At 37.4% G+C, this 144,179-nt stretch overlaps 1 protein-coding gene across 1 annotated transcript; it reads left to right on the plus strand.

Annotated features, from left to right (window-relative positions):
• The first annotated feature begins 633 nt into the window (after positions 1 to 633).
• LOC150085077 (endoplasmic reticulum membrane-associated RNA degradation protein-like) lies at positions 634 to 111,043 on the plus strand. The gene is made up of 17 exons (XM_090376456.1): positions 634 to 857; positions 4,600 to 4,754; positions 4,860 to 4,958; positions 16,134 to 16,223; positions 22,923 to 23,020; positions 33,666 to 33,796; positions 38,195 to 38,309; positions 47,613 to 47,715; positions 58,670 to 58,699; positions 63,489 to 63,562; positions 70,895 to 70,934; positions 71,620 to 71,790; positions 79,779 to 79,859; positions 84,416 to 84,576; positions 86,137 to 86,376; positions 102,362 to 102,469; positions 110,857 to 111,043. The coding sequence occupies exons 1-17, from the start codon at positions 674 to 676 to the stop codon at positions 111,020 to 111,022; spliced, it is 2,046 nt and encodes a 681-aa protein (XP_090232582.1). The 5' UTR covers positions 634 to 673; the 3' UTR covers positions 111,023 to 111,043.
• Positions 111,044 to 144,179: the final 33,136 nt, after the last annotated feature.

Below are 144,179 nucleotides of genomic sequence, written 5' to 3' on the forward strand. Positions count from 1 at the left end.
ACTTTGGGACCTGATCCTTGTTGATCTTGGAACTTTGATTCTATGTTTGTTTGATTTTAATCCTTGCTGGATGTTGAAATTTTAAGTTGTAGCAAGGATCAAATCTTGGAATTTCAGTCTGGCAATGATTATTTCTTGAATTCACTTAAGATCTCACAAGAGTTAAATGTACACTTCCAAGATCCTTGCTAGATCTTGGAATTGTATATTTGATCCTTTCCAGATCTGAGAATTTTTTATATTAGCTATCACCAGCAGGCATTATTTTTTTACTAAATCATGTATGTCTTCTTTGTTTATTAATATAATTGCCTTTTAGGTTTTTTGGGTGTTATATTTTATTTTATTTTTTAGCTTAGCTTAATTATTATCAATATTAGGTTAATGCCACTTGATATACTAAATGTTTCTGAAATTTATGTATATTTTTAATTGGTCTTTCTTTCAAGTAAGAGCATTTAAATAAAACATCTGTTTCTCTTTTGTAGGAACAATGATTATTCCTTTCAACTTCCTCTTGGATATCCATGCTTTATCAGTGATAAATTTTCTTCATTTTTTCAATATCAGTTATTTTCCTAAAAACAAAGTCCATTGCTGATATTTATAATTTTTTATTGGAGAGAAATGAAACAAAAATAACTTTTCAAGCCCTTAGTGGTTTTAATGAGCAATGAATGAAAAAGTATCAGGAGAAGAAAATATTTTTGCTCTAAGTGAAATTCCATTAGGGAATACATGCCTATCTCCTGGTGTGCTACATCTCTTTCATGTTTTTGATGAAGCAGCTATTGAAATTCATCATTCTGAAAGTTTATTTGACTGGACATTGACTGCACATCTTCTTGAAATAAGAAGTGAGTGGCATTTAGTTAAAAATTAAAAGAAATTAAAAATAAGTTATCATTATTAGATTTGCTTTGCTTAATGGAATTGTTAAATAATTTTTCTTTCAAAAGAATATACTTACAATTTATATATAGTAAAACCTCTTCTTAGAAAAATGCCTATATAATGGAAAACTTACCATTTTAAAGTATTTCATGAGGTATTAATAGTATCATGAGGTATTAATAGTATCATGCTTTTTAATACCAAAATTACTCAACTAATGAAACCCCATATGTGACAAACTTATACATGTTCCTCTCTTTTTTTCTTTAAATTGTAAAGCAAACTAGAATGGTGCTAATACAGTCATGTTAAAGTTATTGTTGGATGGGGTGAGAGGAATTAATTTCTAGAATTAGTAGAATTACTTGTGACAATTTTTGTCTTTATTAATTGGGTCAGATTGTAATTGCAAATATTTCCTATTAATGTTTTTATCTGATTAATGATACTTATATATTCTATAGAACTATTCTTTTTATTTGAGAAAGTTGACAGCCAAAATTCTTTTCTAATCCCAGAAAACTGGGGTTAAAAGATTATAGATGGAAATGGATTTCACTGAGATTAGAATTGAGGCTACTTATTTGTGAAGTGAATTATAGGAAATTTTTGAGATAGAGATTTTAGATTATTTTCAAAGTCGACTTAAATTTCTGAAGGTAAGATTGTTGATTTTTAAAAACTTGAAATACGAAGCATGTTGCGATGAAATTTTTAGGTACAGTACAACTATAAAGTATTTAAGGGCAAAGGCCTCATGCTGCGAGGTAGAATGACTAATATGTAGGTTAGTGCATCATTTTAACATAGCTATCTACCAAAGTAGTTAAATTAATTAATTAAATTAAATTGGCATCGTTTTCATTATCATTATCATTATTAATAGCCATATGGTGCAAGGAAGCCTGAGGCTTATGCTGCACCGGCCAAAAAAAAAAAAAATTTCCCTATTACCCTGAGAGAGAGAGAGAGCGAGAGCGAGAGAGAAGTAGAAAGGAATCACCAAGAAAGAGAAGAATGATGATATCCAGCTCAGGACCCTGGGTGTGCCAAGCCCATACTCACCAGATGTGAGACTGCCTTCACAACGAGTTACTGGTATTGTACTACCTCGAATAAATAACATTTCACCAGTGGAGAAGACTATTGTTATTTATTCTTGTTGCAGTGGTGGTATCCACTGAGAATAAATAACAATAGTCTTCTCCACTGGTGAAATGTTATTTATTCGAGGTAGTACAATACCAGTAACTCGTTGTGAAGGCAGTCACAATATGAGATATAACCAAAACGATGCCAATTTAATTAATTAATTTAACTACTTTGGTAGATAGCTATGTTAAAGTGATGCATTTGCACTAACCTACATATTGGTTAGTGCAAATTAATTAATTAATTAATTTAACTACTTTGGTAGATAGCTATGTTAAAGTGATGCATTTGCACTAACCTACATATTAAATCCACTGACCTCGAACATGATCCTTGCAAGATTTTGGAATTTCCTGTATCATAGAAGAGCTGTGAAAAATATTGCATTTCTATACTGCAACTTATATATAATACTGCACAAGTGTAGTCTTCATTTTTTGAGAGAATGGCAGTATGTCAAAAAAATAAATTATACAATACTGTAAAAATAAAAATTATTTCCCCTTCCAAAATATACCATACTGTGTACAATATATTTTGAAATAGGAAAAACAAAATGTTTCATACAATCACCAAAGTCCTAATGACAGGATCTTGAACAATACAACCTTTTTCTGTAATAGGTAAGGACCAGTTGTATGCATTTTGGAAAGCCACACTCATTTGGACTACTTAATTACTTAAATTTTATATGGCTTATAGAAAATACAAATGGATAAGTTGCTCTTTTGACATTGTTTACATACACCAATCTAAAAGTTCTAAGAACTTCCACTAAACAGTAAGTATTTAGTGAATCATTACCTTGACCTAATGTTTCATATATGAATCTTGACACAGAAACGGAGTAATCCATTACTTATTATCAGTGAATAGCAGTTAGATAATTAATTGACCCAACAGATTTTTTGCAGTAAAAGCTTATGGCTCAGAAGTGGAATCTTGAAATCAGCCCTAGCACTGCTTGTGGCAACTGGCCAGTCTGAAAACTAAATTGCATATTCTTGGGTGGTTTGTCAGATTCACCCATTTTTGTAAACTTAGCTAGTAAATGGATAGTTCCAAATTATGGATTGCCAGATTTGAAAGGTTTGATTCTGTCATACTATAGCAGTGGTATACCTGACTATATAAACTATTATTATTATCAGCCATATGATGCAAGGAAACCTGAGGCTTATGCTGCACTAGCCAAAAAAAATTTCTGAGTTACTCTGAGAGAGAGAGAGAGAGAGAGAGAGAGAGAGAGAGGCAGAAGTAGAAAGCTCAGAACCCTGGGTATGCCAAGCCCATACTCACCAGATGTGAGCCCCTGGTTATATTAAGTATGGAAATAAGTCCTGGAATAATTAATCCTAAGAATATGAAGTGCAATCCCATGGATCTTTGTGACTACAAATGATGGACAGGTCTAGCTAGCTCTGCCCACTGGTTCACTGCAATTGGAAGGTCTGGTCCTGTGAGTAATTCTCTGCTTTTTTCATTGAATATGTGAAAGGCTGTGTACTGAAGGTTATAGATGTGTGGTTTTTTTTTAATAGATTCCATTTTCATTTAGTCAATAACGGCAGGTTTTGTTAGGTTACGCTACTAATTTGGGACAGATTCAAGCAAAAAACTGTGGACATAGACAATAACATACACTAAACCTTATGAACACTGTTCTTCACTTGAATCCATCCTGAATTAGTGGCATAAACTAATTTAACCTTTTTTTGACTAACTGAATATGAAAGCTGTAAGGGAGGGAAAAGTATTTAAATTGTTAGTATTTGTAAAATAATAAGAGAAGTTTACCTCAATATACATTAATATTCAATATGCATTACAGCTCTGGTTCATACTATGAAATTGTTAGTATACTAAAAACATTGGTCAGGTTTACCAGTCTGTGTATGGTATTCCTGCCAGCTGTGGTCGTTTGAGAAATGGCATTCTCTGTAATGCAGAGTCATGGTGATTAGCAGTCTATGTAAGCAACCGGTGTGCTAGACCTGCCTATTACTTGTATTCACAAAGATTCATGGGATTGTACCTCATATATTTAACCCGGGGGGGGGTACACCCAGGGTCCTGAGCTGGATATCATCATTCTTCTCTTTTTTGATGATTCCCTCCTACTCCTCTCTCTCTCTCAGGGTATTAAAATTTTTTTTAGCTGGGCAGATAAGAAGCCTCAGGCTTCCTTGCACCGTATGGCTATTAATAATAATAAAATAATAATATTCTAAAGATTAACCCAAGTCTTTGTTATTCTTGTTAAATGTAAAAGATGATACGGGGAACAAAATAGGGGGCATTGAATAATCACAAGGTAAGTGCATTTTATGCATTAATCTTTTAGTGAATTGAAGTTGATTAGTTTATATACCTTAGATTCTAAGTGGAAAATTGTCTACAATTTTTTTTTTTTTTTTTTTAAATTACTGATTTTAAAAAGTAGTGAATAAATGATGTATTTTTTTTTTTAGATTTTTTTATTCGATATACATTATATGGATATACTATATTTTAGTACATCATCAGCGAATATGAATATAATTTCTTTTATAGATGGGACTTCTGAAAATTTGGAACAGTGGTATAAAGATGCAGTTGTTAAACTTGCACCACATATATCTTCTATAGCTAAAACGTATCAGAATATGACCTTAACAGAATTTTCAGAAAAGTTTATCAGTAAATTAAAGTGGACTCACAATGAAAGGGTAAAACACTTAATTAAATAAATTAATTTAAAATGAATATTATTTTCAATTCAGTCTAATATAAAGAAATAAGAAAGTTATAGAATTTTTTTAAACATATTTTAGGTCTTTCTGTGGGCATTTGAATTGCTACATGATGACCAGATTGGAAAAGTGACTTCTCTTTTGCTCATTACATCTTATCTGGAAAGAGCATTGGGAAATGTATGTGTCTGTATATAATTTGTTTATTTTCATTTTATGAGTAGTAATTGATATTCCTATCAATAACTAAAAGGTAAATTTGGATCATTTGTAACAGGCAAAAATAGATTTTGAAAGAATTCCTTATAACAGAATGCAACATAGCAAAATCAATTTCTGTTAATGTTCAGCACAGTTCTTAAGTGATTTAAGTTTTACATGTGGTGCCAAAATATGAATATTAATTTTACATACAATACATTACTGTATTATAAGGCAGCCAGAAACTGCACTAGAAAACAAATTTCAAGAGCTTTAATCTGAATTACCTGATCAGGATTAAGAAAAGCAAATTAGCTGAATTAAATTTACACCTGGACATTCAGCAGATATTCCTTTTGACTCAGTAACCAAAGCTGTTTTTGTTATATCATAGAATGTTTCTTATGCTGAATAACAGTGTGGTCCAATGAAGTTATCATTAACCATTCCATGAATATGTATATTGATCTACATTTTTCATGTGTGGACTCTAAGGAGTATATACAAGTATGTAAATATAATTTTATCATGGTAATATCAAGTATACTTCAAAAGATGTGTCAGTTTATGTATGAATTGTCTGGAAATTTTTCCAGTATTTGCTACCATCTCTTATCTGTGCTTTTGACTAATAGCAGACAATTTTAATAGATGACATCACAAAAAAAACTTTGAAAATTCGGGGAAGATGTTGTGCCTGTCAGCTGTTGTCATCTGACTTTGGCTTACAAATATCAAAACTGAAGGTATTCTCTGGAATTGAGATTCAGAAGATGATGAATTCAAATAAATGATACAATTTTTTTTTTCAATTTTTTAAAAAATTCTGGCTTGAATTAAATTTACTCTAATGCTGGGCAATCAAGTCAAAATAATAAATTAATATTTTATATTTAAAAGCATTCATTTACAAAGTTTTCATTCTTACAAACTTCAAAATTTCATAACTCACTCCACAGAGCCACCTGTATCAGAAACTGACATGGGAGCCCACATACAATTGGATAACTGATTTTTGAAAGGGTTAGGAAGAATGTTGTAATCAGTAAATATTGTAGTATATCATCGTAAGTTTAGAACTCAGTCAAATGAAATATTAACAACTAATATTAGCATTAGCATTAGTAGAGGCATACTATGCAAGCTTATGCAGCATCAGCCAAAAAAAAAAAAACAAACCACCCCTTCCATTTCACCCCTCCATTTGTTTCAAATGCTTGTCTAGCTCAGCCTTAAATTTATTTAGGCTATCAACTTCCACATTATGGTCTAAGCTGCCAATGCGCCATAAAAAATCAAATCAAATCAAATCAAAATCAACTTCCACAACAAAAGATGAAAGTCTGTTCCACCAATCAACTACCTGCTGGCTAAGGACAAATTTCCACACATCTATTCTAAAACTGCTTTCCTCAATTTGAATCTGTGTCCCCCTCAGGTTCATAATCTGAGCAAGAGGAAGAATCCCATCGACATTGAGCATGCTCAAACCATTCAAGGCTTTATACACCTCAATCAGATCACCTCGCAGGTGCTTAGTCTCCAGACAATGTAATTTGCAAAACTTAAGCCTTTCTTGGTAAGAGCACCCCTTTGTTCCCCCTCACCAATCTTGTTGCCCTTCTTTGTACTCATTCTAGCAACTCTACATCCTTCCTAAGATGAGACCTCCAGACCTGTACACAGTAGTACTCTAGGTGTAGCCTGACCATTGCCTTGTATAACGGGATAATCACCTCCCCATCCCTACTAGCAAAATTCCTATATATCATTGACAAGACTCCATGACCTGCCTGGCAAGCCCATCTACATTGCTCAATGAACTTCATATTCAACTGCACAATTACCCCCAGGTCTTTTTCACTTTCTTCTTCCCTGAGTGTAGTACCACATAGTTGGCACGCTTCTATTCGGCTATTGCTACCCATATGCAGTACACTGTACTTTGAATTTGTCAAGTTAAACTTCAGTTGCCACTTCTCAGCCCATTTGCCCAACTTATCTAGATCCAGTTGGTGTAGTATACTGTCTTTAATGTCATTAACAACCCTGCCAACCTTTGTATCATCTGCAAACTTGGACATTAAACCTGATATACCTTCATCAATATCATTAATAAATATACAAAACAACAATGGGCCCAACACCGAACCCTGGGGAACTCCACTAATAACATTTGTCCACAAAGAGCAGTGTCCATTGATTACCACTCTCTGTCATCTCCCACTCAACTATCCCTTTATCCATTGTAGCAACTTACCCTTAATGTCATACCTCTCCAATTTGTACAGCAGTCTTTCATGTGCAACAGTATCGAAAGCTTTCCTGAAATCCAAGTATATGATATCAAAATTATTTTTGGCATTTAGTTCCTTTGTAACCACTTCATAGTATACAATCAAATTGGTCAGACAAGACCTCCCTTTAACAGACCCATGCTGTGTCTTAACTGTTACTGCTGTCTTGTCTAGATGATCTTGCATTGCTTCTTTAAACAGTGATTCCATTATTTTCCCCAGAACATAAGTTAAACTAACAGGTCTATAGTTACTTGTGTTACCTTTTGAATCCTTTTGTGAATTGGTGACACATTTGCACACCTCCAGTCCACAGGGACCTCCCCTGAGTCCAAGGAAGCTCTCATAATTATGGCTAAGAGTTTGCTTACTTCCTTTGCTGCTTCTAATATAACTGGATAGATCCCATTCCACCCCAGGTACCTTTTTTATGTTTAACTTCAAGAATTTCTCCTCCACTTTGCTCTCAGTTATTACAAAGTCACTTAGCTTCCTGTTAGAGTTTGATAAACTTCTGGCACTCCCTCATTGAATAACTCCTCATGTGTAAATGTAGATGCAAAATACCAATGCTAGGAACAAAGGAGTGGGCAACTTATTTGAATTATTGGTAATGGTACTATGAAGTTACTCTATTCCATGAAAGAACTGTTTCTTCACCTCCCTGAGTTAGTACAGGATTTAATCATTGCGGCCATCTATCAAGCTTATGAAATGGAATCCTTTCACTTATGAAGTGATGTGGTTGCACCTGAATTATGAGCAGAACCATATAGATCAGAGAAGTTTACTGCTAGTTATTTGACAAGAATATTACCATTAACTGCATTTAGAGGTCATGTGTAATTGAACTTTCGCAGCTCAAATGCATATACTGCTATACTTTTACTTGACCACTGGGCTACATCAGACTTGCTTTCTTGCATCATGTGCCACTACTACTACTACTACTACTACCTTTTGTGTTCTTGTGTTGATGACCTGATTGATCATTTTCATATACTTCTTGGCATTCTAAAGATTTAAAGCTAGGATGGAGATGTAGATCTATGTGATATCTAGTTTAATCAGTAGTGATATAATGAGTTGAATATTAATCTTATTATAAAAGTAAAGATCAGGTAATGAGGAAACGTATTTACATGTAGAAAAACCATTTTCAATAGTTAGTGTTTTTTTTTTTTTTTTTTTGTGAAACAATTATTTCACTTTAATGCCAAAAACTTGTTCCCTGAATAATACAACTGGATAATGAATTGTCGAATTCGATTATACTAAAGCGAAGTTAAATAATATTTAATTTAAAGCTTTTGAAAACTCTGTTGATAACTTTGTATATAGGCCTTCTGTGTTTGGCAGCCAGCAGGCTTTCAACTGCCTTAAGTAAACATGATATAGCCTTACTAATTCATAATAGAAAGACTGCTGACTGCCAAGACCATATTTATTAAATTTATTTCTGAAGCCATGCAGCTTGTACTATCAATATATACACTCAGTGATTGCTAAATTATGACAACTCAATCTGTAATGGACTATGCTGCATAGCTTGCAGTATAAAAAGCTGAACAGCTTCCTATGCTAGAGCATTGGTAATTTGTATCTGGTTGTGCAAGTCAGAGTGATAAAGTAGCAATTATGAGACATAGTAAAGATATCATGGAGCTTCAAAAGGCCATGTTGTGGGAGCTCATGCGTCAAGCTTTTCCATATCTGAAATGGCATGTCTCATTGCTATCAGCTTAGTGTGGTTAAGGTGTACAAAGAATGGTGTCAAATGAGTCAAACCACCTTCTGTTCACAGGACTGTAAAGGATTATGCAAGGTGGATGTTTGTGGTAGGTGAACGGTGCAGTGCATTGTACTGGCTCATCAGCAGGTCACTGTGTGGCAATTGACATTGAAATACAGTATGGGGAATGCCAGAACAATATCCTAAATGATGATGTGCTGCACAGTCAGACACATGGGTTCCACAGCAGATGACCCATGGATTCCACAGCAGACAACCCCCTCTCCTCATCACTGATCATCAGCGACAGTGATTGCTGTGGTATCAGTAACATACTGGTTGGACTGGAAACAACATGCAACCATCATCTATTCTGACTCTGTGGAAAGCCTTGCAGGCAGCATGGTTGCAGATCCCTACAGACATCTTTAAACATGTAGTGGAATCAATGCCTAGGTAAATAGTGGCTGTTATTGCCACTATAAACGGTATTAGAACCTGTAGTACTTAGTACCATGTGTGGGTTGAAGATTGAGAAAATGAAAGAAGATAATTGTTGACATTAAACTTGAATTTCTGCAGATTGTAATTTTGAGGAAATACATGTGAAAGGAGGTTGTTCCAGAAATTGGAAGTTGAAGGGTTAAATGAATTTGAAGAAAAGTTGGTTCTTGAAGTTTGATGTTCAACAGTAAATGGATGTTTGCTATTGTGGCAGGCAAGTGTTTAGACTGGTTTGGAATAGACAGGGGGAATAATTATAGCCAATTCAGAAGAAGAGAGTACATGGAAGTATCTATAGAAAAGGCATGCAGCAGAAACAGAACATGTATGAGACAGGAAGTGCTCTTAATTAAGACTAAAAGGTTAATAGTAGCCACAGGCAGAGGTGAAAGTGATTTTTGCACTGCTTCTATTAGAATAGCGGTCTGCAGGGCGGGGTTCTGGGGAGTTCAGGGACTGATGGGAATCATCATGAAACAAATAAATACATGGGTTGTGTTAGGGTAGATAAGAATAAGAACAGGTGCATGTATACTTGCATGTCCACCAATGCTAGAATTATAGTAAATAAATTTGATGAATTTGAAGTGCTTGTCAAGACATCAAAGGCAGATATTGGGATATCAGAGACATGGTGTCACACAGATATAAGCAGTGCAGAATTGGAATTTGTGGAGTACAGTGTGTACAGAAAGGACAGGAAGGGAGGAGGGTTATGCTCTTAATTAAGAAAAACATGAAATCTAAGGAAGTGCATCCAGTTGACATAGATGGACAGTGCAATGTTGAGTCAGTTTGGTGTGACATAAACACTGGGAAAGCAAAAATGAGAGTAGTAGTAGTAGTAGTAGTGGCACATGATGCAAGAAAGCAAGTGTAGGAGTTATGCAGCATCAGCCAAAAAAAAAAAAAAAAAAAAATCACACCATTCCCTCCAAATGCCTGTCCAGTTCCTCCTTAAATTTATTTAACCTATCAACTTCTACAATGACAGATGGAAGTTTGTTCCAGCAATTAACCACCCGCTGGCTAAAGGCAAATTTCCGCACATCTATTCTACATCTGTCCTTTCTTAATTTGAACTTACGTCCCCGTAGGTTGGTAATCTGAACAAGTGGAAGGATCCCATCAGAATTCAGCATGCTCAACCCATTCAAGGCCTTATAGACCTCAATCAGATCACCGCGCAGGTGCCTAGTCTCCAGCCACTGCAATTTGCAGAACTTAAGCCTCTCTTGGTAAGAGAATCCCTTCATTCCCCTCACCAATCGTGTTGCTCTTCTCTGTACACGCTCAAGCAAATCTACATCCTTCCTAAAATGAGGCCTCCAGACCTGTACGCAGTACTCAAGGCGTGGCCTGACCATTGCCTTATACAGAGGGACAATCACCTCCTTTTCCCTGCTAGCAAAATTCCTATATATCATTGACAAAACCCCATGACCCACCCTAGCAGCCTGTCTGCACTGCTCAGAAAACTTCATATCTGACTGCACAATTACTCCCAGGTCTTTTTCATTTTCTACCACCTTAAGTGTAGTACCACACAGTTGGTACGTTTCTCTGGGGTTACTTCTACCCATATGCAGTACTTTGCATTTGTCAAGGTTGAACTTCAGTTGCCACTTCTTAGCCCATCTGCCCAAATTATCTAGATCCTGTTGCATTAGCACACTGCCATTACTGTCATTAACAACCCTGCCAACCTTTGTGTCATCTGCAAACTTCGACATTAAGCCTGATATACCTTCATCAATATCATTGATAAATACACAAAACAACAGTGGACCCAACACCGAACCCTGTGGGACTCCACTAATAACATTAGTCCACGAAGAGCAGCACCCATTGATTACCACCCTCTGTCTTCTCCCACTTAACCATCCTTTTATCCATTGTAGCAACTTACCCTTAATACCATTCTGCTCCAATTTGTACAGTAGTCTTCCATGCACAACAGTGTCAAAAGCTTTCCTGAAATCCAAGTATATGATATCAAAATTATTTTTTGCATCCAGTTCCTTTGTGACCACATCATAATAACCAATCAAATTTGTCAGACAAGACTTTCCCTTAACAAACCCATGCTGTGTTTGAATTATTGCTGCAGTCTTGTCTAGATGATCCTGCAATGCATCTTTAACCAGCGACTCCATTATTTTACCCGGAACAGAAGTTAAACTAACTGGTCTGTAATTACTCGTGTCACCCTTCGATCCACCTTTGTGAATTGCGGACACATTTGCACATCTCCAGTCCGTGGGAACCTCCCCTGAGTCCACGGATGCTCTCATAATTATGGCTAAGGGTTTGCTTAGTTGCTTTGCCGCCTCCTTTAAAATAACTGGATAGATCCCATCCACCCCAGGTGCCTTTCTTATGTTTAACTTCAACAATTTCTCCTCCACTTTGCTCTCAGTTATTACAAAATCATTAAGCACACTGCTACAATTTGATAACCTTCTTCCATTTTTAAATTGTAATAATTCCTCACGTGTGAATGTAGATGCAAAATACTCATTCAGTTTGTTTGCTATCTGAGCAGGATCATCAACAGTCGAACCATCGATGTCAAGTAGACCAATCATATTCCACCCCTTCCTTTTAGAGTTTATATAAGTAAAGAAATCCTTGCTGTTTTTCTTAGCATCTTTTGCCAAAGATTTCTCGTAATCCGCCTTCGCCTGCCGAACCGCCTTTGTGACCTGATTACAGACTAGCTTATATCTGCCACAGGCTTCTGCGTCACCTGATAATTTATATGCATCCCATGCATTTTTCTTCTCTGTCACGAGTCTCATTAGTTCATTTGATAACCATTTAGGCCTAAACCTTGAACGATATTTCTTAATCGGTATATAAAGTCTAGTAGCTTCCACGATTAATTCTTTGAATGCTTCCCACTTAGAATTTACTGTTTGTAACATCGTCAGTTGATCCCACTGTACAGAATTTAAAAACTGTCTGAGACCACTGTACTCCCCTTTATGGAAGCAAAAACCCTTTCCTTTACCCCTGACGGTAGTTACCTCTTTGAGTAAATCCCACTTCAGCACACTGTGATCACTGCCACCTAGTGGTTCCTTTATCTGCAAATTCTTAATACACGAATGATCACTGCTGATAACCAGATCAAGAGTGTTACTTTCTCTGGTTGCCTCTCGAACATGCTGCTGCAGAAAACAATCATCCAATAAATCCACAAAAGTCTGACTAGTGTGTGAGTGACCAACCCACAAGTTCCAGTCAATATCTGGGAAGTTAAAATCCCCCATTATAAGACATTCTGATTTACTGGCCCACTCTATTTCTCTGTTCAATTGTTCATTGTACTCATTCAAGTCATTAGGCCTATAACACACTCCTACTCTTATTTTTCCTTTCGCAGTGCTTATCTCACACCAAACTGACTCAACAGAGCGCTGTTCATCTATATTAACTGGGTGCACTTCCTTTGATTTTATGTTTTTCTTAATTAACAGCATAACACCCCCCTCCCTTTCTGTCCTGTCTATCCTTTCTGTACACATTGTACTCCCCAAATTCCAGTTCTGCATTCCTTATATCTTTGTGACACCATGTCTCTGCTATCCCAACAATATCCGCATTTGATGTCTTGACCAACACTTCAAATTCATCAAATTTATTTACTATACTTCTAGCATTGGTATACATGCAAGCATACATGCTCCTATGCCTATTCCTTGTTACCCTAACACATCCCATATACCCAACTATTCCATGATGACTGCCATCCGTCCCTGAAACCCCCAACACCCCTCGCTCCAGGTCGCTTCTTATTCTAATAGAAGTTGTGCAAGAATCACCTTCACCTCTGCCTGCGGTTACTGTTAAACTATTAGTCTTTGTATCCCCCCAAACTAGCAGTTTTCCGACCCACCTAACACTGCCTCGATAGCATCAGCAAATATTCTTGCACCCTTTCTATTTAAGTGTATCCCATCCCTGTAGAAGCAATCTCTCCTGTTAACAAGTACAGTCCAGGCTGAAAAAAATTCTACCCCTTGAGCCTTGCACAATCTTTCCAGGGCCGAATTGATCGACAAGGCTCTCATCATCAGTAGGAGTGTGTTATAGAATTAATGACTCCAATGAGTACAACCAAGAATGTACAGAGAAATAGAATGGGCTATTAATCAGATTGTGTTATAATTTGGGGATTTTAACTTCCCAGATATTGATGGGAACTTGTGGGTTGGTCACTCGCACACTAGCAAGTGACCAACCCACAATCATCTAATAAATCCACACTTTTGTGGATATATTGGATGATTGTTTTCTGCAGCAGCATGTTCGAGAGGCAACCAGAGAGGGTAATACTCTTGATTTGGTTATCAGCAGTGATTATTCGTGTATAAAGAATTTTCAGATAAAGGAACCGCTAGGTGACAGTGATCACAGTGTTACTGATGTGGGATTTATTTAAAGATTTAATTACCATCAGAGGTAAAGGGAAGGAAAGGTTTTTTGCTTCTGTAAATGTGACGACAGTGGTCTCAGACAGTTTTTAAATTCTGTACAGTGGGACAAACTGATTATGTTACCAACAGCAAATTCTAAGTGGGAAGCATTCAAGGAACTAATCGTGGAAGCTGCTAGGCTTTTCATACAGATTAAGAAATATTGTTCAAAGTTTAGGCCTAAATGGATGTCAGATGAACTAATGAGATTCATGGCAGAGAAGAAAAATGCATGGGATGCATATAAATTATCAGGGACACAGAAGCCTATGGTAGATATAAGCTGGTCTGTAATCAAGTCACAAAGGAGGTTAGCAAGCAATGGCAGATTACAAGAAATCTTTGGCAAAGGATGCTAAGAAAAACAGCAAAGAGTTCTTTATTTATGTAAACTCTAGAAGGAAGGGATTGAATCAGATTGGTCCACTGGATATTGATGGTTCAACTGTTGATGATCCTGCTCAGGTGGCTAACAAACTAAATGAGTATTTTGCATCTACATTCACACATGAGGAGTTATTCAGGGAGGGGAATGCCAGAGGTGAGTTAAACTCTGGCAGTGAGCTAGATGATTTTGTAATAACTGAGAGCAAAGTGGAGGAGAAATTGTTGAAGATAAACATAAGAAAGGCACCTGGGGGGGGATGGAATCTATCCAGTTATATTATAGGAGGCAGCAAAGGAAGTAAGCAAACCCTTAGCAACAATTACGAGAGCTTCCTTGGACTCAGGGGAGGTACCCATGGACTGGAGATGTGCAAATGTGACCCCAGTTCACAAAGGAGGAACAAAGGGCAACACAAGTAATTAGAGACCTCTTAGTTTAACTTATGTTCCAGGGAAATTAATGGAGGCACTGGCTAAAGATGCATTGCAGGATCATCTAGACAAGACTGCAGTAATAATTCAGACTTAGCATGGGCTTGTTAAGGGGAAGTCTTGTCTGACAAATTTGATTGGATACTATGATGTGGTTACAAAGGAACTGGATGCAAAAAATAATTTTGCTATCATGTACTTGGATTTCAGGAAAGCTTTTGACACTGTTGTGCATGGAAGACAACTGTAAAAATTGGCGCAGTATGGTATTAAGGGTAAGTTGCTACAGTGGATAAAAGGGTGGTTGAGTAGCAGAAGACAGAGAGTGGTAATCAATGGACACTGCTCTTCATGGACTAATGTTATTAATGGAGTCCCCCAGGGTTCGGTGTTGGGCCCACTGTTCTTTTGTATGTTTATCAATGATATTGATCAAGGTATATCGGGCTTAATGTCAAAGTTTAGATGTATAGATCTTTCTTCTCTGTGGAATGCACACACTGTGTCTGGACTGATATACCTGGACAAGTTGCAGAATTACCTGATGCAGCTATAGTAACAGATTAACAATACCATGATGCTTTTTCAATGTGCACTGCCATATTTCCATGCAGAAGTCCCATACCTATCTTGACACAGGTGTTTCCTCGTATGGGAATTTGACACGTGAGACCTATTCCATATCTCCTGACTTCCCCAGGCTTAACACCCTTAATTGCAGATGTGCATCACAGAGGCAATAAACAAGGTGGACTGAGATTAAGCTGCCATGCATATTGAGAAAAGTTACAATTGTTCAGACATCTGTAGAGTAAATAAGAGAGTTCATTAAACATTTGTAGATGAAATTTGAAGTGTTTCCTTTTATTTTGTTATTTACTGCTATAAGACTTGCATTTTCACAGGTTATTAACTAAGTATTTTTTTAACCTTTTGTAGTCAATTATGCTTAAAGGTAAGAATATACAATGTTTTTCTAGTGGTAAAAAAGGGTGCCTCCTAATTAATTTTTTAGGGGGGGCTCAGTTTTCCACCATGACCCTATTACCGGGCCACATTAAATGTTGTTATTCCATGCCATGCCACTTATTGGTAGTGTAATATCTAACTTGTCACTTTTAAAACCTAGCATCTTCATCAAAGCTACAAACTACAATATGTAAGTAACTTGACTTGTTGAATTTCTGTGTGTGTGTGTGTGTATACACACACACACACAGAAATTCAACAAGTCAAATTCAATAATATATATATATATTATATTTACATAATATATATATATATATATATATATTATATAATATTACTGTAATATTTTTAGGTGTATTTGTTGAAAGGGAAAAAAGTGCCCTTTCTTCTTCGAGATTTACTTTCAACTCCTGAGCTATCAGAGATTTTTGGAAATTCTATGGTATGTATAATTTACTGTAAACCATTTATATTTGGTGCTTTTAGTTTAGGCAAATTTAAATTTTGAATAGATTAAGCATTGCATAGTTTTGGTAGGAGTTTAATATGGAAAGTAAACCTTTAAAATTTAACTTGCATATAGAAATGTTTCAGATTCGTGGTTCCCAATATTTTTTGGCATATACCCCTTGGTCTTAGTGTGCAATTCCACATACTTTCTTGTGTGCCTCCTTGGTTCTGTGTCCACCACTTAGTACCAGGCACAGAATGAAAGAATTGTATTGGTAAATTTCCAGGCACTCTGGAAGCAATGCAATTGCCAGCTGGCTTCTACCAGACATGCTAGTGAGTCAAAGCACTTGGTGCTTGCATGTGTTAGAGTGGACAAGGGCCAATTCAGTGTTGCACATAGGACAATTTACTTTGTTACAAATTTCATTATTTAAGTTGCTTATGTGTAATTTTGTTTTATATGAAACTTATTTTCAGGGTACGTCTGCCAGGGGCAAAGATTGATGATATTGTGGAGCAGATATCATCTTTTAAGGATATCTGCTCCACAATATATCACGTGATATTGTTGTACACGTTGGCACTAATGATATTAAGAGTAGGAGACCGGCGGAATTGCTTAACAAGTACAGGTCACTGTGCTTGTTAATTGCTAAATTGCTAGCGATTTAGAAATTTGCTAGCTTGGGGGGGTACACATTAATAGATTAACAGTAGCCACTGGCAGAGGTGAAAGTGATTCTTGCACTGCTTCTATTGGAATGAACAGCAGCCTGGAAAACAAGATGCAGGGTATTTCAGAAACTGCTGGGAGTCATTGCAGTACAAGTAAACACATTGGTTGTGTTACGGTAGCTAAGAATAGGAACAGATGCATGTATACTTGCATATACACCAATGCTAGGAGTTTGGTGAATAAATTTGATGAATTTGAGTTGTTGGTCAAAACATCAAAGGCAGATATCATTGGGATATCAGAGATGTGGTGTCACACAGATATATAATGCAGAACTGGAATTTGGGGAGTACAATGTGTACAGGAAAGACAGGCAGGATAAGAAGAGAGGAGGGGTTATGCTATTAGTTAAGAAACACTTAAAATCCAAGGAAGTGCAGCCAGTCGACATCGCTGGACAGTGCAGTGTCAAGTCGGTTTGGTGTGAAATAGGCACTGGGGGGGGATCAAAATTGAGAGTAGGAGTGTGTTATAGGCCTAATGACTCTGAGGAGTATAAAAAAAAACTGTACAGGAAAATAGAATGGGCTAGTAAATCAGTGTCTCTTATAATGAAGGATTTTAATTTCCCAGATATTGACTGGAATTTGTGGGTTGGTCATTCACACGCTTGCAAGGCTTTTGTGGATTTATTGGATGATTGTTTTCTACAGCAGCATGTTCAGGAGGCAACTAGAGTGAGTAATACTCTTGATCTGATTATCACTAGTGATTCTTCATGCATTAAGAATCTGCAGATAAAGGAACCACTAGGTGGCCTTGATCACAGTGTGGTGAAGTGGGATTTACTCAAAGAGGTAACTACCATCAGGGGTAAAGGTAAGGGTTTTTGCTTTCGTAAAGGCAACTACAGAGGTCTGAGACAGTATTTAAATTCTATACAGTGGGACCAGCTGACGATGTTACCAACAGCAAATTCAAAGTGGAAGGCATTCAGTGGTAGAGAATGAAAAGGACCTGGAGTTAATTGTGCAGGCAGATATGAAGTTTTTTGAGCAGTGCAGATGGTCTGCAAGAGTAGCTCATGGTGTCTTGTCAATGATATACAGGAATTTTTCTACCAGGGATAAGTATGTGATTATCCCCTTGTATAAGGCAATGGTCAGGCCACCCCTTGAGTACTGTATACAGGTCTGGAGGCTCAATTTAAGAAAGACGGATGTAGAGCTGTTGGAATGAGTACAGAGAAGGGAAACAAGATTAGTGAATGGAACGAAGGGTTGCTCTTACGAAGAAAGGCTTAAGTTTTGCAGATTACAGTGTCTGGACACTAAGCACCTGTGAGGTGATCTCATTGAGGTGTATAAAGCCTTGAATGGTTTCCCCTTGCTCAGATTAATCACCTGAGTAGGCATAAATCCAAATCAAAGAAGGACAGTTGTAGGATAGATGTGCGGAGGTTTGCCTTTAGCCAGCGGGTATTTGATTGGTGCAGCAGACTTCCATCTTTTATTGTGGAAGTTGATAGCCTAAATAAATTTAAGGCTGAGCTGGACAGGTATTTGGAACAAATGGAGGGGTGAAATGGGAACTGGTTTTTTTTTTTTTTCGGCTGATGCTGAGTAAGCTTGCTTTCTTGCATTGTATGCCTCTACTATTGCTAATGCTAAATGCTAATGCCATTACCATAATACCCGATAATGCCCTTTGAAATTTCTCATGGTAAGGAGATCTTTTATCATGTTTGATCTCTGAATTGTCGGGATGATTTCGTTGTTATAAAATTTTTGAAAAGGAGTGTGTGTTTGCGTATCAGTGAAGCTGTAAACCATGCTATCGGGAGCATATACTCCAATCAGTGTCATCCATGATGGACAAATCTAAGCTAAGGCACCACACTAAATTGATCCAAAATCTGCCAACTTGAATTGGACCAGCATGGCAGATTATGATCCATTCCTTCAACATGGTTTCACAACAAAATAAATGGCCCTCATTCCCTGGAGACCTGTGAGCTACTACCTACAGCAGCAGCAGGATTACAATTAATATTCGGTCTTATATGAATGCTTAACATTCAGTCTATGATTACAGACTCATGCCTAGAAGAACTATTACAGGAGCTGAAAAACATCAATTGGGACATCATTGGTTTATGTGAGATTAGAAGAAAAGGTGAAGATTTGGTCAAACTAGATGAACATTGGCTGTAGTACAAAGGAACAAATAATGGTTGGTGTGGTGGAATTGGGTTCCTGATCAACAAAAGACTAACAGATTCAACCATAAAAGTAGAACGAACTGTTTGCTGTGCTATTAAGCTAAATAGTTGCTATTTTCTAGCCATAGTGATGATGAAGTTGAACAATTTCACAAAGATGTATTGCGCCTTTACAAGCAGGACGACTACCACTATAAAATTGTATTGGAAGGTTTTGGTGCAAGAATTGGTAAGTTCAAATGAGGAAAAATCTGTCGGGCTATATGGAACTAAAAAAAAGAGATAATACAAGAAGCAGTCTATTAATTGAATTTGTAGAGGAACAAAATTTGTAGATCATGAACTCATTCTTTGAGAAAAATGCCCAACAAAAATGGATGTGGAAGATCCCTCTTAGAAATACTAGTGAAACTGACTTCATACTGACAAACAATAAAACAGTATTCACTGACTGCTCAATCTTCCATTTTAACATTGGATGTGACTATCAGTTACTGAGAACAAAAATCAAAATTGATTGCAAGAAAGAATGAAAGAAATTTGTCAAGTTAACTAAAGTGAAGAAGGTTGATACTAACCAACTATTGAAAAATTGTCAAAACTTTGAACTAGAACTGTCCAGCCATTTTTATGTGCTGCAAGACCCTCTTGACACAGATATTTCAAACAATAGTGACAAAGTCATTAAGACTATTGTAAACACTGCCTATGCCATTCCACCTACTGTACAACAAGAAAACAAATTAGATTATCTAAAGAAACAATTGCTGTAATGAAAAATAAATGAGAGAAGAAAAGTGGTAATATAAGAAATAAGGTAGGTAGAATATATAGAAATGTGCAAGATCATAAGAAAGCTCATAAAAGAAGAAATGCACAAGTTCAACGTTAATCTCATCAGAACACTAAAAGAAAATCAAGAGCTAAAGAAAGCAAACTGAAAAATGTTTACACACCCAAGAGCCAAATTGTTGCTTTGAAGCTTGAGGAGAGCACAATAACAAATACTAAAATGAGCAAAACAATTTTATTCAAATCTTTATAAGGACAAAGGACCCAACACCAGATGCAGAAGCTGTACCAGAAATGTTGGTAGAAGAAGTAGAAGATACTGTAGAAGATTTCGTAGAAGTAAAATCAATGAAAAATGGCAAAGCGGCAGGACCAGATAAAGTCACTGTTGATATGTTGAAAGCTGGAGGCCAGCCAGTATGTAAAGCTCTAGCCAAACTGTTTTCAACTACTTTGCATCTACATTCACACATGAGGAATTATTAAGGTTTGAAAATGGCAGAAGGTTATCATGTAGCAGGATACTTAATGATTTTGTAATAACTGAAAGCAAAGTGGAGGAGAAATTGTTGAAGTTAAACATAAGAAAAGCACCTGGAGTGGATGGGATCTATCCAGTTATATTAAAGGAGGCAGCAAAGCAATTAAGCAAACCCTTAGCCATAATTATGAGAGCGTCCTTGGACTCAGGGGAGGTCCCCACGGACTGGAGATCTGCAAATGTATCCCCAATTCACAAAAGGGGATCGAAGGATGACACGAGTAATTACAGACCAGTTAGTTTAACTTCTGTTCCGGGTAAAATAATGGAGTCACTGGTTAAAGATGCATTGCAGGATCATCTAGACAAGACTGCAGCAATAATTCAGACACAGCATGGGTTTGTTAAGGGAAAGTCTTGTCTGACAAATTTGATAGGATATTATGATGTGGTTACAAAGGAACTGGATGCAAAAAATAATTTTGATATCATATATTTGGATTTCAAGAAAGCTTTTGACATTGTGCATGGAAGACTATTGTACAAATTGGAGCAGAATGGTATTAAGGGTAAGTTGCTGCAATGGATAAAAGGATGGTTAAGTGGGAGAAGACAGAGGGTGGTAATCAATGGGTGCTGCTCTTCGTGGACTAATGTTATTAGTGGAATCCCACAGGGTTCGATGTTAGGTCCACTGTTGTTTTGTATATTTATCAATGATATTGATGAAGGTATATCAGGCTTAATGTTGAAGTTTGCAGATGATACAAAGGTTGGCAGGGTTGTTAATGACAGTAATGGCAGTGTGCTACTGCAACAGGATCTAGATAATCCAGATGGGCTAAGAAGTGGCAACTGAGGTTTAACCTTGACAAATGCAAAGTACTGCATATGGGTAGAAGTAACCCCAGAGAAACGTTCCAACTGTGTGGTACTACACTTAAGGTGGTAGAAAATGAAAAAGACCTGGGAGTAATTGTGCAGTCAGATATGAAGTTTTCTGAGCAATGCAGACAGGGTGCCAGGGCAGGTCATGGGGTTTTGTCAATGATATATAGGAATTTTGCTAGCAGGGAGAAGGAGGTGATTGTCCCTCTGTATAAGGCAATGGTCAGGCCACGCCTTGAGTACTGCGTACAGGTCTGGAGGCCTCATTTTAGGAAGGATGTAGATTTACTTGAGCGTGTACAGAGAAGGGCAACAAGATTGGTGAGGGGAATGAAGGGATCCTCTTACCAAGAGAGGCTTAAGTTCTGCAAATTGCAGTGGCTGGAGACTAGGCACCTGCACGGTGATCTGATTGAGGTGTATAAGGCCTTGAATGGGTTGAGCACGCTGAATTCTTATGGTATCCTTCCACTTGTTCAGATTACGAACCTAAGGGGGCATAAATTCAAATTAAGAAAAGACAGACGTAGAATAGATGTGCGGAAATTTGCCTTTAGCCAGCGGGTGGTTAATTGCTGGAACAAACTTCCATCTGTCGTTGTGGAAGTTGACAGGTTAAATAAATTTAAGGAGGAACTGGACAGGCATTTGGTGGGAATGGTGTGATTTTTTGGGAATGGTGTGATTATTTAATTAAATAAAATTAAATAATTTAATTTAATTTAATTTTATTTATTTTTTATTTTATTTATTTATTTTTTAAATTTAATTTTTTTATTTTACTTTATTTTATTATTATTATTATTTTTTTTTTTGGCTGATGCTGAATAAGCTCATACAGTTGCTTTCTTGCATCACATGCCACTACTACTACTACTACTACTTAACAAAGTACCTGTATCATGAAAAAATGCAGAATCCATTCTACTACACAAAAAAAAAGGTGACAAGGCAGATTTAAAAAGCTACCAACCAGTAAGCCTATTGCCAATTGTCTACAAGGTTTTCACAAAGATACTCTCAAGAACAATAAGCACAATACTTGATGTGGCACAACCCAAAGAACAAGTAGATTTCAGAAGCAGCTTTAGTACAGTGGATCACATCCAAACAGTGCAGCAAGTTATGGAGCAGCACAATGAATACAAGGAGACACAATCTCCCTAAAACTATTTTCTGTCTGTTTAGAAGAAATTTTTTTGTAAACTAATTTGGAATAATAAAGGACTCAACATAAGTACCTGAATGATTTATGATTTGCAGATCTGTGCAAATGAGAATGGTGCTTCACACTGTTTAATTTAGGCAGCATGAGAAATGTAATCCACTAGGAGTTAAAGTTTAGCAAAGTTGTGCACATTGGGTGTTTAAGTAGAACAAAAGAACCATGCAATTCTGATAACAACCACAAAGTTTTCTTAAAAAAGGCATTTGGAATTTATCAGCAAAGATGGCAGAAGGTCTTGAGATAAAGACCACTGTCTTGAGAAGTAATAATGTTTGTATTATTGATACTTAATCCAATAAAATCTTATAAAAAAAATGTATTGGTCCTATATGAACCACCTTCATAATACAAAGCTTGTTCATAGCAGAATTTTTTCTTATATATTTGTTATCTATTTCCTAGATGATGCTTTTGCAGCTTCTTATTGGTCCTCCTATCTCTCTAAATATAAGAAACATTTTATGGCATGGATTTGCTGCACCAAATGAGCTGGATAATCGGTAAGCTTTTGTGCAAACTGTCACTTTAGGAAGATGAAGCTGTAATTTATTTAAATTTTATATATTTTTAAATAATATTTTAAGTCACTTTCTTGTTATTATTTTATTGCTGTTTGATTATCTATTATTGTTGTTCTTCTGCAAGTGTGATCACTTACTTTTAAACTAGTTGCATCGGTAACCATTGTTTTTGGAATGCCTTCAACTATGGTTTGTACTGTAAGAATCTGTTTATCCTTATTGCCATATTATTTTTATTACCTTTTGCTTTTTTCATTAGGGAATGTTCAAAAGATTTTTTAGCATTTCTTTCAAGAGCTCTTCGCTATAGAATGAGATGTTGCCAGGGTGGTTGTAGAGGAAATCTGGTGGTTGTAAGCAAAATTAAAATAATGTTTATTTGCTTATCATTTCACTGCCAAACAGTAATGAAGAATACAGGTCTGCATGTATTTTACTTGTTGAAGCATGTATTTGTGTGACTAGTTTGCAAATTTCAGGATTACTTTGTGAGGAAAAACTTGGAAAACTAATGAGTTAAATCTTACACTTGAGGATACCTGTATTTTCCAAAAAATAAAAAAAAGGGAAAGAAAAGAAAATGTCTTTGTTAGGTCTTTCTTTCCTTTTCAAGTGTATTATTTTTAAATTTCTTTGGCAATAGAGAGAATTTTTGGACATATTTAAAACTCTATGTGTACATATATTTTCCTCTGTAGAAAAATGATATAAAGGATTCCTTTTATCTGCAAGTTAAATTTTCTCATCTGTTGAATTTAGTGTTGGATCAATTGATGCTTTCATCGACTGCACTAGTGTTAATATTAGTAGTGGCAAAATGATGTAAGGAGCACACTTATACAGATTAGCTACAAAAAAAAAAATCCAGTTCATTTGTCAATCCTGTCTAATGATTTATCTGGTTCTTTAAATGTATTCAAACTACCTGTTTCTGCAATACCAAGTGGAAGTTTATTTCAACAGTCATTACTCTCTAGTTGAGGACAAATTTCTGCACACATCTATCCTGGAACCATCTTTTTCTAGTTTAAATTGGGTGCGAGAGTACATGTGAACAGGCGAAGTTTTTACGGCTCCAGCAAATAGAGAAGTTTTTGCTTTTTTATTGACTTAAATTGGCATATTAATTTATTTTTTAGAGTTGCTTTATATTCCTAGTAACAATACTTTAGTTTAAATTGAATTTAGATAGAGATTTTGTAGGTTATTACTTAGTATCGGTAAGTGTATCAAATCCACGTGAGGACAGGTTTTGCAACTCCCATGAATGTAAAGTTTTTAATTAAACTTAGCCGCTTTATTGACTTAATTGTTAGATTAAATTATTTTCTATAAATAGCTTATAGACCTAGTCAGGCTCCGTGGTTTATTTTGAATTTAGATGGCGCAATTTGGAAAGGTAAATAATACCTCGTGTCCGTAGATTAACCGTTTGTAACTTGTCGCCATTATGCGATACGTGTGCTAGCGTAAGGTTTAACAGAAAACTAGATAGCGAATATAGTAGTATCAATTAATCGGTAAAATTTATTAATCTTATTAAATTTCATTGTCAATTGAATTGTACTTTTTTAACTAAATAAATATAGCGACCTAGTTATTACAAATGTAACACATATAAGTTGACAGGGGATAAGAAAGTCATATAACGTAACTCAGAGATAATATTCAATACCAAAATACATATATATAGTGTTATAACTGCATTGGGATATAGGTTTAGGGTTATATTTTGTACTGGAATTTTATTGAACTTGAATAGAAATCATGACTCAGACCAGACCAGCAAAGCAAAAGGCTCAAACTAGTGGAAGTGCTGTGGCTCAGGGGAGAAATGAGGGGGGGGGGGGTTGTCCTCTGAATCACAGTCTATTGAAATGCACTGCTTGTTTGATGTTTGTGGAACAATCAGGAACGGGACATGATATTGCCAAGGGGAATATCTTTGTGTTTGTGTGTGCGCAATGTAAGGAATGCGAGGAAATCAGGCACCAACTCGGCCTTATTATGAAGAGCTTGAAGGACAGGGTGAATGGATTTAAATTGAGGGGCCCATCAAGCTCTCAGCTGCCCACATCAATGCCAGAGATTGCACTAGAACATCACGCAACACAGCGGCAACCCCCAAGGCAGAATGCACTGGTCCCAAAGGAACTAGTTGTTCTAGATGACTCTATTGTCAGGGAAACGGGGAATTCATTGTGCAAAAACAATAGATGGAACAGGACAAAGGTTAATGACGTTGAAGAGCAGATATCATTCTTTAAGGGCACAAAGGTAATATTGTTGTACATGTTGGCACTAATGATATTAAGAGTAGGAGACCGGCAGAATTACTTAACAAGTACAAGACAATGCTGAAAAAAAGCCGTGAGTTAGGGTTGAATTTGAAAGTGTCTGCAATTCTGCCCAAACACAATAGGAGGGAGTATATGATGAGAGCCTTGTCGATCAATTCTGCCCTGGAGAGATTGTGCAAGGCTCAAGGGGTAGAATTTTTCTCAGCCTGGTCTGTGCTTGTTAACAGGAGAGACTGCTTTTACAGGGATGGGATACATTTAAATAGAAAGGGTGCAAGAATATTTTCTGATGCTATCGAGGCAGAGTTAGGTGGGTCGGAAAACTGCTAGCTTGGGGGGATACACGGACTAATAGATTAACAGTAGCTGCTGGCAGAGGTAAAAGTGATTCTTGCACTACTTCTATTGAAATGCAATTGAGCAGCAGCAGCCTGGAAAGCAAGGCAATGGGAATTTCCAGGACTACTGGGAGTCATAGTGGAACAATTTGGTTTTTTTTTTTTTTTTTTTTTTAGGAGCATTAGCAACTGAGGCCATATTGCTCCAGGATATGCAGTGGTCATTCCCTGACCTTTCTGCATCCTCTGTATTTAGTGGTGACGGGCATAGTGGAACAAGTAAATACATGGGCTGTGTTAGGGTAACTAAGAATAGAAACAGGTGCTTGTATATTTGCATGTACACCAATGCTAGGAGTATAGTTAATAAATTCGATGAGCTAGAAGTGCTAGTCAAGACATCAAAGGCAGATATTGTTGGGATATCAGAGACGTTGTGTCATATAGACATAAGCAGTGCAGATTTGGAATATGGGGAGTACAATGTGTACAGAAAGGATAGATAGGACAGTAAGGGAGGAGGGGTTATGCTGTTAGTTAAGAAACACATAAAATCTAAGGAAGTGTGCATCCAATTGATGTGGGTGGACAGTGCAATGTTGAGTCTGTTTGGTGTGACATAAGCACTGGGAAGGGAAAATGAGTGTAGGTGTGTGTTATAGGACTAATCAATCTGATGAGTATAATGAGCAATTGTGCAGAGAAATAGAGTGGGCCAGTAAATTAGAGTGTCTTATAATGGGGGATTTTAATTTCCCGGATATTGACTGGAATTTGTGTGTTGGTCACTCACACACCAGCAAGGCTTTTGTGGATTTATTGGATGATTGTTTTCGACATCAGCATGTTCGGAAGGCAACTAGAGGGAGTAATACTCTTGATCTGATTATCAGTAGTGATTCTTCATGCATCAAGAATCTGCAGATAAAGGAACCACTAGGTGGCAGTGTTCACAGTGTGCTGAAGTGGGATTTACTCAAAGAGGTAACTACCATCAAAGGTAAAGGGAAGGGTTTTTGCTTTCGTAAAGGTAACTACGGTGGTCTGAGACAGTATTTATATTCTATACGGTGGAACCAACTGATGATGTTACCAACAGCAAATTCAAAATGGGAAGCATTGAAAGAATTAATCTTGGAAGCTACTAGGCTTTTCATACCAACAAAGAAATATTGTTCAAGATTTTAGGCCTAAATGGATGTCAGATGAACTATTTAGACATTAGCATTAATAAAGGCACATGATGCAAGAAAGCAAGCTTATATAGCATCAGCAAAAAAAAGAAAAAAAAACCCTTATTTCACCCATCCACTTGCTCCAAATGTTTGTCAAGTTCTGCCTTGAATCTATTTAATCTATCAACTTCTACAACAACAGATGGAAGTTTGTTCCACCAATCAACCCCCCGTTGGCTACAGGCAAACTTTCGCACATCTATCCTATAACCGTCTTTCCTCAATTTGAATTTATGCCCTCTCAGGCGATTATTCTGAGCAAGAGGAAGAATCCCATCGACATTGAGCATGCTCAAACCATTCAAGGCTTTATACACCTCAATCAGATCACCTCGCAGGTGCTTAGTCTCCAGACAATGTAATTTGCAAAACTTAAGCCTTTCTTCTTAAGAGCAACCCTTTGTTCCATTCACTAATCTTGTTGCCCTTCTCTGTACTCATTCCAAGCTCTACATCCTTCTTAAAATTACGCCTCCAGACCTGCATACAGTACTCAAGGTGTGGCCTAACCATTGCCTTATACAAGGGGATAATCACCTCCTTATCCCTTCCAGAAAAATTCCTGTACATCATTGACAAGACACCATGAGCTACTCTTGCAGACCATCTGCACTGCTCAGAACACTTCATATCTGCCTGGACAATTACCTCCAGGTCTTTTTCATTCTCTACCACTGTCAATGTGGTACCACAGAGTGGATACATTACTCTGGGATTATTGCTTCCCGTAGTACTTTACATTTGTCAATATTAAACTTCATTTGCCACCTCTCAGCCCATCTGCTCAACTTTTCTAGATCCTGTTGCAGCAGTGTACTGTCATTAAAAACCCCCTGCCAACCTTTGCATCATCTGCAAACTTGGACATTACACCTGATATACCATCATCAATATCCTTTATAAATACAGAAAACAACAATGGACCCAACACTGAACTCTGAGGGACTCCACTAATAACATTAGTCCACAATGAGCAGTGTCCATTGATTACCACTCTCTGTCTTCTCCCACTCAACCATCCCTTTATTCATAGCAGCAATTTGCCTCCAATGCCACACTGATTCAATTTGTGCAGCAGTTTTCCATGTGCAACAGTATCAAAGGCTTTTCTAAAGTCCAAATATATGATATCAAAGTTATTCTTTGCATCCAGTTCCTTTGTGACTACATCATAGTATCTAATCAAATTAGTCAGACAAGACTTCCCCTTAACAAACCCATGCTGTGTCCGAGCTATAACTGAAGTATTGTCTAGATAATCCTGCAATGCTTCTTTAACCAGTTCCTCTATTAATTTCCCTGGAAAAGAAGTTAAACTAACAGGTCTGTAATTACCTGTCTCCCCCTGTGATCCTCCTTTGTGAATTGGGGTCACATTTGCACATCTCCAGACTATGGGTATCTTCCTTAGTCCAAGGAAGCTCTCATAATTATGGCTAAGGGTTTGTTTACTTCCTTTGTTGCCTCCTTTAATATAACTGGATAGATCCCATCCACCCCAGGTGCGTTTCTTGTGTTTATCTTCAACAATTTCTCCACCACTTTACTCTCAGTTATTACAATATTATCTAGCTTACTGCCAGAGTTGAATACACCTCTGGCATTCCCCTCCCTGAATAACTCCTCATGTCTGAATGTTGATGCAGAATATTCTTTTAGTTTGTTAGCTACCTGAGCAGGATATCATCAACAGTTGAACCATCAAGTGGATCAATCTGATTCATCCCCTTCCTTCTATAGTTTACATAAGTAAAGAACTCTTTGCTGTTTTTCTTTGCATCCTTTGCCAAAGATTTCTCGTAATTTGCCTTCGCCTGCCTAACCTCCTTTATAACTTGGTTACAGACCAGCTTATATCTATCATAGGCTTCTGTGTCACATGTTAATTTATATGTATTCCATGCATTTTTCTTCTCTGTCACATGTCTAATTAGTTCATCTGACATCCATTTAGGCCTAAATCTTGAACAATATTTCATTGTTGGTATGAAAAGGCTAGTAGCTTCCAAGATTAATTCTTTGAATGCTTCCCGTTTTGAATTTGCTGTTGGAAATGTCATCCGTTGGTTCCACCATATAGAATTTAAATACTGTCTCAGACCACCGTAGTCACCTTTACGAAAGCAAAAACCCTTCCTTTTACCCTTGATGGTAGTTACCTCTTTGAGTAAATCCCACTTCAGCACATTGTGATCACTGCCACCTAGTTGTTCCTTTATCTGCAGATTCTTGATGCATGAAGATGAAGAATCACTACTGATAATCAGATGAAGAGTATTATTTCCTCTAGTTGCCTCCCGAACATGCTGATGTAGAAAACAATCATCCAATAAATCCACAAAAGCCTTGCTAGTGTGTGAGTGACCAACCCACAAATTCCAGTCACTATCCGGGAAATTAAAATCTCCCATTATAAGACTCCATTTCTCTGCACAATTGCCCACTCCATTTCTCTGCACAATTGCTCATTATACTCATCAGATTCATTAGTCCTATAACACATACCTACACTCATTTTCCCTTCCCAGTGCTTATGTCACACCAAACAGACTCAACATTGCATTGTCCACCCACATCAATTGGATGCACACTTCCTTAGATTTTATGTGTTTCTTAACTAACAGCATAACCCCTCCTCCCTTCCTGTCCTGTCTATCCTTTCTGTACACATTGTACTCCCCAAATTCCAGTTCTGCACTGCTTATGTCTGTGTGACACAATGCTTCTGATATCCCAACAATATCTGCTTTTGATGTCTTGACTAGCACTTCAAGCTCATCGAATTTATTAACTATACTCCTTGCATTGGTGTACATGCAAGTATACAAGCATCTGTTTCTACTCTTAGTTAACCTAACACAGCCCATGCATTTACTTGTTCCACTATGACTCCCAGCAGTCCTGGAAATTCCCATTGCTAGGCAGACTAAGGCAGATTACGAGAAATCTTTGGCAAAGGATGCAAAGAAAAACAGCAAAGAGTTCTTTACTTATGTAAACTCTAGAAGGAAGGGGATGAATCAGATTGGTCCACTTGATATCGACAGTTCAGTTGATGATCCTACTCAGGTAGCCAGCAAACTAAATGAATATTTTGCATCAACATTCACACATTAGGAGTTATTCAGGGAGGGGAATGCCAGAGATGTATTCAACTCTGGCAGTAAGCTAGTTAATCTTGTAATAACTGAATAAATTGAAGGAGAAATTGTTGAAGATAAACACAAGAAAGGTACCTGGGGTGGATGGAATCTATCCAGTTATATTAAAGGAGGTGGAAAGGAAATCAGCAAACTCTTAGCATTAATTATGAGAGCTTCCCTGGACTCAGGGGAGGTGCCCATGGATTGGAGATGTAGAAATGTGACCCAATCCACAAAGGAGGATCAAAGGGAGAGACAGGTAATTACAGACCTGTTAGTTTAACTTCTGTTCTAGGGAAATTAATTGAGGGACTAGTTAAAGAAGCATTGCAGGATCATCTAGACAAGACTTCAGTTATAGCTCGGACACAGCATGGGTTTGTTCAGGTGAGGTCTTGTCTGACTAATTTGATTGGATACTATGATGTAGTCACAAAGGAACTGGATGCAAAGAATAACTTTAATATCACATGTTTGGATCTTAGAAAAGCCTTTGATACTGCTGCACAAATTGGAGCAGTGTGACATTTGAGGCAAATTGCTGCTATGGATAAAGGGATGGTTGAGTGGAAGAAGACAGAGAGTGGTAATCAATGGACACTGCTCATTGTGGACTAATGTTATTAGTGGAGTCCCTCAGGGTTCAGTGTTGGGTCCATTGTTGTTTTCTGTATTTATAAATGATATTGATGATGGTATATCAGGTGTAATGTCCAAGTTTGCAGATGATACAAAGGTTGGCAGGGTTTTTAATGACAGTACACTGCTGCAACAGGATCTAGAAAAGTTGAGCAGATGGGCTGAGAGGTGGCAAATGAAGTTTAACATTGACAAATGTAAAGTACTACATATGGGGAGCAGTAATCCCAGAGTAACGTATCAACTCTGTGGTACCACACTGACAGTGGTAGAGAATGAAAAGGACCTGGGGGTAATTGTGCAGGCAGATATGAAGTTTTTTGAGCATTGCAGATGGTCTGCAAGAGCAGCTCATGGTGTCTTGTCAATGATATACAAGAATTTTTCTAGAAGGGATAAGGAGGTGATTATCCCCTTGTATAAGGCAATGGTTAGGCCACACCTTGAGTACTGTATACAAGTCTGGAGGTCTAATTTTAAGGTGCCTCCGCAGCCAGGTGGGAAGGAGCAGCAGTGTGTAGCACACGCTTCTTGATTAGACCGGGGTTCGAACCCATCACCACCAAATACGGAGGATGTGGAAAGGTCAGGGAATGACCACTGCATATCCCTGAGCAGTATGGCCTTAGTTGCTAATGCTCCTAAAAACCAAATAACAACAACAGCCTAATTTTAAGAAGGAAGTAGAGCTTGGAACGAGTACAGAGAAGGGCAACAAGATTCGTGAATGGAACAAAAGGCTGTTCTTACGAAGAAAAACTTTAGTTTTGCAAATTACAGTGTCTGGAGACTAAGCACCTGCAAGGTGATCTGATTGAGGTGTATAAAGCCTTGAATGGGTTTGAGTATGCTCAATGTGGAAGGGAATCTTTCTCTTGCTCAGAATAATCGCTTGAGAGGGCATAAATTCAAATTGAGGAAAGACGGTTGTAGGATAGATGTGCAGAAGTTGCCTTTAGCCAGCAGGTGGTTGATTGGTGGAACAAACTTCCATCTGTCATTGTAGAAGTTGTTAGCTTAAATAGATTCAAGGCAGAACTTGGCAAACATTTGAGCGAGTGAATGGGTGAAATAAGGGTTTTTTTTTTTTTTCTGATGCTATATAAGCTTGCTTTCTTGCATCATATGCCTATGCTAATGCTAGATTTGTCATCTTCTGTGTGTCGTCTGAGAAAAAGTAAGGATGTCATCAGCATTTAGTTTACTTACCCCATTTAAAGCCTTAAACATTTCAGTCAGGTTCAATACAGATTCCTACTTTCCAGACATTTGCAAGAAAGACTTGGTACTAACTCTTACTTAGTGTTTCTTGTTAAGAGTATCCTTTTGTGAACCCTAGCTAATCTGGTTGTTCTTCTCTGTACCAATTCAACATTCTTCCTAAAATGAGGTTCCCAAAGCCATATTCAGTATTCAAGATTCAGCCTAACTATTGCAACATGATAGTGACTTCTTTGTCCCTGTTGGTAAAATTTCTGTATACTTTTGGCAGAATTTCATGAGCTGTGCTAGCAGCCTGTCTGCACTGCTTAAGAGAACTTTGTGTCAGACTGTACAGTTACTTAGGTTTTTTTTCATTCACCCTTTCCTTGTATTTGGTACCATCCATATGGTATGTTATTCTGGCATTACTGCACAAATGCAGTGTCTTGCATTTATCAGTGTTAAATCCGCACTTGCTACTTTTCAGCCTATCTGCATAATTTAATTTGGGCTCGTTGGAGTAACATATCTTGATTATTGCCATTAACCACCCTGCTCACCTTTCCGTAATCAGAATACTTAGATATTAATAGTTTAAAAATAAATAAATTTGTAAGATTGGATAAATATTTTAAAGAGATAGGTATACAAAAAGGAGGGATGGTGACATTGGTTACTTTATTTTTTAATTTAATTTGAATTTGATTTATTTTATTTTATTTTTATTTTCAGCTAATGCTGTATAAGTTGCATCATTTTGATTATGATAATAATGAATGCCAATAACCAATAAATTGTCATGATCCATTACCAGGGGTAGCTTGTTGGTAGGCACTGCAGATTTAGAAAGCATCCCCTGCTTTTTAAATCTAAATATACAGTCAACGGAGTTATATGAAATTTTGTGAACAATGCAACACAATGAATATTTTTATTAACAGGTCCTGCATATAGTATACTCATACTCTATTTCCAATAATCATTTTAATAATAAATGAATAAAAACACAAAATCGTTTTCAACTTTGAAATTCAACCGTAGGCTGAACTGTATGCTATACAGTTCCGCATTTTGGTCCCAGTGGTTCAGCCAACGCCTAGTTGGCCAGTTGCCAATACGCATTTTTTAGAGGTGACAAAATGAGGCAAAGGAACTGCGGAGTGAGCAGTGCACCAAACTTGAATGAAAAAGTTATTAATCTATTTTCAACAAATAAAAACCAAAGAATGGATTTTATTTTAAAATAAAATTTAAAGATTACTTGACTCTGTTAATGGTAAGTGTCCAGTTTTGTAGTATTTTTAACTTGCTTATTATTATTACTATATGTGTCGACATGTCTTATAACCAAGGTAATTTAATGTAACTTTAAGAAGCAGCAGCTCCATACATCAGAGTCATGATCTGCCACTGTCCATTACAGGGGAAAATTTTATGTTTGGTACATTTTTTTTTTTTCCATAGATCATGAACAAATATTCATGGTTTTTTGGTTACGATCTCATCTGTGTTGAATAAAAGTTTTAAAATTTTTACTCATATAATGATAGTTAACATCTTGTCACCAAAAGAATAATTACACTTCAGATTTATTCTCACTGGAAAAAAATTGCCTATTTTATATATCTCAGATTACAAGTATTGTCACATTCTTGGCGATTTGAAAAAAGATGGCTACATTTTCAATATTATTATATCATTAATAATATTTCATACTGTATTCTTTTATTGTGAGGTACTTTTTTTTTTTTTTTTTTTTTTTGCAGGTTTGGCTATTTTTTGTTGTTTTTGGTTATCACTTTGGGTGATAAGCTGACCGAAAAAAATTTAACTGCTAGTAATATTCCACAGCGAGAACCAGTTATATTTCAGCAGACCTGGTTAGGATTGTTTCCAGGTAAATTTATTGCATGTTTTAAAAAGTTATCTTAAAAATGCTAAGATTCCTTTTAACTTCATATTGAATTATACAATTTTTACAGAGCAAAAATTCATGTGATCATCTCAGATTTCATTTCAGACTTTATTTCCTTGTATTGTATTTTGATAACTTGCATTATACAAAAACCCTTAGGAATATACAGATATAATCACAGAATATGCTTGTTGGTAGTATGCATATGTGCACAGATTATCATCTTAGGTTTAAAAAAAAATCTTAAGTATTATTGGCATTCATTTTTTAGTCAAATGATATTATTTATTAATTTTATGCAACCAGACATTTTGTTTTAATGAACTGGCATTAATGTGTGTTCATTAAAAGATGCAAATGAAATGAAAAATACCTGTTATGATTAATTATACAAATATCTTTCACTAATCACAATCTTACCAGTTGAGGTGTTACTTATTTTATTATCAGTTTAATTTTTATTTTCTGTTTTGCTGATTGCAGTTTTATTTATTCGTGGGGAATGAAGTAAGTTGATACAGTATATTATTTGATAAGTTGAGGTAAAACATGCTTAAAAATGTTAGTATGATTCTTTATTACCCTATATTTTCATTGAATATTGTAATTACTTTTTCAATTGATTGGCAGTTGATGAATTGATGTATCTTGTAATTAATGTGTATGTATTAGTACATATTGTACATGTATTTGAAATAATTTTTAATACACACATAGTTACATAAAATTTGATGATAATGTTAAATATCATCAAATTTTATGTAATAACTTAGTTTTCCAAATGTAAAGAAAATAATAATAGTTATTTTTTAGATGCACAAATGTTCTATGAACCTTAAACTATAATTTTTATAGAGCTTGGGAGTGAAATACATAAAATATTCTTGTTGATGCTGACCAAACAGGAAATGTAGCTTGAAGAATTTCTTTAAAGTAGTAAAAAAATAATAAGCCTATATAGAAAGAATGATTGGAAAAGAAGAAAAACTCCAAAAAGTCAGTGAGTTGGTATGTCTCTTTGCAGGCCTAGAGTTTCATGTATGAAGAAACGAGAACAAATGGAAGAAAATTTTCAGAAGGGAAATAGTTCTGAATTCCAGTGAGATGATATGTCTTCTTGACTAGCTAAAGTTGTTACAAACTGAAACAAAAATTTAGGGAGAATAAAATAAAGGTCACCTAATGAAGAATAAATGTAAATGCTAAAAAAGGAGAAAGAAGAATTTGGCTGTGAATGCCACATCTTTTCAAGGGAGAGCTACAAGGCACTCCAGTGAGCAAAGGAAGAACATAGTATTTCAATAATGCCTTCAAACCAGCAAGGCCTGAGTTGAGAGGTTGTAGCACTGACTCTACAACTACCAGCAAACAAATACATCCTGAGCAGTGAAGCACTCAAAGCCACAAAAAATGAAATAGAAGACACATGAACAGCATATGAATGTCAATAAACAACAACTATGGTGAGGATAAAGTAATTGATATTTTAAATTTCAGATAGCAAAGGCTGCCCCATAATTACTAAAATATAAACAAATGTTCGTACTAAATTTTCATACATTTCCATGTATTCTTCATTAAGTGTCCTTTGTTTTATTCTCCCTAAGTTTTAATTTCAAATATGAATAAATAATTCATACTAAAATATAAATGAGTTTTAAAGCTATATTTCCTGTTTAATCAGCATCAACAAGAATATTATTTATATATTCTTCCTTGCAAATAACATTTTGGTTTGTAAATTCACCTATATGTCCAGTGCAAAGATTGTATATGTCATTCTTTTAAAATTTAAAACTTTTTAATAGTAAATTTTGTCAAAATTAAAAAATGCAAAATTAATTTGTTAATTTTGTATATATTTTGAGACTGAATATGAGGATTCTGTGAGTTGTGGGACTCTCTGTGCAATTGCTCAGTCATTACCCTAGATTAGATTAGTTCTTTTTAGAACTAAAACTTAGCAAAAATTCTATTGGAACATGCAGCAACCTGAAAAACAAGGTGTCTAGGATTTCAAGACATACTGGGGACTCCCTCATGGAAAAAGCAAATACATGAGCTGTGTAAAAACAGTTGCTTGTATACTTGCATGTACACTAATGCTAGGAATGTAGTAATTAAATTTGATGAATTTGAAGTGTTGGTCAAGCCATCAAATGCAGACATTGTGGAATTATCAGAAACATGGTCTCACTCAGATATAAGGGATTCAGAATTTGAATATGGGGAGTACAATGTGTATAGAAAGGACACACAGCACAGGAGGAAGGATGTTGTGCTCTTAGTTAAGAAGTATGTAAGGTCTAAGGCAGTGTATCCAGTGGACATGGGTGCCCAGTGCAATGTTGAGTCAGTTTGGTGTGACATAAGCACAGACAAAAATGAGGGTAGGAATGTGTTATAAGCTCAATGACTGATGAGTACAACAAACAGCTGTATAGAGAAATAGAGTGGGCTAGAAAATCAGAATGCCTCATAAATTTTAACTTCCCAGATATTGACTGGAACTTGTGTTTGGTCACTCACACAGTAACAAGACTTTTGTGGAATTATTGAATGATAGTTTCCTACACAGCATGTTTGAGAAACAACAAAAGAAAGCAGTATTCATGATTTGATTATCAGCAGTAACCCTTCTTGCATTAAGAATTTAAGATAAAACACCCACTAGGTGGCAGTTGTTTATGAAGGATGTAGAGCTGCTGGAATGAGTATAGAGAAAGGTAACGAGATTGATGAAGGGAACAAAGGGGTGCTCTAACCAAGAAAGGCTTTTAAGTTCTGCAAATTGCAGCATCTGGAGACTAGACACTTGTGAGGTGATCTGATTGAGGTGTATAAGGCTTTGAATGGTTTGAGCAAGCTCAGTGCTGATGGGATTCTTTCTCTTGCTTAGATTATGCACTTGAGGAGGCATAAATTCAAATTAAGGAAAGACAGTTGTGGAAATTTGCTTTTAGCCAGCGAATGGTTGATTGCTGGAACAAACTTCTATCTGTTGTTGTGGAAGTTGATAGCTTAGACTCACAGAAGAACTGGACAAACTTTTGGAGTGAATGGGAAGTTTTTTTTTTTTTTTTTGGCTGATGCTGTATGAGCTTGCTTTCTTGCATCATTTGCTAATGGTAAAGAATTACTGCATTTTAAGCATATTTATGTGTTGTGGCCCATAATTTGCTACCTCAATGCATATTTTACACATGTATTGAAGTAGCGAACATGTTAACAATAATAAAATAATGGCCTTTCCTTTTGATCAGAACAATATGTATTTTAGGTTTCATTTTTATACTAACTGGAATTAGATAGTATGAATCAGAGCTGTAATACTCAATATGTTCTACGTTGATAATAATATTAGTAAATTAATAAGAGGAGTTTACCTCAATATAGTACGTGGAACACTTCCGTATGATACCCTCCAGAAATTAAAACGGAAAAAACGAAAAAATCGACAACTTACCGGTACATTAAAGTAAAATATAAATAATTAAATAATCAATTTAACACAATTCAAAATCAATTCAAAACAATTAAAATTCAAATTAACGCAATTAAAAGAATCTAACGAAAAAATTCAAAACGATTTTCCTTCCTGAAGCTGACAATGCTTTTCGCCCGACTGTCGTGATCACAGGAATGAAAATCCTGTGATCACGACAGTCGGGCGAAAAGCATTGTCAGCTTCAGGAAGGAAAATCGTTTTGAATTTTTTCGTTAGATTCTTTTAATTGCGTTAATTTGAATTTTAATTGTTTTGAATTGATTTTGAATTGTGTTAAATTGATTATTTAATTATTTATATTCTACTTTAATGTACCGGTAAGTTGTCGTTTTTTTGTTTTTTCCGTTTTAATTTCTGGAGGGTATCATACGGAAGTGTTCCATGTACTATATTGAGGTAAACTCCTCTTATTAATTTACTAATAACTAACTGGAATTAAATAATTCAGTGCACTGAGAAATTCTATTTCCATTTATACTGGAGAATGTCATTTACACATTTAAAATATACATTATTGAACAAGAAACTATAGTATCAATATATTTCAATTAGAGCTAATGAAATTCTTATTTTAAGGTTGCCCTTTGTAATCACCTAAATACTTCAGAACCAGATACATTTGGTAGCACCTGAGTACTTCCAGATTAATGTGAACTTTGTAACATATCTTTATTCTTTAATTTAAATTCTTTTGTACCACCTAGCTAACATCAAAAAATGGTAGCTAATTGGTTTGAAAGAATTGAATGGTCTGTATCATTAAAATAATATATTTTTAATAATTTTCCTTTGTGTTATATTGTCTCTCACATTATTTAAAAATATAAATTTTGGACATACTTATTGTTTATAGTTTGTTGTCTTATATTTAGATTTAGATGAATCTTCCATTTCTATTCTGAAGGAATGCTTTTTACAATCATTATTAGTGCTTCCACAGTTTCAGCTGTACTGGACAGCAGCTCTGAATAGTTTTAATGAACAGAGGTTAGTTAAGACCTTTAGCAATTTTTAATTAAATATTTTTTTTATCTTGCACTTATTTGCATAGCTTCTTTCTCATAAAAATTGATTTTAGAAATTGGAAACTAGATAAATTATCTCTAGTACTCCGACAGAAAAATATTCATTAGGAATTCCTGCTTAAGTAGGAATTTAGAGGTTTCCATTTGGATCCCATCATAGACTGGAGGAATTTTTAAAGGCTTCTTCAGTCTGGGCTATAGTTAGCTTTCTGATGCAGAGGGAATAGGCCCCCCCCATGAGAGATATTCCAGGTTTTTGAGCCCACACCACATGCAAATTGACCTGTAAGCATACACTTGTACAGACATAATACATGTAATCATAACTGTAATCATAATTCACTCCTCTTCCAAAAGGCCACTTGAGAGAGCAATTATAATAGTTAACAAGGATGTATTAGCTCAAAAATTTTGAATAAAATCTTTATTTCTTAAAGCAGACATTCATTCACCATGTGGTATCTTACAACTGCTATATTGGCGTCTCCGTAGCCAGGTGGGAAGGAGCAGCAGTGCGTAGCACGCGCTTCTTGATTAGACCGGGGTTCGAGCCCGTCACCACCAAATATGGAAAATGCGGAAAGGTCAGAGAATGACCACCGCATAACCCGGAGCAATATGGCCTTAGTTGCTAATGCTCCTAAAAACCAAATAACAACAACAACAACTGCTATATTAGAGTAACTTTATCAGTACTATCAAAACAGCTGTTAGGACACCATTTAAATAAATAGCAAAATTTCTCCTTTGGGAAGTGCTAGTTCAGTATTTGGGAAACTCGATGAAAAGGCAAAATTAGCTCTGCATATGAGAAATAAAATCATGTTCAAAATACTTGTCTTTTAATACAAACTTAAGTTTACAAGGTTATAATTTGTAAAAAAAAAAAAAAAAAAAAAAAAAAAGGAACAGAATTGCCCAACTATTTCACAAATGCAGTCTGGGATTACTCTTTACTAAATATAGAACTTGTAGTGTATTTTAACTGCCATGTTTTGGATCATCTGAACAATTTCTCCTAAGTTCTTAAGTAGCATTCCATTGTAACTGGTGTTAAACACTGTCCAAACATTTGTATCATCAGGAACTTTTTATATTGTCATCGAAATCATTAAGTTATTCCTTATGGAATAACACTTAAAGCCACTCTTGGCCTAATATTTAACCATCCATTTATCCATTGGAGGACTTCCTGCTATTAGTACATTTTTCCAGTTTTTACTCTGAGTTGGCTTTGCATTAGTAACACCTATCAGTTATTCTGTGGGACTACCTTTTGCTTGGCATGAGCTCCACAAGGTGTCGCAGAGTATCCTGTGGTAGTGCTACCCATGTATTACACAAGTGTCCAGTAATGCCTACACATTGTCAAGTGGATAGTCATATCATTGAATGTCTTTTTACAGTAGGTCCCAAACATGCTCATTTGGGCTGAGATAGAGTGAGATTGGCAGCCATGGGTGGGCTGAGAATTCATTGTCATGTTCCAGGCCATATGCTTGGCTACATTGTCATCATGAAAGGGCATACTTGGTCAGCGGTTATAGAAAGATAGGTATTCCCATCAAGCCATTGAATAACAGCGATCAGAGGAGCCAGGGCATGCCACAAAAACACTCTCCAAACCATAATGCCACTGCCTTTGGCCTGCCAAACACCAACAGTGCATCCAGGTGCCATGACCTCATGTTGCTTTTGCCAAATGCGGATATGTCTATCAGCATGATAGAGTTGGAAACAGGATTAATTAGCCCAGGAGACATTCCATTCCATTTATTTGTACACACACACACAATTATTACAGGCGCCTCCATAGCCAGGTGGGAAGGAGCAGCAGTGCGTAGCACACGCTTCTTGATTAGACCGGGGTTCGAGCCCATCACCACCAAATACGGAGGATGCGGCAAGGTCATTCAGGGAATGACCACCGCATATCCCCTGAGCAATATGGCCTTAGTTGCTAATGCTCCTAAAAAAAAAAAACCAAAACAATTATTACATATGTATACAATATTTACAAAAAGATATATATACAATTTTATATACATTAACATTCTCGTTACGCATATATAGGACATTATATTATACCTCCTGGTGCACTTCGTACGTGTATCCCAGAGTCAAGGGTGGCTCCTAGGCAAAAGCCCATCTCCACCTAGTTCATCTGTTTTGGCATAGAACCTCAAGAAATCTAGCCTAAAAACATGTGCGAGATATTTTACCACCGCCAATATAAGACAGCCCTTCTCTAGGCCTGATTTTACGTAACGTATTCTTTGTGCCGAATGCACAAGTCCTGCACCCACCGGATGTAGTGCAATACTAGTGGGTGTCAACAAATGAATTACTAGTGGAGAACTTCCACAAATTATCCTCACTTACACCTACTAACTATTGAATATAACAGGTATATTCAATACTTTTTTTTTTAAATATGCTCAGAGTCTCTGAATTACTGAGAACCAAGAAAACAATATATGACATGCATCTTTACAATAACAATTAACATAAATCTTGTCAATAACAATTGGCCAAAATCAATGCAACATTAATTAACATAAATCAACACAATAGCAATCCATATAAGTCAACACTATAACAATTAACTTAAATCTTCTGTTTACACTTAAACCTTTTGTCTTTTGGTCATTTGTGAAGTCAATTCCCAGAAAAAGCTGAAGTTCTTAGCTGAGTCCTCAATATGAAAACTGATCTTGAGAAGGTTTGCAGAGCAGTAAAGTTATTATAGTCTTCAACTAAGATATTTACATTGTTCTCCAATAATAACAATTAACATAAAGTTTGGAACCGCAGAAGTTGAGAACCGCAGAAGTTGAATTCACATTTCATATTCCTCACTGTACAGTATGGATCAGGCTCCAGGCCATGCTCAAATAACTTAGCCCGGAGGGACCCATGCCCTGTTAGCAGATAAGAAGTTGTCATAGAAGGTCTAAACCACGAAATAACTCCAGGGGTTGTTGAGAATTCCACTTGCACAATATACTTTCTTGTTACAAGCCCAAATTCGCTCTCATCCCATCTTTTTTGCCAGACAACAGTAAATTCCTTCCAAAGCCTTTTCTTCTCCCTTTTAAAGTCACTGGCTGGGTCAGTCGTAATTTCAAGTCTTTATTGTCTTTATTGCCATAATTATTGTCTTAGACCGTCCTTTTTAAACCCTGAAAAGCAATATATAAATCTACAGGAATTGTACCACCTTTTGGAGTGCATTGTTTGAAACAGTCCTTGGAGTATTATTGATCATCAAAAGAACTGATCTTTGTGTGGAAATAAGTTTCTGTTTCACTTTTACCTTTGATACTTTTTGGTACCAAACACTTGCTGCATATGATATAATAGGCAAAAATATGGTTTTATAGTAAAGGTTATCAAAGAAAATCCCAACTCTTTCCTTGAGACTGATAACTGAGGCTGTGAAAAAACGGATTTTGTCCCTGAGTTTTGACACATGAGGCAGAAAACTGAGTTTATCATCTAAGGTGATTCCCAAATACTTAGTTTGGGATACATGTGGTATTTGGGTATTATTTAGTTGTATTCTTGGTGGTTTTTTGTGGCTAAAATGGTTCATAAAATTATTAAAACTGGTTTTACTGGGGAATATTTTCAGTTTGTCGACTGTAGCCCATGACATCAAGTCATCCAAGATAGGCTGTATTTTCTCTTCAGTTATTTTCCTTGTGTTTCCATCAGCAACGATCACCAAGTCATCCGCATAGGCTATCTTACTGATACCATTGTGTTCCCGCATTAACCATTGATCCAGCACAGCATTCCAGTGGAGAGGTCCCAACATCCTCTTGAAATCTGATCCCAGTACGTAAGATGTTTTGCCACCACCTTAATATGTCTGTTGCTAAAGTAAAGTACGCAGAATGTGATGTGTAGATATACACATCACATTCTGCGGATCTCAAGCTCCTGAGGGCACTTTCCCACCATAAAGTGTCAAACGCGCCCTGAAAGTCCACAAACAGCGAGTATGTATTTAGCAGGTGAGATGGACACATAGTTGGTCAGAAGATTTATAGCGTCTTCAGTCTACCGTCCTTTCTTGAAGCTGTATTGTGCTTCTGAACATAAATGATAATGATCTAGCATTTTTTGGATTCTTGGGGCTAACATTCGCTCAAACAATTTCCCCAGATTTGCTAAAAGCGAAATAGGTCTGTAGGAACCTGGATCTGATATTAATTTCTCAGGCTTGTGCAGTATCTTTAGTAGAGCTATTTTCCATTGACGAGGAAATATTCCTTCTAGTAAACATTTATTCATCAAATTTAAAAGAATGTGTGGAAAAAATTCAAAAAATTTAACTATGACTGTGTTTTCAATCAGTTCAATACCGGGGCATTTCTTACCATTGAGCTCTGCCACGGCAGAGCCCAAATTGAGGAGTGAAAAGGGTTCAGTGTCTGATGGTCCTTTATACTTTTCAACGACGTATTTGTATTTGTTCAGGTGAATCTAGATCCGATATATCTTTGGGGTATAGGTTGTTAATTATGGAATCCACCATAGACATCCAGTCTTGAGTCTCTTGACCATCTACTTTAACTGTGTTATAAACATCTCCACAAGCCATTTTGTTCCTTGATATCTGGTAAAGCAAGCCCCACGGTTCTTTATTTCCTATATCCATTACAAAATTTTTCCAACAACTTTTTTTGAGTTGGAAATTGCCTTTTGATAGTTTTTCCTTAGAGTACTGTAAGCTTACCTGAAGATCCGAACATTCTCGGCAGAAAGATGCCTATGTCGCTGGAATTCTTTTCTAGCCTGTTGAACTTGCTTTCGCAGGTTACTTAAGTCTGAAGACCACCAAGGAACATAAGTTCTTCTTGTCTGCTTTCTTTTGGCTGAGTACTCCATTGCCAAATACAGGTGGGTCTGGACGAAATTTGTAAATTCCATTGCCATCATAGCGTTTAAACTATCTACAACATCTGCAGAGAAAATAGTGAGAAGGTGATCTCTGAATTTCTTCCATTTAATGGTATTCATTGAGAAATGTTTAAGATCGTGTGGCTGTGAATCATTATATTGCTGTCGAGGCTTCAAACCAAATACAATAGTGCGGTGGTCACTATTCACAGGGTTTGGAATAACATCCCAGTTAGTTAGAATTTCACCTATTTTAATCGTGGTAAGAGTGACATCTGTGTTTGATTCGCCATTCACAGTAGAGCATGTGAACGGCTTGTCAGACAAGTTTTGCACACTTAAGTTGTAGGATGAAATTAAATCCTCGAGAGCTAAACTTTTAGGTTCGGTAAAATCGCTGTGCCAGAAGTTGGATTTGGCATTTAGATCCGCTGTTATAAGATTTTTAGAAGTGAAATTAGTACATATATTGTCCAAACGATGGAGAGTCAATTGTATGTCTTCACTAGGTGGACAGTAAACAGATGCAATGTAAAATTTATGAAAGGTGTAGAAATCATTATACAGGTCACTGTATCTGTGCGCAGACCTGTAATGTTGGTAACAACCAGATCATTATTTATAACAACTATGGCACTTTTTAGAGGTTTGTCAAGCGAATGAATAATTCTTGCTGAGGTGGGAAAACCCATAACTTTGTGGGCCCCACCTCCTACCTGAAAAGAATGAAAGTGTTCCTGTATGCAAATAATATCAAAATTATTTTCGAATGCTGTTATTCTAATCTCATCCATTGCCACTCTGCAGCGCTGACCATTTATCTCCTCATATATAATATTACCTAAAATTGGATTCTTGTTAGCCAACGCTGTTGCTGAATTTGTACCGTTATCACTCATGTTTGGTTCTGCTGTCAGTAAGTTGTACTGCTTTTAAGTATTCTGGACACTTGGCATCCCTTACAGAATGATTGTAATCTCTACCACGTCTCTTGCGGTTGATACATTTGGAGAGTCTTCTTTATGGGGACAATCTCTGTAGACATGACCACCCTCTGCACAGTGTCCACAAGAAACTGCCTTATGCGAACAAAATTGTGTCAAGTGGCCATACCCCAAACAGCGGAAACACTTGCTTACAATCGTAAACTTATGGAATCTGTGTGATGTAAATCATAGATAGATTCTATCGCTATCTAAAATATACCGCATCATGCGAGGACTGAATCCAACCACCCAATTAACCACCTTTGCACCTGATCCAGAACTAAATCTGAAAGTCACCTCGTCTTTAACTTTATCCTGCGAGAAACCATAGTCTTTTAAGTTTTTAACGAAAAGATCATCAAGTATTTCCTCCTTAGCATATTCACGAGGGACACCATATATTAACACTGTTGGATCAGATTACCGAGGTTTCTCCATTGTAAGACCTATCTCTTTCAAAGCAGAAGCAGAATAGATCCTATTAGCATCCACCAAATTTGTGGTCTTCACAATGATCCTCCTATTCCTAAGGAGACGGATACCTTTTACTTTCATCTCCTTGTGGTCATGCTTAATGACTTTTGTCACCTTCTGCTTTATATCCTAACTCGAACTCAAGGAAGAGTCCTCAGTAGGCCTAAAAATAATTAGATTCTGAGGATTAGGCACACCTCTAGGAACTGATAAGGATCTATCCCGACTTGCACTGTCAGCCCTCTGTTTGGATCTTGGTTTATTCTGGTTGACAACAGGCTCAACCAACTTGAGATCCTGCCGCACTACCTCTGCATAAGACTTCTTATGAAGTTCAATCTGGCAATCTAACATTTCTTTTATCTGAGAAGCACTCTTCCCCCAGATCCCTAGTGCGTATCTTAAAGTGCTCATTGTCCACAACCAAAGCTGTGGTCACCGCCTTCACGTCAGCCCAGAGACCATAAATTCTATTAGATGCTGGTTTTGTTATTTTACTTGAATCTTTAGACATTATTTCTCCTAAAGCCCTTCTTATCTTAGCAAATGTCACATACACCTCCGAGGTTCAAACCATCTATAAAAGAAATCTCTTGATCCTCCCTACTACAGACATTAACTATTTTATCCCCTGTATCACTTGGGGAATCAAGAACTGCATAGTCTTCACTGTTCTTGGTTGTACTAGCTTGAACTTCTTTAATAAGAGACTGGCTGTTCTTGTCTTCATCATTCAAAGTCTTATTTTTATCCATTTTAAGTTTAGTTTTGTCTTTTTCCCCTTTTGTAACAGTTTTAGAGGTCTTTGATTTCCTTCTACCTTTATGCTTTACTGGTGACTGAAAAGTTTCTTTGTTAGGAGACACCTGTTTTGTTGCAAAATCAACAGAAGAATATGCATCAGAAGAAGATGAATATGCTTCAAATTCCTGGGACCAAATAATATCTCGGTCTTCTTCTGACATTATGTTTATTAAACAAGTAATTCAAAAGATAACAACCAATTAATTGTCTATATAGACGCTTTACCCCACCTGGGATGAAATCTGCATAAGAGTTGAAGAATTCATCAAGGTTGGTTTACGGGTCTCAGCCCCTAATGGACAGGGGGCACCACAAAATTATTTACAAAATGAGTAATTTCAAGTAGATTCTTTTCCTCCAAAGTAAGGTGCTCAACTCCAAAATTAAGAGAGTTATAGCCACTTTTAAGTTTCTTTAAAAGTAGCCCAAAACTAGCCCCATGTTAACCTATGGGACTTTTCCGAAATGTAAATGTGAAATCTAACTAATAAAGACTGATATATTTCCAGTATATAGTGACATATAAATATTTAATGGCTTCTCCCTAAAGGGGGCTACCCCAAAGCCAGTAAATTTCCAAGGCAATAAGATAACAGATCTCCATTTTGCGTAATGTTATTGCAATGGGACAACGTAATGTCTATGGGAATTTTCACAAGGGAAAATCCTCTATGGTAAGCCTATGAGGCTATGGTCTATATATGTCGCTCTTAGAGTTCGAAGACAATTTCCAAACACCGATATCTTGTGTCTCTTCATTACCTGCATTAAAATTTTATCCTATGACTCACCGAAGTTATCTCTATCCATGTCACAGACCAGGAGACAGATTTCTACACATTGGTGGTCCAGTGTTGGTGCTGACATGCCCATTCAAGGCACGGTTTCTTGTGTCTCACAGTGAGCAAGGGTAGCGGAGATGGCTGCTAACTGTCATAGCTTATATGAGCTGATGTGCAGTGCATAGTCCATGTGGATATTAGTTGCTACTGGGTGGTTAGCTGGGTCACTGTGCTGCATTGCTGCTGTGTTATGAGATGAGAGACATGATGCCCTCCATGGGCATTAACCACATGTAGTTGTCTGTCCCACATATGACCTTTGACTGGTTGCTTGACTGTCACGAGCCAGTCACAGTAGATTTGTGACATCACAGTTTAGGAGCACTTAACCATGTTGGTCATTGTCCAGATATTAGCACCTGCACATCCTGCCCCCACAATCATTGCACATTCGAAATCAGAAAGATTCTAACAGTGATCCATTCTTTCTCACAAACACTCAAAAACTGATTGCCACATGTGTGTACTATAATCTTATATCAGCCATTCCCAACTTTGAGCTTTCATCAGCCTCACAGATAGGCTAATCGTACAGGGGGGGGGTTACTAATGCAAAGTCAGTTTAGTGTACAAAAGACATTTATACAGAACTGTCAAAAGCTGTAATCAAGCCTAATATACTGTCAAAATGGATTTAAAGAAAATGGATGCAGGCCTCCAGACCTGTATATAGTGTTTAGGGCTGATTCGTGATTTTTTTCAGAGTTAGCAGCTGTTTAGAAGAAAAGTAATGACACAAGTAAAAGAAAGAGATTTTTACATGGAAGCAATGTTTATGATATGCTGATGCCGAGAAAGCTTAGAGGGTAGAATATCTCCAATCTACTCATTATGAAAATCTAAGTGTTTTTGAAGGTGATGATGAACAGCAGATTATTTTCTGATTTCTTTTATTTTTTCCTCCTACTTAGTGAGGAAGATGGAAGTGATTTGGCAGAAACATGTGGGGTAAACATTTAATGTACCAAGGAGATGACTTATTTGCGATTAATTAACTGCTGTTATTTTCTATAATATTAGTCTTGCCAAAGCTAAACAGCATTGTATTAAATATTTTACACTGCTGAATTTATATAGGATTGTACACATTTCTGTTTCATATATCATTCTAACCTGTGTTATGGTATTTGCTTATCAATTTAAATCTCTTAGAATTTTTCTTGATCTTTATTTAAATTATAAATACATTACTGATGCTCATTCATAATTTATTATACATGTTATTTATTTATTTATTATTATTATTTTTAGGTATGGGGAATGTCTAGTTTTAGCATTGCCTTGTTTGGAAAACTGCCTTCGAGTATTGTTTGTTTTAGTAAACAAATGTCCAGGTCGCTTACTTACAGCAGAGGTAAATGTGTTTTTTTCCCTCAAGAATTAATGCCACTTAAATATGAAATTCAAAGTGTATGAGACAAAGTTACGGGGTTTTAACTGAATATAATTAGAGAAATACATGACATACATCAGTGTGTTTGTCTCTGAACTCAGCAGTCTTGGAATTGCGGAGATTGTGAAATATTTCAATATGTGTACCATCAGTATCCATAATGTTCCATAATATTAGTAGTTTGTGAGCACCCTGAACAGGCCCCGAGTGCCAAGCGATAGTTCCCAAGCGATCTTTATAGTGCGTTTTCTAGCGTTTTTCCTAGAGTGAGTACTAGTGCTTTCATAAACCCTCCACCGCTCGCAACGTCACTGCTGACCGCTCGCATCGTCACTGCTTCCCTCGCTGAGCAACGTCACTGCTTCAACGCTAGCAACGTTACTGCTAACCCCGCTTGCAACGTTACTGCCATCGCTAGCAACGTACTGCTCTCTTCTTCTGCTGATCGCTTGGTCACTGGTTGGCACCGCTCCTGCCTCCACGTGGCGGGGTCGGTAACCTGGGAGAAGGAATTCCCTCTTCCAGGGCTGAAAGGAGCAACGATGGATTGTGATGCATATCCACCGCTAGAGCCCACGAGCTCCAGACCTGTCAACTCTGATTCAGAGCATGACTTGAATCGTCCGAAGAGACAGCGGACTGAAAAACAGAGTGCAGATATGCCAGCATTTCTAATAATGCACTCATTATCCACACAACCTGTAGGCAAGTTATCGCCATTTCTAATACAGAAATGTTTAGAATCGGTTGTTGGATCTCCCAAAATGGTGAAGCGTCTTCAATCTGGAGACCTTCTAATTGAAGCTTCCAAACCAAGCCATTCAGAAAAATTGTTAAAATTGACAACCTTTAACAACATTCCAGTGTCAGTTACGCCACATAACACCCTGAACACCTCTAAAGGCGTCATCAGCGAATGGGACTTACTAAATGTCTCTGAACAAGAAATAATACAAGAGCTTAGTGAACAAAAAGTGACTCATGCACGGAGAATCATGACTAAAAAAGATGGCAACCTACTACCAACCAGGTCCATCATTTTAACTTTCAGTACTCCGACTCTTCCATCTTCTGTTAAAGCAGGTTACCTAAATTGTAAGATACGGCCTTACATCCCAAACCCCATTCGCTGCTTTAAATGTCAGAAGTACGGTCATTCTCAAACAGCATGCCGAGGCGATGCTGTGTGTCCTCTTTGTGGTTCCAAGGAGCATTCTCAAGAAGACTGTACAGCTTCCACTCCTATTTGTCCAAACTGTAAGGAAAACCACCCTGCATTTTCTAAAGCATGTGACCTTTGGAAAACAGGTAAAAAAATCCAGAAATATAAAGTTGAACATAAAGTCACTTACCCTGAAGCAAGAAAGCAAGTGCTACTAACCATTCCTAGCCGATCATACGCATCTGTTACTAGAACCAGCCGCTCAGCTGCAACTCAAACAGATGTGTCCATAGAACCGAGAGTTTCCTTTGCCACCTGGGCCAAAACTGTTTTATCATGCAATAAGAAATCTACAGTCAACGAAACCAGCAATACGCCGATCAGCATCCCAACTGATGCTATCTCAACTTTGCCCGAAACAACAAAATCAACTACCGTTGAAAATCAGAAAAAGGTGAAGCCACGAAATATCAACATGGAAACTGATGTTCAATCAGAAGATGACGACACGGTACTAGAGTTACATGCTAGTGACATCATGGATACAGGACGCCCAATCTTTCCCAGAAATGAGAAACCAAAACCAAGCAGACAGAAACCTTCTCAGAAAAAACAGTCAGATCAATCTTCCTCAAACAAATCCAACCAATGAATAAATTCCTACAATGGAACTGTCGAGGATTACGCAGTAATATAGACGACCTCAGTGATTTACTGACTCAAACTAATGCAGTAGGTGCATGCTTACAAGAAACATTTTTATCACCACACGCTTCGGTCAAAATCAAAAACTATACTATGTTTAGGCGAGACAGGGTTTCTAACTCTCCTGCTCGTGGTGGGGTAGCTATACTTGTGAAATCTACAATTCCCTCAAGACATCTCCAACTAAATACCTCCTTAGAAGTTGTAGCAGTCCGGATAGCAATGGGAATATCGTTATCACTTGCATCCATCTATATATCACCGAATTATCCTTGCTCCCAGACTGAACTGGACAGTCTTATTATGCAACTTCCGCCTCCCGTCTGTTTACTTGGTGATTTCAATGGTCACCATCCATTGTGGGGATCCTCCACCATGGATGGTAGAGGCAAACTAATCGAAACATTCCTGGATAACCATAACCTGACTCTTTTAAACTCTGGTTCTCCAACTCATGTTCAACTACCTGCTGGTACTACATCCGCCATAGACCTATCCATCTGTTCAGCCTCTCTTTTTCCAAGCATGGAATGGTTAGTGCTAAATGATCCATTCCACAGTGACCATTTCCCTATCATTAGTTCAATTCAAACACAGGTCATGTCATACCCTAAAGGCCGTACTTCTTGGAACTTCCAAAAAGCAGACTGGAAAACCTATTCCAGTTGTGTTATATTTGAAAAGCAATATGTACAGCAACAGAATCTTGATAACGTAACTGACCACATTACCAGCCACGTATTATCTGCAGCAGAAATTTCCATCCCAAAATCTAACCTGCACAAGAGTGTACACCAAAATCAGTGGTGGAATGAAGAATGCTCCAAAGCAAAGCGTGATAAAAACAGAGCTTGGAACCACTTTCGTAAATTCCCAACTACCGCCAACCTAATTGTCTACAAAAAACTCAGAGCTAAAGCGAGACTGATTAGAAAAAAAGCAAAACATGAATCCTGGACTAACTTCGCCTCATCCATTAACAGAAATACTGACACTCGAATTATTTGGAAAAAAATACGAGCACTCAATGGGAAATTTCTACCGCTGCAATCACCAATAATACAATGGAATGGGCAGGAACTATCTTCCCCTAATGATATAGCAAATGCGCTATCAGAGTCTTTTTATGACATTTCCGCCTCATCCTCTTATGTGACATCCTTCCAACGCATTAAAACTAATGAAGAACGTCAAAAATTAAATTTTCAAACTAGACTATCACTCCCTTATAACCAGCCTTTTACTCTCGTCGAGCTGAAGGAATGCTTAAGCAAATCGTCAAATAGTGCAGCAGGACCAGACGGTATTCACTACAGTATGTTGCAGCATCTATGTGAATCTGACCTTGGCATATTATTAATATTCTTTAACCGTATCTTTTCAGAAAATACTTATCCTCTGTCCTGGCGGCATTCCTATATTTGTGCTATTCCAAAACCAGGCAAAGATCCCACTCTGGTCCAGAACTACAGACCGATATCATTAACAAGCTGTTTAGGCAAAATCTTTGAAAGGATGGTACATAAGAGGCTCACCTGGTTTCTAGATTCCCAGCATCTTCTCTCTGATCACCAATATGGCTTCCGTAAAAACAGATCCACCCTAGATTTACTTGTAAAACTTGAATGCAACATACGAAATGCCTTCGTCATGAAACAGCACCTAGTGATGGTCAACCTAGATATTCACAAAGCATTCGATACTACCTGGCGCTATGGCATTACTAAAGATATGCATCAGTTGGGGCTGAGAGGCTATCTTCCTCAAATCATTCAGAACTTTTTAAAATTACGCACTTTTCAAGTCCGATATAAAAACGAGCTGTCAGCAACTCACATTCAAGAAGAGGGTGTCCCGCAGGGTTCAATACTGAGTGCTACCCTATTTGCGATTCGAGTCAACAAAATATTGGAAGATCTTCCAAAAACCATTCAAATTTATATGTATGCAGATGACCTCACTATATCCTGCCAATCACAAAGTATGAATACTATCGAAAGACAGTTGCAAAATGCTCTATACAAAATAGAAACCTGGACCTTATGCAATGGATATCGTCTTGCTGAACAGAAATCCACCACTACACACTTCTGCAAACTACGATCACTTCATCCTGATCCTGAGCTAAAGATTAATAACATGCCAATACCTCTTACTCACACTGTCCGTTTTCTTGGCCTAGTGCTAGATAGGAAACTAAACTTTCAAGCACATGTGACCTACCTTCGGACCATCTGCTTGAAGAAATTGAACATCCTCCGGTGTGTGTCATCTATGTCGTGGGGCGCTGATCGGCATACCCTGATCCATCTCTATCGAGCTCTCATCAGGTCCCGTTTAGACTATGGCTCCCCAGTGTATGACTCTGCTAGGAAAACTATTTTAGAGCGATTGAACACGATCCAGCACAGTGCTCTGAGAGTTTCTCTAGGGGCTTTCAGAACCTCCCCAGTTCAGAGCCTTTACATTGAAGCCCACGAACCTCCCTTACATCTTCGGAGGAAAACATTGCTTTTGATGTATGCCGCAAAAATCCGCAGTCTTCCCTCTCACCCGAATTGGAGATGTCTATACAATACCGAATGGGAGTCATTCTTCAACAGCAAACCAAATGAAAACAGACCTGCTGCACTTAGACTTAAAGAACTAACTCAAACGTGGAATATTGAAATCGGCAATATATATGAGGACATAACACCGCCTGATCCACCGTGGACAAATATCCGTGCAATTTATGATGATTATTTCCAACAGTGGGGAAAGAAAACCTTGTCTCCCTTCAATATCGCACAATTACATGAAACTCATTCTGCTTCTAATTCACAGGCCTGTAAGATCTATACTGATGGATCAAAAACTGAGACCCAAGTAGGCGCTGCGGCAATCTTCCCTTCATTCACTACTTCTATCTCATTACCTGTAGAATGCAGTATCTTCACTGCAGAGCTTTATGCTATTAACTTGGCCCTAGATCACATTACTCAACTTCTGATTTCTTCTGCCTTAATATACACTGACTCCCTCAGTGCTGTCTCTGCCATAAATAGCAATAGCACCTCCTCTCACCCTGTTATCAAACAAATCCATTCCAAATTACTTGTGTGCAATGAGACCAACCAAACTGTGACATTCTGCTGGATACCAGGGCATTCTGGTATAGCAGGTAATGAAAGAGCAGATCTTGCAGCCAAACAACCAGATACCAATATTTTACAGAATTGTCAAGTTCCGTACTCCGATTTCAAACATATCATTCGTAAAGCATGTTACAATAGATGGTCACTGATCTGGAGAGGTTATCCAGGAAACAAACTATACAAAATAAAACCAGAACCAAAACTGTGGCTCTCCAGTTTCCGGAAAAATAGACGAGAAGAAACAATTTTAGGAAGGCTAAGGATTGGGCATACACACCTCACTCACCTGTATCTATTAAATAATGACAGTGCTCCCCAATGCACATCATGCCAAGTTCAACTGACCATTCGCCATTTGCTAGTGGACTGTCCCCACTTTCAAACCATCCGCTTAAGCATCTTTACGTCAATTTCTAATACACAGTCATCAGTAAATTTAATGCAGATCCTGGGAGATGATCCTAATAAAAAGGAACTATTTACTTACTTAAATCAGATAGGAATATACCATAAAATATAGGTATCGTTTCATATCCACCATTAGAAAGACACAATATGGCCCCAGCAGCCTATGTGTCGTTAAACTTAACTACAACAACAACAACAACAACAACAGCACCCTGAACAGAATAATCAGTATTTATGCAATCCACAACTAGCGGACCAATGCACTTTATCTTTTTTGCTTCTAGTGGTAACCATAACTTATCTTTAGAAATGATCTATTACCCCAGCCTATGTTCTTTCACTTGTGATTGCTAAAATTTCTTACTTCAGTTATTGTACTGTGTGTTTGGATTATTTCTGTAAATAGTATTATTAAAGAAATCCCATAAGTAGTCATATGGGCTCAGATATGGAAAGGATGGCTCAGGACCATTCATATCAGAAACATTCAGCAAATGTTTGTGATAAATGCTCATGTAAATGCTCACTGACAGCTTATCCAGTTAAGCCCTATCCCATAAAAAGAAAAGAAAAAGAATAATACTTGGTTAGAATTGAAAGCTATGGTTTAGAAGAATGGGATAAATTTCTCTTCAAAAGGAATGCAACTGACAGTCAGGCATCACTTAATAGTCAAGATAAATCAAGACTGCGCTGACACATTCATTACATTTTGTTTATTTGGAAATTTTCAATAAAACGAAATTACGTTTTAATGTTTTTATGCTGTTGTTGTTGTTATTTGGTTTTTAGGAGCATTAGCAACTAAGGCTATATTTCTCCGGGGATATGCGGTGGTCATTACCTGACCTTTCCGCATCCTCCGTATTTGGTGGTCACGGGCTCGAACCCCGGTCTAATCAAGAAGCATGTGCTATGCACTGCTGCTCCTGCTCACCTGGCTACAGAGGCACATGTTTTTATGCATATTACTCAGTTCTCATCTGTGCAGATACATAGATAAAATAATTACAAGTTGAACAATAATATAGAGCAATATAAGAACAATAATATGTGAATGCAAAGAGTTAAATTTATTTCAATTAAAAAATGTGGCAGGAATGCGGGTTTGGTGAAAACTAAAAGTGGGTGCCATGTTAAAAATGACTGAAGAATTCTGTGAGGTCGGGATTTGGATGCATAGTGATTTCTTGCTTGCACCGACCAAGTGAAAAGAACTTAATTAGTAAGTGAGCGAATACACACAGTAACACATAAAAAACGGACACAAGGCACAGATATTTAGGAGATAACATATATTAAATTTAGCAAATACAGAACATACATAGAAGCTTTTGGCTATTGTATGTAGCATTTTTCAACAAATTGAGCACTGGCAAGTGGTTGTTTTTATGTGTTGTAGCTGACCTTCAAGTACGTGAGTAAGCAAGGTCACAGAGGAGGGAGAGTGGTTTATGGGTAGTTGCGAACAGTGACGAGGGCAAATAAGAGAGGGGGAAAGGAGACAGTTGAGATGTGTGACTCCGTTGTAGGCAGCTGACTAGCTCATGGACTATGAGAGGCTCAAAGATTGAATGTATGCAGGTGCTGCGGTCCCTGTTGATCATATTTCTGGTGATGCTGATGTGTGCTGATTTCAGCCAACTGTGGATCCTGAAATTGCAAGAGTGAAAGGCTCAAAGGTTGATGTCAGTTTTAGGGCGGGTGCCCTAAAGCTGACTTTACCCATTCAACCCTAGCTGCTCACTGTTGGCAGGAAGTACATATCACACCCAATGATGCTAAAATCATAGGCTTCTCTTACAATTTCAGGATCCGCTGTTGGCTGGAATCAGTGCACATCAGTGTCACCAGAAATACAATCAACAGAGACTGCGGCACCTGCATACATCCAATCTTTGAGCCTCTCGTAGTCCACGAGATCGGCAGATGCCTACAATGGCAGTCACCAATCTCCCTTCCTTCTTCTCTTCCCCCTCCCCTTACCTCTTCCTCACCCTCATCACTGTTCACAACTACCTGTAAACCACTCTCCCCTCCTCCATGACCTCGCATACTTACATACTTGAAAGTCAGCTACAACACATAAAAATAACCACTTGCCAGTGCTCAATAAGTTTAAAAAGCTATGTTTGCTTTTTCAACTAATTAGTTGTATATTCTATGTTTGCTAAATTTAATATATGTTATCTCTTAAATATCTGTGCCTTGTGTCAGTTTTTTATGTGTTACTCTGTGTACTCTCTCACTTACTAATTAAGTTCTTTTCACTTGGTCAGTGCAAGCAAGAAACCACTATGCCTTTTAAAAATGTTTTGAGAACCACTAGTTTAATGCAGAGTTTTTTGGATTGTTTTTTGGATAAAGTTGCTTTTCCTTAAGGGAAAACAACTCTATTTGAGGAAGAGTAACTTCTTGCTCCATAGCCAAGTGATCAGAAATGGGAGTGCGGTAGCAATCACTCTTTTAGTAGACTGGAGTTCAAGCCCCTGATTGCTAAATACAGTCAATTTGCCAACCCACACTGCACCGGTGTGGCGGATTATGGTCTATTTCTGTCAACATGAATTGTCCAGGAGGCTTCCATCCTGCAGTGGATTGATAATGGCTGCATTTTACCTTTTTTTTTTTTTTTTAACTTCTTGCATATGCTGATTTGATATCTCAGTGTCAGCAAGAAAGTTGTTGTTGTTATTTGTTTTTTAGGAGCATTAGTAACTAAGGCCATATTGCTCCGCGGATATGCGGTGGTCATTCTCTGACCTTTCTGCATCCTCCGTATTTGGTGGTCACGGGCTCGAACCCCGGTCTAATCAAGAAGCGTGTACTACGCACTGCCGCTCCTGCCTACCAGGCTACGGAGGCGCCTCAGCAAGAAAGTTAATAATGTTTTTCAAACAAAGAATGTAAAGAAAACAAAAACTACATAGATGGAGTCATATACCAGAGTTTATTATATTATGAAAGTTAAAGAAAACAATATTATGTACATGCTGATCACCAATTCACATTGTTGATGCTAAGAACAAAGAACGTGGATATATATAATTAAACAAACCAGAAACCAATACTACAAGGACTAACTAGACCTTGTAGTATTGATTTCTGGTTTGTTTAATTATATATATCCACGGAGGTTTTTTGAGTATTATGTGAAGATACAACTACACAGGCAGCAAGTGGTGGGATCAACTATTGACGTTACCAACAGCAAATTCAAAATGGGGAGCATTCAAAGAATTAATCTTGGAGGCTACTAGGCTTTTCATACCAACTAAGAAATATTGTTCAAAGTTTAGGCCTAAATGGATGTTAGATGAACTAATGAGACATGTGGCAAGGAAGAAATTTGCATGGGATGCATATAAATTAACAGGAGACACATAAGCCTATGATAGATATAAGCTGGTAAAGCATCTTTGGAAAAGGATGCAAAGAAAAACAGCAAAGAGTTCTTTACTTATGATGTAAACTCTAGAAGGAAGGGAATGAATCAGATTAGTCCACTTGATATCGATGGTTCAACTGTTGATGATCTTGCTCAGATAGCTAACAAACTAAATGAGTATTTTGCATCTACATTCACACATGAGGAGTTATTCAGAGAAGGGAATGCCAGAGGTGTATTAAACTCTGGCAGTGAGCTAAATGATTTTGTAATAACAGAGCAAAGTGGAGGAGAAATTATTGAAGATAAACATAAGAGAGGCACCTGGGGTGGATGGGATCTATCAAGTTATATTAAAGGAAGCAAAGGAAGTAAGCAAATCTTTAGCCATAATTATGAGAGCTACCCTGGACTCAGGGGAGGTACCCATAGACTGGAGCTGTGCAAATGTGACCCCAATTCACAAAGGAGGATCAAAGGGTGACACAAGTAATTATACACCTGTTAGTTTAACTTCTGTTCCAGGGAAATTAATGGAGTCACTGATTAAAGAAGCACTGCAGGATCATCTAGACAATGCTTCAGTTATAGCTCAGACACAGCATGGGTTTGTTAAGGGGGAGTCTTGTCTGACCAATTTGATTGGATACTATGCTGTGGTTACAAAGGAACTGGATGCATAGAATAATTTTAATATCATATATTTGGATCATAGAAAGGCTTTTGATACTGTTGCACATGGAAAACTGCTGCACAGATTGGAGCAGTGTGGCATTGGAGGCAAATTACTGCTATGGAAAAAGGGATGGTTGAGTGGGAGAAGACAGAGAGTGGTAATCAATGGACACTACTCATCATGGACTAATGTTATTAGTGGAGTCTCTCAGGGTTCAGTGTTGGGTCCATTGTTTTTTCTGTATTTATAAATGATATTGATGATGGTATATCACCTTAATGTCCAAGTTTTCAGACGATAAGAAGGTTGGCAGGGTTGTTAAGGACACTAATGACAGTACGCTGCTGCAACAGGATCTAGAAAAGTTGAGCAGATGGGCTGAGAAGTGGCAACTGAAGTTTAACATTGACAAATGTAATGTACTGCATATGGGAAGCAGTAACCCCATAGTAATGTATCAACTGTGTGGTACTATATACGGTGGTAGAGAACGAAAAGGACCTGGAGGTAATTGTGCAGTCAGATATGAAGATTTCTGAGCAGTGCATATGATCTAAAAGAGTAGCTCATGGTGTCAATGATATACAGGAATTTTTCTAGCAGGGATAAGGAGGTGATTATCCTCTTGTATAAGGCAATGGTCAGCCACACCTTGAGTACTGTATACAGGTCTGGAGGACTCATTTTAAGAAGAATGTAGAGCTGCTGGAACATGTGCAGAGAAGGGCAACAAGATTAGTAAATAGAAAAAGGGTTGCTCTTATGAAGAACGGCTTAAGTTTTGAAAATTACAGTGTCTGGAGACTAGGCACCTGCGAGGTGATCTGATTGAGGTGTATAAGGCCTTGAATTGTTTGAGCAGGTTCAATGCTGATGGGATTCTTCCTCTTGCTCAGAATAATCACTTGAGAGGCCATAAATTCAAATTGAGGAAAGATAGTGGTAGGATAAATGAGCGGAAGTTTGCCTTAACCAGCAGGCAGTTGATTGCTGGAACAAACTTCTATTGTAGAAGTTGATAGCTTAAATAGATTCAAAGCAGAACTAGACAAACATTTGAAATGAGTGGATGGGTGAAATGAGAAGGTTTTTTTTCCTTTGGCTGATGCTGTATAAACTTGCTTTCTTGCATCATATGCCTTTTCTAATGCTAATGCTAAAAAGTGCCATATCATTGTTGAAATGTTTGCTCAGCCAGCTCCAGTGATAGTGTGATTGCATAAACACATGAAGAAATACCCACTTTAAGTAAAAATAGTGCATATTACCTTCATTATTTATTATTTTTTCATTCATTTTATTCGTTATTCTTAGGATGACTATTGTAAATTTTCATGTGTTTTACCTTCTTATCTATGATTAAATTAAGAATAGTTGTATTTTAATATCTCATGAAATATGTACTAAATTTTTTAAGTCCACTACAATTTTATTTGCAGGCATCTACACTCTACACAACATGTGATGAGGTAAGAATTTTTTTATCCCTATCTGTTGTTAAACTAATTTATATCTCACTTTTATTTTATTTGGGAAAAGTGGGAACATAGCTGCCATTTGCAGCTATGTTCCCACTTTTGGATCTTTATATCTCACAGAGCTATGTTCCTACCTTTTGGATACAAAAAAAATTTAGCTTAAAAATTAAAATATTTCCCAAAACTCAATGTGAATTTAATATTCCTTTATTATGGGTATGGCTTTCAGTCATAATCATTAATTGTATTGGAATTCAGAAGTATGGCCATAAAAAATAAAAAGCACTCGCTCATTAACTTTATTTGAGATGGCCACCTTTTAAAATTTTTTTAAATTAAAAAGTTAAATAGAAAATTTAAATATTAAAATAATGATAAAACAGTGAACAATGCACAATCTCCTTTCTTTCAAATTGCTGTATATTCTTGTTTTTCAAGATATATATATATATATATATATATATATTGATATATCTTGAAATATCTTTGTATAAAATACTCCCTGTTATTGTTCATGTGAGCTTCATGTTTTTTTTTTTTTTTTTTTTTTTGCTATTTTGTACTCAAAAGCCATTCTGTTCACTCAGGAATAACCCATTGCTTTCAAAGATAATTTTTTACCAGAGTTTCTCCATTATAATTCAAAAAATTTATTCATTAGGGTTAAAATGACCTTCAAAGTTTAAGAATAAAAGTTGCAGGGTTTTATTTTAGTGCAGTATAGAAGTTGAAAATTGTTTCTATTTCTGTGTTCAGTTTCTCTATGTGAGGAAGCTTGGGTCTCTCCAGTGACTGTGGCCAAAAATCAGTTGTCCAAGTTTGGTATTATGCTTACATTACAGGCAAATGCCATTACCCATGAATTATCCCTGTTATTATTTCTTAAACAAATGGCATTACCAAAAAATTATCTGCCATTTGTACAAAGCACCACTGACAACTTTTTGAAGTTTACTGATCTCTCGTCAGATGACAGGTGAGCCTCACTTGCTCATTGCCTGATGGGAGACCAGTAGTTTTGAACCAGCTGTCATATAACGCTCTGGACTTTTAACAAATAGCAGAGAGGTCCTCTGCATAACATTAACAGATTAGATGTTTTGTAAGTCAGCAATATGGTTTACTTTATCAGTTATGTAAACATTTAAAATGCTCACCCTTACTAATAGATTGATATCAAGTGATATCAAGTTAACAATAAACAAATGCTTTGATGAATCCTTATTTGTGCATCATCTCTAAATGAGCTGCATTGCCTAAATTCCAGAGTAACTGACCAGTGATAAACTAGCTTCAATTGGAATGAGCAGCAGCCTGGAAAACAAGATGCAGAGTATTTCAGAGCTTGTTCTGCAATGACAGTCTCTGAAATACTCTGCATCTTGGGTTGAAATACTCATGGATTGTGTTAGGGTAGCTAAGAATAGGAACAGGTACATGTATACTTGCATGTACACCAATGCTAGGAGTTTGGTAAATAAATTTGATGAATTTGAGGTATTGCTCAAAATAGCAAAGGCAGATATTGTTGGGATATCAGAGACGTGGTGTTACACAGATATAAGGAATGCAGAACTGGAATTTGGGGAGTACAGTGTGTACAGAAAGGATAGATAGGATAGGAAGGGAGGAGGGGGTTATGCTATTAGTTAAGAAACACATAAAATCCAAGGAAGTGAAGCCAGTCGACATCGCTGGACAGTGCAGTGTCGAGTCAGTTTGGTGTGACATAAGCACTAGGAGATCAAAATAGAGAGTAGGAGTGTGTTATAGGCATAATGACTTTGATGAGTATAATAGGAAACTGTACAGGGAAATAGAGTGGGCTAGTAAATCAGAGAGACTTATAATGGGGGATTTTAATTTCCCAGATATTGACTGGAATTTGTGGGTTGGTCACTCATACACTAGCAAGGCTTTTGTGGATATGTTGAATGATTGTTTTCTATATCAGCATGTTTGGAATGCAACTAAAGGGAGTAATACTCTTGATTTGAGTATCAATAGTGATTCTTCATGCATTAAGAATCTGCAGATAAAGGAACCACAAGGTTTTTTTTTTTATGTAAACCCCAAACACGAGAGGTATTATAACCTATAGTACTTAGTACCGTGCTTGGGTTGGAGGTTGAGAAGACGAAAGAAGATATTTGTTAACATTGGACTTGAACTTTTGTAGACGGTAATTTTCTGGAAATACGTATGAAGGAAGGTTTCAGAAAACAGCAGTTGAATGAATAAATAAGGAAGATGAAAAGTTGATTCTGTGAGTTTGAAGTTGGACAGTAAATGGATGTTCGCTGGTGGTGGCACGTGTTCGGACTGTTTTGAAAAAAAAAAAAAAAAAAGAGCGGGAATTATAGAAGCCAATTCAGAAGAACAGTGCCCATGGAAGTATCTGTAGAAGAGGCATGCAGCAGAAACAGTACGTCTAGATACAGCAAGTGGAGACACTCTGTTAGAGATGAATCATTAATTAACCTAACTGCCCTCTTCTGAATTGAATCAAGAAGCTTGAGAGCGTTTTTGGGGGCACCACCCCAGGTGTGGGAACAATATTCCATGGCAGGGCAGATTTGCGATTTATACAGAGTGAGCAGCTGTTTGGAAGAAAAGTAACGGCGAGAGCGAAAGAGAAAACCCAGTTTTTTAGATGTAGAGGAAGCAATATTTGTAATGTGCTTGTGCCAAGAGAGATTAGAAGTCAGGGTAATCCCCAAAATAGATATATCATTTTGCCTAGAAATCGGAGTGTCACTAAAGATAAGCATAGGAGCAGAAGAATCCTTTTTTGCGAGATATAAGAGAAGACTGAGTTTTAGAAGGGGTGAAATCAACTAAGTTGTCTTTGGTAGCAGATTTTCGAGAAGTTGAAGCTGATCGAGCAGGGCAAGGTTTCTCAAAATGGAAAGTAGAATGCGATGTGCTATCATCAGCAAAACTATGGATAGGATTTCCAGTCAATGGAAGAAGGTCTTTAATATACAAGAGGAAAAGAGTGGGGGAAAGAACTGAACCTTGGGGGACACCAGCATTAGTGGAGAAGTTAGAAGACAGAGAGCCATCTATCATCACCCTCAGTGAGCGATCAGAGAGAAAAATGGATAACCAATTACAAAAAACAGTTGACAAACCATAAGATGGAAGCTTGTTTAGAAGACCTTGGAGTCCCCAGGGTTCACTGCTGGACCCATTGTTGTTTTGTGTATATATCAATGATATCGATGAAGGTATATCAGGCTTAACGTCCAAGTTTGCAGATGATACAAAGGTTGGCAGGGTTGTTAATGGCAATATGCTACTACAACAGGATCTAGAAATGTTAGGCAGATGGACTGAGAAGTGGCAACTGAAGTTTAACTTTTACAATTGCAAAGTACTGCATATGGATAGTAATAACCCAAGAGAAATGTACCATCTCTGTGGTACTACACTCAGGGTGGTGGAGAATGAAAAAGACCGGGGGACAGGCTGCCAAATTAGGTCATATAGTTTTGTCAATGATACATAGGAACTTTGCTAGCGGAGACAAGGACATGATTATCCCTTCGTATAATCCAGTGGTCATGCCACGCCTTGAGTACTGCTAGAATGAATATGAAGAATGGCAACAAGATTGGTGAGAGGAACAAAGGGGTGCTCTTACCAAAAGAGGCTTAAGTTCTGCAATTTGCATCATCTGGAGACTAGGCACCTGCGAGGTGATCTGATTGAGGTGTATAAGGCCTCGAATGGTTTGAGCAGGTTCAATGCTGATGGGATGCTTCTGCTTGCTCAGATTAAGAACCTGGGGGAAGGGGGGGCAGAGATTTAAATTGAGGAAAGGCAGTCATAGAATAGATATGTGGAAGTTTGCCTTTAGCCAGTGGGTAGTTGATTGCTGGAAGAGACTTCCATCTGTTGTGGAAGGTGGAAGTTGATAGCTTAAAATAGATTTTAAGGCTGAATTGGACAAAACATTTGGAGTGACCAGATGGGTGAAATGGGTTACGTTTTTTTTTTTTTTTTTGGCTGATGCTGTATAAGATTGCTTTCTTGCATCATATGCCTGAACTAATGCTAATTCATCCCCACCCAGTGTATAAGCTATTTTTGGGGTTGCCTATTCCTGAAGTGTACCTTGCATTTTGCTGTATTAAAAACATAGCCCGCCACTTTTTGACGGGCGCCTCCATAGCCAGGTGGGAAGGAGCAGCAGTGCGTAAGCACACGCTTCTTGATGTAGGACCGGGGTTCGAGCCCATCACCACCAAATACGGAGGATGCGGAAAAGGTCAGGGAATGACCCACCGCATATCCCGGAGCAATATGGCCTTAGTTGCTGATGCTCCTAAAAAAAAAAAAACCAAACAACAAATGACCACTTTTTGGGACTATCCCCGAATCCTATTCAGTTTTACCTTAAAGAGTGTTTGCTTGGCACTAATCATTAACCACTCTTTCAATCTTTATATTATCTGCAAATTTTGGCATCACATTAATTCCCTTCATTGATAAAGGAATAGAGGATGTGAAAAAACAGAAAACAAACAGTGGGTCCATGAACTGATCCTTTCGAGAAATTCTTCCATCGCTTTGTCCCAAATACTGATAAATGCTAAAACTTTTAGGAAGTGAAAGTATTTGATTTATATTTATAATCCTCTTTATTATAATTTCAGATTTTAGAGGAAACAACATGTAATTGTAGTGTTTAGGATTAAATCTTAACATTTTTGTTTCAACATTCTAGTTAATTAGTTATGTTAATAATTAATCAATAATGTATATTGTTTTTCAGATCTTAGCAGAATTTCTTCCTTCAGGTGAAAAAAAATTTGTTTTAGGAAACATTATAGGAGGACAAATTGTTTGGTAAGTAGAGTAGTTTTCCTTAGTCAAAAGTCCAATTTACATCTCTGGGCTTTCTAGACTGTTGCAATAAGCAATTAATGGGTGAAAGCAGGCTGTAACAGGCATCTTTCAACCATTATTTTTAAAATAGGCTAATTATAATTAGTGTGACTTCTAATTATAATTAGGGCTATTTTTAAAATAATGGTTGAAAGATGCCTGTTTACAGTCCTGCTTTTCACCCGTTAATTGCTTATTGCAACAGTCTAGAAGCCCAGAGGTCTAAGTTGACTTTTTTTTTTTTTTTGCAAATATCAGTTCAATAAAAATGTCATCGTCATCATCATCATCAACCATTTTCAATCCACTGCAGGGAATGAAGGTCTCCTCCAGCAACTTTCCAGTTCTGTTTTTGTGCCCATGGCCATCCATTTACTACCCACAAAACTCATGGAATTTTCATCTGTCCATCTCCATTGTTGTCCTTCAGGTTTTTCTTCTAGCTTCTCTTGGGTACCAATCAGTTATTTTTCTTAGTCCATCTGTCGTCTTGTCTTCGAGATCCTACCCAAGGACCATTTTAGTTTCTTTAGTTTTTGATAAGAATGTCCTATACTTGAGTTTTGCTGTCTAATCCACGTGGTTTCTCTTCTTATCTAACAGTCTGATTCCCAATATAATTCATTCCATTCTTCGCTGTTTTAGTTCTCAGCTTCTCTCCCATTCTTTTTTGTGAGTGCCAAAGTTTCCACTTCCATAAGTCATGGTGGAGAGTATACATTGGTTTCATTATTTTTATGTTTCAGGACAAATTGGGAATATTGCTCCCCAGTATGTGGACTATATTTCCTGAATGCTATTCATCCAAAATTTATTCTTCTCTTGACTTCCAGCCATTTATCATTATTACAGCTAATGACTTGTCCCAAATAAGTATATGGACTCCACCATTACTGGAGTCATTTGCAAATCGTAATGGGATTTTGAAAATGAGTAATGGAGAAATCAGTTAACCGCCAACTCTTAAACTACCTAGAAACCTTCCGTCTGATCAGTGATCGCCAGTATATTGATTCCATTCAGTGTCGATCCACTGGTGATATTCTGGGCTTATGTTAACCCATTTATGGACAAATTCAATGGGAAAAGTTCGGGGAAACACAAGCAGTTGCTCTTGACATCTCAAAGGCTTTCGATCGTGTTTTGGCATAAAAGGTCCTCCTAAAACAAGCTTCGATCTTATGATTTGCCAACTTTTTTTTTTGCGATTGGTTATCCAGTTTTTCTCTGTATGGCTCCTCTGTCTTCTAACTTTTTCTGCTTATGCTGGTGTCCCCTCAAGGTTCAGTTTCTTTCCCCCACTCTTTTTCCTCTTGTATATTAATGACCTTCTTCCATTGGACTGGAAAATCCTATTCCATAGTTCTGCTGATGATAGGCACGTTGCATTCCCACTTTCCATGTTGAGAAACCTTGCCCTGCTCATTCAACTTCAACTTCTCGAATATCAGCTACCAATTCCTTAAATGCCAATCTCCAGGTAATTCTCCAGCGTGTGCAAAGGACAACTTAGTTGATTTTCAGTCCTTCTAAAACTCAATCCTGTCTTATATCTCGCAAAAAAGGATTCTTCTGCTCCTATGCTTTACCTTTGGTGGGACATTCCGATTTCTACACACGTTCGATATATCTCTTTTTTGGGATTACCCTGTCTTCTAATCTCTCTTGGCACAAGCACATTGCAAATATTGCTTTTCTCTGCATCCAAAAAAACTGGGTTTTTTCTCTTTCGCTCTCGGCATTTACTTTTCTGCCAAACAGCTGTTTCACTCTGTACAAATCACAAATCTGCCCTACCCACCATCTGGGGTAGTGTCCCCAAAAACCTCTCTCAGGTTCTAGATTCCATTCAGAAGAGAGCAGTTTAGGTTAATTAATGACTCTTCTCTAACAGAGTCTCTCCACTCGCTGTCTCATAAAACGTACTGTTTCTGCTGCATTGCCTTGTCTACAGATACTTCCATGGGCACTGCTCTTCTGAATTGACTTCTATAATTTCCTCTCTTTCAAAACAGTCCGAACACATGTCGCCACCAGCCAACATCCATTTACTGTCCCAACTTCAAAACTCACAGAACCAACTTTTTCATCTTCCTCGTTTATTCATTGAACTGCCATTTTTCTGGAACAACCTTCCTTCGTACGTATTTCCTCAAAATTGCAGTCTACAGAAGTTCAAGTCTAATGTCAACAAATATCTTTCGTCTTCTCAACCTCCAGCCCAAGCACGGTACTAAGTACTATAGGTTCTAATACCTCTTGTGTTTTGTGGTTTTTCAATAAAAAAAAAAAAAGTGTGCATCTTACCATTCTGTGATCACTTCGAAACATTTTCCCTTGTTCAGGACGGTAATGTCATTCACGATATATCTTGTGTTAGTGAGGATGAAGTTGATTTTCATTAGTTGTTTAATGCATTTGGGATCTTCCGTGTCCCACTTTTCTGTTCACCGTTTTTCTTGAAAAAAAGTGTTCTTTATTGACGATCCTCGAGATTCTGCAAATTCCACAAGTCTTTCGCCTCTTTCATTTCTTTCACCAATTCCAAAAATTTCTTATAGTTCCCCTTTCTGCACTGCTTTTGTGTCTTTCCAACGTTAGCATTAAAGTCCCCTCATAATGATAGTGTAGTGGGGTTTTTCTGCTCATCTAGAAGGACTCTCAATTTCGGTGTACATTTCTTCAACCTCTCATCATTTTTGGCTCGATGTTGGTGCATAAATCATTACAACCTTTAGCATTTTAGCATTAGTAATAGGTATACGATGCAGGAAAGCAAGCTTATGCAGCATCAGCCAAAAAAAAAAAAAAAAAAAACCTCCCATTTCATCCCTCCATTTGTTTCCAAAATGCTTGTCCAGCTCAGCCTTAAAATTTATTTAGGCTATCAACTTCCACAAACCAAAGATGGAAATCTGTTCCACTAATCAACTACCTGCTGGCTAAAGGCAATTTTTCGCACATCTATTTCACAATTTAATCAAGTCTTTCCTCAGTTTGAAACTGTTTCCCCCTGAAGTTCTTAATCTGAGCAAGAGGAAGAATACCCTCAGCATTCAGCTAACTCAAACCCATTCAAGGCCTTATACACGTCAATCAGATCATCTCGCAGGTGCCTGCTCTTCCAGGCACTGCAATTTGCAGAACCTAAGCCTTTCTTGGTAAGAGCATCCCTTTGTTCCCCTCACCAATCTTGTTTTCCCTTCTTTGTACTCGTTCTAGCAACTCTACATCCTTCCTAAAATGAGGCCTCCAGACCTGTACACTAGGTGTGGCCTGACCATTTGCCTTGTATAACAGGGATTAATCGCCTCCCTGTCCCTGCTAGCCAGTGCCTCTGTAGCCAGGTGGGGCAGGAGCAGCAGTGTGTAGCACACGCTTCTTGATTAGACCGGGGTTCGAGCCCGTGGACCAACAAATACGGTGGGATGTGGAAAGGTCAGGGAATGACCACCGCATATCCCTGGAGCAATATGGGCCTTAGTTTGCTAATGCTCCTAAAAAACCAAAATAACAAGCAAACAACAACAACAACCCTGCCTAGCCAAATTCCTATATATCATTAAGACTCCATGACCTGCCCTTGCAGCCTGTCCTGCACTGTCAACGAACTTCATATTTGACTGCACAATTAACCCCCAAGTCTTTTTTTCACTTTCTACTTCCCTGAGTATAGTAACCACACAGTTTGGTACATTTTCTCTTTGGTTATTGCTACCCATGTGCAGTATTTTTGCATTTGTCAATGTTAAACTTCAGTTGCCACTTCTCAGCCAATTTGCACAACTTATCTAAATCCAGTTGGAGTAGCAATACTGTCTTTACTGTCATCTGCATCAATTTGTGTCCATCTGAAAAACTTGGACATTAAACCTAATATACCTTCATCAATATCATATACAAAAACAACAATGGGCCCAACACCAAAACCCTGGGGAACTCCACTAATAACATTTGGTCCATGAAGAGCAGTGTCCATTGATTACCACTCTCTGTCGTCCTCCCATTCAAACCATCCCTTTAATCCATTGTAGCGACTTACCCTTAATGTCATACCTCTCCAATTTTTACAGCAGTCCTTTCCACGTGCAAACAGTATGAAAAAGCTTTTCTGAAATCCAAGTACAGGTCAGTCCCCCGTATAGCACGATAGTTTGTGTTTCCTAGAAACCCTCGTGGCAATGCAAAATCATGCAATATAAAACAACAGGCCCCTATGGGGAAAAATAGGGTTAGGCGCCGACCCACCCAAGATTGAAACACACATTTGTAACCAAAAACATTACCAAGCACAATAAAATAATCGTAATAAAAATATTGCTAATGCTTTTGCTTCTACCGTAAGCAAACTTGTTTTTTTGTTTGATTTTTCTATCCAAAACAGATGGACAGCTGTTCCATCTCTTCCAATTCTTTATGTCCTAATCTAATGGATTTTTAATTACACTTTGAGTTGTTCCTGCTATGAAAGTTGTCCTTTATTTTCTCTGCATTCTTTGTAATACTCGGCGTTGCCTCATTTAGGTCTGTAGCACGTGCAATATCACATGGTCCTTTCAGTTTCGCTCAAAGCGTTTCACAATTTCTATATTTTTTTTCTCTATCGACAGAGGCGCACTGGCCATAAGCCTTACCAGGGAAAACCCCGGTGGGGCCACAGGCCGGTGTGATTTTTGGCCATAAAACCATAGTATGAGGCCACAATAAATTTTCCCCGATAAGAAATTTTTTGACCCAGTCTGCCCCTGTTTATCGATATTGCTTTTTCTTTTTCTCTCTGAATCTGCAGTGTCCTTCACCAGGGACGCTTCCTTTTTCACACCTTTTAAGTATTTTACTCATTTTTTAGGGAATAAAAGCACAATTATAAAACGGGGAGGCACGCTTGATACACATAAACAAAGCTGTGGGCATGTAGCAACTGAATAAACAACACCGTAAAAGGCAGAGATACACTATTAACACCTCGCATTTTTACTAAAGCACATTTCTAGGAGTTTACTACCATAAAACAATAAAAAACAATTTTCCAGTTTGCCTTTCTGCTAGTGGAATCTGTTATAAACTAGTAGTAAAATTCGATCTAATTGCATTTGCGATTATACCGATAGTTGGAATTGTGTTGGTTTTTTACATTATTATGGTGAAATGTGTTTCCCTTTCACTGATATAAAAAAACATAAATACATCTTCCAGAATCTTCTCTTCATTCCTATCGTGTGTTACATTCGGTTGGGGTGATTCTGCGTTCGACTGCCATTTCTTGTAAACACAAAGGCGAATCGTGGCATAAGCAAATTCGGTTTCATGTTATATAAGATATTCATTCTCCTATTTATAAATCGTGTATGATCGAATTTGTGTAGTGTAAACACGTGTTTATACGAGGACTGACCTGTATATGATTTAAAAATTATTTTTTGGCATTCAGTTTCTTTTGTGACCACATCATAGTATTCAATCAAATTGGTCAGACAAGACCTCCCTTTAACAAATCCATGCTATGTCTTAACTATTACTGCAGTCTTGTCTAGATGATCCTGCAATGCTTCTTTAACCAGTGATTCCATTATTTTTCCCTGGAACACAAGTTTAAACTAACAGGTCTCTAGTTTCTTTTGAAACCTTTTACACCTTTTGAAACCCGCTTTTGTGAATTGGTGATACATTTGCACATCTCCAGTCCATGGGGACCTCACCTGAGTCCCAAGGAAGCTCTCATAATTATGGCTCTAAAGGTTTGCTTACTTCCTTTGCTGCCTCCTTTAATATAACTGGATAGATTCCTGTCCACCCCAATTAAACATAAAAAAAGGTGCTTTTTTTTATGTTTAATTTCACCAATTTCTCCTCCACTTTGCTCTCAGTTTATTACAAAATCGCTTAGCTCCCTGTTAGAGTTTGGTAAACTTCTGGCACTCCCCTCATTGAATAACTTCTCATGTGTGAATGTAGATGCAAAAATACTCATTCAGTTTATCAACTACCCGAGCATGATCATCAATGGTCAACCCATCTACGTTGTGGGTCCAATCTGATTGATTCCCTTTCCATCTAAAGGTTTATGTGAGTGAATTGTTTATTGTTTATTTTGGTTTTTAGGAGCATTAGCAACTAAGGCCATATTGCTCTGGGGATATGTGGTGGTCATTCCCTGACCTTTCTGCATCCTCCGTATTTTGGTGGTCCACAGGCTCGAACCCCGGTCTAATCAAGAAGCATGTGCTACGCACTGCTGTTCCTGCCCCACCTGACTACGGAGGGCGCCTACATAAGTAAAAGAACTCTTTGCTGTTTTTTCTTTGCCTTATTTGCCAAAGATTTCTTGTAATCTACCTTTGCCTGCCTAACCTCCTTTGTGACTTGATTTACAGACTAGTTTTATATCTGCCCTAGGCTTTCTGTGTCACCTGATACTTTATATTGCATCCCATACATTCTTCTTCTCTGCCAAGAGTCTCATTAATTCGTCTGACATCCATTTAGGTCTATACCTTGAACAGTAAACCTTTAGCTTGTACCTGAAATGCTGAGTAGTTGTCTTGACACCAAGGGTGTCAAGATAGTAGTCAAGACTACTTCAGGACTACTAAAAATACTATTTCAAATAGTACTTTTGAATTCCAAAATGTTTTTTTTATATCTTTATGAAACCAGAAAAGCCATCTCCACAGTCATTCCAATCACTGTTTTCCATTGGTTAATTAGATAAAATTAGGTTTTAATATTGCAGAGTTAAAACAGGCAATAAAGAAATACTGAAATGTTAATTTCAATCCTTTTTTATAACGATATGCACAGGTAATTCTTAATTAAAGTATCACATTTTTTTATTGGGGTAGGGATAACCTTAGCAGACAAATATTAGTTAATGAGAATGGGTTTTTGAAATGGATAATTTTCAGTATAAATTTTTTTTTTGTCCTCGCCTTTTCCCATTTATTATATGGGGTCCAGCATTTTTAATGTTTTTGGCATGCAATTTTTACGGCCGGATTCCCTTCCTGACGCCAACCCTCACCCTTTATCCAGGCTGGGAATATGCGGTGGTCATTCAAGGACCTACCACATCCTCCGTATTTGATGGGTACGGGCTCGAACCCCGGTCTAATCAAGAAGCGTGTGCTATTGCACTACTGCTCCTGCCCCACCTGGCTAAGGAGGCGCCAACAATTTCAGTATAAATAATTCACCTTATGAACATTTTCAGTGAAAAGTGCATGTAATGGGGGTGTGCAAAACATGGTGCACATTGTCTGCCATGGTGTTTTTATTCATATTTTTGTGTTTTAGTGCCGTGTTACAGCACAGAATTGTATCCAGGTATGACCAGGTTTTTTGAGTGTCTTTTTTGTAGACACTCAGATCTAGGAATGCTTATATACACATAAATAATGTTTGATTGATTATCTTTATTTGAATATTAGGAAAGCATATGAATAATAATATGTATTAATCACAAAAAAAATGGACAATAATATATTATTTCCAAACATTTGGCAATACAACACACTGAGCTTTTTCTTTAATTTCGAATTTTTTGGTTAAGGGCATATGCCCCTCTGCTCCCCCCCCCCCCCCCCCAAATACGCCCCGTTACAGCAGATGCTCAAAGGGATTATTGACAATACACAAATGCATCGTTGCACTGCAAAAGAGTGGCCTAGTTTTTTCTGGTTAATCATAAAATAGTGAATTTTTTTGGCTAATCAAATTTTTATGTTTAATTTGCAATTAAAAAAAGACAAATGTTCTCACTCATGAAATAAATGTGTCATTGATCACAACCTGCTGACAGTAAGAAAACATATCTGATCTCATATACATTGTTGTATATGTGCTCAAATAGAAGCACATCATTGTGACTGTGCTCAGATACAACAATGTGCAATGTATCTGAGCACATTTGTTCTCTAAAAACCTCTTTATCATTAAATTAATTTTATTGGTAGTTAATTACACAATGTTCTCTTAGATTGATTTATTTCAAATGGTAATACATTTCTTTTGCTCTTTAGGAAATCCTCCTGGATTTGTTGGTTCATCCTGAAGGCCCTCGTATTAGGGATAGATTTAGTCATGGTGAGGCAGATATTTTTAATATCCCAAGCCAGTTAGCAAGCCATGTTTTGAGTTGCAGTGCTGCTATATGCAGCCAGTTTGCTTTTACGTCTCTTTCTCTACAGGAGGTAATAGAATTATTGTTATACTTCTACTCATATTATCAACATTAATACTTAATTCAACTGCAATTCTTAAAATGCCACTTAATTAGCCAAATATATGAATCTTCAGAGAAACCACTGCCTTCAATTGTAACCTTTGTATCTGATAGTACAGTGAGGTTTCTATTATCCAAAGTGAATGGGGCCAAGGTAACAGAAATATCTTGGTTTTAGATAATAGAAATCTTGGATGATAGCAACCAAACCTTTTTGCATTTTATAGCACTTTATAGGGATAAGTTTATCACTTCAGTACTTAATATGTGTAGTAATTACAATAAAGTTATGTTTGCACAGAGTAATTTTAAAAAAGTGTTTATTAAAACACTTTAAAATTACTATAATATGCTCAGAATGTAATGAATACATTAAATAAATATATTGTTTACTTAATATATTGCAGGTTTGAACACAGTTGTAATTAATCATAGCATTCAAATGTCAATATTTATAAGAGCCAGTATATATATATTTGTATGCGCTGATAAACTTTGACAAAAAAAATTTGCATCCGTTTTTTTTTTTTTTTGTCTCAAACTTTTTAAATACCCTATTCACACCATTTATTACTAACTGTCATGCTTCACGCAGACATTTCTACTAATTGTAAAAAAAAGGCTAGTACATTGGGAATCAGCATATTTTGTACAAATCTTGTTGCCACCACCATACTAGAAATATATGTTAATAAAATATATCTACAGTTTTTTATACGAATAAAATAAACTACAATAAGTTATATAATTAAAATACAAAATTAAAAGTATAAAAGTGATAAAAGTAATAAGACATTAGCATAGAATATTAGCATTAACATTAGTAGTAGTAGTGACAAATGATGCAAGAAAGCAAGCGTACACAGCATCCACAAAACAAAAACCCCACAACACTTACCAATTTACCTTTTAATTTCCTCCAAATAGTTTCTCAAGTTCTTCCTTGAATTTATTTAAGCTGTCAACTTCTACAACAATAGATGGAAGCCTGTTCCAGCAATCAACCACCCGCTGACTAAAGGCAAACTTCCAGACATCTGTTCTGCAATGTCCTTCCTCAATTTGAATTTGTGTCCCCTTATGTAGGTAGTCTGAGCAAGAGGAAAATTCCCATCAGCACTGAGCTTGTTCAATACATTCAGAGCCTTTAAAAACACCTCAATCAGATCACCTTGTAGGTGTCTGGGCTCCAGATGCCGCAATTTGTAGAACTAAAGCCTTTACTGATTCCCCTCACCAATTATGTTGCCATCCTCTGTACTTGTTCCAGCAGCTCTATATCCTTCCTAAAGTGAAGCCTCCACACCTGTATGCAGTAGTCAAGATGTGGCCTGACCACTGCCTTATACAGTAGGATAATCACCTCCTTATCTCTGCAAGCAAAATTCCTGTATATCACTGACAGAACCCCCATGAGCTCTTCTGGCAGCTTGTCTGCATTGTTCAGAGAACTTCATATCTGACTGCACAATTATCCCCCAAGTATTTTTCATTTTCCACTACCCTGAGTGTAGTATCACAGAGTTGGTACGTTACTCTGGGGTTTCTGCTAACCATATGCATTACTTTGCATTTGTCAATGTTAAACTTCAATTGCCATTTCTCACCCCTTCTGCCTAACTTTTCTAGATCTTGTTGCAGTAGCCTATTGTCATTCCTTGTCATTAACCACCCTATTGGACTTTGTATCATCTGTAAACTTGGACATTAAGTGTGATGTGCCTTCGTCAGTATTGTTGATAAACAATAACAAGAGCAGTGTCCATTGATAACCACTCTTTCTCTTCTCCCACTCAACCGTCCCTTTATCCATAGCAGCAACTTGCCCTTAATGCCACACTGCTCCAATATATACGAAAGTCTTTTATGTGCAACAGTATCAAAAGCTTTAAATCTAAGTATTATGATATCAAAATAATTTTTTTATGCAGTTCCTTTTGTGATCATGTCATAGTATCCAATCACATTGGTTGGATGAAATTTCCCCATAATAAAACACCATGTCTAGATGATGCTGCATTACTTCTTTAACAAGTTACTCCATTATTTTCTTTGGAACAGAAGTTAAACTAATAGGTCTATAATTACTCATATCACCTTTTGTGAATTGGGGATACATTTGCACATGTTCAGTCCATGGAGACTTTCCTTGAATCCAAGAATGCTCTCATAATTATGGCTAAAGGTTTGCTTGCTTCCTTTGCTGCCTCCCTTAATATAATTGGATAGATCACATCCACTCCAGGTGCCTTTTTTATGTTTAACTTCAACAATTGTGGATTAACTCAAGACTTGAAGGACTCTGCAAGGCTTTAGGGGGGGGGGAAATTTCTATCAGCATGGCCCACACTTGTAGGTAGAAGGAATTTGTTTTGTAAAGACGGGATACACTTAAACAAAGGTGGTGCAAAAGATTTTGCCAGTATTATCGAGGATACCTTAAAGGTTCAGGGAAACTGCTAGTTGGGGGGGGGGATGTGGGTAATACTGACACGCGCTTATCTGATAATTTTGGTCAAAGTAACTCTTGCACATACCTTAAGAGTTCTTATCTGTTACCCCAACTGGATGTATTATCTAGATGTTCTGGGGGTAGAAACGTTTCATGTGAACGGGTAGCTAATGCCAGGGAAGAGAGCCTAAAAAACTTCAAGGGTTGTGTTAGGGTTGTTAAATATACAAGAACAATAAGTTTTAATTGTTTATACAGTAATGTTAGAAGTGTTGTCAATAAAATGAACAAATTCGAACTGCTGGTTAAAACAAATAACGCGGACATAATAGGGCTTACGGAGACGTGGTGCCACCCGGAAATTGCGGATGATGAGTTTCAGTACGGATTGTATAATGTATTTAGGAAGGATAGGGTAGATGGAAGGGGTGGTGGGGTAATGCTTCTTATCAGAAGCAGCCTGAGTGCGACAATAGCTTTCCTGGATTCAGACGTTTCACATGCTAGTATAAAATCTGTATGGTGTGAGATAGTTGGAAACAAAGGTATAATGCGAGTAGGAGTAATCTACAGACCAGGTGATTGTGAAGATTATGACATTCAAATGGAATGGGCAAGTAAGCGTCGATGTCTTATTATGGGTGATTTCAATTTGCCTCTAATTGATTGGAGTAAATGGGAAGGAAACTCGACATGGGGAACAAAATTTTTAAATCAACTAGATGACTGCTATTTGTATCAACATGTCAGGGAAAGTACTAGAGAAAAGAATATCCTAGACCTCATCATCACCCATGAATCAGGACTGACAGTAGAGGAACCAGTAGCAGGAAGTGATCATGGAGTTCCACGGTGGATGATGATGAGAGAGGTAGCAGCAGTAAAAGGCAAAAGAATGGATTTTAATTTCAGAAAAGGAAATTACGATGCCTTAAGGTACTACATAGCCTCTATTAACTGGGTAGATATTGCGCAGAGAATGAACACATTTTAACTGTGGTAATACTTTTAAAACATTAATCACAGATGCCTTGAATGCGTATATACCATTAAAAAAATACTCCACGTTATTCATCCAAGTTAGATGAATAACGAAATTGCCACATTACTTGAGCAGAAAAAGGTGGCATGGAAAGGTTACAGAGCAATAAAAAGTACTGAAGCCTATAACAGCTACAAGGTGATCTGTAATAGAGCCACAGAAAAGGTTCGACAGGCAAAGGCAGTTTATGAGAAATCATTAGCAAACAGAGCAAAGAGGGGGGGGGGATAAGGAATTCTTCACATATATAAATGCCAGAAGAGCAGGACAAACCAGATCGGACCTAGGCGATATTATTAAATACACTAGCTGCCATTGCAGATGAACTCAACAGTTATTTTGCATTGATATTTACAAATGAAAAACCTTTTGTGGCAATGGGAAATTGTGGGAGCAAAGTTGAAAAATATGTAATTAATGATATTGAAATTTCGCAAGATTATTTAATGAAAAAACTTTCGAGCCTACAGGGCAGTAAGGCTCCTGGAGTTGATGGAATATACCCTATAATCTTAAGGGAGGTGGCAAGTGAGTGCATTGAACCATTGAGGCTAATTATGCAAGCATCACTAGACTCTGGGGAGATTCCCTTGGATTGGAAAAGTGCCAATATATCTCCCATACATAAGGGTGGCTCTAAAAGTGAAGTGGGAAATTATCAACCTGTCAGTCTGACTTCAGTGGTAGGGAAAATCATGGAGGCAATGATCAAGGGTTGAATTCAGGATCATTTGGATCAAATTGAAATTCTCAAGGATACTCAGCATGGTTTTGTAAAGGGAAAATCATGTTTAACAAATCTGGTTTGCTATTTCGAAAGGGTCACCCACGAGCTGGATTTAGAGAATAATTTCGACATTGTTTATTAAGATTTCAGCAAAGCTTTTGACTCAGTCCCACATGAGCGGTTGCTTTATAAGCTGGAACAGGTTGGAATTACTCGGAAAATCCTCAGGTGGATAGCAGGATGGCTTCAGGGCAGGAGGCAGAGGGTTGTGATAAATGGCTATTCCTCAGATTGGGTTGATGTAAGAAGTGGGGTTCCCCAAGGATCGGTATTAGGACCACTGTTGTTTTTAATTTTCATAAACGACATCGATGAAGGGATAGAGGGCGTGATGTCTAAATTTGCAGATGATGTTAAAATTGGTAGAGTGGTTAATGATCACTGTCAAGCTGAGCTTCTTCAGAGAGATCTAGATAGACTTCAGGAATGGTCAGAAAAATGGCAGCTATGCTTTAATCGAACAAAGTGTAAGGTATTACACCTGGGAAACAGTAATCCCAAAATAACTTATTCACTTGGTGGAGTTAAACTAAACCCAGTACTGGAGGAAAGGGACTTGGGTGTTAGGATATGGTCAGACATGAAATTCTCTGAGCATTGTAAACAGGTTGCAAGGAAGGCCCATGGTGTCCTATCGATGATCTATCGAACTTTTGCAAGTAGAGATAGCGATGTGATAATCCCATTATATAAGGCTTTTGTTAGACCACACTTGGAATACTGTGTTCGAGTATGGAGACCGCACCTAAAGAAAGATATCGAGCTTCTTGAAAGGGTGCAAAGATGGGTCACTCGCCTGGTGAGATCGGCAGAAGGCCGTCCTCATGAAGAAAGACTTCAAATATGTGGGTTGCAGAGTTTGGAAACTAGACACTTTAGAGGAGATTTGATTGAGGTGTTTAAGGCTCTGAGAGGCATCAGTAAAATGAATGAGGACGAAATTTTCAAGATTATAATTGATGCTAGAACTAGGGGACATAAATTCAAGTTACGGGGAGGGGGGGAATGTTTAGATTGGACTGCAGGAAGTTTTATTTTAGCCAGCGAGTTATAAATTACTGGAATAAGTTGCCTACATGGGTGGTAGAGGCTGACAGTTTGGGGAAATTCAAAGGTCATCTGGATAGTACCTTCGGGTCAGGGAAGCGCATAGGATGATAGGTTTAATTTCCTTTTTTTTTTTTTAATTAATTATTATTATTTTTTTTTCATCATTGTTTTGTTCGTTTTTTTTTTTTTTTGGCTGGTGCAGCATAAGCCATAGGTTTTCTTGCACCGTGCGGCCATTACTAATACTAATACTAATTTCTCTTCCACTTTCTTCTCAGTTATGACAAAATAATTTATCTCTCTGTTAGAGTTTGATAAACGTCTGGCATCCTCTTCCCTAAAGAATTCCCTCATGTGTGAATGTAGATGCAATATATCCCCTTCAGTTTGTTGGAAACCTGAGCAGAATTGAACTGTCAGTATCAAGTGGATTAAACACTAGAAAGAAGGGGATTTATCCCCTTCTTTCCAGTGTTTATATAAGTAAAGAAGTCTCTGCCAAAGATTTTTCATAATCTGCATTCACTTGCCTAACCTCCTTTGTGATTTGATTACAGACTAGCTTATATCTACCAGAGGCTTCTGTGTTGCCTGATTAATTCATATGCATCCCATGCATTTTCCTTCTCTGCCACAAGTCTCATCAGTTCATATGACATCCATTTATACTTATACCTTTAAGAGTATTTCTTAGTTGGGATGAAAGCCTAGTAACTTCTATGATTAATTCCTTGAATGCTTCCCATGTAGAATTTATTGTTGGTAACATCATCAGTTGGTCCTACTGTCATAGACCACTGTAGTCACTTTTATGGAAGCAAAAACCTTTCTCTTTACTCTTGAGTAGTTACATGTTTAAGTAAATCCCACGTCAGTATACTGTGATCACTGTCACCTAGTGATTCTTTTTCTGCAGATCCTTAATGCATGAATAATCATTGCTGATAATAATCAGATCAAGTATTAGAGTATTACTCCCTCTTGTTGCCTCTCTCTAACATGCTGCTACAGAAAACAGCCATTCAATAAGTTCACATAAATCCATATAAAGTAAAAGTGATAAAATAATATAATACTTTAGTATCTTTTGAGGTGATATACATTTTCAACAAATATAGTTATTGAAGGTGCAATAAACAATCATTTTATATCAGCATCAACCAGTGTGGGGGGAGGGGGAAACATATATATACATACAATTATGCAAATACATACTAAACCTAAACACATATTGGTCTTGCTCTGAGGAAACAGGAAGGCATACATTACATGTTAAGCAAATTAGCAATGGATAGATAATTTTAAAATAATTTCTTCCATAATAGTATGCATGCACGTCCCTGTTGCATTTCAAATTTGGACCGAATATGGATCTTATGTGTGGACTCTAGGGACTACATATGTGCATATTCATATTTTTAGAATTATTTTCTGATTATTTGGAATGTAAAAGAATATCCTTTTGTAAACCTGAGTTAAAATCCTCTCAGTGATGTGAGGAATTTTTATAGGTCTTTTTAAGTGTGGCTGCGTTAGTCAGTCTCAGGAGAGGGATAGCACAGAAACTCAGGTTTTTCTTTTCCAGCTAACAGCAATTTGAACAAAGAACACACATAATTTACAGCCATATTATATACAACACAATATGGTCTAAGTTGTTGATGCCCTTATATCAACAATGCCCTTTTGTGTCTCAAATGATGTACCCTTTAAACATTCAAGTTGTCTTTAAATCTTTGAGTTCCCGTATATATGTTGTTTTCTTTTATTTGTGTTTTCCACTAATAGTAGACACAGTTTTTAATAGGCAGCAGCACAAATAGCTGTCAAAATCAAAGGAGAAGTTTGTCAGCCATTTTTGTTTGCTTTAAGTTTAAAATTCCTTAATCTTCTGGAATTTGAATCCAGAAGTTGACGAAACTGAATTAATTGGGTAAATAAATAGAGGATATGTATATTGCATCAAAAAACAAATAAATAAAAAAATAATAATAATAAATAAATAAACAACCATGAATTTTTTTTATGATTTTTAAAATTTATATTTGATATTTTGCCAGTAATTTCACTCTAATTTTGGGCAGTCAAGTAAAAATAAGAACAAATTAATATTTAAAAGCATTTATATAAAAAAATTTAATTTTTACAATTTTTTGAAATTCCACAAAAATTCACCCCACAGTAGTAAGTAGGAGACTAACTTATTATGGTGACCTCACATGTTTGGCATGCTCACTAATTGAAAGGATTAAAGTCTTAAACATCTCAGTTAGGTCTCCATCCAGATACTTAGTTTCTAGACATTGCAATTCATGCAATTTGCCTTTCTTGGCAAGAATACATTTTGTGCCCCAAAACTAGTCTTGTTGCCTTCTCTGCACCCTATCCAACAAATCTGTGTTCTTTCAAGTTGAGTTTTCCAAATCTATGTGCAGTATTCTGAATGTGTCTTACCTACTGCCTTATGCAACAGGATAATCAGGATAATCCTCTTTGTCCTTGCTGGCAAAATTCTTATATATTAATGGCAGAACCCCATAAGCTGTTTATCTGGATGATTATCAAAATTAAATTGTATGTGTAATTTTAAGATTGCTAATACATAGTTAACATTCAATTTTTCAGAATTTGCACATAAAGACCTTAAAGAGTGTGGTTGCCAGGTATCAACCTAATTTTCATCCTGCAGCTTTATTAAAAAAGAAGGTAAGTTTTATGCCTTATTTCTTTACTATAACTTGTTTTCTATCTTTCTCTATAACTGTAGCTTTTACGCAAGATAAAAGAAAGAGATTTGATCATTAATGGTTTGATTGATTATTATTAATGATACACCACAACACTAAAACAAGCATCTGTGGTGTATAAAAGCATGCCACCCTTAAGATTCACTGCAAGTCTCCAAGAATAAAACTAGGTCTTCTGAATTGTGGTATCTTTATTCACTTTGGAGTTGTTTTGGTTTTTAGGAGCATTAGCAACTGAAGGCCATATTGCTCCGGGATATGCGGTGATCATTCCCTGACCTTTCCGCATCCTCCGTATTTGGTGGTGACGGGCTCGAACCCAGGTCTAATCAAGAAGCGTGTGCTACGCACTGCTGCTCCTTCCCACCTGGCTACGGAGGCACCTTTTCACTTTGGATTTAACCCAATGACAGTCATGCAGGACCTTACAGGTCCTTCTCAAAAATAACTGTATTAACTATTAATTAATGATTAAAAATCGGAATATATTTTTTATACCTTCATAAATATAGTTAAACGTAAATATTTTATTTGAGATATTTGTTAAGTGACAAATTATTATTTCCTTGGAATTATAGTTGGGGTGACTATCCTGCTTATAAGTGTAAAGAACCTGTCCGGTTCTGTACAAATGTTTACTATTTTTACGTTTCATTTCGATATGTTGGTTTTACTTCCAGCATCTTGTAAACAACACATTGTTGTTTGAAATTGGTGCATGGGCTGACACAGTAAAGACATCTGCTACAAAAAGTAACTCCTCTTTGTTTTATGTTTCACTGTCGTACAAAATGTATTTTTGTTTTGACTATTATTATTACTGATGTAAAATGGTTTCCCATTTCAGTTATTAATGATATAATTATTGACGAAAAATGATTTCTTGCATTATTATTATTTATCTATTTTTTCCTTTATTTGTTTGATAAACCACATTAATGTGTGTGCATACTTAAGTTTGAAATTTTGCATTCTCTAATGGTTCTCTGAATTGGAAAATGTGTGGCTGTTAGTTTCATGTTTATGTAGAATGCAACTGGAATGTGCATGTAAAGAAAAATATCATACAAATTAAGACCCATTATCCCATAGAACAACATTAAAATTTGGGCAGATGCATTCTGTGAATACATAAATAGTCACCCATGTAACAAATTTTCACCTTATTTTATGCAGATAAATTAAAATGAATAAGATTTTTTTTATAATTAATAGAAATAGGTAAAATTAAATGAAATTTGTAATGAAAATTTACATGTATTGTATGAGAAAAATTATTTTCAAAAAAATTCAACTGAGTTACTTATATAAGATATTAAAAAAAAATACAGGAAACATGTAAATTAAGAAATAACAACATAAACATCAAATAAAAAAGATTTTATCATAAATCTAAACACACAAACTTTGCTTTACAAATGAAGTTATGTCGAACAGGGACTGGAAAAATTTAATAGTTCCTTTCCAGAGGACCTGAAGAGGCAACAACTGGCAATCCAGTAGGAGCTTGGCTGGGACAAGCAGAGTTTGCCAATTAAAAGTAGGAAGTGCTTGTGTGCTTTAACAGAGTTTATGGCTTGGCTAAGTGGATTTTTCCTCTTATGTTGCTAACATTCTTTCATCTTGTCTGTTATATTGGGGCAGGTATAGGAACTTTTCTAGACCCAGAAAAGAAAAGAGGTCCCATCTTTCACGTTTTTATTTTTTTCTGCATTATCGCAAATTGTATAACATATGCTTTCACAAAGGTTAAGGGCACACTTAATCATAATGGTGCTGACCAGCTTCATGTCTTTTCACTGTTTTTGTCAGAAAAGTTCATCATAACCAGAAATTGCATCCCTGATTTTGCACTGAGTAACTGCTGTTCATATTTGGGTAATTCTACTCCATTATGTTCAAAGCAGCACTGATATGGGTTAACATTTCACCCAAAACTTTGATGTTTAGACTACGAGCAAGCTGTTCAGACAACTCCTTTGTTGGTCAACTCACCAAGATGAATTACAGAAGTTGCTTGATATATACCTCATCTGATACCAATCTTTGTTTGCTGCCTTTATTTGCAGCAATGATGATGTTGTCAATGTTGAAACAACACAACCATGACAAAATTGTGGACACAGCTTCTTCCAAATCCATTCATATACTACATTGAACCTCCTGCCAGGATAATCTCACAAATTGTATGGCATCCTTTATGCTAAAGACCCTACAGTCTTTAACTGTGATGTCATGTTCATTTGTTTGCTTTACTTAATCATTCAGAACAGACCAAAGGTAATAAGATTTGAAGATTTAATTACCCCTTGACCCACTGGTTGCAAAGGATGGTAGTGTTTGGTGGTAAATAAATTACTATTATGTGCTCATAATATTCCCAAATTGTTGCAAGATGGCTGGGGGGATTGCTTAAGATTAGTAGGATCTTGAACAGAATGCCCTCCTTTTGGCAATATTCCTTCAGCTCTGAATGAAAGCCCTTCTTGAAATATTGTTTAAACATCACACTTGTCATCCAACCTTTCTTAATAGCATACCAATATAGGCAAAAACAATCTTACTTGTCCCTTTAATGGCCCTTGGATTTTCGGAATGGTAAATTAACAGTGGCTTTAATTTGCAGTCACCTTTAGTGTGACTGCAAATTAAAGCCATTCATATCAAAAATATTTTTCACTGTTTTATTATAAAAAAAAAAAATCAATTTGTAACAAAAAACACAAACTTCACTGCACAGATGTGTTCGCAGAACTGGGCATTGTGGGTACACGAACAAGTAAATATTATTATTATTTATATTATAAGGTCATATTATTTCAAAACTGCACAAAATAGAATGATATAAATCATGACCATACTGAACTACAGTCCATTAACATTGCTATACCACAAGCAGAATTTAAAAAAAGTTGGCCACCACTTCCACGACTGTGTTTGTTATAAATAGGGATGCAAATGCTTCCAAAAAATTTCTTTTACTTGTTTTCTATAATCTTTATAAATTATTTGGTTAATTAAAATGTATTTGTTATAGCTTCATAAGAATTTAATTTTTATTGATTTAACATATTCTCTGCCATCTAAATGTGAGAGAACTTGTTCAATGTGCTGTAATTTTCAGAATGCCAAAAAAAAAAAAAAAAAAAAATCAACATTTCGACGTCCCAGTGTTCTGAAAATTCATACATAATGATTGAAAATTAAAAGTTTAGAATTCATTGCTAAAAGCAAACACTTTTGTGTTGAGCTGTAAATCAGAAATCTTAAAATTTTTTATAAAAAGTTTATTCATGTACATAAACTACATTGACACAAGAGAAAAACAAAACTGTGTGCCAAGTCTATAAATAAACATGAAGCATTACTACAACAAATCCAGTCAGTGCCAATATTGTTAATTAGTTGTTAATTTTATGTGCCTGTACATTTACTGCACTCACTGGTTGACCACTTAAGAATGACTGCTCATATGCATTACACCACACTGCTTGGGTGCTTTGAATGCAGTTATGCAAACGACCTTGCTGTTTTATGCATATAAGCGTTGAGGCAGCAAATGCTTAAAAGAGCAGTTCCTAAAATTTCTCTCTCTCTCCTTCCCTCTCTTCTCTGAGGTACTCTTCACAGCTAATATGATATGTGGATTTTTTGAATTTTGGAGATTTGTATGCCCCACTTCTTCCACTGTTTTGTTGCTTACAGTAGACCTGTAAGCAACAAAACAACAAAACCTTGACCAAGTTGGTCAAGTTTAGGATATCTATTAATTTTACTTAATTTTAAAATTTCTGTTGTTATTTCACTTATTAGCTAGCTGATATATTTGTTGAATTGATTTTATATCATGTATACTGACTATTGTATATTTTTAGGTGCATTAGCATATATGCATAATGTTGCCTTTTGTCTTTACTATGTCTGTCCATCTGAATATAACAACTCACCTCTCAATGGACAAATTATTGCAAAATTTTATATAAATATGGGCCTTTTAAAAAGATTTTTCAAGCCATTCCAAATTTCATTAAAATTGTACCAGTACAAATATGACAATTATTATTTCTTTATCCGTGTATCCACATGTAATAACTCGACTCCCACTACTTGGATTTTCATGAAATTTTATATTTTGCTATGTTAGAACAATTTGTTGAGCATTCTCAAATTTCATTAAAAGCGAACACTTACTTGATAATAATAGAAAATAATAGGAATAATAGAAATATGGCAATTATTATTTATTTTTTTCATACATATCACATAAGCTATCCATATACTGTATATCGTAGCTGAAGCACTGGATATTATGTTTATTGCCATGTGCAGGTTGGAGGAAGGAATGGGCAACATGGTGGATGTGCAGAAATGATATTTTCTAAATTTGTGTTTTTTTTTTTTTTTTGTTTTATTATAAATCATGAATTATTACTATTTACTAATGCACCTGAAATGTAATGTGCTGCATATATTAGCTAGCATGTTAATACATCTTTTATTGCATTTTTAATTTAGATGTTGGGTTTTTGTACCAGCTTGTTAGACTGGAGTAATTTCCCATCAGATGCGGACTTATCCAGAGCATTAAGTGATTGCGATAATATACCACATGAGAAATTTAAAAGTTGTCTGAAATTTCTCTGTAGACATTCCCAGTTAAGAGATTTACAAGAAAGGTTAGTAAACCCCTTTAGATCTTATACAATAATACTTATTGAAAGGAAAGTTTTGCACCATTCAAGTATCAAGAGTTATCTTTCCTCAGTTTGTAAAACTTTATAATGCAGTAATGCTATTTCTGAATTTTTTTCTATGTTCAGTAATCCTATAAGCACTATAAAATAAAATATTTATAATGTCAGTAGACCTTATTTTTAACCCCATTGATATCATCTTATTTTTAGAAGCTTGTAGATATTTCTTATGTAATTTTTTCCCCAGTCAAATACAAACAGACAAAAGATTCCGCAATAAATAATGTTTTTCATAAACTTCTATATAGTAATATAAATATAAAAGTAAACATCAAATCGGGTTCTCCAAGTGGGAACTTTTAACACTACTTTCAAATGGTAACCAAGTTTGTTAGTGTTTATTGATAACTTTACGAGACATTTCTATTTTATTTCATTTGGAAAATATTTACACTAGGTAGTAGAATTAAAAAATATCTGTGGCATTGCTTTCTTAATGGATTCTTCGTTCATGGGAGATGTAGCTCCTAGGTCTTCCACTGGAGAATGTTTATAGCTAGCTACAAGTGCTTTTTTTTATTTATTTTTTTTTATTTATTAACACACAACTGTATATACATTCTCAAGATATATTAATCAATTTATATACAATATTTATATACAGATTTTATATACAAACTCTTATATATACTGTAGTGTTTCTGTACATTGATTGTGTGTGTCCTGATATGAAGGGTGGCTCCTAGACATAAGCCCATCTCCACCTTTTACTCCTGTGAAAGCTCAGAACGTCTGCAAAACAGGCCTGAAAAAAAGAGCGTTAGGTCAGGCCATTTCGCCACCAGGGATTAGCCAACACCTGGATCAACCATTCTCTATGTGTGCTGCTAATTGAATGGAACTAAAGATGAACAGGAAGGTGTTATTAGATGAGGAAAATGATTGACTATATTGTGGGGGTTAAACAAAATAGTAGCATGCAACACTGTTGATTCTAGCTTTTATTCTGCACTATATTTTTGCTAGTTTTGATAATTGAAGATGTCACATGAGTGACCAGTTTACAATACAAGATACCAATATTGTTATTTGGATACATTTACACTGCTTTCCTTATGGAAGATTTAGAAAGCACCATTGAAATGTTACTAAATGCTTGCTGAGGTAATTTGTGCCTTCTGCTGGCTAAGTGCTGTCAGAGAAGTACATAAATTTTTAAAGATATATGAACAGAAGATTGAACAATCTGCTGAAATAACTTAGTCCTTTTTTGTTAATTGCTATAAATACTCTAATCAGGGCAAATTTTAGAACTGCATATTGGGCCCTAAACAAATAGTAAGTTGAATCTAAATTTGACAAAAAAACTACTTTTATATTTATATGTAATTTTCTAAGTATAGGAAAAGAATTTAATTTCCTGAAGGGCAGTTATGCTTGTAATTTCCCACCACCAGATTTAATGTTTACATACTAATTTAATAGGTTTTTGAAATAATGTATACACATTTTGAAATTTTATTTTTATTTTTTTCAGTATAGCCTAATTTTGTCCACAGAAAGTTTAGAGAGGATATTACCTGTGATACATCAGTGGCATCCATGTACTATATACCGTCCAAGGAAGGAATCTGAAATTATAACACTATTGCGACAGATTTGTTTTCATGCAACTGAAGTGTCCTATCAAGTACATATTGCAGTAAATAGTCGCTATGTAATGTGGAAGGAAAAGAGGCTGCGTTCAAGGCAGAGGGCAAATTACATTAGATTAATGAATAGGTACGGTGATGCATTATTTTTTGTTTTTATAGCTAATATGAGATGATGATGCTGAGGTACTAAAGTCTGAAATAAATGGAGATATAAAACTTTTTCCTAATGATAATGTATGAAATATAAACATAATTTATCAATATCTGAAATCTTAGTATGTTTTTAGGGAATGGAAATATTTTTTGGTCTTGAGTAATAATAAGAGAAATGTAACTCTACTCTTATTGTACTGTACATTATGCCTGCAACCCTATCAGATCCAGAACCACTTTGAAAATGACCACAGATTTCTCTTTGCTTGTGTTCAACAAGATTCTTTATTTTGGAGGGGATATATGCAAATTTTGTAAATATGCTCAATACAGGAATTATGTACTTGAGCAAAAACCAGCGGAATTACTTAACAAGTACAGGTCACTGTTGAAAAAAAGCCGTGAAGTAGGGTTGAATTTGAAAGTGTCTGCAATTCTGCCCAGACACGATAGGAGGGAGTATATGATGAGAGCCTTGTCGATCAATTCGGCCCGGGAAATATTGTGCAAGGCTCAAGGGGTAGAATTTTTTTCAGCCAGGAATGTACTTGTTAACAGGAGAGATTGCTTCTACAGGGATGGGATACACTTAAATAGAAAGGGTGCAAGAATATTTGCTGATACTATCGAGGCAGTGTTAGGTGGGTCGGAGAACTGCTAGCTTCGGGGGGATACAAGGACTAATAGATTAACAGTAGCCACTGGCAGAGGTGAAAGAGATTCTTGCACTGCTTCTATTGGAATGAGCAGAAGCCTGAAAAACAAGATGCAGGATATTTCAGAGACTGCTGGAAGTCATTGCGGTACAAGTAAACACATGGGTTGTGTTAGGGTAGCTAAGAATAGAAACAGGTGCATGTATACTTGCGTGTACACCAATGCTAGGAGTTTAGTAAATAAATTTGATGAATTTGAGGTATTGCTCAAAACATCAAAGGCAGATATTGTTGGGATATCAGAGACGTGGTGTCACACAGATATAAGGAATGCAGAACTGGAATTTGGGGAGTACAATGTGTATAGAAAGGATAGACAGGACAGGAGGGGAGGAGTGGTTATGCTATTAGTTAAAAAACACATAAAATCCAAGGAAGTGAAGCCAGTCGACATTGATGGACAGGGCAGTGTCAAGTCAGTTTGGTGTGACATAAGCATAGGTAAATCAAAATTCAGAGTAGGAGTGTGCTATAGGCCTAATGACTCTGATGAGTATAATAAGATACTGTACAGGGAAATAGAATGGGCCAGTAAATCAGAGAGTCTTATAATGGGGGATTTTAATTTCCCAGATATTGACTGGAATTTGTGGGTTGGTCACTCACACACTAGCAAGGCTTTTGTGGATTTATTGGATGATTGTTTTCTACACCAGGATGTTCGGGAGGCAACTAGAGGGAGTAATACTCTTGATCTGATTATCAGTAGTGATTCTTCATGCATTAGGAATCTGCAGATAAAGGAACCACTGGGTGGCAGTGATCACAGTGTGCTGAAGTGGGATTTACTCAAGGAGGTAACTACCATCAGAGGTAAAGGGAAGGGTTTTTGCTTTCGTAAAGGCGACTATGATGGTCTGAGACAGTATTTAAATTCTATACAGTGGGACCAACTGATGATGTTACCAACAGCAAATTCAAAATGGGAAGCATTCAAGGAACTAATCTTGGAAGCTACCAGGCTTTACATACCAACCAAGAAATATTGTTCAAGGTTCAGGCCTAAATGGTTGTCAGATGAACTAATGAGACATATGGCAGAGAAGAAAAATGCATGGGATACATACAAATTAATGGGTGACATGGAAGCCTATGATAGATATAAGTTGGTCTGTAACCAAGTCACAAAGGAGATTAGGCAGGCAAAGGCAGATTATGAGAAATCCTTGGCAAAGGATGCAAAGAAAAACAGAAAAGAGTTCTTTACCTATTTAAACTCAAGAAGGAAAGGGATGAATCAGATTGGTCCACTGGATGTTGATGGTTCAACAGTTGAGGATCCAGCTCAGGTGGCTAACAAACTAAATGAGTATTTTGCATCTACATTCACACATGAGGAGTTATTCAGGAAGGGGAATGTCGTAGGTGAAGTAAACATTGGCAGTGAGCTAGATGATTTTCTAATAACTGAGAGGAAAGTGGAGGAGAAATTGTTGAGGGTAAACATAAAAAAGGCACCCGGGGTGGATGGGATCTATCCAGTTATATTAAAGGAGGCAGCAAAGGAAGTAAGCAAACCCCTAGCCATAATTATGAGAGCTTCTTTGGACTCAGGGGAGGTACCCATGGACTGGAGATGTGCAAATGTAACCCCAATTCACAAAGGAGGATCAAAGGCTGACACAAGTAATTATAGACCTGTTAGTTTAACTTCGGTTCCAGGAAAATTAATGGAGACACTGGTTAAAGAAGCACTGCAGGATCATCTGGACAAGAATTCAGTTATAACTCAGACACAGCATGGTTTTGTTAAGGGCAGGTCTTGTCTGACCAATTTGATTGGATACTATGATGTAGTCACAAAAGAACTGGATGCAGGGAATAACTTTGATATTATATATTTGGATCTTAGAAAGGCTTTTGATACTGTTGCGCATGGAAGACTGCTGCACAAATTGGAGAAGTGTGGCATTGGAGGCAAATTGCTGCTATGGATAAAGGGATGGTTGAGTGGCAGAAGACAGAGAGTGGTAATCAATGGACACTGCTCAACGTGGACTAATGTTATTAGTGGAGTTCCTCAGGGTTCAGTGTTGGGTCCATTGTTGTTTTCTGTATTTATAAATGATATTGATGATGGTGTATCAGGCTTAATGTCCAAGTTTGCAGACGATACCAAGGTTGGCAGGGTTGTTAAGGTTTTGGGGGCCCCATGGGCATGTGGGGGCCCAAGGCCTTATATGCCTGTGTGATAATCCACCACTGCCGATGCTGCAATTTGCAGAACTTAAGCCTTTCTTGGTAAGAGCACCCCTTTGTTTTCTTCACCAATCTCGTTGCCCTTCTCTGTATTCAATCAAGCACTCTACATCCTTCCTAAAATGAGGCCTCCAGACCTGTATGCAGTACTCAAGGCATGGCCTGACCATTGCCTTATACAAGGGGATAATCACCTCCGTTTCCCTACTAACAAAATTCCTGTATATCATTGACAATACTTCACGAACTGCTCTCACAGCCTGTCTGCATTGCTCTGAAAATTTCCTATCTTACTGCACAATTACTCCCAGGTCAGTTTAAATTTCTACACACAGTTGGCACATTTCTCTGGGGTTACTTTCCCTCGTGCAGTATTTTGCATTTGTCAATGTTAAAATTCATTTGCCCCGTCTCAGCTCAACTTTTCTAGATCCTGTTGCAGTAGATTACTGTCATTAACAACCCTGCCAAACTTTGTACCATCTACAAACTTCAACATATATGATATACCTTCATCAGTATCATTGATAAATATACAGAACAGCAATGTGCCCAAAACCGAACCCTGGGGGACTCCACTAATAACATTAATCCACGAAGAGCAGCATCCATTGATTACCACTCTCTGCCTTCTCCCACTCAACCACCACCCAACTTGCCGTTAATACCATACTACTCCAATTTGTACAGTAGTCTTCCATGCACAACAGTGTCAAAAGCTTTCCTGAAATCCAAATATATGATATCAAAATTATTTTTTGCATCCGCTTCCTTTGTAACCACATCATAGTATGCAATCAAATTTGTCACACAAGACTTTCCCTTAACAAACCCAAGCTGTATCTGAATTATTACTGCAGCCTTGTCTAGATGATCCTGCAATGCATCTTTAACCAGTGACTCCATTATTTTTCCTCTGAACAGAAGTTAAACAGTGGTTTGAACACAGGTTTTGTAATAACTCATGTCAGCCTTAGATTCCCCTTTGTGAATTGGGGTTACATTTGCACATCTCCAGTTCCATGGGGACTTGCCCTGAGTCCAAGGATGCTCTCATAATTATGGCTAAGGGTTTGCTTACTTCCTTTGCCACCTCCTTTAACCCCTTCCCGGAACATTTTTTTCCTGAAAATGTGCTATAACAGATTGACTTTTTTTATTTTACAGATTAAAAGTATGCATCATGCAAATACTCACTGTATAGTTTTTTGTGTTTTTTATAAATTTTTTAGTAGAAAATACATGGGAGTAATTAACCCATTTTGGCTATCCCGAGTTATCTCATGTATGCCAAAAAGTATGCAAATTATAAAGATTTTTTTTTTTAATAAATTTCCACTTGAGCTAAAAGAAAGGAACAGAAAAACACTCTTCACTACTCATTATATAAATAAATTTTAAAAAATCAAGTGGAACGCACAAGCGATAATCGGGAACTAACTACATTCTGTGGATAGTTGAAGCAAGCGTGGCTTACGGGAGCAGTTCAAGAGGGCACCAAAATATTTTTCGATATTGTTGCTATTTGGTTTTTAAGAGCATTAGCAACTAAGGCCATGTTGCTCCGGGGATATGCGGTGGTCATTCCCTGACCTTTCCACATCCTCCGTATTTGGTGGTGACGGGCTCGAACCCTGGTCTAATCAAGAAGCGTGTGCTACGCACTGCTGCTCCTTCCCACCAGGCTGAGGAGGCACCCAATGATATTGTTTTCTAATTGTTTAATGCTTTCAGTATTCAGCATTTAGGATGCAAATTTTATTTTGCTTACTTGCAGCACGTAGGAATGCATGCTACTGTTCTGACATTGCTGTACAATAAGTAAATATAAGTAAAATGAAAGCCAGTCGTCTGCTGCCAGCTGTAAGAAAATCCCGAGAAATCTCGAGATTTATCTGGCTAATGCAAAATTAGCCAGATAATTGTCCAAGAAAATATGTTTCAATTGTAAATTTGGACGTATTATTGTATCCCAAGATATTTTGTGTAGTTCAAAATAACTTTTAAAACTAAAAACGAGATATCTCGGGATAATCCATGAAGGGGTTAATATAACTGGATAGATCCCATCCACCCCGGGTGCCTTTCTTATGTTTAACTTCAACAATTTCTCCTCCACTTTGCTCTCAGTTATTACAAAATCATTAAGCACCCTCTTACAGTTTGATAAACTTCTGACATTCTCCTCCCTTAATAACTCCTCATGTGTGAATGTAGCTGCAAAATACTCATTCAGAGTATCAGCTCTCTGAGCAGAATCATCAACAGTTGAACCATCAGTATCAAGTGGACTAATCTGATTCATTCTCTTCCTTCTTGAATTTATATAACTAAAGTAGTTCTTGCTGTTTTTCTTAGCATCATTTGTCAAAGATTTCTTGTAATCTGCCTTCGGTTGCCTAACTTCCTTTGTGACTTGATTACAGACTAGTTTATATCTACCATAGACTTCTGTGTCACCTGATAATTTATATGCAATTTATATCAATTTATTTATATTGATATTTGTTCTCTTCTCATTGCTCAGTGATGAATAACAGTAGTTTCATATTTGTAGAGAGAATATGTTGAAAAATAGAAACTAATCACAGCTCATGGCCATTCTGATCTGTGAAAAAATAATACTTATAGTAGCTGTTTTTATTATTATATTATTTCTTCCTGATGGGTACTGGTACCTTGTTATGGTTGGTGTTACTGTTGGTCGAGGAACTCTCTGACTAACTTACATGTGTTCAAGATTGCGACTTTCTGGAGTTCCTTGTACGTGTTCTCTGGGAGACCTATTACTCCTAGGTTGTTATGTAGCATCTTTGGCACCATAGTACGAAAGTAATGCTTCCTAATTTTTTTTCTTTCAAATGTGACACCGTAGATCATTTTGCATGTCACTGAGTAGTCACTAGAGGTTTCTAGTTTCACAATATCGAGTGATGCTGTGATCGGTCTCGTGAGCGTAACACATGGATAGTTAAAAATGGTGGATGTTACAGATATATGTATCAAACAAATGTGGTGGTTGAATTGGGTTTTTCTTTCACACATAGTCACAGATGACAAAATCTGAGTCCCCAATTATGCCCTAAAACGAAGAGACAGTCGATGGATTGATTGGCACCATCAAAATTCACCATGCAAGAAGAAGTTTGAAAGACAGCTTTCTGTTGGTAAAGTCATTGTGACAGTGTTTTGGGATAAAGCTGGGGTCTTGCTTGTGGACGTTTTGGAGTGTCGCACCACAGTCAACTCAGATTGATATGTGGAAATGTTGAAAAAAAACCAGACAAAAACCCTTAATGAGGTTCTTCTTCTCCATGACAATGCACAACCCGACACCAGTCTGCACACGATTGAGGCCATTGCAAAACTGGGGTGCACTGTTCTTCCTCACCCCTCTCATAGCCCAAATCTTGCATCTTCTGACTATCACCTCTATGGCCTGCTGAAGGATGCTCCCCCATGGAACCCATTTTGCGGATGATGGCCAGCTCAAGCAGTGTTCGCAAAGCCCTCCAGAGCAAGAGAGTAAGGGCCTTAACAGGATTAGAATACAGCATCTGACTCAGAAAAGGCAGAAGTGCATAGAAAATGAAGGTGACTGTGGAAAAATAAGTGTGTCTTTATTAATGATTTTGAGGATTAATTGATGTAAAAGGCATAGCTGTAGGAATTAAATTTTCTGAGTTAAAAAATAGGAGGCATTCTTTTCGTACCGCTCCTCGTAAATAAACGTTTTTTCAAAAAAACATAGGTGTATCCTGGTGAGGCAAGCAGCAAAGCATGAAGTGGAAACGTGGTTCCCAACAGTCAAAAAATTCAAAAGCATGCCTTCTGGCAAAGTCATATTGATATTGTTTTGGATTTGAACAGACCTAGTCTGGAACATTATCAGTAATGTGGAGAGACTGACATAGTGCAAGATATTGTGCCATGTTGGAAGTACTTGCTGTCAAAAGGTGTTCTGCTGCAGCATGAAAATGCTTAACCTAATTTGGCTGTTGTGACCATTGAAAATAATTCAGAAACTTCATTTGAATTTCCTCTTCACCCATCATACATTTGGACCTTGTCTCCTCAGACTTTTGCTTTCTTGGCCCTCTGAAAAAAAGCATTGTGTGCATATCAATTTTCATATGATGAAGTCAAAAAAATGATATACAAGTGTCTTCATGAACTGACAATAATTTTTCTTAGATGGCAGTTTTTGGACCAATGTGAGATGTGTTTGGAGAAGCAAAGGGACTATGTGGAAAAGTAATACTAAAATTTTTGCATACTTTTCCTTTTCTTGATTTAACAAAAAATAAATTGCCTTTATTGTTTGATTTACCCTGGTTCTAAACACAAAAGCAATATGCATGATAATATTGGTAATTGATCAATTATTTTATATTGTTAATTTTTCTTTTTTAAAATTTATTTTAACTCTAAAAAAAGCCTTATTGTCTAGATGCTGCATTTAGCATTAGTGTTAGTAGAGACATATGATGCAAGAAAGCAAGCTTATGCAGCATCAGCCAAAAAAAAAAAAAACATGCTCCCATTTCACCCCTCTGTTCATTCCAAGTACCTGTCCAGCTCAGCCTTAAATTTATTTAGGCTATCAACTTCCACAACAAAGGATGGAAGTCTGTTCCACCAACCAACCACCCACTGGCTTAAGGCAGACTTCTGCACATCTATCCTACATCTGTCTTTCCTCAATTTGAATTTATGCTCTCTCAAATGATTATTCTGAACAAGAGGAAGAATTCCATCAGCATTGAGCATGCTCAAACCATTCAAGGCTTTATACATCTCAATCAGATCACCTCACAGGTGCTTAGTGTCCAGACACTGTAATCTGCAAAACTTAAGCCTTTCTTTGTAAGAGCAACCCTTCGTTCCATTCACTAATCTTGTTTCCCTTCTCTGTACTCATTCCAACAGCTCTACATCCTTCTTTCTTAAATTGAGCCTCCAGACCTGTATACAGTACAGGTCAGTACCTGACCATTGCCTTATACAAGGGGATAATCACATACTTATCCCTGGTAGAAAAATTCCTGTATATCATTGACAAGACATCATGAGCTACTCTTGCAGACCATCTGCACTGCCCAGAAAACTTCATATTTGCCTGCACAATTACCCCCAGGTCCTTTTCGTTCTCTACCACTGTCAGTGTAGTACCACAGAGTTAATACGTCACTCTGGGATTGCTGCTTCCCATATGCAGTACTTTACATTTGTCAATGTGAAACTTAATTTGCCGACTCTCAGCCCATTTGCTCAACTTTTCTAGATCCTGTTGAAGCAGCGTACTGTCCTTGACAACCCTGCCAACCTTTGTATCGTCTGCAAACTTGGTCATTAAGCTTGATATACAATCATCAATATCATTTATAAATACAGAAAACAACAATGGACCTAATACTGAACCCTGAGGGACTCCACTAATAACATTAGTCCATGATAAGCAGTGTCCATTGATTACCACTCTCTGTGTTCTCCCACTCAACCATCCCTTTATCCATAGCAGCAATTTGCCTCCAATGCCACACTGCTCCAATTTGTGCAGCAGTCTTCCATGCGCAAAATCCTTGCGCAAAAGCCTTTCTAAGATCCAAATATATGATATCAAAGTTATTCTCTGCATCCAGTTCCTTTGAGACCATATCATAGTATCCAATCAAATTGGTCAGGCAAGACTTTCCCTTAACAAAACCATGCTGTGTCCGAGCTATAACTGAAGTCTTGTCTAGGTGATCCTGCAATGCTTCTTTAACCAGTGCCTCCATTAATTTTCCTGGAACAGAAGTTAAACTAACAGGTCTATAATTACTTGTGTTGCCCTTCGATCCTCCTTTGTGAATTGGGGTCACATTTGCACGTCTCCAGTCCAGTCCAAAGAAGCTCTCATAATTATGTCTAAGGGCTTGCTTACTTCTTTTGCTGCCTCCTTTAATATAACTGGATAGATCTTGTTCACTCCGGGTGCCTTTTTTATCTTCAACAATTTCTCCTCCACTTTCCTCTCAGTTATTACAAAATCATCCAGCTCACTCCCAGAGTTTAACTCACCTCTGGCATTATCCTTCCTGAATAACTCCTCATGCATGAATGTTGATGCAAAATATTGATTTAGTTTGTTATCCACATGAGCAGGATCATCAACAGTTGAACCATCAATATCAAGTGGACCAATTTGATTTATCCCTTTCCTTCTAGAGTTTACATAGGTAAAGAACTCTTTGTTGTTTTTCTTTGCATCCTTTGCCAAGGATTTCTCATAATTGCCTGCCTATTCTCTTTTGTGACTTGGTTACAGACCAGCTTATATCTATCATAGGCTTCCATGTCACCCATTAATTTATATGTATCCCATGTATTTTTATTCTCTGCCACATGGCTTATTAGTTCATCTGACATCCATTTAGGCCTAAACCTTGAACAATATTTCTTAGTTGGTATGGAAAGCCTAGTAGCTTCCAAGATAAATTCTTTGAATTCTTCCCATTTTGAATTTGCTGTTGGTAACATCATCAGTTGGTCTCACCATATAGAATTTAAATACCATCTCAGACCACCGTAGTCACCTTTACGAAAGCAAAAACCCTTTGCTTTACCCCTGATGGTAGTTACCTGTTTGAGTAAATCCCACTTCAGCACACTGATTACTGCCACATAGTGGTTCCTTTATCTGCAGATTCTTAATTTATGAAGAATCACTACTGATAATCAGATCAAGAGTATTACTCCCTCTAGTTGCCTCCCGAACATGCTGATGTAGAAAACAATCATCCAATAAATCCACAAAAGCCTTGATAGTGTGTGAGTGACCAACCCACAAATTCCAGTCAATATCTGGGAAATTAAAATCCCCCATTATAAGACTCTCTGATTTACTGGCCCACTCTATTTCCCTGTACAATATCTTATTATACTCATCAGAGGCATTAGGCCTATAGCACACTCCTACTCTCAATTTTGCTCTCCCAATGCTTATGTCACACCAAACTGACTCAACACCGCACTGGCCAGTGATGTCGACTGGCTTCAGTTCCTTGGATTTTGTGTGTTTCTTAACTAATAGCATAACCCCTCCTCCCTTCCTATCCTGTCTATCCTTTCTGTACACATTGTATTCCCCAAATTCCAGTTCTGCATTCCTTATATCTGTGTGACACCACATCTCTGATATCCCAACAATATCTGCCTTTGATGTTCTGAGTAATACCTCAAATTGATCAAATTTATTTACCAAACTCCTAGCATTGGCGTACATGGAAGTATACATGCCTCTGTTCCTATTCTTAGCTACCCTAACACAACCCATGTGTTTACTTGTACCGCAATGACTCCCAACACCCTGCATCTTGTTTTCCAGGCTGCTGCTCATTCCAATAGAAACAGTAGTAGTAGTAGTAGTAGTAGTGGCACATGATGCAAGAAAGCAAGTGTAGGAGCTTATGCAGCATCAGCCAAAAAAAAAAAAAAAAAAAAAAATCATCACGCCATTCCCTCCAAATGCCTGTCCAGTTCCTCCTTAAATTTATTTAACCTATCAACTTCCACAACGACAGATGGAAGTTTGTTCCAGCAATTAACTACCCGCTGGCTAAAGGCAAATTTCCGCACATCTATTCTACATCTGTCCTTTCTTAATTTGAACTTATGTCCCCGTAGGTTCGTAATCTGAACAAGTGGAAGGATCCCATCAGAATTCAGCGTGCTCAACCCATTCAAGGCCTTATAGACCTCAATCAGATCACCGCGCAGGTGCCTAGTCTCCAGCCACTGCAATTTGCAGAACTTAAGCCTCTCTTGGTAAGAGAATCCCTTCATTCCCCTCACCAATCGTGTTGCTCTTCTCTGTACACGCTCAAGCAAATCTACATCCTTCCTAAAATGAGGCCTCCAGACCTGTACGCAGTACTCAAGGCGTGGCCTGACCATTGCCTTATACAGAGGGACAATCACCTCCTTTTCCCTGCTAGCAAAATTCCTATATATCATTGACAAAACCCCATGACCTGCCCTAGCAGCCTGTCTGCATTGCTCAGAAAACTTCATATCTGACTGCACAATTACTCCCAGGTCTTTTTCATTTTCTACCACCTTAAGTGTAGTACCACACAGTTGGTACGTTTCTCTGGGGTTACTTCTACCCATATGCAGTACTTTGCATTTGTCAAGGTTGAACTTCAGTTGCCACTTCTTAGCCCATCTGCCCAAATTATCTAGATCCTGTTGCAGTAGCACACTGCCATTACTGTCATTAACAACCCTGCCAACCTTTGTGTCATCTGCAAACTTCGACATTAAGCCTGATATACCTTCATCAATATCATTGATAAATACACAAAACAACAGTGGGCCCAACACCGAACCCTGTGGGACTCCACTAATAACATTAGTCCATGAAGAGCAGCACCCATTGATTACCACCCTCTGTCTTCTCCCACTTAACCATCCTTTTATCCATTGTAGCAACTTACCCTTAATACCATTCTGCTCCAATTTGTACAGTAGTCTTCCATGCGCAACAGTGTCAAAAGCTTTCCTGAAATCCAAGTATATGATATCAAAATTATTTTTCGCATCCAGTTCCTTTGTGACCACATCATAATAACCAATCAAATTTGTCAGACAAGACTTTCCCTTAACAAACCCATGCTGTGTTTGAATTATTGCTGCAGTCTTGTCTAGATGATCCTGCAATGCATCTTTAACCAGTGACTCCATTATTTTACCCGGAACAGAAGTTAAACTAACTGGTCTGTAATTACTCGTGTCACCCTTCGATCCACCTTTGTGAATTGGGGACACATTTGCACATCTCCAGTCCGTGGGAACCTCCCCTGAGTCCAAGGATGCTCTCATAATTATGGCTAAGGGTTTGCTTAGTTGCTTTGCCGCCTCCTTTAAAATAACTGGATAGATCCCATCCACCCCAGGTGCCTTTCTTATGTTTAACTTCAACAATTTCTCCTCCACTTTGCTCTCAGTTATTACAAAATCATTAAGCACACTGCTACAATTTGATAACCTTCTTCCATTTTCAAACTGTAATAATTCCTCACGTGTGAATGTAGATGCAAAATACTCATTCAGTTTGTTTGCTATCTGAGCAGGATCATCAACAGTCGAACCATCGATGTCAAGTGGACCAATCATATTCATCCCCTTCCTTTTAGAGTTTATATAAGTAAAGAAATCCTTGCTGTTTTTCTTAGCATCCTTTGCCAAAGATTTCTCGTAATCCGCCTTCGCCTGCCGAACCTCCTTTGTGACCTGATTACAGACTAGCTTATATCTGCCACAGGCTTCTGCGTCACCTGATAATTTATATGCATCCCATGCATTTTTCTTCTCTGTCACGAGTCTCATTAGTTCATTTGATAACCATTTAGGCCTAAACCTTGAACGATATTTCTTAATCGGTATATAAAGTCTAGTAGCTTCCACGATTAATTCCTTGAATGCTTCCCACTTAGAATTTACTGTTGGTAACATCGTCAGTTGATCCCACTGTACAGAATTTAAAAACTGTCTGAGACCACTGTACTCCCCTTTACGGAAGCAAAAACCCTTTCCTTTACCCCTGACGGTAGTTACCTCTTTGAGTAAATCCCACTTCAGCACACTGTGATCACTGCCACCTAGTGGTTCCTTTATCTGCAAATTCTTAATACACGAATGATCACTGCTGATAACCAGATCAAGAGTGTTACTTTCTCTGGTTGCCTCTCGAACATGCTGCTGCAGAAAACAATCATCCAATAAATCCACAAAAGTCTGACTGATGTGTGAGTGACCAACCCACAAGTTCCAGTCAATATCTGGGAAGTTAAAATCCCCCATTATAAGACATTCAGATTTACTGGCCCACTCTATTTCTCTGTACAATTGTTCATTGTACTCATTCAAGTCATTAGGCCTATAACACACTCCTACCCTTATTTTTCCTTTCGCAGTGCTTATCTCGCAGTGCAAGAATCACTTTCACCTCTGCCAGTGGGTACTGTTAATCTATTAGTCCTTGTATCCCCCGCAAGCTAGCAGTTTTCCAACCCACCTAACACTGCCTCGATAGCATCAGCAAATATTCTTGCACCCTTTCTATTTAAGTGTATCCTATCCCTGTAGAAGCAGTCTCTCCTGTTAACAATTTGTTCACTGTGGAAAGCAGAATTTGATAATACAAAAAAAGTACAGAAAAAAATTGCACTTTTTAAGGTTTTTATGTTGTATTTATTAGGCATTCTAAATATGGAGCTGAATTCAGTGGATACAACTTACACAGATGATTTAATCTACTGGGTGGTTATAAAATAAGTTTCCCTAATCAGGAGACCCTAGTGTCAAAACTGTTAGAGTTGGTGCTGTGAAAATTAGTGGGTATGTCATTTAGGGTATGGCGAAGTGATTTGTAGAAGAAGAAAAAATTTGTTCAAATTTCTGCTGTCAGTGGAGAAATTGGCACTGTAAACATGAGATGGAATACATAATTTAGGATTAGATTTTAATATTAGAACTTAGAAATGTACAGATATTGTTCTATGTTCTTTCCTTCACTTGAGATGACATTCTGAAAATGGAGGACTGCGTGCGACACAGTTTCTTGTAGCATCTCATTGAGGATGTTGGCTACATGCTGTTTAATGCTTACTTTCAAATCAACAAGCATCTGTATGCCACCTCCGTCTTTCAGGTATCCCCATAGCCAGAAATCACAGGGATTGAGATGTGATGATCAGGCTGGCCAGAGCTGTGGAAAGTGTCTAGAAATGATGTGATCATTTCTGAATGTTGAACGGAGCAGTTCCTTTGCTTGTCAACCAAATGGGGAGGGGCACCATCTAGCATGAATGCTACGGTCTTCAAGCATTGCCTTACTTGTGGGGCAGGAATAATGTGATCTCTTAGAAGAGCACAGTACCATGCACTAGTTATACACCTTACTAGGCCACGAGGTGTAGTCTGTTCAAAGAAAAACTGTCCAATTATAAACTCCAATTATATTATGTCTAATTATAAACTCTGCTGTGAATCCACACTATACTGTAATATATGGACTTTGTAGTGATCTTTCATGCACAGCAAATGGAAGAGAAGTTCCCCATATTCAGCAGTTTTATGCATTTACAGCCCCACGAAGAGTGAAATGTGCCTTGTCAGACCACAAGATCATTTGAGCCCATGTATCAAGTTCCATATGAGCCAGAAATTGTAGAGCAAAGTCTATTCGTTGTTGCTGATCACGACTAGTTCTTGCACTACGTGAATCTTGTACAGGAATCAGCGTAAAATTATTCGAAGCAATTTACTTACAGTAGACCAAGGAAGGTTCAAGTCTCTTTACACACCTATGGCAGGCACTACTGACTGGTAGTGTTTCACATTGTGACCATTACAACCGCCACTTCATCCACTACCTCCATTGCGATACATGGTTGTCCCCTGCCTGGAATTACACCTAACTCCCCGGTTGCTTCAAATTTCTTTATTAGTTTTCGAAGCCCCACTGACCTTTACACAAACCTTTAAGTTTCCAATATTCACGTAGTGCTGCATTAGCATTACTATTATTCAGTAGAACAGTTTTACTAAAAGAGCATGTTCCTCTTTTGTAAGAGCCATAATGGTTATTGACGGTAGTGTTGGCTTTTCTGCTTTTATCGAACAGGTTGTCATTTGCGTAAGCAGCGTGTCTTGAAGTAAATGACAACTTTTACATATATGCAGCGCCATTTTTTTCCGTGGTGGAGGAAATTTAAACTAATATTTTTCTTCTACAGATTGCCTCTCCATACCCTAAATGACATACTCACCGATTTTCACAGTGCTAACTCTAACAGTTTTGACACTAGGGTCTCCAGAATAGGGAAACTTATTTTATAACCACCCGGTATATTTATACTATATTCTACATGAACATTTTACTAGAGTTTGTTATATATATCGAAAAAATTAAAATTTGTAATAAATAATAACAGTAACAATATTTTCATAAAATATTTTTTTGGATTAATCAGCGTATGCTGAAATGAAAATTGACAGTAAACTGAAACTTTTTTTTAATAAGTCAGATATGATTATCTAATTTATTAAAATCACTCAGGATCAGAAGTGACCAAGTTGCAGCTTATGAGATGTTTGTGGCTCTTTTACACTTAGCATTAGCATTAGTAGAGGCATATGATGCAAGAAAGCAAGCTTATATAGCATCAGCCAAAAAAAAAAAAAAAAAAAAAACCAACCCTTTCCTATTTCACCCATCCATTCGCTTCAAATGTTTGTCTAGTTCTGTCTTGAGTTTATTTAAGCTGTCAACTTCTACAACGACAGATGGAAGTTTGTTCCAGCAATCAATTTCAAAATTTCCTCAATTTCAGTTTATGCCCCCTCAGGTTTGTAATCTGAGCAAGGGGAAATGAATTAAGCTCTCAGACAAATATGGAATGGAAATATCATACCTAAAAGCAATACTTTAACAAGAAATAAAAAGAAAAAAAAAACTGTAACTAGCAACCGAATATATTTATTTGGTATTTTAAGAAAATACCAGATATTCTTAGGAAACAATTATTATGCCTTTAGTCATGCAACGTTCGAAAAAGGGATGGGCATGGTTTTCTCCAAAAAAAATGTTAGTCTGCTTTATAGAATTTTAATAATATACTGTTTTATTTATTAAAACAGTATATTATGAAAGCATGTTAAATGTAGTTAAAACAAAGCTACTTGCAAGTAATTTCAAATGACTTGATCTGAAGAGTAAATTTTTCTTGTGTACAAAGTCTTTGAAGTGCATATTGTGAAAGCCACAAGTACGTACTGAACAGGCTTGTAATGTATATTGAAAGCTTGAAGCATTTGGGGATTATCTTGTGCAGTTCTCAAAGCCACCCTCAGAAGCTTGGCTTGGCCATCTCCGCTCTGGATGATTAATAAGTCCTGTTTCAGCAGTAATAATTTTAATTTATACACACCAAATGTGATTAATTATGTACAGAGAGATGCTCATAAGGTTTTTTAACATACTTTTTGATATTTCAGTGTGGTGCCAATAGGTCAGGGTTTGCTCCTCATACTCTTATTTCTTGTGGCTCGTTGTTACAGTTTAAATGTAGAAGGAGATCATAGCAAGCAAACAAAATTATTAAGGTACAGTATTAATAGTATTTATACTCATTAACTAAAAAAAAATAAAATAAAATAAAGTAAATTGCACGTGTGCCAAGCACACATGGTAGATAGTTTTATGTGGAACAACCTTGTAGTCATATGACAAATACTTGTATTGTCACAATCATATTATTCAATAAATGGCTACAATAAAATAGGTAATTAGGCTATTGGCTTGGATTTCGCTAAACTCTTCCTAAGGATACCAGTCATGAAAAATGCATCATGCACTCTAATCATACTACTAGTGAGTGCTCAGCACAGACTAGTGGTGGGTGCCTGGAAAGTGCCTCTGGTGAATGACGTCACTTCTGTGACCGATCAGATTTACTCAGTTGATGCCCCCAAGCAATGTTTCACATAAAAATCACATAATGCTATTTATGTGAAATATATACAAGGACACCCAAAAGTTCTATGATATCAGAAAAATAAGATACAAACAAGACATTTGTATAAATTTCATACTAGATATTATTTGTAAATTTGTTTGTCTATGGATATCAGTAGAGCAGATATATTTTAGAGCTCATTATCTGAAATTATGCTGGTAAATGTTGTATAATAATATTAGATATTGGTCTGAAATGAAATACAATACAGTAGTTGTGGTTTTCTGCTAAACAGGAGGTTTCTGTTTATGCATTTGGCAAGAGTGTCAACTTCATTGGCCACACATGGGCTCAGTTAACTGGAGTGCATATTTTGTGATTCTTTTTAGGGTGGCTGCACATCAAATAAACATGAAATTTGAAACAAACAGATTTCATGAAATAGGAATGCACTATTAGCAATCGAAGTCCGTCACATGAAACGCATTGCACTGGTGTGTGGACTTCAGTTGCTAATAATGTGTTCCTGTTTTATGAAATCCATTTAAGATTTCATGTTTTGTGTTTCTTTGATGTGTGGTCAGCTTTAGATTTAAACACACAACATGGACAACATCAAAAAGGTCTGTAGTCACATGGTCACTTCCCTGTTGCACTCTGTTTATTTGTTGTCCGTGGCAGCATATTGGTTTCATTATACTGTCATTGTTTGGAGGGGTCTGGATTCAAGTCCTTTTACATGTTGGAAGAGTTTGTAAAGGCCTCTACAATCAAGACTGCAGTTAGGTGATCTCAGTCAGATGGTCAGATTTTCCCCTATGAGTTATTCTGGGTTTTTTGGCTTACAAAATATACATATCAACCCATTAGAAACATGGTTGTATGTACATAATGCACAATGGTGTAATATGGCCTAAGTTGCTGCTGCTGCTGTACTACCTAATAACCAACATCAGTTTATCTGCCAGCATCATCTGTATGAAGCTCTTGAACAAATTTTAAATATTTAATGTTTTTGTTTCTGCAGAATTTGATAGAGTAAATGTTTATTAATATCAACTTTTGGTTAATTTTGCACATACAAGGTGTCTGGCTGCAATTTTTGCAGTAATTTGAACTTCTTGTTTCACACTTGTGGGTTGTTGTTGTTATTTGGTTTTTAGGAGCATTAGCAACTAAGGCCATATTGCTCCGGGGATATGCGGTGGTCATTCCCTGACCTTTCTGCATCCTCCGTATTTGGTGGTCACGGGCTTGAACCCCGGTCTAATCCAGAAGCGTGTGCTACGCACTGCTGCTCCTGGCTACGGAGGCGCCACACATGCACACACACACACACACTTGTGGGTGTTGTAAGTATCACTGATCTTGGTCTGTATGTATATAAAGCTATACACATGCATCATGAACACTAAATCCAGACACACAGAAAAGTGTAGCTCTACTTTAAGTTGTTCAGTTGCTCAAGGTAGAATCTACAACAATTTCCAAAACTTTTTATTATTTCTATGTCATCACAGGTTATTTCAGCACTGTGATGAGAACCAGTCAGTTTTGGGCAAGGGTTGCGTGGTTTTCCGTTCTGGTAACACATTTTATAAAACAGGCAAGCTGGTCAGAGAATATACATGCAGTTTACAGGCACAAGTTATAATATATTTTAGTCATTTGTCTTATTTTTTCACATATGAAGTTGTTTTATGTTTATTGATAATACGAGGGGGTATCAAAAAGAGTTCATACCCTGACCTAGATAAAATATCAGTAGGAAGTTGCTGTTTTTATATAAGTTGTCTACATATTTAATAACTAACATGTGAAATTTTATTCTCGTAGGCGATTGTACACCAGAGGTGGAGCCCGGAATCTGAGGAAGGACATTAGGGTTGACAAAGTGGAGTATCAAGCAGTGATGAAGTTCCTGCATTTGCAGGACAAGAAAGCTTAGGAAATTGACAAAGAAATGAAAGCTGGGTGTATAGGCAGAATTTTCCATCCTATGACACTGTAAAAAAGTGGAAATGGGAGTTTCATTGCATACAAGTGTCTTTGACAAGCCAAGAGAAGGAAGGCCATCAACATCTATAGACAGTGAGACAGTTGCAGAGGTTGAGTAGCCGGTGCTGAGTGACAGATGTGTGATAATTAATTTCATCGCAAATGCAGTGGGAATTAGTTATGAGTCTGCCCACAGCATTTTATATGGCCATCTGCACGTCTGAGGTCTCCACACGATGGGTTCCAAGATTGCTGATGCCTTTGCAAAAGCAATGTCGAATGCATTGTTCTCACCAACTGTTGGATTTGTGTAATGTGGGCGTTGAGAACTTTTGGTGACAAATGATGAATGCTGGGGTACAATGAAGAAACCTTTGTGTGGATGCTGCTTTGATTTGTCTCAGGAAGTCATCAGTGAAGTAGAATCACGGTTTCAAGCAAAAAGTGCAAACTTCTATGATCAAGGCATTAAACAACTGATCCACAGATGGGAAAAAATGTGTTACTATACATGGCGAGTACATAGAAAAGGATTAAAGTTCCCGTGAAGTTTCACCTTTCTAGGTAAGGGTATGAACTCTTTGATATCCCCTCGTACATAAAGAAGAATTACTCCATGGATTAGCTACATAAGTCAGTATTTTTTCCTGATATCTTTTTCAAAAGCATAGAGTTTTGAAAGAAATTTAAAATATCATGAAAACTGTAATTTTATACAAATGAAAATATGAGAAAACATTGCTTTCTTGGCAAGAAACTTCCTTCCTTTCTTTCATTCAATCACATGCATTAAGCATACACATGATCAAAAGAAAGAAGCAACAAATTGAAATGAAAACAAAATCTGTTTACTGTAGGTGCCTATACATTTATTTTAACGGCGCCTCCGTAGCCAGGTGGACAGGAGCAGCAGTTGGTAGCACACGCTTCTTGATTAGACCGGGGTTCGAGCCTGTGACCACCAAATATGGAGGATGCAGAAAGGTCAGGGAATGAACACCGCATATCCCCGGAGCAATATGGCCTTAGTTGCTAATGTTCCTAAAAACCAAATAACTCTAACTCTATTTATTTTAAACAGCTAACCAACCAAAACACCTTTACTTCCCTCACCCCCACAGCCTTTAATCCTGCATATCTACAGTTAATCATTGTAGTTATTATCTTCATATTCAGTTATTATATTCAGCAGTGCAAATGCATAACCAAAGTGATATACCCTCACACTCACCAAGGAATGTGTGCCACTTTTGTAATAAATAAATGAAATAAAAGCAGGGTACTAACAAGCACCATCTTTTCAAGGAGACATCAGTGCTTGCGAACTCCAAAAAGGATTGTATTTCAGTCGTTGACCACTATCCATCCAAATGTCAATGTGTTCCTACATGATCCAAATACAGAAAGAAAATAATGAATAAACTAAACAAAATCGTAATGTATCATAGCCAGTGCCCTCTATAGGTTAAATATGCAAACATAAATGAAATGGAAATGTGAACACTGACTAAGCCAATCAGCAGTTGAAAACTAATTCATAATAAACAATTTTTTTCATTTACTTATTATGAAAGTGGCACTTCTTCCTTTGTAGGTGTGCAGGTATCTCTTTGGGCAGGGTGTCGTGCATTTGCCTTGTCTGTTTTTTTATTTTATTTTATTTTTACTATTAGGATATCTTGGTACTGAGATAGCAGAACTGCACCTTGCCAAATATAACCCTAATTCCCTAATTATAACATTAATTTGCCACATTAGTCTTAATTTTAAACACATTTGTCTTTATATTAAAGTTGGAGATGTTTTGTTTTCACATTAGTATGCAATATATACAACCAAATGTACATTTTAGTAATTGTTTATATGTTTATTATGTTTGGGTGTATAAATTCAATCTCTTTTATTGATTTCAATTTACTCATACATTACACTTCATTTGAATTGAAATTACTTTGAGCCCAACCCTATAGCAGGTTTAGAAGTTACTGTTATGTAACTTCTAAATGCTTACATCCATTGGTTCCTGAAAAGATATCTTGGCAGACAAAATTCTTTTTTATTCTATTTAATTGTACTCTATTCTTTATATTTTTGCGTTTTATTTTGCAAATCCAACAATCTTCAAAAGCACTGTCTGCAGAGAAGACATGTCAGCAAGCTTTGATGTACTTAAAGTACATCAAAGCTTGCTGTACTTGCTTCTAAAAATAATTTCTTTCAGTTTCAACATCACCATCAGCCATTTTCAATCCACTGCAGGATGAAGGCCTCTCCAGCAACTTTCTAATTTCTTCTGTTTTGTGCAATGGCCATCCACTTGCTACCCACAAACTCATGAATTTCCTCTGTCCATCTCCGGCATTGTCTTCCAGGTTTTCTTCTAGCTCCTCTTGGGTACCAATCAGTTATTTTCTTAGTCCATCTGTCGTCTTGTCTTCGAGATCCTACCCAAGACCATTTTAGTTCTTTAGTTTTGATAAGAATGTCATTTACTTGAGTTTGCTGCCTAATCCATGTGTTTCTCTTTTTATCTAACAGTCTGGTTCTCAATATAATTCATTCCATTCTTTGCTGTGTAGTTCTCAGCTTCTCTCCCATTCTTTTTGTGAGTGCCAAAGTTTCACTTCCATAAGTCATGGTGGGGAATATACATTGGTTCATTATTTTATGTTTCAGACAAATTGGGATATTGCTCCTCAGTATGTGACTATATTTCCTGAATGCTATCCATCCAAAATTTATTCTTCTCTTGACTTCCAGCCATTTAACATTATTACAGCTAATGACTTGTCGTAGATAAGTATATATGACTCCAGCTTTTCAATTACTGCTCCTTCAATCATTATATCCCTTTCTGCGGCCTACTTGTTCATCATTACTTTTGTTTTAGCCATATTCATCTTTAGTCCAAAATCCTTACTAACTGTGCATAATTGATTAAGATTTTCCTCTAATTCTTTGGGATCGTGGCTTATGACCACAATGTCATCTGCAAATCGTAAATGGTTTAGGTACTCTCCATTCACTTTGACTCCTTTCTGCGATGAGTCTAATCTTCTGAAAGCTTCCTCAAGGGCAGCAGTAAACAACTTGGGAGATATTGTGTCTCCTTGTCGAACTGCTTTCTCAATTTTAGACTTGCTATTGTCTTTGTCTAGTCTAATAAAGGAGGTAGCGTTCTCATATAGTTTCTTCAAAATCATAATATATGGGGTATCTATGCTTTGCCTTTCCAGTGCCTGAAACATAGTGTAGTATAAATTGAGTAGATTTGTAATCCTGCATATTTTTTGCTTATAATGCACATATTTTACATTGTTTTTTGAAAAACTCAAGCTCCATACAACAGCAGATAGGTAGCGTTCTCATATAGTTTCTTCAAAATCATAATATATGGGGTATCTATGCTTTGCCTTTCCAGTGCCTGAAACATAGTGTAGTATAAATTGAGTAGATTTGTAATCCTGCATATTTTTTGCTTATAATGCACATATTTTACATTGTTTTTTGAAAAACTCAAGCTCCATACAACAGCAGATAGGTTAATGAGGAAAGAACATTGTTTTTGAGGTAGTATTTAAATGAAGAGACGTCAATAGGGGGTAGTAGTATGGGAGAAAAAAGTACTCTGCTGCATTTCAAGGCGTCTCGGTAGCCAGGTGGGCAGGAGGAGCAGCAGTGCGTAGCACACGCTTCTTGATTAGACCGGGGTTCGAGTCCATAACCACCAAATACGGAGGATGCGGAAAGGTCAGGGAATGACCATTGCATTTCCCCGGAGCAATATGGCCTTAGTTTCTAATGCTCCTAAAAACCAAATAACAACAACAACACTGCTGCATTTATTTTTATGGAATTATTTGTTTACCAAAATTTCTGTTTCTGTCATTCTCAATATCATTTTCCTTTATGCATGAATGTAATAACTACTTATTTTTGATTTACTGTACAGAGTGTTTTCTTTGCATATATTTAGTTCTGGGTGAGAAAGTCTCCCATGCTGCTACCAACATTGGTATCGAATTTCTTCAAGTATACTAGTTTTCTCTAGTTTTTGTGATAGTAATGCCTAACTAGAAATCTTGAAAAAGGAAAAATAAAACTGTAGCACTGAACTTGTCTTTGGACTTGATCCAAAAATATATGAAGTTAGACCAGTTTGACAAACTTACCTAAAAAGTGTTCCACTGCAACTACTTAATAATTGGAGTTCAGAGTGAATACAATTTGAAACCTCTCTCAAAGAGAAATAAATCAGGATCTGAATATTTCTCGCAGTAGTAAGAATTGTAAAACAACAAAATTGTGCAAAAGGAACAGGAAATTTTTACAATGTAGGTATTGTTAAACTTTATGAGAACTGCAGGCCTTAGTAGTGCTGCCTAGTTGAGCTATTTTCAAAATTTTACCTAAACTCATGTGAAAGGCTCACCACTAATGCTGTTTATTCTCTGTGGTCAAAGGTGGAATGCTAGATATTGTGTCTGTATTTTCCAGTTAAATTATAGTTTGAAATTAAACCTTGTTTACTTAAAATTCCTGGAAGACCATTTTAATGTCACATATACTTCTGTTTTGTTTGTTTTTGAATGCCTATTAATATTTTATAATTTTTTATTCTGTTAAAAAGTAACTGTATAAGAAATATATATATCCATCCTTTATCTTAAAATAATTTTCTTATCATTCCTCACTATACCTCAGCAATACACAGTGCTGTATGAATTTTGAGTTTTTCAGTAAAATACATTAAGAATAAATAAATAAATATACAGCACAGGTAAAGAAAGCCAACATGAGAACCACGGCAAACTACAAGAAACTTACCGGACAAACTGGTTTGCCGCTACCACAGTTTCTTCATTCTTGGTAAGCAGACAGTGCATGTTATCGGTAGCAGCAATAGAAGCAAAACAATATATTGATTGACACATAGGCATGACAGACGATGTACTCATGGCATCAAGTGATTGATTAATGTTACAATATGCATATATGTAAAGAAGCTTTCTTTCTTTTCTTATTATTTCATAATCTAAGCTTTAAAGTTAGGTAAGGAAACCTTTTCTTATTATTTCCTAACACATTTAAGGTCAGGTTAGGAAATACAACAAAAAATAAAGAAACCATGCCATGTTTAGCCAGCATTACATCATGTCTACGCATCAATCAGTATATCGTTCTCGACTTCTGCCACTACTGATAACATGCATTATCTGTTTACCAAGAATGCATGGAGAAACTGCAGTAGCGGCAAACCAGTTTGTCTGGTAAGTTTCCTGTAGTTTGCCGTGGTTCTCATGTTGGCTTTCTTTACCTTAGCCAAATATACATATACTACCCAACCAAAGATATTTGGATGCTATCACATTTGTAAAAACATGAGGTTAAACAAACAAATTAATAAGTTGTAGTTCAGCTTTGGCTCCAGTGATAGCACCGATTCATTTTAGAACACTTTTAACAAATTCCTTGTAGCAGGCAGCGGGAATTTGTGTCAGTTCCTCCCTCAGTGCAGTTACCAATTTAACTGTAGAAGAGGTCAAGTTGGCCACCCCAATCGAGAATTATAAGTCTGTTCCAGAAGTTCAGCCAAATTCAGGTATGGATTCTGGGCCTGTCAGGTGAGTTCTTAGACTTCGTTTTCCTGAAACCAGGAATTTTACACTGCTCACTGTATGGATCAGAGCATTGTTTGACTCTATTGAATTTCAACAGAACTGCCAGGGTGTGGGCACCATGAGTATTGATGGTTTTTGACATTACAACCAATAGTCTATGCCATAACTATTAGAAGCAGCCCCAGATGATGATCTGCCTCCTCCAAACTTCACTGTGTGACCTGAAGATTTGTAACCTGACTTGCTGCTTCACAGGATGAGTTCCACTTTTCTGGTCCAAGAATTATGGGCTTCAGACTTTTTCATTATTGTTTTTTTTCCTCTGGATTTAATTAATTCTTTTTACACTACCTAATTACAAAAATCAAAGTTCTGGTACATTAATGCTTAACTAAATTGTTGTCTTTATTTTTAGACTCTTAAAGAGTGTTCTACGGCATTCTGAAAACTTGAGGACCTTAACAAATGCAGAGAAGAACAGATGGGAGGAAAGTTGCCAATTGATATCACACCTTGTGTCAGATCTCTTTAAGTACCAACATAATTGTGGTGCAGTTGATCAACTGGAGAGACACACATAAGGGTGCTGTAGAAATTTTAAGTTTAGGAGATACAAATTAATGGCTTCATAATATCTTCTGTCATATGTATTTGTATCATATCATAGTAAAACAAAATTATAAATTAATACATGATATTGATCAGTGCTTTCCACATGAAAGTTTCAAAATAAACAATTTCTGGTATAGTAAAGTTCTCTTTTGTCAGATTGCCCCTTGCTCTTTTATCGATTCTGTTAGAGTGTACAAAGAATAAGTTTGCAAGGTTTGAGGAAAGGAGAACAAGAACTCTCCAGATAAACACTTGTTCCTTTTTACAACCAAAGTGAATAATACATTATGGTGTGTATTATGTTTACAGAAATGTGGCTCCATTACAGGATGGTTTGCATATTTCTGGACTACAAAATGCAAAACACCTTATGCATTTACAGGGATGTACAGACCTCCTTACATCCCTGCCCTAGACCAGCTAACTAAAAATGCTGAATGAAAAGGTCTAAGAAATTCCTTCAGTCTGGATCCAGACCTGTGCAAATAAGTGGTCAAATGGGATATCTGGATCCAGACTCGTGCAAATAAGTGGTCAGATATCTTTTATGCTCACCCTTTGGTTACACCGTGTATTTATTATACAGAATTCTGCAGACAGCTTTGTCCAATCACATTCCAAGATTACAATGTTACTGAAGATTACTTGCTTCCATATGAAACATTCTGTACTTGGTTCCTAAAAACAGTGTTATCGTGATCCTCTTTTTCTACCCTCCATATTGTTTTCTGGTGAGGTTGACTCCACAAAATGTGTTCTGTTCAGTCAAGAGTGTGCGATAAAGTTACACAGCACCCGTGACTCAGCAGAAAAGAATATGCATGCCACCATCCAGTCAAGGTACCAACAACAATTTATCGTTAATATATGGGTTGGAATTATAGCTGACTGTTTAATCAGTCCTTTTGTTTTTGCCTGGAAGATTAACCAGAGAATCCTATCCCGATTTTTTAAGGAATGATTTACTACACAGTTTCTCTTGCCTTTCCGACATTGTATGTGGTTTATGCATAGCTGTATTACACCTCATTTTAGTTGAGAACCCCAGAGACTATTTGGGTGAATATTTTCCTTGATAAATGGATAGACCAGTGTGTGGTCTGCTCACTCATTGGAACTGAATGCACTCAATTTTTACCTCTGGGGATCATCTGAAATTCATTGTTTATGTAACACCGTTGAAATGCTTTGCCAACTTGTAGAACAAAGATGCCAACAAATTCAATTAGCACCTGATATTTTTGAATACATCAGACTGTCTGTGATGACATGTATTTAAGAGTAAGGTGGTAATTTTGAGCACTTCCTTTAAAGGAAGGTTTAAAAATAGTTGGAACACCAAATAGGCTGTAATTCAGAAACCATGTGATTTCAGGCATGTTTATATAAACTTTTTTCATTGTTTAGGCCCTGAATTGATCTTGAAGTTCAGGCCATACTTCCACATGTGAAACACACTGTACACACAGGGTGTACAGTGTGTTTCAAAAGTGCATGCAAAGTTGTGCTTGAAAGTGATTTACAGCAATCATCAGTCATGTCCTTAACCTAGAATGAAGAAATGAATGTGCCAAAACTGAAATTATTGCATTGTTCAAGAGAATTTATCTTAAAATGAAGAGAAGGCTTTGCTTTTATTCTCCACTTCAATTTCAAAGCAACAAAGGCTATGAGGCATCAGTATGTTGTGTCTATAACTGTGTATTTTTCAGTCAGTTTTCTGTACAAAAAACCTGAATTTATAGAAGAAAAAGCCATACAATCTTTGCCTGAGACTGACTAACTCAAGGTATGCTGATGTGTATCATGTATCACAGTATTGGAGGAAATCCAATTTAAGTAAGATGATTATATCACAAAAACATAATTTCAGATTGCCGTATTGTCAAACATGTGGGAAAGTGGTATATTTCATTGCTCTGCAAGTGTGACTGTAATCCTACCACACTGAAGGCAAATTTCTATGTACAGAAAGGTTCAGGGACAAGTGTCTAACAAATTAATGCTGCTCTATGGAGTCCCTACAGTCCCAATTATATCCCTTCATCTACAGAAAGTAATATTGATTCTGGCACACTACCCAGAATGACATCAGTTCCATCAATGGCGCCACTGTGTCCAAAATACTGCCTTTGCAATGTGGTGGATACTGTTTATTCCTTATCTGAGCTTTGTGCAGGGTGGAATCTGCATGAGTAACAGTAAGAGCCCACCTCTATGAACATGGGAATATTGTTGACTAATCAAGCCATGTGTTCTTCTGCAGCAACTGAATAGCCAAGCTTACCAACACAAAAGTGTTGGCAAGCTTGAAGATATTTTGCTGGGATTGCTTGAAGTTTTTCTCTGGACAAGAAATGTCATGTGGTTCATGCACAGTGGCTTGTTCTTGCCTGTTTCAGCCAACATGCAACGACTCACTTTGATGCTACCTATCCATTCTAATCGGTCAGGGTGGCCTGATGCTTAGCCAGAAGGGTCACCTGACATGTCCCCCCATTTGACTACTTCCTGTGGGGTCATTAAACAATATGATGTAGGAAACAGAAATCCAAATATTGCAGAATTTCTGTGGTGAATAGAATGTGACAAACTATTTTTGCACCACTACAAGAATCTTTGAGTATATTCGGCAGTCACTAACTTGACATAAGCCTTAAAAATTATGTTTGTACTTTTTTTTTTTTTTAAAATTTAATTTAAACTCTGGAATATAACCAGGAAATTTTGCACATTTTTTTTTTAACAAAAACCACAACACAAAAGGTGTTAGAACCTTATTTAGTACCATGTGTGGAGTGAAGGTTGAGAAGATGAAAGAACATACTTATTGATCACTTCAATTTCTGTAGATTGTAATTTTCAGGAAAGCCACATGAACGTTGATGGGTTGTAGCACATGTTTGGGCTGGTTTCGAAGAGGGAGGGAATTATAGAAGCCAATTCAGAAGGACAATTGCCTATGAAAGTATCTATAGTAAAGGCATACAGCAGAAACAGAACATCTGAGAATGGAGAAACTATTAAGAGATGGGTCATTAATTAACCAAACTGCCCTCTTTTGAATGGAGTCTAGAAACCTGAGAGAGGTTATGGGGTTCAATCCTTCTGAAACTTATGAGTTTCAGAAGGATTAAAATTAAGTATGCTATCTTTGCCCACTGCAGAATTACCTGGAGATCAACATTTAAGGAATTGGCAGTGGATATTTGAGAAGTTGAAGCTGTCTGTGTAGGGCAAGGTTTCTCAAACTCTAAGGTGGAATGCAAATATGCTATCATCAGCAAAACTATGGATAAGATTTCCAGTCAATGGAAGAAGTCATTAATATACAAGAGGAAAAGAGTGGGAGAAAGAACTTTGGGAACACCAGCATAAGTGGAGGTGAGAGAGCCATTTACCATCACTCACAATGAGTGGTCAGAAAGAAAATCGGATACCCAACTACAAAGAATAGTTGGCAGTCCATAAATTGAAAACTTATTTAGAAGACTTATATCAAACACAAAAGCCTTTTGAATTGTCAAGGGCAACTGCTTGAGTTTCATCAAAATTTTCTGTTGAATTTGTCCACATATGGGTAATAAGCTAGAATATCACCAGTGGATCGACACTGACCGAATCCATATTGGTGGATTCAGTCAAATGATCAGATGGAAGATAGTTTAGGAGCTGGTAGTTAACGGATTTCTCCATTACTTTAGAAAAAGTAAAGGTAAGTGCAACAGGATCATAATCACTTTTGAAGCACCCTGCATACACTATGTGAACAAAAGTATTGAAACACCTCTCACAAATATTGTATTTTGAGGGGTGTTTGAAGTCCTCCATGCATGCGTTATGGCTCATACATACCCAGGGGCATTCTTAGGGTATGTAATGCCTGGGTGCCAATTGCAGTTTTTCTTCATATGTGCATGTAAGTTTCAGGTACTCTTTGAACAGTTGCACCCTCGGGAAGGCCCGCCCTTGTACGTACCAGTATAAATCTCATGTCTGTCTTTGCAGCAGCAGCATATTATAAGCCAGTATCTTTCTTTGTACACAACTCAGTTGAACTTTTCAAAATCCTCTGTGGCAGATGTTATTAAAAGATGGAAAACCATAGGTGGTATCTCATGTAAACATATAGTATCTTATATACAGCGGCTCCAGAACGTTAGTTAAACTGCACCTTAGTACGTTGTAATGAATACAGAACTTTGTAAAAAGATGAGAAATGTGTGTAATGTCATGTTTGTTTAGTGTGATGTTATTTTGTTGTTTCTGGCTACTTTTTTAGGAAGGAGATCACCTGAAAAGCCTGCCCACAGCTCGTCTATACCATGAGGAGATTTTCTGCAACTAAGCGTGAATTGTGGTGGACCTCAGGCACTACAATCATTATCTGCTCCAAAGGGCGAAATCCCACCCATGGAAATAGTGCTATAATACCAGTGGGTGCCAACAAAAATCACATAGTTGTAACTGCCCAAACTAAGGGTACTAGCAAAAAATATATATATATTAAATAATAAAAAATATATATATATACAAAAATAAATAATAAATAAAAAAAATTTAGTTATAGGACCCATGTTCTGTTAAAATATAATTCATGTATAAACTTGAGTGTGAAACATTTTATAGTGTTCTTATTTAGCTGAAGGTAAAAATTGCTTGGTAACTGACCTTTAGAAGAGGTGATCTAGCTTTCCTGCCATCTAGCTTTCAGGATCTCAAGACATCTTACTTTTTACTTTTCAAGAGAAGTATTAATGTTAATATTCTGTAAAAATTAATTGTTAGACCTTTTTTGATATAATAAGGCAAGCCAGTTTAGACAAGTTGCAGATCTAGGGGTAAGAAGCCAGATAAACCTGGAGGGCAGGGGCTGAGACAGTTTGATATACTCTAAAGAGAACTAAAAGGAAACTGCATTGGTTAGAGTTTAGATTGTGAGGAGCCTGGCTCAAAAGAACCATGCTCCTGCAGCATAGGTTACTAAAAGAATTAACAACTACTTTGTGGAGAATGCACAATGTTTGAAGTTTTAGATCCCAGTTCACATGAGTGATGCAAATGATTTTCAAAGAGAATTTCTTAACTTTTTTCTACCAGGTGAGAAAGTTAATGTTGTAAATAAGAATGCCAAAGTATTTTAATGGGGTAACAAAGGGAACAGAGGTTCCATTAATTTTAACAAGGGGCAGACGAGTTTGGGACAGTACCTTTTAAAGACTATCATTTGGGTCTTAGATGACCAGTTATAAAGTTCAACTGACCAGTTATAAAGTTCTTTTAAGATGTTATTAGCTGTATGTTCTAATTGCTGTCTGGAGTTACCACATAAAAGCAAAACCAAATCATCTGCATAAGCTAATGCAAAATAGTTTGGAAAATCCTTAGTTACTATTTATTTAAGAAAAGATTCCAGATCAAGGGTCCAAGTACCGTGAGAACATCCATGGAAATTTGTTTTTTGACAGCCTAAAAATTAGATGTGATAGTTATAAAGTGATGTGAAACGTAGTTGTGCACATGAGCTTAAATAGACTGTAAGGACGATTTAGGGACCTTAAGACCTCAAGGGTGGTTTCCCACCAGAGGGAATCAAAAGCACCCTCAAAGTCAACGAATCCAGCTAATATACAGTGAAAGTTCCCTTTAACAGACAGCCATGGGGAACGAAAATGTGTCCGTTAGAGAGAAGTGTCTGCTAACAAGAAGTCTGAGGGAGAAAAAAAAAAAGTTTAATGTAAAATTAAATTAAAATATATACAGATTTTGAACAATATTTTTGTAAATAATATACATACAATTGTGCTATGCAAATTATGACTTTATCTTAAGAAAAATACATACAGTAATCACTTATTTTCTTCTGCACTTTCTTCCGGCTGATAATTTTGTTTTCAACATTTGTTTGGAGTAAAGAAACCATCGAAAGTCCTTCAGTATCTTCTTCAGCGGCGAAAAACATTTTAAACGATTTATTTGTATGAGCACTTCTATTTTCATCGGTGGTTCGTCGTTAATATGTTCTTCGACAGAATGATCTCCTTCCATTTCTTCATCCTCATGGGGAACTTCTTGAAAAATATCGATGATAATGTCGTTGATATCTAGAGCACCATCTTCTGTAGTGAGGGTCGAGTCTATATCTTTGTAGCCAGGGTCACTTGTAGCTGAAGTATCGTACATAATCGTACATCAATAGATGCTGAAGTTCTTGTTCTTCTTGGTGCTCCACATTGCTGTTCACAACTTCAATTTTTGCGTTTGAGAAGCCAGACTTTACAAAACAGTTCACGACAGTTTGTTTTCTAATTGCGTTTACTGAAGAGGAAATCCATTGAATCGCATCTAGGATGCTGATTTTCTTTGCAAGGTCACTCGCACATGTTACATCGTTCATGTTTGCAATGAGATGTCTTAAAACACGTTTTCTATAGTGAACTTTAAAATTTTTTATTATCCCTTGATCCAAGGGCTGACACTCTGCAGATGTGTTTGGTGGCAGAAAAACGATTTGAATGTTGGACAATTCAATGTGCGGGTGAGATGCAGCATTATCCATGAAAAGAATAATTTTTCTGTTTTGACGAATCATGTTTTGGTTAAAGTGACTTATCCATTCGCTGATGATATCTCGTGTCATCCACGCTTTTTATTAGACTTCCAGTCAACATTCAAAAGATTCAACTTTATGCCCTTGAAACGAGGATTTTGTGGTTTTCCTATAACAAGAGGTTGTTCAAAGTCTCCCAGCATATTTGTACACAATAGTACAGTCAAGCGTTCCTTAGAAATTTTTCCGCCCTGGCACTTTTCGTTTTTTAGACTCATTGTTTTTTCAGGAAGAGCTTTAAAAAACAACCGTTTTGTCACAGTTGTAAATACCCTTAGCTTCAAAATCACGACATAAATCTTCCAATTTGACGGTCCACTCTGTTACAACCCCAGTATCAACAGATCCACTTTCACCACTTACGGTTTGCCGAGTTTTGAACTTGTCTAGCCGTCCCACAGAAGCTTTGAACTCATTTACTCCCATATTTCGCAACCTCCAAAGTATTAAAATGTGAACATTTTTATATCGTAAAATATTCTCACAAATAGCCACACATTACTTTTGCCAGTCACTATATGTGTAGAGTAATAAGGCCGTGTTGAAAGTTGTTTTGTCCGATTCTATTCTTAGGAAAGCAGTAATCGAATTTCCATCTCACTCCCATAGTTCGGTCAATCCACTACATGAAGCCGACATTCGATAGGATCAGCTAAGTAGTGCTGCGCTTGCATTACTCAGATATACAGTGGCAAAATCTGTGGGGGCTAGTGAGTAAATCGGAATGAGGAAGGTATTCTTGAGAGAAATTCGAACTGATTACTGCGAATTGACTCTTGTTGGAAAATGATGGACAGAGGTAAATAGACTTTGAGTGAAGAGAATACCTTGGTATAACCCGGAAGTATCATCGTATATCAATTAATAATTTACTCCTTTCTCACGGTAGATTTCTCAAATTAAACGTGTCTAATTACTAGGACAGGTGATCCTAGATTTGCTTTTCCCCACAGAAATAGGCTCTTAACCAATCAAAAACAGGGCCATCAAAAGGGGAAAGGGATGTATATATTGGGACTATGGGAAAACCGAGGGTCTTTTGGTGGGATGAAGATGGAAACAGAGTTAAAAACGTCCATGATGAGATATAGCGAAGAAGAAATCGTACCTGGCAAGTCGGTAGGAAAGTATTTGGGTAAGTTCGTCTTTTAGTTTAGCGACCGGTTATCTGGAATTACTGAACGACCACAGCTACTATTCTATTCCCCGCCTAATATCACATACTAGCCTCTCTCCTCCCAGCTAAATTCACATATGTATTTTCTATATTAAGGCCAGAATGTGTCATCTATTGTACCAACTACTGGATACTGCGTTTCCAGTAACGGTAAACATAACTATATGTCAATCTTAGACATTCACCTATAAATTCGAATAGCTGGATGCTCTTCTACTTATTGTATATTAACAACGATTGTTTACCGAAACTACATGAAGAATGTCGACAGAATGGCAGAAAGGTGCCATGTTACTACTATCCATTAACTAGAAAATGTAAAGCTATCCTGAGTAAAGCTAACACTTACAACATAATATAATTCTAATTCCCTGTTTTACTTATTAATTCTTTTACTGTAAATAAATACACAAGTCCATGTATGTATAATAAACTATACCTTGTTTGTTGATCTATCTTTCTTCAGGACTATTCCGAAATACACACTTTTGATAGCATATATATATATTTAAATAGACTATCATTAAAGGCGGGCTCAAAGGCCAATACACAAAGGGCCTTAGAGTTAATCATCACAACGCAATTCTCGTTGCTGCATTCTTGCCCAACGTCCATCTGGGTGAGTTTTAGAGCACAGAATCTTGTCCTAATTTAACGCTAGACGCTCATATAAAATCCTAGTCTTTCTGGTTTCTCATTTTAGTGCTGGAAACCTGCCTGGGAGTCTTGATATCCGTATTAAACGCTGCCCAGCAGGCGCCCTACATTATTACAGAAAAGACTTCGGAACAACTGGTGCTATAGCGCGACCAGGATTTATTGTGTTTTTGCGGGATGAAAAAACCACCCTTTGATCAATGCTTATGATCAATTCTAAGAGCTCTAAACTGAGGAGAGTGACAATAAGAGACACTAGAAATAGGGGATGAAATAAAGGGGATTACTGAAGTAGTCAAAAAAAAAAAAAAAATTTTTTTGACAGCCTGAGTAATAGTCAGAGACATTTTATCTAATATTGTTTTCCCTTTCAGCTGTACAAACAACACAGACGTCTGAAAGTACACTCATACTAGTTAACAATTAGCAACTAGTAACCTTTTGAATTATTTATTTTCAAAAAAAAAAAAAAGGGGGAGTAATATTTTTTTTCCCTTGTACAGTTGCTATATGTTGGAACACCTATTATTTTAGTAGTGTGATTATTAACCTTATAATTTCTTTTAGCTCAACGGAAAGGTAAGTGACACTATTTTGGGGGTTTCACAAAATACAGATAGACTCGCCCTAGTTTAGAATCAAAAATATAAATAGGGTCACTTGATTTTACCCAGATATCAGATATTTAAAATGGAAGGTCAGAGCCCCCAGACTACACAGATTACAGAAGTAGACCTATCAGCCCCCTTGTTTGAGATGCAACAGACACAACCATCCCCTCCTGATCCAGTTAGGTCTCATTTGGCTAATATTGCAGGCTACATTGGTTTAGTGCCTACTTTTTTTGGAAAAGTTGATGAGGGCCCCTCAGTACAAATGTTTTTTGAGACCTTAGAGAGCGTTGGAGAGTTAGCCCTCTGGCGGGACGTTGAATTATTACTAGTCTGTAAGGCAAAAGTTCGCTCCGTTGCAGCCGAATTTTTGGCTCAATCAACCGATTTACGCAAAGAGAAAAATTATAGTGTATTTAAAAAAGCCTTTTTGGCACAATTTGAGAAAACAGAACCATTAGTAACCAGCCTTCACCAATTCGCAACAGCTATACAGGGGGTGGCAGAGCCAATTGCCAGCTACAGTGCGAGAGTGAAAAACTTAGCACTCTTAGCGTTTAAAACTCAAAATGATTCTCCAGAATCTTTAAATATACTTGATCAGGCTATGTTGGCCCAATTTCTCAGGGGGATTTCTAATAAAATTAAACGAACGGTGCTTACCCAGAACCCCCTAACGTTTTCAGAAGCGGTTACAATAGCAAAAAGGGAGGAAACCAATAATGAAATCATAGAAACAAGAAATAGGCCAATTAATGCTATTTTGAGTCAAACTAACAATGATGAAGTCGGGAATCAACACAAAAATTATTTTGAAAACATTATTAGACCCATACAAGAACAAATACAGAACATCCAACAAACATTAAATGCATTGACAATTAACAATCCCACTCATAATAATTCAGAAAACCGAGTCACACCTGTTAATGGAATAGACCGCTATCAAAATTGCAAGACAGTAGCCTATGCACCCCCCCTTATCAGTACTTGTGAAGGGTTTAGTTCACAATATCCACAGCCAAACAGGCAAGGAGACACCGTGGCCTTGACCGCGCAGGTCAGAGGACCTTACTGGAGACGTTCTCCTGCTACACACCATGCTGAGAGGCATCTATTACCAAATACTGCCTGTGGAGCAAGACAAAGGGAGAATCGTTCTACACATCGCGGCCAACAGAGCACCTATCGCCCGACGCCAATTTCTCCTCCTTATCGGTACACAAATCGCGGAGCGAACGAATACACTGCATTACCAAAATTTAGGACGCCCCATGTTAATAGGCAAAGTTACAATTTTGATGGGTATAGAGGCAATAATGCAAATGGAAGGTATTATAACGGTCAGAATAGCAGAAATATGAACTCATATCCACGGGAAAGAAGGGGCATATTTAGAAATGAGTTTAATTTTGATCGAACATCCCCTAAAGCGGTTTTAGGTAGGCCAATTAATCAGGTAGGCAGTGGAAGTTGTAGACAAGGTGCAGAGAGATCTTTTTGACTAAAACAAAGGTCAGGACTAGATAAAAGAGACTGTCAAGGTCATAGAACCGTTTTACCATGTCAAGATTACTATAGAACCCACAGACTTAGTACCCAACATAAAATAGTGCAACATGGGGTGTATATTTTGGACAATGACGCCAAATTACCGATAATATCCGGATTTGTTCAAAATGTTCCAGCTAAATTTTTAGTCGATACAGGAGCAAGTGTCTCCCTTTTGAGTACCGATCTATATAATAAAATCAAGCACGAGAAATTATTAAACCCAAGGTCACCAGAATTGACCGTAACTGGAGTATCCGGTTACATTGTTCCTATCAATATGGAAATTACAGCTAATCTTAAATTGGATAATGCAACCTTTCAGGATAATGTTTTAGTGGCTAATGGGAATTTTAAGGGGCATTATGACGTTATTTTGGGGTTGAATGTTTTGAGACGTTTTTCCTTCATAGTTGACTTAGGCAAAAAAATGATCCGATCAATTCCATTGAATATTTGTTTAAGAGAAGTAGGTGTTAGGGAACAAGTCATGAGTTCTAAACCCGTGGTAGCTAAGCTCACATGTAAACATGTGCTACCCCCTGCGTCAGAGAGGGTAGTGACAGCATATTGTAACCAACTTGCTATTTCCACTGAACAATTGGTGCTAACAGAGCCTAATTTTAACCTAAGTAGTGAAGACTTAGCTTTCAGGTGTTCAATCGACAAAGTACAGTCCGATGGATTGATATCAGTCTTGGTGGCAAATTTGTCGGCTGAGCCTTTACATCTTCCAAAGGGGATGGGCATTGCTAGTTTGGAAAGGGTTGAAAATAATCCAGTTACTTTTGCAGGTAAGGAAGTAGAAGAAAATAAGGCATCTCCTGTGACTTTAAAAGATTTTGATCTTGATCATTTGACTGGTGATCAGAAACATAAACTATCGGACTTGTTGTATGAATATAGAGATGTTTTTGCCAAGTGTCCAGCTCAGCTAGGAAATTCAAAGGTATTTAAACATAGAATTAAATTGACAGACAGTATACCAGTTAGGCAATCAGCTTATAGGGTTCCTTTCAAGTTGAAAGATGAAGTCCGGAAGCAGGTAAACGATCTTTTGGAATCAAATATTATCGAACCCAGCAATTCACCTTACTCTGCCCCGATAGTTTTAGTAAAGAAGAAGGATGGCACATATCGGCTCTGCATAGATTTTCGCAAGCTGAATGCTAAGACTGTTTCGGATTCGTACCCAATCCCGGATTTAAATCAAATTCTTCAGCTTCTAGGGAAAGCGCGCTACTTTACTTCGCTTGATCTGCAGAGCGGATTCCACCAAATTGAAGTTCACCCCGCCGATCGTCACAAAACTGCCTTCACCACTGGTGAATCCTTATATCAGTTCCGAAAAATGGCGTTCGGATTAAAGAATGCACCATGTTCGTTTGTGCGAGCAATGACCTTGACCTTACAAAATTTGCATAAAGACTCCATTTTTGCTTACATGGACGATTTGATTGTCGCCTCATCCGACTTCGATTCACATCTCCTGAAATTGCGAAAAGTCTTTCAGCGTCTCAGAGAATATGATCTGAAATTGAAACCTAAGAAGTGTGAGTTTCTGAAGGAGCAATTGAAATATTTAGGTCATTTAGTCAGCGGTGACGGTATTCGTCCGGATCCGGCCAACATCGCGGCAATCCGAGATTGTAAAATTCCGAGGACTATCAAACAAGTCCGATCGTTTCTTGGAATGGCGGGATTTTATAGGAAATTTATTCCAGATTATGCTGAAATCGCCCGTCCATTGACCCAGCTGACCAAAAAGGAAACGCCATTTGTTTGGGATTGCTCTACGCAGCAGGCTTTTGACCAGCTGAAAACTATTTTGACCACTCCTCCGTTATTGGTTTACCCTGATTTCACTAAATCTTTCGCTCTTTCGGCTGATGCCTCGTCCTATGCAATTGCCGCATGTTTAGAATCGCAAGTAGATGAAAATTCAAGACAACCAGTTGCCTATGCTTCAAGATTATTGAAGAAATCCGAAGTAAATTATAGTACAACAGAAAAGGAAGCATTGGCTATTATCTTTGCAGTTATGCAATTTAGACCTTTTCTAGTGGGCAATCACTTTACGCTCATAACGGACCACCAACCATTGAGCTTTCTGCTCAATTTGAAAAATCCTTCGCCCCGCTTAGCGAGATGGAGCATGCTGTTACAAGAGTATGACTATAAAATTGTGTATCGTCCGGGTAAAGTGCATTCAAATGCAGATTTCCTCTCGCGACCTGTGTTAGAAGCAGAGGAAAAACCAAAAAGATCAAAGGTAACAAGAACAACTGAGTTAGTCGCTCCCATATCGGCTGATGTAACCATAGAATCACTGGTTATGCCTCAGCAACAAACCAGAACTCTGATTAAAACTCTGCAAAGAGAAGATCCAATTTTGCAGAAGTTAATCGAACAGTTGGAGGGAATACCCCAAGCATCAGTGAAAATCCCAGATTCCTTCTACTTATCTAAAGAGGGAATACTATATCACTACACTTTATCTGACCCTGGAGCGACAAGAGAAGAGCCAACGGAACAACTAGTAGTGCCCGTTGGCCTGAAGTCAGAAGTGTTGAAGGCATGCCACGACAATTCTTTAAGTGGAGGCCATTTTGCGCTACAGAAGACATTGGAGAAACTCAGGAAAAATTTTTTTTGGATTGGGATGTTTTCGGAAGTGAAGAACTATATTGAGACATGTCCATCATGTATGCAACGTAAAGGTTATAACCCTAAAGCCAAAGCAGCTCTGATGAGAGTTCCCGTTGAAAATTCACCTTGGGTGCGAGTGTCATTAGACATTCTAGGACCTCTCCCTATGTCCTTGAGAGGACATAAATATCTATTGTTAGCAGTAGATAATTTCACGCGTTATGTTGAAGCAGTTCCACTCAAAACTCAGAAGGCAGATGAAGTAGCCACAGCATTTATAAACAATGTGATAGCGAGACATGGAATTCCTAAATACATACTCACAGATCGAGGTACTAATTTCATGTCCTCATTATTGCGACAAGTATGTGAAAAATTGAACATTCACCAAATTCATACCTCTCCGTTTCATGCGCAGTGCAATGCCAAGGTGGAACGGTTAAACCGTACCTTAGCGAACATATTATCTCATGTCATAAATCAGACCCAGTCAGATTGGGATGAGATGATACCATTGGCTGTCGCTGTATATCATGCTGCCACTCACAGTTCTACTCAAGAAACACCCAATTTCTTAATTTATGGAAGAGATCTAGTGTTACCATCAGATTTATGGCACGCTAAAGCGAGACAGTCATACTCATCCCTGGAGAATTATTCAGAAGAGATGTGTGCACGACTCCGTAGAACCTACGAAATTGTTTCGGAACATTTGGAGGAAGCTGTCCAGAAACAAGAGCAACGTAGAGCAGTAGTAGCTGTTGACAAAAACATTCGTGTGGGAAATCTAGTTTATCTTTTTACACCTAAGGTGAAGGTGGGAACAACCAAGAAACTAGCTCGCCTGAGTACAGGCCCGTACCGTGTAATCAATCAGACCTCTCCAGCCAATTTTGAAATACAGAATTTATACGTCCCAAAGGACAGACAGTTAGTGCATGTAGATAGATTGACAAAATTAATTGATAGGAAAGTTTTTCCTGATCTCAGAATGGAGGAATCAGAAGACAGTGAATTATCAGATCAAACATGTACTGAAACAATACCTAAAGAAACCTGGATCTTTGATGATCCCCTTGTGGAAGAGTGTGATTGTATGCCCCCTGTAGACCCACTACCAGTGACAACCCAGCTAACTAGAAGAGCTGCAACTATTCCAGTGTCAATCCCTTTAAACCTCCTCCCCAATAAGGATCAAAATGAGCAAACAAAGACAAAACAACCTGAAGCATTAGTGGAAGCTGCCCATAAACCAACCCCGGCACATGGGTATAACTTGCGCAGTCGTGATCATGTGACCCACACTCCACATATAGTAACTATCAAACCTCCAACCCAAAAGGAAGTGTTAGTTCCTGAATCAGTTCCGGAGGGAAGAGAAAGAGCAGAACCAAATAATCCACCCAGTGAGCAGGAAAATATTAATCAAAACGAACAGCCAAGTGGTGTCGATAGAGCACTACAGTGGATGTTAGGTCCGCTTGCATCAAGGTTAGACCCACAACATGAAGACAAAGGACTTGATTTGGTGGGTCTTATTAGAGATGCATGGAAAGATTGAAAAAAAGAGAGAGAGATTTTTTTTTGTTATTTTTGTTGTTGTTAGTGGGACGCAGTAAAGACGCACCTGAGTAATTTTTTTTCCTCCCTTTATAGCTTGGTTTTCGTGTCCTATAACAAGTGTGACGCCCAATATGAGTTATTTGCTGAGAATGATCATCCTAGGAACTTTTCTCCTGTTTTGTCAAGCTGAAGTTGAAATTTGTCAAGTCAAACATGGAGTGTACAAGTGTGAGATGACCAAACCATCTTTGTCTCTACGAAAATCACTTCCCCAGAATAGTTGTTCAATAATGAACTGCGGAAATTGCCTCAAGCAATGGGTATCTCGAATTCTCCTTGAAAACGGCACTTTGGTCCCACCAGCCCATTTTATATTAAAACAGTCCCTGAAAGAGAATGGCACTTCAGTTATTTATGAGTGTCAAAGAAATGGAGAGAGTTGTGAGTGTAGCAAGGAAAGATGCAAGGGAAGTATTGAGTATTGTTTCGAAACTGAGTGCAATCAGCAAGCGTCATGTGTATGTCAGAGACAACCAGCTGAAACATATTGGCTAGTGGAGTGGGGCTCGCAGACTGTCAGGGATCCGCCAGTGATTTCCTATAAAGTCTGTTTGACACCGCCCGTTGAACATATGCATCGAATTAGGCACACACGACATGTGTTGTCTGATGAGCAAGCTCATTTTGAAGAGCAAGGATTAGACGTCAAGTTTACAGACCCGGTTTTCTCTACATTAGAAAAGGGTACCTTAATAATAAGAAGGTTTGGCCATGAACGAACTTTTGTAATAGATAAAGAACCATTTCAGGCAGAAGTTCCTCGCGAGTTTATGTTAACCCCAGGACCATTAAAATTTCTTTTTGTTTCCCAACAAGGGAAAATAATGCAAGGAACAATACATTTGGCCGGAAAAGATGAATGTAAAAAGATGACTTGTATTTTTTGTTGGGAATTCATAAACAATAGACATTGCTTCCCACCTATTGTATCTTATTTAATATACCTAGTTTTGGGTATTCTAGCAGCAATCATTATTTGGTACTCTAAGCTCATCATCGAATCTATAGTGCAAACAGTCAGGGGATTTTTCATGTTGATTAGTGTCATGTGGAAAATGTTTCGAATTGTTTGGCGCCTAACAAGTATGGCAGGCCTAACCACCGGGGCAACTATTAGAACAACCACAGGAAGGGTACAAGAATATTTGGAAGAACATATCCCCATGGAGCCGAGACGACTTTTGCAGGCTGCACCCCTGCAAATCATTGTATACCTATCAGCCCTTATACTTATAGTTGGGTCAACATGTACCAATCACCAGATCTTACATGCCAAAATAAAAGAATGTCAAGCAGACTTATCTCAACCTTGTAAAATCACCACTAAAGCCCGTGTGACTTTGTTAAATTTGGAATACAAACAGTGCTTATGGTTCGTTTCTGACGCAGAACAAACTCTTTTCCAATTGCAGTTAACCTTTAAACAAGTGCAGTGTCATTGGCAGACAAAACGAATGTACTACACTTTCCCCACAGAATTACATCTCATAAGTCAAGTGGCATGCCCCCAGAATGCCTTCTGTGCTTGGGGCCAACATTGTGTGGGTGACTACCTTTTTGAGGGTATCACCAAAGAATCCTTGAGTTGGCCAGGAATTACTAACTGCATCGCAGGAGACAGCGGTTCAAACTGTCTCATCATTGATAGTCAGTCCTGTTTACACTATCGAGTATGGTTAGTTCCAGACTTTACAAGGGTGTACGAAGTCCGCAAAATTGAAGGAGTTTCTTGTCGTTACATAGTTGAAGTTCAGACACGTGCTAATGAGACCATTGAAACTATTTCTCTAAAGAATTTTGCAATTACACGAAATAATATTGAGATTCAAGTCTTGGGAACCTTTGATCAGCCCACCGATATCCTTGAACATCATGTGATTTTGAGGGTAGGTGATAATAGTGAGGCTTATTTAGACCAAGCAGCTTTAGTGTCCAGGCCAAAATACGGAGAAATCGGTGATGTACAAGCAAATTACAGTGTTTCAAAACAGTTCATTTTTGATGACCGGATGATTCAATGTCAGTTTTATGAAGAGAAGATAAGATGTCAAAAAAGTGAATCTTACTTGGAACAAATGGTGGCAAACAAAATCAATAAACTTCCAAAAATTCAAGTTTTTCACCAGTTAGAAATCGAGCCCTCAGGTCGGCTCACATCAACAATGATACAATCAGTCCCATTGACCCTGGATCTGTCATTTTTTGAGTTTGATTTTTATCTGGAAACACATACAGTGTGCCCCAAATTTGTGGAAGACATTACTAGACCAATTGGATGTTTTACATGTGACACACTAGCTACTCTTACTTTTCAAGCATTTTCGACATGCCTAGCTGGAACTGTCTCAGTAAACTTCCAAAACATATTAGTGGCCACAAGATCAGTTAAATTAACCCAAGAAACAACCACTTACACTATCCAGTTCAAGACAGATACTAAATGTCACAAAGAAAATTTGTGCTTAATTGCTCGAACTATCACAGCCTGTAAAGACATAGAGTTTTGTTTGGAAGACCCAACGCTACAAATAAGTCACCCTAACTTTTCACAAGTATCCTATATATCTAGTTTTGCACCAGGGCAATCACCTTGGTCAGTATGGTTTCATCAATTAGTTGGTGGAGGATTTACCTCCTGGATCAAAATACCAATTTTGCTCTTATCTATAGCCTTGTTGAGTATATTTGTGGTTTCTTCATGTTTGGCATGCTTTCGCAAATAAACCAAATGATCCATTTTTCTTGAAGACGAGTGAAAGGGAAGCAAAACAGTGATAATTATGACAGAGAGTGAGAATAAGAAGAATAAATGGGAAGTATAACTGAGAAGCGTAATTGCTATAAGATCTTCTGCCCTCCCTCTCTCTCTCTCTCTCTCTCCATGGACTTATGCATAAAAGGAGAAAGAAACAAGAGTAAATGAAGCAAATCTTTTGAGTGAAAGAGAAGAGGAAGAGTGGATGATGGGATTTGTACCCTACTTACTGTAAGTATTTTATTGTTCTCAGCCACTTCAATCGGGAAGAATATCAGGAGGGTATTGTTCGCCCTATGGTCCTTCCTGGGTGTATACAGTCGATGGCTGTACAAAAGCGTAACACGTGCTGTCACTACATCGGAAGTTACCCGGCAAGTGCCCTCTGGGGCTGAACTAATTCTTACCCCAGAAAGATTTTCTAAAAGATGACGGGTGTGCGGGGCATTCCGCACCCAGCACATAAACAGGATGCCAGTTATGAGACGCCCTCCTCCCCAGCAGTACCAGGTTCCTTTCAACCAGTGGATGGTAATAGATTTCCTGTCCTCGGACGAGATAGAGGCTACACTCTTCGCGGAGGAAATCGCCTGCATCACCTGGGACAACCAGTTTATTACTTCTTCCCTAAAACCAGGGGCCCTCACCTCACCACATTTTGGATCTTGGTTGTCGCACATAACGAGAGAATACCACACGATCCTTACCATGGGGGAAGCGAAGGCACAGCGCCTTGAAGAGCTCCTTCCCTTTAGAACCGTGGTCAATATTAGGATTCTCACTACTTTTAAGAAGGGATCACTGCCAACGGTGAGGGACCATTCCGTTAGATGTCCATGGAATCACCCCACCGAGCGCTGTGCCGTGTACACGGCTGATTTATACACTCAGTGGCTCGAGGGTAAGGGGTTGATTAAGGCGAGACTGTCTCCTCCCATAACGGAATGGTGGGAGTAATAAAATTTACAGCCCAGGGTGTCAGGAAATTACTATGTAAGAAATATTAGAGCTAAAAAAAAAAAAAAAAATTTTAGCATTATGTAATCATTAAAACCCACTTATAATTATATGTAAATGTAACCTACAGCGTATTTACACCATTAATTAACCAGATATATATTATCCTATTAACTAAAATTATCACTATATATACTTTGTATGATAAATATTTTTTTTAACTTCATTGTTATAATAAGATAAGACAATGTAAACGTCTAAATCATTGTAATCCCACAAATATGTAATTTTGAGTATAAATAGATTCCTAAATTTTACTATTGTAAGTTACTCTGGGCATTTATAGTAGTAAATCTTTATGTATTTTGAAGAGTAACTAGTTCATTTTATGTGTAACCAAAATGTTTATCAACGTGAGTGTATAATAACCACGTGTGTTTAAGGTATAAGCTGACTACATAATAACGGTCAGGAACAAAATTCATATCCAATGCTAAATATATATATGTATATCTATACAAATCATTGAATAATATTGTATGTATAACGTATTACTTGGTATTGAAGCATGTTTAATGCTAAAGGTATATGATACTTTGTAAATGTCTTTAAAGCCAAGAGCAGATACTAATTGTTGTTTATCTCTGTTTCATATCATGTTACATTGGAGAGAAGAGTTTGACGGAGCAGCTACATGCAGCCAGTCCTAGAAGAGAAAATTACCTTAGTGCCCTTTGGACCGTCAGTCTAGTGTTTCTCCAGGAGCTCAAAGCATGGTTTCCCCAAGATTGACAGTCATCAATGAGAGAACACTTTTACGACGTAGTCAATAAAGAACAGTGCGCGATACAAGAGACATTTTTATGTTTTATACAACCTATAGACATTTGTTATTTCATAAACAGAACATTACAGAACATATTAGTGTTTTTGTATCAGTGATCTTGCAGAAAGAAATCTGTGACGACCAAGGTAGGTTGAAGAGACAAAAGAAGGGAGGAACTGTTCTGTTCAAAGTAGCAAGATAACTTTATTGTCCAGAGGAACCCAAATGACTCTTGGAAAATTGTTATGTTATTATCTTTCGATATTGTATTATATATATTAGATTAGGGTAGTTCAATTTGTTAGAGGAGACAGGTTGGTTCTTTCCCCCCCATCCAAAAAGCTCCATGCAAACGTTTTTTTTTCATTAGAAAAGCATCTCAAACCCTAAAATTTTGAGCAAAAGGTCATTTCTTTCCCCCCTGCTCGAAAATTTTCGGCGTAGACGGGAGGTGTATTAAAATGTGAACATTTTTATATCGTAAAATATTCTCACAAATAGCCACACATTACTTTTGCCAGTCACTATATGTGTAGAGTAATAAGGCCGTGTTGAAAGTTGTTTTGTCCGATTCTATTCTTAGGAAAGCAGTAATCGAATTTCCATCTCACTCCCATAGTTCGGTCAATCCACTACATGAAGCCGACATTCGATAGGATCAGCTAAGTAGTGCTGCGCTTGCATTACTCAGATATACAGTGGCAAAATCTGTGGGGGCTAGTGAGTAAATCGGAATGAGGAAGGTATTCTTGAGAGAAATTCGAACTGATTACTGCGAATTGACTCTTGTTGGAAAATGATGGACAGAGGTAAATAGACTTTGAGTGAAGAGAATACCTTGGTATAACCCGGAAGTATCATCGTATATCAATTAATAATTTACTCCTTTCTCACGGTAGATTTCTCAAATTAAACGTGTCTAATTACTAGGACAGGTGATCCTAGATTTGCTTTTCCCCACAGAAATAGGCTCTTAACCAATCAAAAACAGGGCCATCAAAAGGGGAAAGGGATGTATATATTGGGACTATGGGAAAACCGAGGGTCTTTTGGTGGGATGAAGATGGAAACAGAGTTAAAAACGTCCATGATGAGATATAGCGAAGAAGAAGTCGTACCTGGCAAGTCGGTAGGAAAGTATTTGGGTAAGTTCGTCTTTTAGTTTAGCGACCGGTTATCTGGAATTACTGAACGACCACAGCTACTATTCTATTCCCCGCCTAATATCACATACTAGCCTCTCTCCTCCCAGCTAAATTCACATATGTATTTTCTATATTAAGGCCAGAATGTGTCATCTATTGTACCAACTACTGGATACTGCGTTTCCAGTAACGGTAAACATAACTATATGTCAATCTTAGACATTCACCTATAAATTCGAATAGCTGGATGCTCTTCTACTTATTGTATATTAACAACGATTGTTTACCGAAACTACATGAAGAATGTCGACAGAATGGCAGAAAGGTGCCATGTTACTACTATCCATTAACTAGAAAATGTAAAGCTATCCTGAGTAAAGCTAACACTTACAACATAATATAATTCTAATTCCCTGTTTTACTTATTAATTCTTTTACTGTAAATAAATACACAAGTCCATGTATGTATAATAAACTATACCTTGTTTGTTGATCTATCTTTCTTCAGGACTATTCCGAAATACACACTTTTGATAGCATATATATATATTTAAATAGACTATCATTAAAGGCGGGCTCAAAGGCCAATACACAAAGGGCCTTAGAGTTAATCATCACAACGCAATTCTCGTTGCTGCATTCTTGCCCAACGTCCATCTGGGTGAGTTTTAGAGCACAGAATCTTGTCCTAATTTAACGCTAGACGCTCATATAAAATCCTAGTCTTTCTGGTTTCTCATTTTAGTGCTGGAAACCTGCCTGGGAGTCTTGATATCCGTATAAACGCTGCCCAGCAGGCGCCCTACATTATTACAGAAAAGACTTCGGAACAAAAGCCTTTTCCCTAATAATAGGCCCATTAATGGGAATTTTTTTAGCACGTTCGCGACAAAACCACTCATACGTAACATTGTCAATTTGAAGTCCAACAGTTTACGGGAATGATTTTGAACCTGATCATTTCCGTGTTGCCAAAATTGTTTGAGCAGTTCATTTTTTTTCTTTAGGATGTCGCTTACCTGCGTCTTCCCGATTTTGAATTTTGCAGCGAGATTGCGAACGCTATTTTTTTGCCGATCGTACGCATTAATGAGTTCGACTTTATCTTTTAAAGTTAAATGTTTACGAGAAGACATTGTGCACTTCACACGACACTGAACAAAACTGAAACTGAAAAGACGAAAGGCCGACCATATTCCCCACCCCATTCCTGCACACACCGAATTCATCAGAGGTTTTACAAGTGCCTTAAAATTCTTGAAAAAGGGTTTAGAACCGCGACGTAAACCTTGATAAAATTCAGAGAATCGGAAATAGAAAATAAACACACGATTGAGGCAATACATGGAAGAAACGTTCCTAGAAAAGGGCCGTAAGCTCGCCCGCCGTCCGTTATGGGGAGATCAAATTGTGCTAATCTAAACGAAACAGTGCAGATGCCTTGTCCGTGTCCGTTACAGAGAATGTCCGCTAGACAGAAGCTGCAAACAGAAGTTTCACTGTATATGTATTCGGAACATTTTGTTGTATAAGATCAAGATGGATGAGAGCATATCCAGCACTGACTCTGTCGAAATCCGAAGGTTTTCTAAAAGGTATAAGCCTTTCAAGTACTTTACCAAGATTCACCAGTAAAGCATATTAGTCTCTATGAACATCTGTATGATTTGCCAACATTCTGCAGGCATATCATTGTATCTGATTTTAGCATTAGCATTAGTATTAGTACAGGCATTTGATGCAAGAAAGCAAGCTTATGCAGCATCACCCAAAAAAAACCAAAAAAAAAAAACCCACTTCCACTTCACCCCTCTGTTCGTTCAAAATACCTGCACAGCTGAGCCTTAAACTTGTTTAGGCTCCACGACAAGGGATGGAAGTCTGTTCCACCAACCAACCACCCGCTGGCTAAAAGCAAATTTCCGCACATCTATCCTACATCTGTCTTTCCTCAATTTGAATTTATGCCCTCTCAGGTGATTATTCTGAGATAGAGGAAGAATCCCATCAGCATTGAGCATGCTCAACCCATTCAAGGCTTTATACACCTCTATCAGATCACCTCGCTGGTGCCTAGTCTCCAGACACTGTAATTTGCAAAACTTAAGCCTTTCTTCGTAAGAGCACCCCTTTGTTCCATTCACTAATTTTGTTGCTCTTCTCTGTACTCGTTCCAGCAGCTCTACATCCTTCTTGAAATGAGGCCTCCAGACCTGTATACAGTACTCTAGGTGTGGCCTGATCATTGCCTAATACAAGGGAATAATCACCTCCTTATCCCTGCTGGAAAAATTCCTGTATATCATTGACAATACTCCACGAGCTACTCTTGCAGCCCGTCTGCACTCATCAGAGAACTTCATATCCACCTGCACAACCACCCCCAAGTCCCTTTCATTCTCTACCACTGTCAGTGTAGTACTACAGAGTTGATACGTTGCTCTGGGGTTGCTGTTTCCCATGTGTAGTACTTTACATTTGTCAATGTTAAACTTCATTTGCCACCTCTCAGCCCATCTGCTCAACCTTTCCAGATCCTGTTGCAGCAGCATAGTGTCAGTAGTGTCCTTGACAACCCTGCCAACCTTTGTATCGTCTGCAAACTTGGACATTAAGCTTGATATACCATCATCAATATCATTTATAAATACAGAAAACAATAATGGACCCAACACTGAGCCCTGAGGGACTCCACTAATAACATTAGTCCACGATGAGCAGTGTCCATTGATTACCACTCTCTGTCTTCTCCCCCTCAACCACCCCTTTATCCATAGCAGCAATTTGCCTCCAATGTCACACTGCTCCAATTTGTGTAGCAGTCTTCCATGTGCAACAGTATCAAAAGCCTTTCTAAGATCCAAGTATATAATATCAAAGCTATTCCCTGCATCCAGTTCTTTTGTGACTGCATCATAGTATCCAATCAAATTGGTCAGGCAAGACTTCCCCTTAACAAAACCATGCTGTGTCCGAGCTATAACTGAAGTCTTGTCTAAATGATCCTGCAGTGCTTCTTTAACCAGTGCCTCCATTAATTTTCCTGGAACAGAAGTTAAGCTCACAGGTCTATAATTACTTGTGTCAGCCTTTGATCCTCCTTTGTGAATTGGGGTCACATTTGCACATTTCCAGTCTACGGGTACCTCCCCTGAGTCCAAGGAAGCTCTCATAATTATGGCTAAGGGTTTGCTTATTTCCTTTGCTGCCTCCTTTAATATAACTGGATAGATCCCATCCACCCCGGGTGCCTTTCTTGTGTTTATCTTCAACAATTTGTCCTCCACTTTATTCCCAGTTATTTCAAGATTCTGTAGCTTACTGCTAGAGTTGAATACACCTCTGGCATTCCCCTCGCTGAATAACTCCTGTGTGAATGTCGGTGCAAAATATTCATTTAGTTGGTTAGCTACCTGAGCAGGTTCATCAACAGTTGACCCATCAATATCAAGTGGACCAATCTGATTCATCCCCTTCCTTCTAGAGTTTACATAAGTAAAGAACTCTTTGCTGTTTTTCTTTGCATCCCTTGCCAAGGATTTCTCGTAATCTGCCTTCGCCTGCCTAACCTGCTTTGTAACTTGGTTGCATATCAACTTGTATCTATCATAGGCTTCTGTGTCGTGTTAATTTGTAAGTATCCCATGCGTTTTTCTTCTCTGCCATATGCCTCATTAGTTCATCTGACATCCATTTTGGCCTAAACCTTGAACAATATTTCTTAGTTGGTATGTAAAGCCTAGTAGCTTCCAAGATAAGTTCTTTGAATGCTTCCCATTTTGAATTTGCTGTTGGTAACATCATCGGTTGGTCCCACTGTATAGAATTTAAATACTGTCTCAGTCCATCGTAGCCGCCTTTACGGAAGCAATAACTCTTCCCTTTACCCCTGATGGTAGTTACCTCTTTGAGTAAATCCCACTTCAGCACACTGTGATCACTGTCACCTAGTGGTTCATTTATCTGCAGATTCTTAATGCATGAAGAATCACTGCTGATAATCAAATCAAGAGTATTACTCCCTCTAGTTGCCTCTCGAACATGCTGATGTAGAAAACAATCATCCAATAAATCCACAAAAGCCCTGCTAGTGTGTGAGTAACCAGCCCCCAAATTCCAGTCAATATCTGGGAAATTAAAATCTCCCATTATAAGACTCTCTGATTTACTGGCCCACTCTATTTCCCTGTACAGTTCCTTATTATACTCATCAGAGTCATTAGGCCTATAGCACACTCCTACTCTCAATTTTGATCTCCCAATGCTTATGTCACACCAAACTGACTCGACACTGCACTGTCCCGCGATGTCGACTGGCTTCACTTCCTTGGTTTTTATGTGTTTCTTAACTAATAGCATAACCCCTCCCCCCTTCCTATCCTTTCTGTAGACGTTGTACTCCCCAAATTGCAGTTCTGCATCCCTTATATCTGTGTGACACCACGTCTCTGATATCCCAACAATATCTGCCTTTGATGTTTTGAGCAATACCTCAAATTCATCAAAGTTATTTACTAAACTCCTAGCATTGGTGTACACGCAAGTATACCTGCACCTGTTTCTATTCTTAGCTACCCTAACACAACCCATGTGTTTACTTGTACCGCAATGGCTCCCAGCAGTCTCTGAAATACCATGCATCTTGTTTTTCAGGCTTCTGCTCATTCTAATAGAAGCAGTGCAAGAATCTCTTTCACCTCTGCCACTGGCTACTGTCAATCTATTGGTCTTTGTCTTGGTATTGGTGTTTTCTAATCTATTGGCTGTATTTGGAACTTGGTGGATGCCTGCAGAATGTTTGCCAGAGTGTGCTATTCCAACTGTCCAATTTCATGGATGTGCTGTTACTGTTTGGGGTTGTTTCTTGTGGTCTGGATCTCATTCCTAGAACAACAAATGACGCATGATACATCGACATTTTGGACAAGTGCACACTTTCTACACTCTGTCAGCAGTATGGGAGGGCTCTTTTCTATTTCAGCATGACAATGCACCATGTCATACTATAATACCTGTAATGACTTGGTTTGAGATATGGACAAGCTAAAGCTTTCAGTGTCCTGCCCAGAGACCTGTCCTTATTTCCATTGAACACCTTTGGGATGAACTGGAACATTGGCATCAGGGCAATCCAGCAAGCCCCAGATCAGTAGCTGAATTGACCACAACATTGCATTGAAGTTATAATGGATTTCTCCAGTCATATTTGATGTCATAGCTAGTGTAGTTATAATGAAATGGCGTTAAGCTAAATGCTTAACTTGGCAATAATGTTTTAAGCATAAATGACTGCCCAATTAAAGTAATAAGACTAAGGAGTCTGTTTAAACGAAGGTTGTTTACTTCTACTTCTTCAAAATGGATGCAGTGCCAAACTCCACTCACTCAGAGGAACGATTATACAAAGGTGCTGAAGAAGCATTTAACTACTCTTTATGTGCATACTGTAATTTAACGAGTGCGCTGATGTCCAGAACGTTGGTGCACCTGAGTCACTGCATTGCACATGTGGCCAAAGAATAGAGTGATTGTCCAGTCAAGTTCTGTGATTGACTGATTACTGGGAATGTGAAATTGTCATTTGCCTTATTTAGTTGTTATTGCCCTCTCTCTGCTCTGTTCTTGCTTATTATTTAGTTGTTTTCTTATAAGAGATGTTTTTTTTATTTGTTATTCTGTGTTCAACCCTAATGGAACACAAGTGTTTTCAATGTGGATGCTTGATGAAATTGGCCGTGCAAAAAGAGATTACGGATGGTTCTATAGAAAGAAAGGGGCTAATTCTGAATGGAGTACATGAAGTGTATTAGTCAGCATGTTAGGACTCATGAGGTCAGTTTTTTTTTGTATTCAAGTTTTTTGACGATTTGATTGTTTTTGCAGTTATTGTATGAGTTGTTAGTATTAGGTTCTCTTGATATAGTAGTGGAGGTCTGGGGTAAAGAGCATTTCTGTTGAAGTGCTGAGAAATTCTTATTGTTAATGCATGCGAAATCATCTAGTAACGTTCAGGCAAGAACTGCCAGTGGATGTTTCTGGTATTAATTTTTGTTATTTGTTTCAAAAATTGCATTTCTATTCACCTATTTTTTGTTCCATATTGCTTTCTTTTTCTTCATTTCTGCTCTGACATATTGTGATATCATGTGACATCCACTAGTATGTATGTATGTTCTGTCTATGGTGGCTCCTAGTCTATATCTATCTCCACCTATTGTCATTGTACTGGTATACGGAGAATCTGTAAAGTGGGCCTAATGTGTAGTTAGTGTTTTTATGAAGTGTTAGTGTATTGTAGTATGTGTTATGTCAGGCCTCTTTGCCCCAGTATACCAGTATCAAACAGAACCCACCACAGGAAATCCTGTACAAGTGGATGCCAAACCCCTGTACACAGATTATCCAAACCTGTGTTTTAAAATTAAAACAAAATAATAAAAAAAATCAATAAAAAAAAACCCCCAAAAAATAAAAAATAAATAAACAATAATAAAATCAATAAATAAATAATTATAAAGAAAAAAATACAACAAAAAAAATAATAATTTATTTATAATAATAATTATTTTAAATAAATAATATTTATAATAAATATTATTTATTGTAATAAATAATATTTATTCAGCTATATTGTCCTTGCCAGCTTAGGCAAGAAAATTCACCCACAGAAGTAAAAAAAAAAATAATAATAAAAAACAAGTAACATCAAAAAAAAAAAAAAATTAATTAATTAATTTAAAAAAAAAAAACGATCCTGCAACATCCCGTACCTGGAGAGAGAGAGAAAAAAAAACCCAAAAAACTAGTTAACACAACTGCTTTCTTTTTTCAAATACTTGAATGCAAAACTTCTGAAAAGCATTAAATTTTGTTTTTTCTGACACTAAGATGGGTAACCGACTAATATCGTTAATTGGAGCTACGCAGAATAATTTCTCTTATCTCTATACACTGGTGTTCAAAGAAAGCGCATTGACCCTTAAAATTGTAATTGTCCGAATAACGTAGGTATATGGCAATATTTCTTACAGATTGCATCAGACAAGATTGATACGCGTAAGGAATGACGTAATATTCCATCAGCTATTACTTTCAGCTATATAAGCATGCTCTGCAAGAGTTGCAGTCATTCCTTGACTGTGTCAGGATGGCGAGTTACATGCAGTTGACGCCACGAAGAAAGAGTGCTGTTTTGTTGCTTTACGTGAGGAAGGATGTTTTTCCCATCATATTGCTTATAGAGTGTCTTGTAATCAGTCGACAGTGGTAGATTTCTTCCCAAACTCAAGAATACTGGTTCTGATGATAGGAAAAAAAGGAACCGGATGTAAACGAGTCTCTACTCCAAAACAGGACCACGTTTTGAAGCGCTTAAGCCTTAAAAACCGTGAAGCTACTTCGTCTGAGCTGAAAAGAGAATGGGAAGAACATACAGGAGTGGCAGCAAGTGCAGTAACAGAAGACGCCTCTTAAAAAATGGACTTGTAGCCTGTCGTCAAAAAGCCCCGTCTCACACAAAAAATGAAAAAGGCCCGATTAATTTGGTGTAAGGAACACGTCAAATGGACACTCGAGCGGTGTGGAAGTCAGTTATTTTCTCGGATGAGAAGAAATTCAACCTGCATGACTCTGATGGGAGACAAACGATTCGCCGTAGACGTGAAGAATACCATCCAGACTGTACGGTGTCTACAGTGAAATTCCCTACCAGCCAAATGATATGGAGATGCATTTCGTATCGCAGAGTAGGTCACCTGCAGTTTATAAGAGGTTCCGTAAATGCCAATGGAAACCTGGCTATACTGGAAGGCAAATTGCTGCCAACCATTAGAGACCATTTTAACCTGCCAAGTAACTGCATCTTTCGGGACGACTCTGCTCCTTGTCATCGGGCGAAAAGTGTAAGTGGGCACTTCTGTAGTTATTTTAGTTTCATTTTTGCATTAGAGGTTCGACAGTAATGTGTTTACATTTGTTACACGTGAAAAAATGGTTGGAAGAACGGTCCATTACAACTCTTAGTCGGCCAGGAAATAGCTCAGATCTGAATCCTATAGAGAACTGTTGGCATCATTTGGAATCTGCAATTTCCAGAAAGAAACCAAAGACCCGTAAACTTGAGGAAGCCATAATTCGTGTTTCGGACCACGAACTATCAGTTGATTATCTTCAGAAATTGATCTTGTCAATGCCTCGACGGTGTGCTGCGGTCATCAAGGCTAGAGGTGGTTCAACTAAATATTAGTTTGCACCTGGTGAACTTTTCATTTTGTTTTCCAGTTAAAATCACAAACTGAAGCAAATTGAGAGCTTTTTATAACATTTCAGCCATAATTGTCGTGTTTACCAAAACTGTTGTATAAAGGTTGCAAATGCTCATTTTCGAATATTTTGAGAGCACCCGCCAAATATTACTTAGCTTTGCCTTAACTATTAATAAATATCTTTTGTTTATATTTCTATTTGCGATGCTAGTCATTAATGTAACATACCATCGCGAAAAAGGGTTAGAAATGTGAAATTCCTAGGTGATGCACTTTCTTTGAACACCAGTGTATATACGACATTTTAATAACACGTGCATCCAAGTTTCCTCAGAGCCATGTAAGCAATTATTTTCGTCTACCAACCCGAACTGAAATAATTTGGCTTTTAAAGAACCATGTCCTGTAAGTAGATACGAGGTAGCTATCGCAGGAAAAAACACATTTTCTATTATTTAACTAAGGCAATTATTTTGCATGAAGCATGGGACTACACTTAAGATTCACTATTAAACGGGCCAGTGCCTTTGCACCATGTTTTGTTCGTAGTGAACTGTCCAAGTTGATAATTGGCATCGTTTTAATTGTATCTCATATTGTGGATACCTTCACGAGTATCCGACGTATTGTACTACTTTGAATAAGTAACGCTTCACCAGTGGAGACTACATTAGCATTAGTAGAGACATGCGATGCAAGAAAGCAAGCTTATGCAGCAACAGCCAAAAAAAAAAAAAAAAAAAAAAAAAAAACCGCTCCTATTTCACCCTTCCGTTCGTTCCAAATACCTGTCCAGCTCAGATTTAAATTTATATAGGCTATCAACTTCCACAACAAAAGATGGAAGTCTGTTCCACCAATCAACTACCCACTGGTTAAAGACAAACTTCCGCACATTTATCCTACAACTGTCTTTCCTCAATATGAATTTATGCCCTCTCGGGTGATTATTCTGAGCAAGAGGAAGAATCCCATCAGCATTGAGCATGCTCAAACCATTCAAGGCTTTATACACCTCAATCAGATCACCTCGCAGGTGCCTAGTCTCCAGACACTGTAATTTGCAAAACTTAAGCCTTTCTTCGTAAGAGCAACCCTTTGTTCCATTTACTAATCTTGTTGCCCTTCTCTGTACTCATTCCAACAGCTCTACATGTTACTTATTTTATGTTACAACTATGTTACTTATTCTCGGCGGATACCACCACCCAGACGGCATCGATTCTAAGCTTGTTGGCTTACTGATCGGTGGATGGGCAGGTACCATGTTGCAATAGTGACAACTCAGTTATGAGTCTGCGCGGTAGCACAGTGGTATCGTCACCGTCCTCCCCACACCGGGTGGAAAAGGCCAGGGTTCGAATCCCGTCGATGACGCGAGGAACTTTAGTGGGGAACTTTTTTCACTCCGTGGCTGAGTTAGTTGGTCTCAGGCGTAGATAGCAAAGTTTTTCTCCCCAGTAACTGGGGTTTTTTCGTCCAGCAAAACAGGCAAATCAACCATAGAACATACGCAATTTACAGACACAAATACGGGTTAATGTATTTAATTACGGGCAACGCTAAAATAATAATTTGAATAATTTTTTTTAACCCAGTTATGAAGTATAAGTCCACAATATGGAGAGATGCCTGATGGTGTGTAATAGTACAAACTAAGGCAATTCTCTTGTATGAAGCATGGAACTACGCTTAAGATACACTATCGAACGGGTCAGTGCCTTTGCACCATATTATGTTCGTAGTGAACTGTCTAAGTGACCTACTAGGACAGTTCACTGCGAACAAAACATGGTGCAAAGGCACTGACCCGTTCAATAATTATTATTTAACATAAGCTTTGTATATCCGGAATAAATAATCCGGTCACCATCCCAGTTACACTATTATTCCATCTTGTGTGCCATATCTGACATAATTTAAAACTATTTTTCTCCGTTTTTAAACGTTTTCTAACTGAGGCATTTATACCTATTATACTAATCGCTTTACCCTTCTTATAATGATATATTAATGCTCTGTATATTATATGCAAATCAAAGGGCAACACCCCAGCAGAGCATTAGTAGATACTATTCTGCATACACGATGCATAGCCAACAAAGCTACAAAACTGCTCGTTGTATCGAATGTATCGATTAGGTTTATTCATAAACCTAATCTTAATTACCGGTTATACCAACTCTCTGCACGATATGCCATTATTAGCATTTCCGACCGGGAATGCCGGTCGGAAATGCTAATAATGCCGACCGGGCTAGCCGAGTGGGTAAAGTGCCTGCCCGGCAACCCAAAGGTCGCGGGTTCGATTCCCGCCTCGGGCTTGGATCAAAGTACTGCAAAAACCTTGGGAGGTGCAATATGGCCACAGAAGCCGATGCGCCAACAACTACCAAATCAAAAAAAAAAAAAAAAATTAGTAGAAGTATATGATGCAAGAAAGCAAGCTTATATAGTAGCATCAGCCAAAAAAAAAAAAAAAAAGCCCCTTCCTATTTCAAACGTTTGCCTTGTTCTGCCTTGAATTTATATAAGCTCTGAATTTCCAAAACGACAGATGGCAGTTTGTTCCAGCAATCAACCACCTTCTGGCTAAAGGCAAACTTTCGTACATCTATCCTACAACTGTCTTTCCTCAATTTGAATTTATGCCCTCTCAGGCATTCATTCTGAGCGAGAGGAAGAATCCCATCACATTGAGCATGCTAAAACCATTCAAGGCTTTATACACCTCAATCAGATCACCTCACCTCGCAGGTGCTTAGCCTCCAGACACTGCAATTTGCAAAACTTAAGCCTTTCTTCATAAGAGCAACCATCTGTTCCATTCACTAATCTTGTTGCCCTTCTCTGTACTCGTTCCAACAGCTCTACATCCTTCTTAAAATAAGGCCCCCAGAGCTGTATACAGTACTCAAGGTGTGGCCTGACCATTGCCTTATAGAAGGGGATCATCACCTCCTTATCCCTGCTAGAAAAATTCCTGTATATCATTGATATGACACCATGAGCTACTCTTGCAGACCGTCTGCAATGCTCATAAAACTTCATATCTGCCTGCACAATTACTCCCAGGTCCTTTTCACTCTATACCACTGTCAGTGCAGTACCACACAATTGATAATATTCTCTTTATCCCCTTAAAATCTGTCAGTCTGTTGGTGACATCATTAATAGTTGCTCCTGACAGATGTACCCTGGTTCTAAGGTATGTCTGTCATACCCTTGTCATACAATGGAGTCTCCTAATAAAACTAAGTCCTTTTGAACCAGAGTAGTTTGCATTTGGTTATTATGTTGTGGGGCTCGAATCCGGAGTGCATCACTTGGTGGGTTACTAGACTCTTGAGTCCCTAACGAGCTCCCAGATGCATTATTCTCGAGAGCAAGCGCCCGTTTTTCCAGTTACTCAAATTGTTCTAGCAATGCACCACATTTTAACTTAAGATCGGTGCACTCCTTTCAATGGTGACAAAAAAAAAAAAAGAATCTCCAAGTGAGCTAGGATTATCTACTAGTCAACCTTGGAATACATGCTACACGTTCTGCAAAGAATTAAATCATTACTCACCCGGGGATTCGCCGTGGGCTGATATCAATAGGTCTAAAAGTTTTTAATTTTACGACTTTTTTAAAAACGAGCTTTCGCAACTAGGTGTCAACATTCGAGATTTTAGTGCGTTAATTGATGGTGAACTGTTTCCGTTGTTTTGAAGATACATTTTGAGAAAAATAAAATGTCCCTTCACCTCAAGAAATAAGTATGAAATATTAACTTGTGGGATTAAACGTTAAATGAATGAAAACTTAGGAAAAAAGTCATTCTCTAACATGGTAATCCTTAAATGTTTATAAAGCGATGAGGCTCAGTTCTTTTACTTTGTCAAGATGTACTGCCCTTTAAAAATGCAAGATTAAAACTCACGAAATCTTTGCCCGCATTTCTCAAAAGGGCTCCAAAGATTTCACGACTTTAAAAATTCAGTTTAAGCTTGTTCGTGCACGTTAGTTTTCAAAAGTATAGGGCAAAAGAAAGCATGTAGCGGAAATGAAGATCATAATAACAATAATGTGGTGAGACATTCTTTTAAAATTAGGCAGCTACTTATAACATGTGTGCAATTCTTCACAGTAAAACAGTCAAAAATTTGATGCTAATATTTTATTGATAAATGTAGATGTAAAAAGTTTGCATATGCTGAACCATTCTATTTTTATTGGTTAAAATTTATTTTAAAGCTCTTATCTATGTATCTTTGCAAAAAGGAGTGTGGATAAGCTTAGCTCCTCCTACTGCTTCG

Source organism: Mastigoproctus giganteus, chromosome 6, assembly GCF_048544385.1.
Source record: "Mastigoproctus giganteus isolate SK-2022 chromosome 6, ASM4854438v1, whole genome shotgun sequence".
Lineage (NCBI taxonomy): Eukaryota > Metazoa > Arthropoda > Arachnida > Uropygi > Thelyphonidae > Mastigoproctus > Mastigoproctus giganteus.

Bases quoted from the DNA above. Each gene is read 5' to 3' on its own strand.
- LOC150085077 (XM_090376456.1), top strand. From the start codon at position 674: ATGAATGAAAAAGTATCAGGAGAAGAAAATATTTTTGCTCTAAGTGAA. The intron at 23,021-33,665 runs GTAAGCTTTTGT...TTTTTTTTGCAG, and splicing joins CCAAATGAGCTGGATAATCG to GTTTGGCTATTTTTTGTTGT. The intron at 79,860-84,415 runs GTAAGTTTTATG...TTTTTAATTTAG, and splicing joins CAGCTTTATTAAAAAAGAAG to ATGTTGGGTTTTTGTACCAG.